The sequence below is a fragment of the Homarus americanus genome, unplaced genomic scaffold (genome assembly GCF_018991925.1).
Source record: "Homarus americanus isolate GMGI-L3 unplaced genomic scaffold, GMGI_Hamer_2.0 scaffold53233, whole genome shotgun sequence".
In the NCBI taxonomy this organism is placed as follows: Eukaryota; Metazoa; Arthropoda; class Malacostraca; order Decapoda; family Nephropidae; genus Homarus; species Homarus americanus.
Genome location: NW_024751660.1, coordinates 2,115,422 through 2,252,922, shown reverse-complemented (window position 1 = coordinate 2,252,922; position 137,501 = coordinate 2,115,422). Strand labels below are relative to the sequence as shown.

Below are 137,501 nucleotides of genomic sequence, written 5' to 3'. Positions count from 1 at the left end.
CCTTCCTCTTTGTCTCCCTCTCTCTCCCTGTCTCCCTTCCTCTTTGTCTCCCTCCCTCTCCCTGTCTCCCTTCCTCTTCCCTCCTCTCTCTCCCTGTCTCCCTTCCTCTTTGTCTCCTCCTCTCTCCCTGTCTCCTTCCCTTTGTCCCCCTCCCTCTCCCTGCCTCCCTTTCTTTGTCCTTCCTCTCCCTGTCTCCGTTCCTTGTCTCTCCTCTCCTCTCCCTCCCTCTTTGTCCCTCCCCCTCCCCTTCCTCTTGTCCCCCCTCCCTCTCCCTTCCTCTTGTCCCCCTCCCTCTCCCTTCCTCTTGTCCCCCTCCCTCTCTCCCTTTCTTCTTCTCCCTCCTGTCTCCCTTCCTCTTTGTCTCCCTCCCTCTCTCCCCTGTCTCCCTTCCCTCTTGTCCCTCCTCTCCCTTCTGTCCCTTTCATGTTTGTCTCCCCTCCCTCTCTCCCTGTCTCCTTCTTCTTTTTCCTCTCTCCTTCCTCCCTGTCCCCTTCCTCTTGTCCCCTCCTCCCTGTCTCCTTCCTCTTTGTCTCCTCCCTTCCCTGTCTCCCTTCTCTTTGTCTCCCTTCCCTCCCCTCCTCGTCCTGTTCCTCTTTGTCCTCTCCCTCTCCCTTCCCCTGTCCCCCTCCCTCTCTCCCTTCCTTCTTGTCCCCCTCCCTGCTGGTGTGGGGAGTGGCTGTTCGTGGCAGTAACACAGGTTAGGAGTCCCTGTTCCCTCCTTACGAAGATGGACGGCCCTCTAGATCGTGGAGGGAGGGAGGGAGGGAGGGACGCATCGACAGGAGGGAGGGACGCATCGAGAGGAGGGACGGACGCATCGAGAGGAGGGAGGGACGATCGACAGGAGGGAGGGCACTGAGAGGGAGGGAGGGACGCATCGAGAGGAGGAGGGACGCACAGGGGGGAGGACGCATCGAAGGAGGGAGGACGCACGACAGGAGGGAGGGACGCATCGAGAGGAGGGAGGGACGCATCGACAGGAGGGAGGGACGCATTGACGGGAGGAGGTGAAGGGGAAAGTGAGAGCCGAGGGAGGGAACAGGAAGAAGAGACAAGTACTGTTAGAAGGAGAGAGAGAGAGAGAGAGAGAGAGAGAGAGAGAGAGAGAGAGAGTACTCACTTTAGCTTGTTATTCCTACACTGAAGAAAGAGGGAGCCTGTTGGTTCTGGGGCCTATCGGGACTGGGGCCCATTAGGACTGACAACCATTAGGAGTGTAAAGGGAAAGAAGATGGATGAACTTGAAAGGGAAGAGGAAAGAAATTAAGAGAAGAAGAAAGAAGGAGGGGGAGAAGGAGGAGATGGAGGAGGAGGAGGAGGAGGAGGAGGAGAAACTTTCAAGTCACACATGATTATAAACTTTTTGGTTTCTTGAACGTTAAGTGAGGAGGAAGCGCTTAAGTGATAATCTTGTTAAGAAATGACCTTGTTAAGTGATGACCTTTAAGTAAGGACCTTGTTAAGTAATTACCTTTTTAAGTAAGGACCTTGTTAAGTAATTACCTTTTTAAGTAATGACCTTTAAGTGGTGACCTTAAATGATGACTAAAAATAAACTGACTCACCAATACACGTCGTCCTGGTGAGCAGAAGTGACAGCTGGTCGTGGCATCTTCTTGAGTGGCACTGTTAATCAGGGCCACTCAAGGGTGCCGCCCGTGACAATACCACCTGACTGCTGGCCACGCCCCACAGACCCCTCCTGGCACTGGTAATGGGCTGGATGGCACTCTGGGGAGGAAAATAACAAGGATTGGCACTCTTGGGGTTGTGAAGGCGAGTATTGACACTGCCTGGGGTAATAGGGATGGGGGTTGGCACTGTCTGGAGGTTGAAGGGGAGGGTTTTAACTGTCTGGGAGGTTGAAGGGGAGGGGTTTAGCACTATCTGGAGGTTGAAGGGGAGGTTGTTTACCTGTCTGGAGAGGTTGAAGGGGAGGTTTATATCTGGGTTGAAGGGGGAGGGTTTAACACTGTCTGGAGGTTGAGAGGGGAGGGTTTAGCACTAATCTGGAGGGTTTGAAGGGGAGGGTTCAACACCTGTCTGGAGGTTGAAGGGGAGGTTGCTTTGTCTGGAGGTTGAAGGGGGGAGGTTTAGCCTGTCTGGAGGTTGAAGGGGGGAGGGTTTAGCCTGTCTGGAGGTTGAGGGAGGGGTTTAACACTGTCTGGAGGGCAGAAGGGGAGGGTTTAGCACCATCTGGAGGTTGAAGGGGGAGGGTTTGCTGTCTGGGTTGGGGGGGAGGGGTTAACTGTCTGGAGGTTGAAGGGAGAGAGTTTAGCACCATCCTGGAGGAGAGATTTGAAGGGGGGAGGGTTTGGCACTGTCTGGAGGTTGAAGGGGAGGTTTTAACACTGTCTCTGGGGTTGAAGGGGAGGGTTTGGCACTATCTCTGGAGGTTGAAGAGGAGTTTGGCACTGTCTGGAGGTTGAAGGGTTTAACTATCTCTGGAGGTTGAAGGGAGGGTTTAGCACTAATCTGGAGGTTGAAGGGGGAGGGTTTAGCTTGCTATCTCTGGAGGGTTTGAAGGGGGAGGATTTAGCTGTGTCTGGAGGTTGAAGGAGGGTTGCTGTCTGGAGGTTGAAGGGGGTTGGCACTGTCTGGAGGTTGAAGGGGAGGGTTAACTTTGTCTGGAAGTTGAGGGGAGGGTTTGGCACTGTCTGGAGGTTGAAGGGGGGGGGTTTGGCACTGTCTGGAGGTTGAAGGGGGGAGGGTTTGGCACTGTCTGGAGGTTGAAGGGGGGAGGGTTGGCATTGTGGAGGTTGTAAAGAACGTGGAATGGCACTGTTTGAAGGATGTTGACAAGGAGTGGCACTGGGTGGTGTATCGTGACAATCTATACTGTCGGGATTCAAAATAGTAGTAGTCCCAACAGTAGTGGTAGTATTAACAGTAGTAGTAGTTGCTGCCATCACCTCCAGGCCCTGACGGCCTGCCGCCTTATTCCTCTGGAAAAGAAACCAGGATGTAGACCTATAGGGGTGGGGGAAGTGCTGAGGTGGATCATCGGAAAGTGCATAATGGAGGTGGTAAAGGATGATGTCAGGGCAGCAGCAGGGAACCTGCAAGTGTGTGCTGGCCACCAGGCTGGTTGGGAGGCCGCCATTCACGCCATGAGATTGATATTTGAGCAGCATGATTGTGAGGCCGTTCTCCTGGTGGATGCTTCAACCGCAAGGCTGCACTGCACAACATCAAGATCAAGTGTCCAAGCTTTGCGATGTATGCTGAAAATTCGTATAGGAATCCTTCAGACCTCTACATAGTAAACAACAAGGCTCTACGAGGTGATACCATCCTACAGTCGACCGAGGGAACAACACAGGGGGACCCCGTTGCAATGGCAATGTACGCAATAGGCCTATCAGTGCTCCAACAAGAAATAAAATTTGAAACAACTGGGGTCAAACAAGTGGCATATGCTGATGACCTTACAGGTGCAGGAAAAGTGGAGTGCATCAAAAAGTGGTGGGACTTGGTAACATCGCGAGGTCCACAAATAGGGTACCACCCAAACGCCAGCAAGTCCTTCCTCTTCGTGAAGCCAGAACATTATGAACGGGCAATGGAGGTGTTTGGCGGAAGTGAGGTCAAAATAACTAAGGACGGCCAAAGACACCTTGGCGCAATAATCGGCACGACGGACTTCAAGACCGAGTACGTGGCAGTAAAGGTGAATGAGTGGGTTAGTGAAATCCAAGCTCTGTCTGAGATTGCTAACACAGAGCCACATGCGGCCTTTGCTGTATTCACCCATGGAGTCAAGCATCGCTGGAACTACCTGATGCGTACCATCCCTGAGATCGGACCCCTCCTCCACCCTCTGGAAGAAGCTATCAGTGTCAAGTTCATTCCCAAACTAGTGAAACACCCTGACTTAACCCCAGCAGAAAGAGCACTTCTTGCACTTCCACCAAGACTGGGAGGGATGGGACTAACTAATCCAGCGGAGATTGCTGCCACTGAACATCAAAATTCACTTAAGCTCACGGCAGCCCTCGCAGACCACATAATAGCCCAGAATGCAACAGGGGAAGTGGATACCAGCGAAGTAAATAAGATTCGTAGGTCCATTACGACAGATCGACAGCACTGCCAAAATGATATGTTGCAGCAACTATTGCTGCAGGTTCCAGAAAATTTGAAAAAAAAAGTAGCTATAGCGCAGGAGGTGGGCGCCTCGAACTGGTTAACTACGTTACCGATAAGGGCAAATGGTTTCAGTCTTAATAAACAAGAATTTACAGATGCCATTGCTCTAAGGTACGGTTGGCCAGTAGAAGGTTTGCCCTCCCAATGCGTGTGTGGCTCTTCCTATGATGGCGATCACGCCATGGTCTGCAAGAAGGGGGGCTTCATATGCATGAGGCATGACGAGGTAAGGGATCTCACAGCAAATATGTTGAAGGAAATCTGCCGGGACGTCATGGTAGAACCGACCCTCCTTCCATTGGATGGCGAGATCTTCCAACACAGGACTTCAAACACATCTAACGAAGCCCGTGTGGACGTCAGTGCTCGAGGATTCTGGACGCGGGGACAGCGAGCTTTCTTCGACATCAGGATTTTTGATCCCATGGCCGCATGTCACCGTAACCTAGCTCTCGATGCTGCACATAGGAGGAACGAGAACGACAAGAGAAGGGCATATGGGGAGAGAATTCAAAACGTTGATCAAGGCAGCTTCACTCCTCTAGTGTTCACAACCTCTGGTGGGATGGGCCCAAGTGCAAGATGTTTCTACGCCAGACTCGCGGAGTTGATCTCCGAACAGAAGCAGCAGCCCAGAAGTTATGTTACAGCCCGGATGAGATGTCGACTGTCTTTCTCTCTCCTTCGGTCGGCTTTCCTTTGCCTCAGGGGAACGAGAGCTTCTGCCCCAACTCCGACAACTGCTGCAGATATTGACTATGAGGCTACAGTCACTGAATGCCGCATAGATCTGCGGCTCAACTAATTTAACACAGATAGAATAGCTACTTATGTATTAGGATATTTAATATTAAGGTAAATAAATGGTGGCGAAAGTGTGGCTATTGGGGGAGGCTGGAGGCCACGTTTCAAAAAAAAAAAAAGTAGTAGTAGTACATAAACAGCAACAGGTGTTGTAGTAACAGGAGCACGTCAAGACAGCCACTGTTTACACCAGACCGCCGGCGTAGTAACGTGAGTGTGTCGGTCTTGTTCCCCCCGTCTGAGATGACTCTGTGTTAATAAGTGCTCACCTGTGTGTAAACAACCTCGATCACCTGATGTGTAGTACCTACCATTATCACTTTGACCTTGAACTACCACTGTGACCCTGACCTACCGCCATGATCCTGATCTTTATAAACTTATAAAGAGAGGGGAACACGCACACACACACACAACACACACACACACACAACACACACACACACACAACACACACACACACAAAGCACTAACAGGTTAATAAATCAAATCCCGCCTCCACAATATAGTTAGACAGAAAGCGTATCTGTGAAACACTGTATGTTAACCACTGACAGTCTGCCTAGAGAGTGTGTTTCTGTGTATCTGTGTTTGTGTACCTAAATGCATGTATACGTAACGTAGGTGGGTTAGGTTAGGTTAGGTTACGTTAGGTTAGGTTAGGTTACGTTAGGTCAGAAGAAATAGCAAATACTCACTAATAAATGTTCCTCTTATAACTCACTCGACGCCAAGCTATCCACTCCTTCCCACCCTTGATACTGCTCATTCCCACCCTTGATACTGCTCATTCCCACCCTTGATACTGCTCATTCCCACCCTTGATACTGCTCATTCCCACCCTTGATACTGCTCATTCCCACCCTTGATACCATAGACACCCGCCTTGATTACTGCTCATTTTACACCCTTGATGCTGCTCATTCCCACCCTTGATGCTGCTCATTCCCACCCTTGATCTGCTCATTCCCACCCTTGATGCTGCTCATTCCACCCTTGATGCTGCTCATTTCCACCCTTGATACTGCTCATTCCCACCCCTTGATACTGCTCATTCCACCCACCGGTACCTTTCATTCCACCATGATACTGCTCATTCCCACCCTTGATGCTACTCATTCCCACCCTTGATACTGCTCATTCCACCCTTGATACTGCTCATTCCCACCCTTGATACTGCTCATTCCCACCCTTGATACTGCTCATTCCCACCCTTGATACTGCTCATTCCCACCCTTGATACTGCTCATTCCCACCCTTGATACTGCTCATTCCCACCCTTGATACTTCTCATTCCCACCCTTGATTCTGTTCATCCCCACCCTTGATACTGTTCATTCCCACCCTTGATACTGCTCATTCCCACCCTTGATACTGCTCATTCCCACCCTTGATATTGTTCATTCCCACCCTTGATGCTACTCATTCCCACCCTTACGATGCTGCTCATTCCCACCCTTGATGCTGCTCATTCCACCCTTGATGCCATTCATTTCCCACCTCCAGTACTTCTCATTCCACCCTAATTCTGTCTCATCCTGGGTCTGGTCGTTCTCACCCTGACTGTAGGGATCTTTGTGCTAAATCTGGCTATGATTAATAGTGTCACCAGGGAGAGAGAGAAATTTAACGTGAGGGGGAGGGGGAGAAATTATGTGAGGAGGGAGAGAAAGGAAGAAGGGGGTTGGGGGAAAGGAAGGAGTGAGGCGGGAGAAAGAGGGCAGGGGAGACAGGGAGGAGAGAGGGTGGGGAGTGGGAGGGGGAGGAGCAAGGAGGAAGACAGATAATGAGGTGGTGGATTGAGGAGTCGTGGGGGATTATGTCCGTCCTGGCTCTCAGTGCTGGTCTCTCTCTCTCTCTCTCCTCTCTCCTCTCTCTCTCTCTCTCTCTCTCTCTCTCTCTCTCTCTCTCTCTCTCCTCTCTCTCTCTCTCTCTCTCTCTCTCTCTCTCTCTCTCTCTCTCTCATCACGAAAACTTGTTGTGATGTGTGCCTAAGAATTATCATGAACCAGCTGTCCCTTGAGTACCACCTATAGTAATGACCCACTAATACCAGCTGTCCCTTGAGCACTACCAACACTAATGACCCCTTTACCAGCTGTCCCTTGAGCACTACGTAGCTAATTAACCTTTGAAACCAGCTGTTACATTCTACCTTCCCTACAGTGGGCACCCCCCTACCCCCCTCCCGCCCGTCCCTCCCTCCCTCCCTCCCTCACCTTCCTTCCCTCCCCTCCAGCCCCTCCCCCCTCCTTCCCCTCTCTTGTCCTCTTCTCTCCCCCTACCCCTTCCCCTCCTCTCCCTTACCCTCGCCTCTTCTCCCCTTCCTACCCTCCCTTCCTCCCCTTTATCTTGCCCTTCCCTCCCTCCCCTTTCTTCCGTCTTTCATCTCCCCTTCCTTATTATTATCTACCCCTCTTCTGTTCTTCCTCCCTCCCTTAGGCAGAGTGCCAAGGGGAGTCTTAGGATGATTGTGGCACTGTCTTGTAGTAGAGGGAAGAGAGGGGGTGTGGCACTCTGGGGAGATACAGAACCTAACCTAACCTACCCTACCCTAACCTAACCTACCCATACCAGGCACTAGCATGTACCCGAAGTAGGATTTGCATGAACTGTTAAAAAAAAATACCAATGGTATTTCGTCCAATAAAAACATCCATGTTATTTTGTCCAATAAAATACGTCTGTAGTATTTTGTCCAATAGAAACACACATTGATTTTTTTACCAATAGAAGCAAATGTCTCTTCTCTGTCACAAGTTATGACGTCATTTATTCACAGTCAAGTCAGACATACACACACTGCACCGCTCGCCTTCCTCCCGCTGGCGTGAGGATGAAGAACGAGAGGTAGGTCTTGACACTCCCTTCAGGCTTGTGTCACTCCCCACCAACACTCCCTTCAGGCTTGTGTCACTCCCCACCAACACTCCCTTCAGGCTTGTGTCACTCCCCACCAACACTCCCTTCAGGCTTGTGTCACTCCCCACCAACACTCCCTTCAGGCTTGTGTCACTCCCCACCAACCTCCCTTCAGGCTTGTCACTCCCCACCAACCTCCTTCAGGCTTGTGTCCTCCCACCAACCTCCCTTCAGGCTTGTGTCCTCCCCACCAACACTCCCTTCAGGCTTGTGTCCTCCCTCCTCTGTCTCACCAACCTCCCTTCAGGCTTGTGTCACCCCTGTACTCCTTCAGGCTTGTGTCACTCCCCACCAACCTCCCTTCAGGCTTGTGTCTCCTGCCTCCCTTCAGGCTTGTGTCACTCCCCCTTGCCTCCCTTCAGGCTTGTGTCCTCCCCTGCCTCCTTCAGGCTTGTGTCCTCCCCCCTGCCTCCTTCAGGCTTGTGTCACTCCCCTAACCTCAGGCTTGTGTCCTCCCCACCTCCTTCAGGCTTGTGTCCTCCTCACTCCCCTTCAGGCTTGTCCTCCCCCTGCACTCCCTTCAGGCTTGTGTCCTCCCCCCAACACTCCCTTCAGGCTTGTGTCACTCCCCACCAACATCCTTCAGGCTTGTGTCACTCCCCTGCTCTCCTTCAGGCTTGTGTCTCCCCATAACCTCCCTTCAGGCTTGTGTCCTCCCCCACCAACACTCCCTTGGCTTGTGTCCTCCCCTCTCTCCCTTCAGGCTTGTGTCCTCCCCACCAACCTCCTTCAGGCTTGTGTCCTCCCCTACACTCCCTTCAGGCTTGTGTCTCCCCACCAACACTCCTTCAGGCTTGTGTCCTCCCACCAACACTCCTTCAGGCTTGTGTCACTCCCCACCAACCTCCCTTCAGGCTTGTGCACTCCCTGCCCTCCCTTCAGGCTTGTGTCACTCCCCTGCTTACTCCTTCAGGCTTGTGTCACTCCCCACCAACCTCCCCTTCAGGCTTGTGTCACTCCCCTCCTACTCCTTCAGGCCTGTCCTCCCCACCAACCTCCCTTCAGGCTTGTGTCCTCCCCTGCTACCTCCCCTTCAGGCTTGTGTCCTCCCCCTGCTTACTCCTTCAGGCTTGTGTCCTCCCCACCTACCTCCCCTTCAGGCTTGTGTCCTCCCCTGCCTCCCCTTCAGGCTTGTGTCACTCCCCTCACTCTTCAGGCTTGTTGTCACTCCCCTGCACTCCCTTCAGGCTTGTGCTCCCCCCCTTCCCCTCCTTCAGGCTTGTGTCCTCCCCTGCCTCCTTCAGGCTTGTGTCCTCCCTGCTTTCCTTCAGGCTTGTCCTCCCCATCCATACTCCCTTCAGGCTTGTCCTCCCCTGCCCCTCCCCTTCAGGCTTGTGTCACTCCCCACCAACCTCCCTTCAGGCTTGTCCTCCCACACTCCCTTCAGGCTTGTCCTCCCTACTTTCCTTTAGGCTTGTGCTCCCCACCAACACTCCTTCCAGGCTTGTGTCCTCCCCACCCACTCCCTTCAGGCTTGTGCTCCCCTGCTTCCCTTCAGGCTTGTCCTCCTCACCTACTCCCCTTCAGGCTTGTGTCCTCCCCACCAACACTCCTTCAGGCTTGTGTCCCCCTGCCTCCCCTTCAGGCTTGTTTCCCCTCCCCCCTTGGCTTGTCACTCCCCTGCCTCCTTCAGGCTTGTCCTCCTGTACTCCTTCAGGCTTGTGTCTCCCCACCAACACTCCTTCAGGCTTGTGTCACTCCCCTGCCTCCCTTCAGGCTTGTGTCCTCCCCATCAACACTCCCTTCAGGCTTGTGTCACTCCCCCTAACCTCCCTTCAGGCTTGTGTCACTCCCCCTGCCTCCTTCAGGCTTGTGTCCTCCCCAACCTCCCCCCTTCAGGCTTGTGTCCTCCCCAGCCTCCTTCAGGCTTGTGTCCTCCCACAACCTCCCTTCAGGCTTGTGCTCTCACCTTTCCCTTCAGGCTGTGTCACTCCCCTGTACTCCCTTGACTGTCCTCCCCCTGAACCTCCCTTCAGGCTTGTGTCACTCCCCTGCATCCCTTCAGGCTTGTCACTCCCCTGCCCTCCCTTCAGGCTTGTGTCCTCCCCTTGCCCTTCAGGCTTGTCCTCCCCCCCCACTCCCTTCAGGCTTGTCCTCCCCACCAACCTCCCTTCAGGCTTGTGTCCTCCCCTCTACTCCCTTCAGGCTGTCACTCCCCTGTACCCTTCAGGCTTGTGTCTCCCCACCAACTCTCCTTCAGGCTTGTCTCCCCTGCCCTGCTGTGTCACTCCCCACCAACACTCCCTTCAGGCTTGTGTCACTCCCTCCTCCACCAACCTCCCTTCAGGCTTGTGTCACTCCCCAGCCTCCTTCAGGCGTGTCCTCCCCTCCTCCTTCAGGGTGTCCTCCCCACACTCCCTTCAGGCTTGTGTCCTCCACCAACACTCCCTTCAGGCTTGTGTCCTCCCCAACACCTCCTTCAGCTTGTGTCCCCGCCCACCAACCTCCCTTCATAAATTCATCATCCACTACGTTATATTATTACAAGTTTCCCAGAGTAGCCCAGGGCAGCTCAGAGTAGCCCAGGCCAGCTCAGAGTAGCCCAGGGCAGCTCAGAGTAGCCCAGGGCAGCCCAGAGTAGCAGGCAGCTCAGAGTAGCCCAGGGCAGCTCAGAGTAGCCCAGGGCAGCCCAGAGTAGCCCAGGGCAGCTCAGAGTAGCCAGGGCAGCCAAGTGGGCAAGGGCAGCTCAGAGTAGCCCAGGGCAGCACAGGACAGCCCAGGACAGCCCAGAGTAACCCAAATAAGACGGACCCGCCCCAGACAGCTCAGGGCAGCCCTATCATTTATCTCGGTTGGTTCCCAGAGCTGCGTGGGTCCCTGACAGCCCTCACTTGTACCCGTGGACGAGCGAGTCTTAGGTAACACCCTGGCTCTGTGCTCCTGCCTCTCCTCTTCTTGTCTGGTGGTGGTGGTTGTTGGGAGGTGATGGTGTGGAGGTGGTGGTGTGGTGTGGTGGTGTGGATGGTGGTGTGGAGGTGTGGTGGTGTGGTAGTGGTGGTGTGTGGTGGTGGTGGTGGTGTTGTTGGGAGGTGGTGGTGTGGTGGTGGTTGGGAGGTGGTGGTGTGTAGTGGTGGTGGTGTGGTGGTGACTGTTGGTTGTTGGGAGGTGGTGGTGGTGTGGTGGTGGTTGTTGTTGGAGTGGTGGTGTGGTAGTGGTGGTGGTGTGGTGGTGGTGGTGGTGTTGGGAGGGTGGTGGTGTGGTGGTGGTTGTTGGGAGGTGGTGGTGTGGTAGTGGTGTGGTGGTGTGGTGGTGGTGGTGGTTGGGAGGTGGTGGTGTGGTGACGGTGGTGGTTGTTGGGGGTGGTGGTGTGTGGTGGTGGTGGTTGTTGGGAGGTGGTGGTGTGGTAGTGGTGGTGGTGTGGTGGTGGTGGTGGTTGTTGGAGGTGGTGGTTGTGGTGGTGGTGGTGGTGTGGTGGTGGTTGTTGGGGTGGTGGTGTGGTGGTGGTGGTTGGTGGGGAGGTGGTGGTGTGATAGTGGTGGCGGTGTGGTAGTGGTGGTGGTTGTTGGGAGGTGGTGGTGTGGTGGTTGTGGTGGTGGTTGTTGGGAGGTGGTGGTGTGGTGGTGGTGGTGGTTGTTGGGAGTGGTGTGTGGTAGTGGTGTGGTGGTGTGTGGGGTGGTGGTGGTTGTTGGGAGGTGGTGGTGTGGTGGTGACGGTGGTGGTTGTTGGGGAGTGGTGGTGTGTGGTGGTGGTGGTTGTTGGGAGGTGGTGGTGTGGTAGTGGTGGTGGTGTGGTGGTGGTGGTGGTTGTTGGGAGGTGGTGGTGTGGTGGTGGTGGTGGTGTGGTGGTGGTTGTTGGGAGGTGGTGGTGTGGTGGTGGTGGTTGTTGGGAGATGGTGGTGTGATAGTGGTGGCGGTGTGGTAGTGGTGGTGGTTGTTGGGAGGTGGTGGTGTGGTGGTTGTGGTGGTGGTTGCTGGGAGGTGGTGGTGTGGGTGGTGTGGTTGTTGGGAGGTGGTGGTGTGGGTGGTGGTGTGGTGGTGGTGGTGGTGTGGTGGTGGTGGTGGTGTGGTGGTGGGTGGTGTGGTGGTGGTGGTGGTGTGGTGGTGGTGGTGGTGTGGTTGTGGTGGTGTGGTAGTGGTGGTGGTGTGGTGGTGGTGGTGGTTGTTGGGAGGTGGTGGTGTGGTGGTGGTGGTGTGGTGGTGGTGGTGGTTGTTGGGAGATGGTGGTGTGGTGGTGGTGGTTGTTGGGAGGTGGTGGTGTGGTGGTGGTGGTTGTTGGGAGGTGCCGGTGTGGTGGTTGTTGGGAGGTGTGGTGTGGTGGTGTTGTTGGGGAGGTGGTGGTGTGGTGGTGTGGAGGTGGTGGTGTGGTGGTGGTGTGTGGTGGTGGTGGTGGTTGTTGGGAGGTGGTGGTGTGGTAGTGGTGATTGGGAGGGGTGGTGGTGTGGTGGTGGTGTGGTAGTGGTGGTGTAGTAGTGGTGATTGGGAGGTGGTGGTGTGGTGGTGGTGTGGTAGTAGTGGTTGTTGGTAGGAGTGGTAGTGGTGTAATGGTCAGCATGCTCGCCTCGCAAGCGAGCGGACCGAGTTCGGTCCCCGGGCAGGGTGAAACTATGGGCAGGTTTCTTTGCCATTTGCTCTGTCTACAGCAGTAATTGGGAACCTGGATGTTAATCGATTTGCGAATCGTGTTCCGGGATAATGGTTAGCCAGTGCAGTTGGCGAGTTGTCCGGTCTTCTCCGGACTATTCCTTGACACTGGGTCTTGCAGCTCGTTAACTCAGGGTGTGGTTGGTTGGGTTGGCGACAGCTTCTACACCTTAAACAAATTCACGCCTAGGTGGCCCTTGGGCCGGCCATCCTCGTTACACGAGGGGTGGTAGTCGTGGTTGTTGGGAGGTGGCGGTAGTTGTGATGGTAGTGGTGGTAGTTGAACACAGCCACATTACCACCACTACCATGTTAACACCACTACTACCTTTAACACCATTACCACCATTGCCATCATTACCATCACTACCATTACTACCCTACCACTACCACCATTACCACCATCACTACCACCACTACCACCATACCATTAACACCACTACCACCACCGTTACCATCACTACTATCACCGTTACCATCTTACCACATCACTACCACCGTACCACCTACCACCACTGTTACCATCACTACCACCACCGTTACCATCACTACCACCGTTACCATCACTACCACCACCGTTACCATCACTACCACCACCGTTACCACCACTACCACCATTACCACCAACAGGTCAACAGTAACTCGATAAAAGGCATCTTGGCCCAGATCTTCCTCAAATAGACCCCGCGCCAACTTCCCCTACCTAACTACCTAGCCCCTGGTTCCCTCCTAACTACCCAGCCCCTGGTTTCCCTCCCTAACTATCCAGCCCCTGGTTCTCTTCCCTAACTACCCAGCCCCTGGTTCCCCACTAACTTACTAGCCTGGTTCCCTCCTAACTACAGCCCCTGGTTCCCTTCCTAACTACCCAGCCCCTGGTTCCCTTCCCTAACTACCCAGCCTCTGGTTCCTTCCTAACTACCCAGCCACCACCAACTTAATTATTGAAGGCATTATTACACCCACGACCAGACAGTGTTGTTCAGTACTAGTGTTATCGTGGTTGTGTTCCATGATCGTGATTTTGAGCCGTCGTTGTCGTGTTTGTTTTTCGCTGTCTTTGTTAACCTCAGAGGTCCTGACATACTGTACACGCGTTTGTAACTACGATCAGCATAGACGTTGTTTCTGTCCTCTGTGTCCGTCATTTAGTAGCGTTGAGAGCCGTAGTTAGCGATAGAATATTTAGTCAGGGAAGAAGGGAAGACGTAGTTGGTCAGTCAAGGTGTAGTTAGTTTGAAAAGACGTAGTTAGTTAGGGAAGACGTAATTAGTAATGGAAAGCGTAGTTAGTCACGGAAGGTGTAGTTAGGGAAGGTGTGCAGTAGTTAGTTAGTCGGAAGACGTAGTTAGTCAGCCAGTTCGTCAGGGAAGGCGTAGTTAGTCATAGAGCTAGATAATTCCTCAGCACTGTGGCCCACCTGTACTGTATAAATTGTCTATATTAAGAGTCATTAATTTCACGTATTAGTGGAGGAAAACAAAGCGGTACAGACCCCCTCCACACCTGTAGGGCAGGTGTGTGGGCTGACAAACTAACCTAATTAAGTATTCACAATCCGTAGGTAACAAAAGACAAGAGATTATTGGGTAGGTTAGGTTAGCTTAAGTTAAGGCTGGATAGGCTAAGTTAGTTTAAGATAGGGTAGGTTAGATTAAGTAGGGTAGGGTTAGGTTAAGGTAGGGTAGGCTAGGTTGGGTTGGTGGAGGTAATGAGTAAGGTTAGATTAAGGTAGGGTAGGTTAGATTAAGGTAGGGTAGGTTGGATTAAGGTGGGGTAGGTTAAGGTAGGCTAGAGTTGGTTTAAGGTAGGGTAGGTTGGGTTAAGGTAGGGTAGGTTAGATTAAGGTAGGGTAGGTTAGGTTAAGGTAGGCTAAGTTAGTTTGAGGTAGGGTAGGTTAGATTAAGGTAGGGTAGGTTAGGTTAAGGAGGGTAGGTTAGATTAAGGTAGGGTAGGTTAGCTTAAGGTAGGGTATGTTAGGTTAGGTTAAGGTAAAGTAGGTTAGATTAAGGTAGGTTAGGCTAGGTTAAGGTATATTAGGTTAGGTTAAGGTAAGGTAGGTTAGATTAAGGTAAGGTAGGTTAGATTAAGGTAGGTTAGGCTAGGTTAAGGTATATTAGGTTAGGTTAAGGTATATTAGGTTAGGTTAAGGTAGGTTAGGTTAGATTAAGGTAGGTTAGGCTAGGTTAGGTATTAGGTTAGGTTAAGGTAAGGTAGGTTAGATTAAGGTAGGTTAGGCTAGGTTAAGGTATATTAGGTTAGGTTAAGGTAAGGTGTTTAGTCATCAGGTAAAATTAACTGAGAGGGGAGGGGAGGTGGGGGACTAATCTTCAGGTGATGCAAAAACAAAAAAATAAATCCCCACCTTAGGGATCGACAGCCCGGAGGTGAGAGGCGAGATCACTGCTATCATAGGTTAGCTTGACGTACATCACCTACTGACGTGTATAGTTAATAAGATAATGAGGGAGTAAGGGCTTTGGTAAACACGAGGGGGAGGGAGGGGAGGTGGTGGTTAGTGGAACATGTAATCACCGATACTAACCACGTCTACTAACCACGGCTAGTAATTAGTGAAAGTGGTGGTGGTGGCTTAGGGTTCTTTCCTTCCTTAACTACGCCAGGGTCTTTGTTAACTATGCCAGGTACTATGAATCTTTGTAAAATCGATGCAACTTCTGTGTAATATTTTTAGCATTTCAGCTTAATTTAAACAATTGAGAAATACATTCTTACGAGTTCAAATAAAAGAAGAATTTAACAAGCATTGTCCTGTATGCCCTTCTTGACCCGATGTGTTGTTTACCTCACAAGTGCTACCATCTAGTGAGGTATTTGAGAACCTGACACTGGTACCCTGATGCTAGTATTTATAGTATATTATATGCGTGGCAACAGGTACCAGTTTAAGTAGATACATATATTTATAACCACTTAAAAGACAAATTGAGGCACAGAATATTCTCTTAACTTTGTGCAATGTTAAGTGAACGTTTGTAGTTAAAGAGGGTGGGGGTTGGGGGTTGATGCTGTTCTTGTAAGTTAAGTTTGTGTTTTGGCTTAAATTAGTGAGTTAGGTGTTTTCTTGTATCATCACCCAGGGTACTTATTTACCGACCCAAACACACGTAGGGTACTTATTCACCGACCCAAACACACGTGAAGTACTAATAGGTATCCCGTGGCTGTACGTGAAGACACTGTCCAATTTATCACCATCACAGAAAACGGGACTTCCATTCATAGCCAGACGGAGGTGGTCGACGCGGGGTTGTTTGTCTGTGTCTAGCTGGGCTCAAGGGGGTCTCAGCCACCATCCCTCATGTTTTTAAGGCATAGATGAAGACCTTATAGTATCTCTCTCTCTCTCTCTCTCTTCACTGCCGCCATCATTGCCCGGAATGTTGAGGTAAAGGCACCCGATGGCTCCACTATGCCAGCGTGGTGAGTGGTCCCGCCTTATATAGGTTGTGGCGTCCCTGTTTTGGATTACGGGTGATTGTGGCGTTATCTCGCGGGTGATGGTGAGCCAAGCGCCTTGTAATGGCCTGTGAGCTGATGACATGGCCGGGTATTGACTCTCCCCTCCCTCCCTCCCTCCCTTCCTTCCTCTTCCTTCCTTCCTCCTCCCTCCCATTCTCCTCTTCCCTCCCTTCCTCCTCCCCCTTCCTTCCTCCTCCTCCCTCTTCTCCTTCCTCCCTCCTTGTCCCCCTCTCCCACTTCGATTTATCATGGCTGTACTTCAGGTTTATATGAAGTGCAACACGATAAGTCCAACTGTGTCATACCGAGGGTTTAATCTTATCGTATTACTGTTAAACAAATGCCGGATCACCTGAAGATTAGACACCCCAGTTTATTTCACCTGTTAATATTGAAACAGTTTATTTAGCCAGAAGAACACAGATACAGAGTCGATAAAAATCATAATATTAACACGATAACCTAACCTAACCACACCACCTTAGCGCCACCTGGGTGATTGGTTAGGCTAGGTTACGTTAAGGTTGAGTTAGGTTAGGTTAAGTAAAGGTAGGGTGGGTTAAGTTAGGGTAGGGTAGATTAAGTTAGGGTAAGGTAGGTTAGGTTAAAATAGGGTAGTTTAGGTTAGGGGAGGCTAGGTTAAGATAAGTTAGGATTGGGTTGAATTATAATAGGTTAGGGAAGGTAAGGGTAGTTTAGGTTAGTTTAGCTTTAAATTAACTTAAGGGAACATTAATTCAGGTTAAGTTAGGTTAGGTGAGCGTTAAGGTAGTTTAGACTGGAGGTGTGGGGGAAGGGATGGGGGGGCAATCTTCAGATGATCCAGAAGTGTTGACGCGTCGCGAAGGTAAACATAAGTCTTGATACCACTGAGATTTACCCTCAAGTGAACGCCCGTGTAAAATATTCAGCGGGACCAGGAACTGTGATGGAGGTGGCGGCCAGTGTATCCGGGGGTAATGACTCGACGCCTCCCACCTCCTGACGGCGGAGACAACGAAAATTGAATCCTTAAAAGCTTCTGGAAACTTAATATAAGACTTGGTTAAAAAGAGGAAACATTGCAATACCTGTAATGAGTGATGGTCGGAGACAACACCGTGTTATGTTGTAAGGTGTTGTGCAGGTGAGGGGAGGTGTTGTGGAGGTGAGGGAAGGTGTTGTGGGGGTGAGGGAAGGTGTTGTGCGGGTGAGGGAGGTGTTGTGGGGGGTGAGGGAAGGTGTTATGGAGATGAGGGGAGGTGTTATGGAGGTGAGGAGGTGTGATGGAGGGAGGGAGGTGTTATGGAGGGAGGGAGGTGTTGTATGGAGATGAGGGGTGTGGAGGTGAGGGAGGTGTTATGGCGGGGAGGGGAGGTGTTATAGGTGAAGGAGGTGAGGGAAGGTGTTATGGAGGTGAGGGGGAGGTGTTATGGAGATGAGGGAGGTGTTATGGAGGTGAGGGAGATGTTGTTGGAGGTGAGGGAGGTGTTATGGAGGTGAGGGGAGGTGTTATGGAGGTGAAGGGAGATGAGGGAGGTGTTGTGAGGTGAGGAAGGTGTAATAGACCTCGTGTTATAGGGCCACAGAAAGGACCCTTACTAATGCCCTAGTTGTAAGTTAGGTCCACAACCAGGCCATCCCTTTCTAACTGATCCCTAATGTTCATGGCCGAATGACGTTGGGACCTTCTAAAATTGGAGTTAGGTTAGGTTAGGTTACGTTTGGTTAGGTTCGGTTTGGTTTGGTTACGTTAAGTTACGTTAGGTTAGGTTACGTTGGGTTACGTTAGGTTACGTTAGGTTAGGTTTGGTTACGTTAAGTTACGTTACGTTAGGTTTGGTTACGTTAGGATACGTTAGGTTAGGTTTGGTTACGTTAGGTTAGGTTAGGTTTCATTTGGTGTGTGTCAAATTTCACACTTCTCAGGGTTACACACACACACACACACACACACACACACACACAGTAAGTGTGTCGTGTGTACATCCTGTCATTATAGTGTTGAAGATGCCTTGAGAGTGACGTCACACGAAGCCTTGAAAATACTCACTTAATCTGAAACGAAAAACAAACAAACAAATATATTTCTTTGTTTTTATTAAAAAACACTACAGGTATGGTGATTAGTTATAGGGAGTCAGTTCATGTTTATAGAGAGTCAGTTCATGTTAATAGAGTCGTTCATGTTTATAGAGAGTCAGTTCATGTTAATAGAGAGTCAGTTCATGTTAATAGAGAGTCAGTTCATGTTGAGTCGGTTCATGTTTATAGAGAGTCAGTTCAGGTTTATAGAGAATCAGTTCAGGTTTATAGAGAGTCAGTTCATGTTTGTAGAGAATCAGTTCATGTTTGTAGAGAATCAGTTCATATTCAGTCAGTTCATGTTTATAGAGAGTCAGTTCATGTTTATAAAGAGTCAGTTCATGTGTATAAAGAGTCAGTTCATGTTTATAGAGAGTCAGTGCATGTTTATAGAGAGTCAGTTCAGTTTTTGGGCGATGAGATCTACTTTACAATGGAATTATATCATGATGGCTAGTCAGATGGGCCCCAGTTTCTTAGACCCTAACCTAACCTAACCTAACCTAACCTAACCTAACCTAAACATTACAATAGGGGCTCAGGCCTAATGAATCGATCCCATTAAGTAGGTTAGGTTAGGTTAGGTGTTAGGTTGGGACAGGTTAGGTTAGGTTGGGATTGGGTTGGGTTGGGTTGGGTGAGTCACAGTGGGAGGCTTGTGGCGTGAGTACTGTGAATTAGTGGCGCACAAGTTAATGGTGTGATGGTTCTCTTTACCAGCACCATTATATGTACGTAAACACACACACACACACACACACACACACACACCCACACACACCCACACACACACACACACACACACACCCAACAGCCGGATATTTCAGAGAGAGGGACGGTGGGAAGAAGGAACGAAGGAATGAAAAAATGAGGAAGGTGAGGTTGAAGGTAGGGGAGGGAGGGAGGGAAGGAGGTAGTGATGGGGGGCAGGAAGGAAGGAAGGAAGGGTGGAAAGAAGGAATGAAGGAAGGAAGGAAGGAAGGGAGAGAGAGGGGAGGGAAGGGTTGCAACACATATGACCCTTGCAATAAGGCGTGAAATATTTACATACCAAGAGTAGTTGATACTGAAGGCCAACTTACTAGTGTGTGTGTGTGTGTGTGTGTGTGTGTGTGTGTGTGTGTGTGTGTGTGTGTGTGTGTGTGTGTGTGTGTGTGTGTGTGTGTGTGTGTGTGTGTGTGTGTGTGTGTGTTGTATTATATAAAGTAGGTATTGTATTTATATGACGTGAATGTAGTTGTATTGTGAAGTCATGAGAGTAAACTACTGTAAACACACACACACACAACAACACACACACACACAACACACACACACACACACTCTCACACACACACACATCTTGAGGAGGATTGTTATTATGGCGTTGGTGTTTCCGTCTCTTAATTTGATGGCGTTGAGAGAGAGAGAGAGAGAGAGAGAGAGAGAGGGTAGAATAAAGGAAGTGGATAAAGAATGTGAGTAATATCTCGTAACATCTCTGAAGGCGGAGAGACAGAGAGAGAATCGCTTTGCTCTTCTCTTTTTTTTTTCTCTCAGCATATTGGAGGCTGTGGCAGAAATATTTGACCATTTGTGGGGGGAGGGAGGGAGGGTCTGACATGTGGTGGTGTGCTGATGCTGTTATTGCTCTGTGTTGGGGGTGCTGTGAGGCTGTGTTAGGGGTGCTGTGTTGGGGTGCTGTGTTGGGGGTGCTGTGTAGGCTGTGTTGGGGCTGTGTTAGGGGTGTTAGGAATGCTGTGTTAGGGATGCTGTGTTAGGGTGCTGTGAGGCTGTGTTAGGGGTGCTGTGTTGGTGGTGTTAGGAATGCTGTGTTAGGGTGCTGTGTTAGGGGTGCTGTGTTGGGATGCTGTGTTAGGGGTGCTGTGTTGGGGATGCTGTGTTAGGGTGCTGTGTTGGGGTGCTGTGAGGCTGTGTTAGGGTACTGTGTTGGGGGTGTTAGGAATGCTGTGTTAAGGATGCTGTGTTAGGGTGCTGTGTTGGGGTGCTGTGAGGCTGTGTTAGAGGTCTGTGTTGGTGGTGTGAGAATGCTGTGTTAGGGGTGCTGTGTTAGGGGTGCTGTGTTGGGGATGCTGTGTTAGGGGTGCTGTGTTGGGGGTGCTGTGAGGCTGTGTTAGGGTCCTGTGTTGGGGTGTTAGGATGCTGTGTTAGGATGCTGTGTTGGGGTGTTGAATGCTGTGTTAGGGATGTCTGTGTTGGGGGTGCTGTGTTAGGGTGCTGTGTTGGGGTGTTAGGAATGCTGTGTTGGGGATGCTGTGTTAGGGGTGCTATGTTAGGGGTGCTGTGAGACTGTGTTAGGGTGCTGTGTTGGGGTGTTAGGAATGCTGTGTTAGGGATGCTGTGTTAGGGTGCTGTGTTGGGGTGTTAGGAATGCTGTGTTGGGATGCTGTGTTAGGGGTGCTGTGTTAGGGTGCTGTGAGACTGTGTTTGGGGTGTTAGGAATGCTGTGTTGAGGGATGCTGTGTTAGGGGTGCTGTGAGACTGTGTTAGGGGTGCTGTGGAGACTGTGTTAGGGTGCTGTGAGACTGTGTTAGGGGTGCTGTGTTGGGGGTGTTAGGAATGCTGTGTTAGGGATGCTGTGTTAGGGGGTGCTGTGTTAGGGATGCTGTGTTAGGGGTGCTGTGTTAGGGTGCTGTGTTGGGGTGTTAGGAATGCTGTGTTAGGGATGCTGTGTTAGGGGTGCTGTGTTAGGGATGCTGTGTTAGGGTGCTGTGTTAGGGGTGCTGTGTTGGGGTGTTAGGAATGCTGTGTTAGGATGCTGTGTTAGGGGTGCTGTGTTAGGGATGCTGTGTTAGGGGTGCTGTGTTAGGGGTGCTGTGTTGGGGTGTGTTAGGAATGCTGTGTTGGGGATGCTGTGTTAGGGGTGCTGTGTTAGGGGTGCTGTGAGACTGTGTTAGGGGTGCTGTGTTGGGGTGTTAGGAATGCTGTGTTAGGGATGCTTTGTTAGGGGTGCTGTGTTGGGGGTGTTAGAATGCTGTGTTGGGGATGCTGTGTTAGGGGTGCTGTGTTAGGGGTGCTGTGAGACTGTGTTTGGGGTGTTGGGAATGCTGTGTTAGGGATGCTGTGTTAGGGTGCTGTGAGACGTGTTAGGGTGCTGTGAGACTGTGTTAGGGGTGCTGTGAGACTGTGTTAGGGGTGCTGTGTTGGGGGGTGTTAGAATGCTGTGTTAGGGATGCTGTGTTAGGGGTGCTGTGTTAGGGATGCTGTGTTAGGGTGCTGTGTTAGGGGTGCTGTGTGTTAGGGGGGTGCTGTGTTAGGGTGCTGTGTTAGGGGTGCGTTAGGGTGCTGTGTTTGGGTGCTGTGTTGTGTTTGGGGTGTTGTTTGGGGTGCTGTGTTGTGATACCGTGTTTTGCGCTGTGGTGCTGTGTTGGGTGCTGTGGTATGGTGCGGTGGCGCTGTGGCGCTGTGGTGTGGTGCTGTTAGTGGTGTTGTGGTGTTGTGATGCTGTATTGAGGGTGATGTGTTGTGGTGCTGCGGTGGTGCTGTGTCGTGGTGCTGTGGTATGGTGCAGTACAGTTGTGGTGGTGGTAGTGATGCTGTATTGAGGGTACGTATGGTTGCTGTGTTTGGGTTTTGTGTGCTTATGGTGTTATATTGCTGTGTTGTGACATTTATGATGCCTGTGGTGCTTTTCAGCAGTAGTAGCAGCAACAGTAGTAGCAGTAGTGAGCAGTAGTAGATTAACAGTAGTAGTGCAGTAGCAGTAGCATAACAGTAGTAGTAGTTGTAGTAGTCCTTATAAATAACTTGTATTTCATTTATGCTATAGTGGCCCATTCCTATAGGCCCCAGTCTCCATTGGTCCCAAGTCCTACAGGCTCCCAATCCTAATAGGCCTCAGTCCAAGTGGGTATTGGTTCGAATAGGCCTTGGTCATTAATTAACATTATTCTTAATGGGTTCAAATCGTAATGGTTAAATTGGGTTAGGTTAGGTTGTTAGGTTAGGTTAGGTTACGATACGACTTGTTAGAAGTGGGACTCATTTGACTTCTAATCTTCCAAATGCATTCTAATACACTTAATGGGGTGAGGGGGGGGGGGTGTAGTGTTAGGTGTTGGCGGTGCTGTGTTAAGGGTTCGGGGTTCTTATCAGGGGTTTATACGTGGCTTCAAACTATAGGATTCAGGTTCGTTTTGGGGGATTTTACTTGTCAATTAGACGTTTATTTCGTATATATGGGTTCAGAAATCATTGTCTTGCTATCTTCGAACCCCTGAAACGAACCCTTTAACTTGGTATTTCTATGTTTAGGTGAAAGGTTCAAAACTCGTCCGTTAGTGAGAGGTTGAGGGAGTGGGAGTGAGGAGGGGGAGTGGGAGGCTGGAAGGAACAGACAGATTGGGTGTGTTAGATACTCCGTTAATCTCCTCTACCAATAAATTCAATCAGGACGGCAGACAGACCCGGGTTCCACAAGACTTCGTTCACCCTAGAGACACACACTCTACTCCTGATCAAGTCTCACCACCTCCTGGCTCCCCCTTACAACTCCACAAATTCACACATAACGGGAAACCCAACTCTCAAATTACTTATAAAATGGGGGATATTTCTTTCGTGTTTGTCTGTTTATCGCTGTGAGTATCCGAGAGAGATATAGGAGAGAACGGAATCTCCTGCATTGAACGAATATCTACGATAGGGTCAGATCTTACGGCCGAAAGATCCGTAAACACATGATTAGGTTTGGGATGGTAACTCACGCTGAGGGGAGGAGTGACGCGGGAAGAGAAGGTCGTTATGAGCCCTGTACACGACCTCGCCAGACCAGCCACTCCCGTCACTAGGGCAAGACGCAGTTAGGATCAGTTCCCCAGCACCAGGAAGACGGGTGGTAAGGGCTGGTGATTGTCTCCCAGTAGTGGTAAGGAGGAGGAAGGCCCATTAGGTTGTTGGGGGACCTGCTGGAGGAGTTACTTCTGCTGCTACTGTAAGATGGTCCTTGGTATTGCTGCTATTTCTTTGGGTGTACTACGTTTTATGTTTTAAATTATAATGCTCTTTTTTTTAATTTTGCGGAAGGTAAATTTTGGCATAATGTTACGTTTTTATTGTATATCATCTGTATTTTGTTTTTTTAACTTTTTGTTTTCTCGGCTTTGATGATGGAAAATGATTTTCCGAAACGTTAGTGATTAAAGAAACCCAACTTAGTCAAGATGTTTGTGTTTTCCCTGGTTCTCCTCTTCATTATGAAACTACGCTTTCCACGTAACAAGTCCATTGCTGAAGTTTTATATATATATATATATATATATATATATATATATATATATATATATATATATATATATATATATTGATAAAATCACACGGGATTTATCTTATCCACGTTTTCATTGTGGATCTACATGAAATATATATATATATATATATATATATATATATATATATATATATATATATATATATATATATATATATATTTTAATCAGTGTGGTTCAGTTTATGTACAACAGAGAGTTTATCTCATAATTTTTAGGCGTTGTTACAATAGTGTATTACTAACCTTGTTACGCGCTTAAAGACTTTCGTTGTTGACGCGCAGTAATAACTTTATAATGATAAAAAAATTTATGTATTTCAGTATTTGTTTCTGTATTAAAAAGTTCAAGTTGTGTTTTTTCATGTATTTATTGTATGTATTAAGTGGTTATTGAAGAATGTAGTGTTAATTGAGGTGTGTCTCCCTCCACCAGGTCCTAAGGGCGAGCCAGGATCCAGAGGACGGCGGGGCAAGAAGGGCAAGGATGGTGAAGCTGGTCCTATGGTAGGTGGTGACCCCAGGGTCCTATCTCAGGGGTACTAGGGCCCCAGGGTCCTCTCTCAGGGGTACTAGGGCTACAGGGTCCTTTCACAGGGTATGAGGGCCCCAGGGTCCTCTCACAGGGGCATCAAGGCCCCAGGGTCCTCTACATCCTACAGGGTGCTAGGGCCTCAGGGTCCAGTACAGCCTGCAGGGTACTATGGCCCCAGGGTCCTCTTAAAGACTGAGGGTTATTAGGGGTCCAAGGTCTTTTCACAGGGACTAGGGACTTTCCGGGGCCTGACAAAGGGACGTGTGTGAGCTGGTATGAACGTGTGTGGGCTGATATGAACGTGTCTGAGCTGGTATGAACGTGTGTGGGCTGATATGAACGTGTGTGGGCTGATATGAACGTGTGTGGGCTGATATGAACGTGTGTGGGCTGATATGAACGTGTGTGGGCTGATATGAACGTGTGGTATGAACGTGTCTGAGCTGGTATGAACGTGTATGGGCTGATATGAACGTGTCTGAGCTGGTATGAACGTGTCTGAGATGATATGAACGTGTCTGAGCTGGTATGAACGTGTGTGGGCTGATATGAACGTGTCTGAGTTGGTATGAGCGTGTATGAGTTGGTATGAACGTGTGTGGGCTGATATGAACGTGTGTGGGCTGATATGAACGTGTGTGGGCTGATATGAACGTGTGTGGGCTGATATGAACGTGTTTGGGCTGATATGAACGTGTGTGGTCTGATATGAACGTGTGTGAGCTGGTATGAACGTGTCTCAACTAGTATGAACGTGTGTAGGCTAATATGAACGTGTGTGGGCTGATATGAACGTGTTTGGGCTGATATGAACGTGTGTGGTTTGATATGAACGTGTGTGAGCTGGTATGAACGTGTCTGAGCTGGTATGAACGTATGTGAGCTGGTATGAACGTATGTGAGTTGGTATGAACATGTGTGAGCTGGTATGAACGTGTGAGAGCTGGTATGAACGTGTGGCGGCTGGTATGAACGTTTGTGAGCTGGTATGAACGTGTGTGTGAGCTGGTATGAACGTGTGAGAGAACGTGTGAGAGCTGGTATGAACGTGTGAGAGCAGGTTTGAACGTGTGGGGGCTGGTATGAACGTATGTGAGATGGTATGGACGTGTTTGAGCTGGTATGAGCATGTCTGAGCTGGTGAAGTGTGTGTGAGCTGGTATGAAAGTATGTGAGCTGGTATGAATGTATGAGCTGGTATGAGCATGTCTGAGCTGGTATGAACGTGTGAGAGCTGGTATGAACGTGTGGGGCTGGTGTGAACATTTGCGGGGAGCTGGTATGAACGTGTGGGGGCTGGTATGGACATTTGCGGAGCTGGTATGAACGTGTGGGGCTGGTATGGACGTGTCTGAGCTGGTATGAACGTGTGGGGCTGGTATGAACGTGTAAGAGCTGGTAGGAGCATGTCTGAGCTGGTTTGAACGTGTGTGAGCTGGTATGAACGTATGTGAGCTGGTATGAGCATGCCTGAGCTGGTATGAACGTGTGAGAGCTGGTATGAACGTGTGGGGGAGCTGGTATGAACGTGTGGGGGCTGGTATGAACATGTGTGGAGTTGATATGAACGTGTGTGGGAGCTGGTATGAACGTATGTGAGCTGGTATGAACTTGTGGGGGCTGGTATGGACATGTGTGGGAGCTGATATGAACGTATGTGGGAGCTGGTATGAACGTGTGGGGGCTGGTATGAACGTGTGTGAGCTGGTATGAACGTGTAAGAGCTAATATGAGCATATCTGAGCTGGTATGAACGTGTGAGAGCTGGTATGAACGTGTGGTAGGCTGATATGAACGTGTATGGGCTGGTATGAATGTGGAACTCGTCATTCACAAATCAGGTTGGTACTTTACAATGATAGCATCTGGTGCCGTGTCCTCATTGGCTGCCCTCCATGACGTAGATCTGAGGTCATAATGAGAATGTAAACAAACTATGACGTCATTCTTAAAACTTGTTATTTATGAATGTGTTGTGTTCTAGTGTGTGTGTGTGTGTGTGTGTGTGTGTGTGTGTGTGTGTGTGTGTGTGTCCCAATTAAGTGGAGAACCCATAGTGTACCAGTTAACCGGATCACCCATAATGTCCCAAATTAACCAGACAATCCCAACAGTGTCCCAATTAACCAGACGATCTCAACAGTGTCCGTCCCAAATTAACCAGACGATCCCAACAGTGTCCCAATTAACCAGACGATCTCAACAGTGTCCCAAATTAACCAGACGATCTCAACAGTGTCCCAATTAACCAGACAATCCCAACAGTGTCCCAATTTACCAGACGTTCCCAACAGTGTCCCAAATTAACCAGTACGATCTCAACAGTGTCCCAATTAACCAGACGATCCCAACAGTGTCCCAAATTAACCAGACGATCCCAACAGTGTCCCAATTAACCGAGTGGTCTCTATATTTCAGGGTCCAAGTGGTCCACCAGGCAAAAACGGCTTCCCGGTACTAATCCTCTGTTGTTTCTCTGTTGTTGAACCTTCTGTTGTGTACTGTTGATATGTCGTTTGTATCCTCCTGTTGATATGCCGTTGTAGTGAGTTGCCTGACCCCCCCCACCCCCCCTTTGCCTGTTGAATGATATATGTTTTAGATATACTGGAAAGATTTGTCCATTCCTAAGGCTTATTCACAAGAAACTATATATTTTTTTGGTAGTTATACTTAATTGTTGAATGAGGTAGTGAATGATTATTATTATTATTATCATTGTTATTATTTTTATCATTGATATTATTATTATTATTATTATTATTATTATTATTATTATTATTATTATTATTATTATTATTATTATCATTGTTGTTTTGTTGTTGCCATTGTTATTATTATTATTAATTTTTTTATTATTATTATTACTATTATTATTATTATTATTATTATTATTATTATTATTATTATTATTATTATTATTATTATTATTATTATTATTATTATTATTTTGATTATTGTTGCCATTATTACTATTACTATTATTATTACTGCCCCTGCATTAAGTAGACACGTGTACTGCTTGTTGTCTTGCATCACAGTCGCCACCAGACCCCCAGGGCAGCACCGTGAGTTACCAGCACTGCATGAAGGAACTGCCTCTTGTCTCCCAAACCCTGAGTACGCTGTGTGGAATCCCGATTATCCGGAAATATACCTAGTCCAAATCTCTCTTATCCAGAAGTGTGCACAGTCCAAATCCCCCTTATCCGGAAATGCGCACAGTCCAAATCCCCTTATCCGAAAATATGCACAGTCAAGTCCCTCTTATCCGGAAATGTGCATAGTCCAAACCCCCTTATCCGGAAATGTGTGGTCCAAATCCCCTTTATCCGGAACTTCTGATTATCCTGCATTCCGGATTGTACTTCGATTATCCGGAATTTTGAATACAGTAATAATGACTGGCTATTTGGAGTCTGGATTATCCGGGACATTGGGATTGGGTCTTAGTTGACCAATCACGTGTCCAGAAATCGATTTGGTGGCCCCTTGGGTGAGGTTGTTTACTCTCTCGTGTCTTGTACCTTTCTTCCCCTTTTCTTTCTCACTTTCTTTCTCTCCCTTTTCCCTTCCTTCTTTGTTGTATTTAGTCCTCCTCCTCCTCTATCTTCCTCCCTTTTTACTCCCTTTGCCTCCCCCTCCTCCCTCACTTCCTTCCCACTTCCTCCCCTTCCTTCTCCTTCCTCCCTCCTCCTCCCCTCTTCCTCTTGAACCTCTTGAAGTAAACTCCTGTCTCTAGTGATATTCGTTAGCAAGAGACGACCTCCTCACCTCCCTCACCTCCCTCACCCCACCTCACCTCTACATTCACCTTCCTGCCTCACCTCTCTCTTTGGCTCCTCTCCCTCACCCTCTTTCCTCACCCCCTCCCTACCCTTCCCCCATCCTCACCCCCTCCCTCACCTGACCAGCCCCCCTCTCAGTTGGAGTAGGGAGGAAGGGGGAGCAGAAAGGTGTATGGAGAAAGAAGAGGAGGAATAGGGTGCATAAGGAGGAGGAGGAGGAGAAGTAGGAGGATTAGAAGGAGGTTAAGAAGACAGCAGGATAAAGATGCAGAAAGAAGACGAAATAAAGAAGAGTAAATAGAATAACAGTCAATAATTAAGGAAGACTATTAAACGAATAAAAAGAGGAAGAAGGAATGATAAAGATGTAGATAGGAAGAAGAAAAACAACAATTAAGACAGGATAATAAGGTGTCACTTGGAGTTAACTAGGAGAGGGTGAAGGAGACAGGGCAAGACAGAGGATAATGGACAAGATATGAGTCCTGTCTGACACACGAGCAGGGAGGGGAGGGGAGGGAGGGAGGGGAGAGAAGTGGGAGGAGGGAGGGAGGGAGGGAGGGGAGAGAAGTGGGAGGGAGGGAGGGAGAGAGGGAGAGGCGGAGGGAGAGGGAAGTGGAGGGAGGAGGAGGGAGAGGGAGGGAAGTGGAGGGAGAGGAAGTGTGGGAGGGGAGGGAGGGAGGGAGAGAAGTGGAAGTGAGGGGAGGGGAGGGAGGAGGAGAGAAGTGGAGGGAGGGGAGGAGAGAGAAGTGGAGGAGGGAGGGGAGAAAATGGGGAGGGGAGGAGGGAAGGGGAGGGAGGGAGAAGTGGAGGAGGGAGGAAGAGAGAGAGAGAAGTAGCAGAAGGGGAGGGAGAGAGAGAAGTGGAGGGAGCGAGGGAGAGAGAAGTGGAGGGAGGGAGAGAAGACGAGTGGATTGATGAATCTTATTCTTCTTCCTCTTCTTCTCCTTACATCCCTACCTTCTCTTCCTCCTCCGCCTCACACACCCCTTCCCTCCTCTTCTCAGAACACTCCTCCTCCTCCTCTCGCCTCCTCACACCCCTTCCCTCCTCTTCTCAGAACACTCCTCCTCCTCTCCTTCTCTCCTCCTCCTCCTCCCCTCCTCCTCCGCCTCCCACCCCTTCCTCCTCTTTCAGAACACTCTCTCCTCCTCTTCCTCCTCTCCCTCTTCCTCCTCCTCCTCCTCCTCCTCTCCCTCCTCCTCCTCCTGAACCGTGTTAAGTTGTAAACAGACCGAACCTTAGTGGTGGTACCCAGTTATGAGTCGCTTAGCTTTTTGCCTGCTACCTGGAGACTGGGAGGGGGGAGAAGAGGGAAGATGAGACGTAGAAGAGAAGAGGGGGAATTGAGGGGCTGGAAGAGAATAATTGGAGGGGAGTGAAAAGAAAGAGTGGCATGAAAGATGAGAAGAGGGGAAGGAGAGGAGGAAAGAGGTCAATAGAAGGGACAGGAAGAGAGGACGGAAGGAGAGTAGATGATAAAAGAGGGGATAAAAATAAGACCTGAGGAGAGAGAGAGAGAGAGAGAGAGAGAGAGAGAGAGAGAGAGAGAGAGAGAGCTGTAAAAGAATAAGAGATAAGGAAAGCAATAAGGAAGGAAGGAATTTGTTTACATAAGAGTCAACAAACTCCGCTGTATAGAGTGTAAACAAAGTGTGTCAGTGTTAGAGTGCGTTGTGTGTGTGTGTCGTGTCTGTGTGTATTTGTCAACACACTCGTACAATTTATTCAGAGGATTTATGTCTTAATTTGTATGTGTTGTCTCAGTGTTTGTAATTTAACATTCTCCATAAAATGTTAACTTTGTGGTGATGGTAACTTCCTGATAATATTAACTTCGTGTTAATGTTCATGGTTGTTTTTACTTTTGGTAATGTTAACTTCGTGGTTAAGGTAACTTCGTGATAAAATTAGCTTCATGGTAATGTTAACATCGTAGTTATGTTAAGTTCATAGTAAAGATAACTTCTAATATTAACATCGTGGTAAATTTAACTTCATGGTTTATTTAATTTCATGATAATGTTAACTTCATAATGTTAGGTTCATGATTATGTTAACTTTAAGATAAAATTAACTTCATGATTAGGTTAACTTCATTGTAAAGTTAACTTGACGGTCTCATAATCAACACATGTAACAGACATTATAATACGTAGCTAAACTAATGCCATAAACCAACATTGTATTAACCTTATAAAAGTGTATGTAGTATTACGGTGGCGCCTGAACCTTGGACCTGTGGCAACATTGTCTTATTTAAAACAATAATCTCGGCTTTAAAACGCTTTCTGGCCAAATAAATGTTGTTATTAACGCCTACTATGACTTAATGAAGATCTTAGGTTAATGTTTTGTTGTTGTAGGTTTAATGGTTTGTAGTTTTATGATGGTTAATGCTGATATAAAAGCCGCGTTCTTCTGACTCGCTCTACCTCACAGAAACAGTAGTAGAAAGTTGATATTTTTTCATAATTTTTAGTCTTATTTACAGTATATTATTATTTTGTGTATTTGTAAGTTTGATTGTTTAAGGGATATTGTTTTATAAGTATTTTACGTTAATGTTGATTTTAAATGTTGAATAATTAGGTTGAATTTGGAAGAAAAAAAAAGCTCTGAGGTTTTTGGAGGTTGTTGGTCAGAGGGGCGCGGCGTTGCTAGCACTAATGGCAGGCGGTGCGGGTATCTATCTAGCTGCCACCACGCCGATGGCAGCATTAACCGCGGTTTCTTTATTTCAGGGCCTTAAGGGACACCGCGGCTACCCTGGTTTCCCGGTCGGTGGGAGTTTTGTCATGGGCTTAACCGTTTTAACACAATCCTAACGCGCATCTCTTCCCCAAATTCTCGAAAGATTCCATCATTATTTTTTCCCGCAATTACCGAGGACGAACACCATAGAAGTACATTACAGTCTTCAGAGCTATTTTGGATACCACTTCAGCCTATCTTATCGTTATCATTCATATTAACCAATTAAATATGTCTTTACACCCTCAGTAAAGGGAAAATTTAACTTGGGAATTATTGAGAATTTGGTTGACGGTTTCTCTCCTCGGCATCAGAAGCGGCCCTATTTATGTTAGGTTAATTATATATTCTTCATTATTAAAGTTATAATTAGACCATTCAAATGGGCATTTATTTTATCGAAATTTAGTAAAGTTGAATAATTTCTTCACTAAGGAATTTATTTTTATTTTTAAGATTTGCTTAAAGGGCAACTAGAGGAATATTTAACGCTTCACCTGTTGACTTATTTTTTCCCCTTTTCTAATTATTTTCCTGAATATCTTATTATTTTCATTATTTTTATTATTTCCTCGTTGCCTTATTATATTCCTCATTATATTATTAATTTACCTCATTATCTCATTATTTTACCTCATTTTCATATTATTTTTCATAATTTTCCTGTTTTTCCTCATTACTTTATTATTTTTCTTATTATATTCTTGTTTTCCTCATCATATTAGTTTCATTATTTTATTATTTTTTCTTCAACTTCAAAATGTCAATATGAAGACAAATTTGACCCAGATTTGTGTTTGTTATGATTTTGTTGTAGTAAAGTTTTGGAACGGAAATACTGAGTTACTGACTAGAGTCCTTCCTTCCCTCTCCTCCCTTCCCTCTCCTCCCTTCTCTTTGGTTATCTCTTCTCCCTTTTTTGTAGCTCCCATTTGCATTCCATTTTTCCTACTACTCCTCCCTTTCCTCTATGATTTCTTCTTCCTCCTCCTGCTCCAGGTCAGTATACCCACCTCACCCTCACCCCCTTACTACTTCTGCCAATAGGGTCCGTGATGATGCTCGGAGCACTCGTCCAATTTATCGCTAATAATGACTAACAGCCAACTCATGTTCCTGTCGCTCGCTGCCTCATTCTGCCTCCGCCGCTGCTGCCTTCCGCCACTAGTTCCTTCCTGCCATCGTGACCACACCTCCTCCCTCAGCCCCACCCTCCTACCACCTACCTACCTACCTACCTACCTACCTACCTACCTACTCTACCTACCTTCCTCCCGTTGTTGTAATAGCTAATGGTATATTTGTCGAAATGCATCAGCTATTAAGAAGGATTTGGAACACGGACTGGCTGTTTCTGACTAATATGGGGTTAACTGCTGATCAACAATGCTTTGCTGACCTGAAAGGTGTGTGTGTGTGTGTGTGTGTGTGTGTGTGTGTGTGTGTGTGTGTGTGTGTGTGTGTGTGTGTGTGTGTGTGTGTGTGTGTGTGTGTGTGTGTGTGTGTGTGTGTGTGTGTGTGTGTGTGTGTGTGTGTGTGTGGGTTATATTCCCGTGTCGTGGGTCTCTTATCTAATACTTGGTTTAATTGGTATATTCTTGTCTGGTATATGGGAAACTAAGCTCTGTGACCCTGTAGTCTTGGTGGTGGTGGTGGTGGTGGTAGTAGGTGGTGGTGGTGGTGGTGGTGGTGGTGGTGGTGGTGGTGGTAGTGGTGGTGGTGGTCATGATAGTGATGGTGGTAGCTTGAGTTCAGATAGATTGGTACTGCTGATGGTGATATTACGGTGGTGGTGATGGTGATGATAGAAATAGTGGTGATAGTGATTGTGATATGAACTAAAATTCACAATAAAAAAATCTTACGACTAAATATTCTCCGTAAGAAATAACTGATTGACTTTGAACTAAAACAAACAACATACGTCTTAAAAATGGCGCCAGAATCCTGTTGAGACTCCTGGTAATAAATAAACGTTTCTCATTATGGTAGAGTCTTAGTGTAATGTTGGAGCCATCTTGTGTGTCATACATAAGGATTCAACTGGTTAACCTCACACGTCTCCTTAACTCTCACACCTCTCCTTAACTCTCACACCTCTCTTAACTCTCACACCTCTGCCTTAACTCTCAACTGCCTCCCTTAACTCTCTCACACCTCTCCTTAACTCTCTCACACTCTCCTCAATCCTCACACCTCCCTTAACCTCACACCCTCCCTTAACTCTCACACCTCTCCCTTAACTCTCACCTCCCTAACTCCTCACACCTCTCCCTTAACTCTCACACCTCTCAATCCTCTCACACCTCTCTCTAACTCTCACACCTCTCCTTAACTCTCACACCTCTCCTTAACTCTCACACCTCTCCCTTAACTCTCACACCTCCCTTAACTCTCTACACCTCTCCCTTAACTCTCTCACACCTCCCTTAACTCTCACACCTCTCTCTTAACTCCTCACACCTCTCAATCCTCACACCTCTCCCTTAACTCTCACACCTCTCCTTAACCGACACCTCTCCTTAACCTGACACCTCTCCTTAACTCTGACACCTCTCCCTAACTCACACCTCCTTAATCCTCATCTCCTAACTCTCTACACCTCTCCCTTAACTCTCTCACACCTCTCCTTAACTCTCACACCTCTCCTTAACTCTACACCTCCCTTAACTCTCACACCTCTCCCTTAACTCTCTACACCTCCCTTCACTTCACACCTCTCCCTAACTCTCACACCTCTCCTTAGCTTCACACCTCTCCCTTAGCTTCACACTTCCTTAACTTCACCTCTCCCTTAACTCTTCACACCTCTCCTTAACTTTACACCTCTCCCTTAACTCTCACACCTCTCCTTACTCTCACACCTCTCCCTTAACTTCACACCCTCGCTGGTTACGGTAAAGTCTCAGCGTAGTTTTGAGTCCATTAGGGACCTGTGTCGTGGCTGGTGTGAGGTAGAGGGGTTCTTATATCACCAGTTAAGGGAGGCGTTAACCTACCAATTTTTGAGAAAGTTACAGGACATTTGGATCACAGATTAACCTATTAGGATTAGGGTCAAAATGTAGTGTGACTTAGTATATTTTCGTTCACTACAGGTGAATTCAGGTGCTTGATAATTCTCTCAAGGAACAACTAACTCAAATGTTGTCCAGCTATCGTTTGTTTCTCAAGTCATCTCAAGCCCGTGAAGGTGTCTTGGGAAATGGTTGAAATCTGCCTGATAATTTAGTTTTTCTTTGCCTGTGTAGAATCTTCCATGTGTGTTAAGGAAGAGTAGGGTGTGGCGCCCTGAACCACCATTAGGGATTGTCTTGTGTTCTAGCTCACGATCACCTCACTCCTATGTTAGCTGGCCAGTGTTAGAAAAATACCGCGGATATGGCTGCTAAACTTTCTTTTTAAAGCAGATGATTTTTTTTTTCATAAATCATATAATTTAAAATTATTTTTAATATATAATAACTATCTAGACATAAATTTCATTAATTTAGGTTTGGTTGGCTCGTATGTCCTACAAAAAAAAATAAGGTTCTTTCCGTTGTACTTTTGTAACATTGACCATTTTGTGCACCGTTGTTTTGTTTAGCACTTTGGGAATGTTGGCAGCATGTTGGGAGCATGTTGGGAGCATGTTGGGAGCACGGTCACTTGCCCGCTACTCCTGTTACTTGCATGTCGCCCAGCTGTGTGGTGCATGATAAACTAGTTGAGATAAATCATAATTCTTTATATTTATCAAAGTTTGAACTGAATATTCTTAATAAAATAAAATAGATTAACTTCTACAGTGCCAAACAATACTAAAGCTTTGAGCATGGATTTACATTAGCTTTATCAAGATAACAAGGCCAGCTAAAATTTAAATCATGCAAAATAAACAGACACAGAACATATGTATTTGACTGGACGCCCGCCGTTCATAATTAAGCCCTTGTAGGTGTGTGTTTATAAATATTATCTTCTTTCAGGGACCCATCGGCTTGGACGGTCCTAAGGGTGAGCCGGTAAGTTGCCACATGACCTATTTTGCTTATTATCTCTCAAAGTTGTTGGTCCTATAATCATATTTTATAATTACCTTACCTTCATTTTCATCACAGAAACTGAAAAAGTAAATAATTACATTCATAACATCGATAGTCTTAAATCTTTATGGCATCATGATAACAGTACTGATTCCTGGCAACTCAACTCAGCCATTGTATGTTAAATACGGGTGACTGTGACCGTAGACTTCAGTGTTGTGAGTGAAGGCGTTGAGGAAGGTTGTAGGAAAATCTAGTTATATTTTCCCCCCTAATGATCCACTTGTAATTATATATCAGTACATTTTATAATTATTTTATTACCCTTATTATCGTTCACTGAGTCCTATTAACAAAACACAATATAAAAAACTATAATTTATTACTATAAATTATTTTTGCAGGAAATAATTTTGACTTTAGATATTGAGATGATATATATTTTATTTACTGTTTTTATAAGTTGTTTTTTCTTGCAGTGAATTGATATTAATTTTGGTTCTCTTGGCAGGGTGAGCAGGGTCCACTTGGGTCCCTGGGAGAGAGGGTCCCAAGGGTGAACCAGGGAGCGGCTACGATATTCTCCAAGGCGAAGGTACTGTACACAGGCCCTCAGCGCTGAATGGCAATTTATGTATTAGTCTTAAGTAGCGAATTATTATCACACGGGATTAATTAATTGTAAGAGTAATTTATTATACGGGATTAATTAATTGTAAGAGTAAATTATTATACGATTAATTCATTGTAAGAGCGATTTATTACCATACGGGATTAATTAATTGTAAGAGTAATTTATTACCATACGGGATTAATTAATTGTAAGAGTAATTTATTATACGGGATTAATTAATTGTAAGAGCGATTTATTATACGGGATTAATTAATTGTAAGAGCGATTTATTACCATACGGGATTAATTCATTGTAAGAGCGATTTATTATCATACTTGATGGATTTATTGACTAGGTAGCGATTTCTTGTCATATTTAAAGGATTATTTGACTTAACTAGCGATTTATAATACTACTTTGGGGATTTATTATCATACGGGATTCATAACTAGCGATCTTATTGCCTTAAGGAATTTGTTGAATGTAAGCTTAATTTACGTTAATTTTCTTTAGATGATTGTGATTAGTTTCGTTGGTTTTCGTTAGCTTATGATTGCTAATTTCGTTAATTTTCATTTATTCGTTATGGTTGTTGTTTCGTTAATTATTGTTATGCTTCGTAAAATTGTATTGTTATTCCCGTTGAGTTTTGTTATATGATGATTTTTATATTCGTTTTCGTTCAGCTTCGTTATATTTTTTAGGTTTTATTCTCGGTGATTATTATTGTTCTTTCTTTCGTTATTTATCATTATTTTCCTTATCTTTTCGTGTCTTTGTTACTCTGACGTCATTTTCGGTTTTTGTTTCGTTATTTCGTGATTGATATTTAAATTGATCTTCATTACTTCTTTTATTTTAGAACTCGGTTTTAGTTTTTACTTGTGTGTTCCTAATTCTCAAATCCATTAATTTTAACTTTTTCCACTAGAGGCCCTGAGATCGATTACTGAAGGTGTAATCCGTTTAAGCCAATTGCCTTCGTCTGTCTCTTGTATTAAGGAACATTAAGAACATATTGCTCTTTTATCCATATTTTTAATCAGGAAACGGAGAGATTAATTACCTGTGCGTGTGTGTGTTCATCGTCCGTTTCATCTATAAATCTATCGGTATTTGTGCAACTTTATATTTATTTGATTAATTACTACAAAAATAAGACACATAACAAATCCTTACACAAAATAAAAAAGAAAATTATATATGAAAAATTAAAATATATTAAAAACAAAGCAAAAACGATATCTTGCTTTACCTGGACGTTAATACTGTCACCTGAGATGCCTGGTGACTACACTCTACCATGCAGTCAACACGGGCGGCTGGATTATGTTTTTCGCCTCAGTTAACAGACTTAATTACCTTCTTTGAGTCGAGTGATCAATGTTTACTGAACCGTGGCAACATTAACCAGACCCAGGTGAGGGAGTGACTGTTAAAGTATAATGATATTTGTACTCAGACGGGGGGGGAGGGGGGGTAGGTTAAGGTTAGGTTAAGTTAAGGTAGGTTAGGTTAAGGTAGGTTATGCTAAGAGTAGGTTAAGGTAGGTTAAGTAAAGTTAGGTTATGCTAGAGTAGGTTAAGGTAGGTTAGGTTAAGGTAGGTTACGCTAAGAGTAGGTTAAGGTTAGGTTAAGTTAAGGTAGGTTAGGTTAAGGTAGGTTATGCTAAGAGTAGGTTAAGGTAGGTTAAGTAAAGTTAGGTTAAGGTTGGTTATGTTAAGACTAGGTTAATACAAGTTGGGGTTGGGTTAAGTTAGGTTTAATCAGGTTGAGGAGGTCGATTTAGACTAGTGCTAAGTTAGGTTAGATTGGGTTAAGTTAGAATAGGCTTATATTACCCTAAGTTAGTCAAGTTAGGCTAGGTTAGCTTGGTCACATTAGTGTAAGGTTAGGTTAGGTTAGGTTAGGTTTGGTTAGGTTCGGTTTGGTTAGGTTCGGTTTGGTTAGGTTTGGTTAGGTTCGGTTCGGTTCGTTTAAGTCAGGTTACGTTAGGATTGGATAGGTTTAGATTAGATTGGGTTGTCTGGTAAGCTTAGTTCTGGATTGGGTTAAATCACGTCAGATTAGTGATTAGACATTCTTGTAATCGATACAATCCGATTAGGCTCTTAATATATTAAGTTTATTCCTGAATGTACAGTTGTGTGTGTATACCTTGATGTCATATGCACAGAGAAGAGGTGTAATTTCTCCCACACCGCCGCCATGTTTGTTTTTAATAGCAGTCGACGTTGTGGTATCATTTGACGTCGGGAATTACTTATGGAGTTGCCGACATTAATACTAAGACAAGCCCTACACCGTACCGGCCTTGTTGTAAAGATGCCGGCCAATGTTGGGAAAGTACCAGGAACCGGTTTTTAATGTTGGGAAAGCACCAGGAACCGGCTGCCAGTGTTAGAAAAGCAACACGAACCAGATCTATAGGCCGTTCATTATTCAGACGAAAATAGTCAAATTTTATCTTATGTCGTATTTTTTGCTTAAGAATATACAAGGTGGGTGAGTGGGCCTCTATTTTTTGTACGTCTTTATCTGTTTAATGAATGTTTGTTTTGAGGTTACCATGTTTATTTTCAAGTTTCAGTGTCAATATAATGTACAGTCGTGTCTAGCAGTGTAAGCGACCGCCATTGTATGTAGATGATGCTCACTTGTTTCACAGATCTACAGCGGAAGTTGCCCTCTTAATCATTAATACTACAGTTGTAAATACTCAATAACTAATAATGGTCGTAGTGGGTGATAAGAGTTAGGTATTAATACTGTCCATTACTTAAGCGAGTGTTGTAGTGAAGTCAGAGGTGTGGAGGTTTTCTGGTGAATATATTTTGTACATTATTGCTCTGGTGACGCACTAGATATGGCCCAGTCTTAATGGGTTCACCCTAACTTCACCATTAGGATTTGGGTTTAATACTAATGGGACCCAATTCTAAGGGGCCCCAGTCATAATGATTGAAAGTGGGTCCTCTAGGCATGGTTGTCTGTCTGTTAGGGCCCGTGTCGATACAGTACATCTGATCACCATACTCAAGGAGGCAGCATGGCCGGGACTGCACTCCACCACAGTCACTTTCCCAAATTGTAAACGTAGGTACCCATTTACAGCTGGGTGAACTGGGAGTGCCTGTACCGCCGCACTCCATTGTTAATGATTAGGGTAGCCTTATTTGGCGGCCGAGTGGATGCAGTGATCGTCTCGGGTCCTAAGTGTCACTAGTTCGATCCCAGGACACCCCAGTTCTTTCAGCTGTTAATGCTGTATCTAAACTATCACGCCTTTGGGACCTACTGTCACTTTTTGAACTAAACCATTTGGACAGAGGCCCATTAGAACTGGGCCCCGTTAGGGTAGGGGCCGTCAATGCTTCACCTGAGGAGGGCCAGCTTGGGTACTAATTCAACAGGTAGTTCCTATTTTCCCTCTTAAGTGTTCTTTTTCAGACCTTCAAAGACATACCAGCTTCAGCGGGTAAATATTTGACCCTTGCAGCTTCAGTGTGGTCAGGCTTAACGAACACCACTCACATTTTATTTCAGGGCATTAAAAGATCTATAACAAGCTTGGAGGGTGGCACTTTAGGCTATGCAGAAATCATCGCTATTAAGGTGAGACACTACTCCGGTAACACGACCCTTGGGAGCGACTTTTCTTCTGGTGTTGGTAACCCTGTAGTGGCGCGTGGCTTTTGTGACGTCATCGATGTTGCTTTGCTCTCAGACTTCAGTGTTTTTTTAAATGCGATGTTCCTGTAGTGTCTCGTGTAATATACAGTATATACCTGCTTCCCTTCCCTCATAGCTATCGTGTTTATTTGTGACGTCTTGGCGTAGTTGACATTATTCTGTGTTTTCTCTCAGTGTGGTGTGATGAGTGTTGCCATCAGATGCTCCTCGCTGGCGGCAAACTCACACTAACACCCCGAGGCTTGTGTTTACCTCTCACCTAGCTGTTTGTTGTTTGTGTACTAACCTTGTACATATATGCTTCGCTGTGTACGGGCTTATTACAGTGATAGGATTGTTTATGGTATTATTGACACTGTATATAATGTAGTTTTGTGCTAATGTCTTCCATGCTGATGTTCTTTAGTTTTGTAGTTCACTAACACTCTATGTATATATTTAAAGTACGTATAACTCACTGTACAGAATATATGATTTAGTTGTACGTAGATGTTTTTCTTCATTTGAGAGATCTTTAAATAACTTGTTTTATTATTTCCAGACATTTTAGTTTGTTTTGTCTTACTAATCCCAGCACTTGTACAGTACTGTCCCATCCGTGTGTTCCGAACAAAACCTGCTGTGTTGGAAAAATACCACTAACCCATCTATATTTTAAAACAAACAATACAACCTATCACAGCAATCCTTGGTTTAATTTGGTTTCTAAATAACATTTACTTAAAAAATGGTTTACTCCGACTCTGAATGTAATATTTTTCCCAACATAGTAGGCCTCAGAGTTTTTGCTCGCTCGTGTCCTCCATGTTGTCCCGCCCTCATATATATCATTCAAGGCGTCATAAAAAAACTCCCTCGCACAACACCTCCAGAATGAGTCTTCACAGTAACTCACAGTTCACCTTTTTTATCAACTAACTTTTTTTTTTTTTGCTCGTTCCTTTCACGCGATTTTCTGTGTCAACTTGTCGTTATTTGAATGTTCTAAATCCACTAACTAAATTGTTCAAGTTTGTTTAAATGTTTTTATATAGTTGCATTTATTTTTCTTGTTACTCCTGTTTAATATAATATGTTACAAACATGGCCTATTATATTATCATGTTACTAATATTTAATTTTTTGTTTCATATGTTAATATTTCCGAACATATATTTTGTTTTTTTTTGTTGTTTTTGTGATTAACGTAGTTAAACAAATTTTGACTCTAAAAGGAGGCTTAATAAAGGAGTTCCTTAATGAATGATATTAAGAAAGAGTCCACTTATACATGTCTGCTATAGTTGCCCCCTTCCATGTTCTCTCCTCTGGTCAACGTTTTCTTTGGTCCCGTCTTGACTGTGTGTGTCTTACGCCCTTGTTGCAGGGAACTCCAGGAGGTGGCTGGGATTACATAGACTCTGATAGAATAGTAACTATTAAAGTAAGTCATTCCTTGTTACTCTGTTGTTGACTCTGGATAGATTATTGACTATTAAAGTAAGTCAGGCTTTGTTACTCTTTTGTTTACTCTTATAGAATTGTAACTATTAAAGTAAGTCACTGCTTGTTACTATCTTGTTGACTGATAGAATAGTAAATATTAAATCTAGTTACTCCCCATTACTCTGTTTATTGAAGCAAATTTACAGAGTTCTTAAGTGCATGACTGTTGGCCCTTGTCATAGATTAGTTAATTCTGACCGCTTATTTTCTTCTGACTTCTTTGGACTGTTTCATTGAATAAAATAAATCATTTCAAATTTCATATATAAATATTCATGCATGCCATTAAGTATATTATATTGTAAAGGATAAAAATATCGTTGATAACTTGATATAGGATTATTTTAACTGCTAGAATAAACAAGTAATTCACTATTGGCAAAATAATCTGCCAAAATGTATCTTCATTTTAATTCATCTTATATTACAGTAACTCAAATTTTCTTATGTGTTTAGACATTATTTTTATATTAGGTTTATCAAATACATGTGTCTAAAATTTTAATGTCCAGGAACACTGATAGACGGTGAATGTTAGAAAACTATCACGAACAAAATCAAAGTTTTTTTTTTTAATTTAACAATGACACAAACCTACTCTACCCTAACCCAAACTTATGATCCTATTATGGATTTAGCTAGAGTAGTTTATTTTAAGTTTGCTTGGCTGGTGCCGTTGAGTCGAGAAATAAGTTATTTAGCGGTTCTATTCATGGTACTCTGCTAACTTTAACCATATTTCATTGTTATTGTCAGGATTACTTTTGGCCGAGTATGAATTTTGTATTATAGTTCTCATGTTAACATTTGTTTGTGATATTACTGCCATAAGTTTTATTACGAAAAGGATGATGTATGAGAACACCACTGCCACCAGGAAAAATTTACGGATTTTTTTTCCACTTCATAAAATACTGTACTGTAATAAGTCCAGAAAAATGCTTCAAATTTCACCATATCATAGTAAGTTCTTTCTGTTTATTATACCGGGGAAGTTAGGTAAGGTTAGGTAGGTTTGTTTGGTTTGGTTGGTGAGGTCTGTTCTTAATACCCACATATATTAAGTAGCGTTTATTTTAAAAATATAATTTTTTTTTAACATATTTCCACAAACTACAACAATGTCCACTATAATATAACAATGAAAATCCGGCGTTTTTATAATTGTTTTCAATCAATTTTGCTGGCGGGTTAGTCCTATATAATTGCCCTAACTTTACCAAATTTCCTACCCGTGGGCTCTGCCCCCCCCCCCACCCCCGACACCCTGCCATATTGGTAATACTGTACTGTAGTTTACAGCAACCACAGAATTCTGGAAATTCAATATGCCCAATCGATAGAACTATTTTTTCTATGATAATTTTCTTATGTTACACTTCCATCGCAAATTGATTATAAGGAAGTTATTGAATTTTAAAAAGAATAATATCAGAGCATCTGTTGCCCCTACGCTGTTGCTCAAATTGTGTGCGTTCATACGTTAGCTTACCTCCCGCGCATGTGCCGGGGGGTGGCCGCAGCCAATCAAATCTTGGGTAGGGGTGGCAGCCAATCAAATCTTGGGTAGGGGTGGCAGCCAATCAAATCTTGGGTAGGGGTGGCAGCCAATCAAATCTTGGGTAGGGGTGGCAGCCAATCAAATCTTGGGTAGGGGTGGCAGCCAATCAAATCCCTCAAAAAATCTCAACTTTTGATTCAACCAATTAGCGTTCAATATTCGTCTTGGGTGGTAGGATGCGGGACATTTTTAATCAGTTGCAACATGGAGCCATTATGTGCTGGGTGTGATTTCGATTATTAGAAGTTTATTGTATTATTTCATTCTAAAACGAAGGAAACTTTAGAGAACAGAGGACCCCACGATGTAGTCTGACCCTGACTTGTAGTAGGGTAACAAATACAGTACTCTAACGGCTATTTATATTCTTGTGGAGGCTGACCATGCAACTCGAGGTTTATTTTAGGAGGTTATTCAGAACATACAATTGATAGAACTATTATGGGGGGAGGGGGGGGGGGGGCTAAATTCAAAACAAGTGATTTCTGATAAAAACGAATTTCAGATTTGAACCAATCGCATCAAAACCATCAGAAAAACACATATTTTTTATCAGATTCTTTGGTTGCTGTAATCTGCAGTTTTACCGCCATATTAAACAGAAACTATTTATTTTGATATCTGGTACCAAATGAAAGCAACTTAGTTGAAGTGTAATGGTGTCATTTTACGTTTTTTGTGGACATCAGAGTACTGTACTCTCGGACTGAGCGGGTGGGTGAGAAACAAACAACAAGCAGACAATGGCAGATTTTTTAGAGGAATATTTATGGTCAATAATTAATTTCTTAATGTTGAAAGCAGATAGAAAATATCATTTCAGTGTCATATGATCAGTTTTCACCTTGTTTTACCCTGCAATGTCCTTCATACCCTGCCCACTACAGGTCATTTATGATTATAGTTAGAGAAAAACTAAAAAAATAAATACTTACTTACTTACTATCATCCAAAGAACATCTGTGGAAAAAATTAACGAAATCTAACAACTCTTGGTGGTAACGGTTTCCTCATAATTAACCATGAACAGTCAGATTAGTGCAGTTTAGCCTCAAAGTAAACATATACACTAGGTGTTGACATACTGAATGGCTTCACTCATTCCAATAGTTTTACAAATTATAGAATCAGATTATACTCCCTTAGTTCATTAAATATTTTATATAAGGTGCACGGTATAGCCGAGAAAACATATCGGGTGTAATGTAAACAAATAAATAATATTAATACATTCAGCAGCAGCAGCCATGACCGCTATACTAACATGTGTTCTCTCAGGGTGACCCAGGTAGTCCGGGTCCCCCAGGGGCTCCAGGACCCGGGGGTAAGGATGGTCTGCCGGGCATGGATGGTCGTGATGGCTACCCAGGAGAACCGGGGCCCCCTGGTGAGACGGGGGGTCCAGGTGTGGGTGGACCGCCCGGGCCACAAGGTCCACCCGGCCCACTTGGACCACAAGGCGAGCGAGTGAGTACTGAACCAACACCTCCTAACCTAGCTTGATGGTCTGAATGTATTCCAGTAAATATTCCCCTTAGCATAATGCCATCATTTACCTCTCAGTATAGAGGCTTTGTTTTAAGTTTATTTCACATAAAAGTTTCAGTATTCAATTTATTTCAGTTTTATTTTTTGTGTTAGATTTTCATTATTTTATTACCCCTCCCCTATGCACTATGATTGTGTATTATTAGTCTGGCTTGTGTTATTGTTGGTGTCACCTTCTCAACACTGGGGTAAGTCCACGTACGGCACATATTGCCTCGAGAGGAGAGATTGGCCTCACAAATTCATCAAACAAATGTTAAATTATCAAGAATTCAAGAAACAACTTCCTCTAAAAGCAAATTTGTATATCATGAACTCAAGTACAATATTTACGTAGCTGCTTAGAGTTTGTGAGCGTGTGTGAGGTACAACTTCAACACAAGGCCCCACAAGCCCTCTCTACCTCACCTGGATCTACCCCAGCTTAGTATGCTTAGTAATCTCACTATTAATGCTTTGTTATTTACCTTTATCAAACTTCATCTTCTCTTTACTGTCTTTAACTTCACAATATTTTTTTTTCCATGTCTGATATATTAAGGCTCTGTTCTCTTAACAAACCATCTTGACAGACACCCCAACTCTCACTTTGTTGTGAACTAAGGCGGTGGGAGGTGGTGGTGTTCATAGCTGATGTACTGACTGACTGAGAATTGTTGTTGTTTGTCCTCATACAGTTAATATATTTACGGTTTATCATGTGAGTGTTGTTATTTATGACCCCCAGTGGAATAATTAACTGGTATGATTTGAGTAATATGTATGACCAAGTAAATATAGTGATAATAATAATAATAATAAAATATTTCTAAGTACAGTTCAAATGAGGACTTAAGTTCGGTTATGTACACTAACTACTCAAGTATGTTACCAAGTCACATCATCAACTGTGTGAACACCATCCCCTTCACCACTTATTTATCCTTATTTTGTCCTATATCTCTCTCTCTCTCCCTCCCTCCTTCCCTCCTTCTTCCTGATAATGATGTGTCTGTGACCCCATGTCCGTGGTCCCCATGTCTGTGGCCTGGACCAGGGTTTTCGGGGCATAATGGGGATCCCAGGTATGGACGGCCTCCCTGGACCCATAGGACCGAGCGGTTTACCTGTGAGCAATTTTGGTCTTGTTGAGCACACCTGAGGGAGGGATGTGACTGCGGCAGCCTGCACTTACACTCACTGTGATGATAATGATAAAATTGTTAATGATTTGGGGAATAACAGGTGGAAATAGTATACTGTAGATAAAGAATATTATGAACTTTGGTGATTTGATGATAATAATACAAATAATAGACATTCATTTTAATTATTGGATACATATACAGTACCACTAGACCTTAAAATACAATGTATAACACAACTTTAAGGTGGTTGACAATGTAAACTTCACAATACAGTAATCACAGAAGTTCAGAACGAGCTGTAGTGAAGACGATACAAAAATACAATAATAAGCAGGTAAATATATCACTTGGTCTCTGTAATCCTTGGTACTTGTGCATATTTAAGGTGATTCATCATTTGGTCTATGTCAGTCATAATTAATACCTGGCTACGGCATCATGTAGTGGACTGCGGTGTAGTGAGTGATGCAGCTACTAAACAGGTCTACTTGTTTGATACACCCAGCAGATGACACTCTTAACTGATGCATTTACAAGTTGATTATAGAATTGAACAGTGTATAAATGTAATGAACTACAGTGACCCCTCCATTAACGAACTCAATCCGTTCCAGAAGGTCGTTCGTTAACCGAAAAGTTCGTTAACCGAAAAGTTCGTTAACCGAAACCATTGTTTCAATGGGTTTTTGGGTAATTGGTTCCAGCTCACCGAAAATTTCCTAAATTCAACAAAAATGGTAGAAAAGTTCACTTACTTTGAGGTGTGTATGTAGAAGGCTCCTGGATGATGATGATGATGATGGGATTTAGAATGGGGGTGGAGGAGAAGGAAGAAGAGAAGGCATTGGGGTGGAAGAGAAGTCACCCCATGGCGCCTATTTCACCCATAAAATTTTAGCTCTCTGGTGTAATTCAAGATTATTTTTTAAATCAACACTGCACTGCATTATATATTGTCAATATGTAAAATATATTTCAAAATGACCAATAATTTGCTTGGAAACACAGAAAAAAAGCGTTTAGTTGAAGAGAGTCTCAAGCAAGATGTTACCTCCAGTGAAAACAGAGAGAGACTGACGCCTGTTTGCTGTGTTAAGAGGCTGGATGCCGCGCATTAAACTAGTTACTTTACCTTCAATTATGTTCAATAATTGTTAAAATGACTAAAAAATTAAATATTAAACTTTTAAAATTATTGAATAGTATATACTTCTTGATATTTACTAAAATATTAAGGAATTTAAGCCCTAGAACCGATTAATGTATTGGCGGACTGATACTAAAGCTGGTTGCCCGGTCAGTGCAAGCGAAAACATGTTGAGGTCGGTTCGTAAGAACTTCGTTAACCGAATTTTTTTTCGTTAACTGAATTGAAGATCCTTATGGAAGGCAGTTCGTTAATCGAAATTACGTTAACCGAGGGGTCACTGTACTTACAAAATAGGAATAACATGATGATGAGACTTAACACGTTATCTGTTCCTTAAACGAAATGGTCTTTTGTTTTCTTGTTGCTTGAGTCTGCTTATACAGTTCATAAATATCATGAATTGTTTAAATAATGGGAATAATGCACTTGATGAGACTTTTAACATGCAATCTGTACCTTAAACATGATATTCTCTTGTTTTCTTATTAACATGAGTGCATCTTAAGGTTACACGTGCTTATACATTCTATAAATGTCATGAATTGTTTACCAAATGGGAATAATAAGACTTTTGATATACTATCTGCACCTTAAATGTGTTAGTCTCTTGTATCTTTGTTGACGTGAGTGCATCTTCAGGTTATACGTGCTTATACCCCTTCCTATACTGCCCATAGTTATGACATGATAAGTTTGTTCATTTCTGTTGTGTGTGAATATTATTTGATTTGGAGTCGTCTCTTAAAAAAATTGTACTTCATCTTGATACTCAGTGATATGATAAAGTGGTTAAGATCTGTGTGTGGTGCGGGTGTTAACATTGCCCTGCCTTGCCTAGGGTCTGGAAGGCAGGAATGGGAGTAGCGGCCCCCCCGGACTGCCAGTAAGTTGAGCCCCCTACTGTAACCTAACACTAATCTTGTACAGCGTATTGGTACACTTGTCACTGTACACTACTAGACACTTTGGATCTTACGATTTAGTTATTTAAGATGTACAGTGGACGTGTACACTTGTCACCTTGTACATTGTGCTCTGTATAGTACACTACTAGTTACTCTTCTTCTAACAACTTATGTAAGATGCACAGTAATCTACTAACTTGTACCGTGTAATGGTACACTTTTGTCATTAATTTCACTATTAGCTAATATGGCCACTGTGGACCTAACCATTATGGTGTTGGAGGGCCATAGTGGACTTAACCAATATGGTCTTGGTTGGCCAATATAGATCAAACATGAAGTGGCCACTGTGGACCAAACACGAGGTGGCCACTGTGGACCAAACTACATAGTTAATCTCATTTATACTGTACAACAATTAACACCCTATTTAAAAGCCATTATTAGAAGGACCAATATAACTCACTGATAATTCACAGTACGTATCCAGTAACATAAATAGATACAGTAGTACTAGGTAAATATATGTAACACAGATGTGACAAAGATACCAGGTATTTGCTAAGATAGATATGTTACATAGATACATACAGTGCATAGAAACCAGGCAAATACTGAATAGAACTAAGACACAGACATAGAAATCTGAAGAAATAATAATAAAAGAACATTTCTCACTCACCTTTGTTTGCGAAGTTCAGTTTGATGGAGTTAGATAATGCTAAATGTTGTTGTAATTAAAAAAAATGATTTACAATACTAAAAACATATAAATAAATACAAATTAAAATACAGATGTTTATGTTGGTAGAAATGTCTCAAACGTTAATCCCATGAGTAAGAATTCATGTTGCTTTTAATTGAAATGTAGTTAAGATATACCTGTGAAGTGTGCCATAGTGTATGTTAGTGACCAAGTTCTTTATTGCACTGGTAGGTTGATCTATAGCGTAGTAGGCACAGACTGTAGATGTTTACATGACTGTGCCACGCTCGGCTGCAGATCATTAAGTCTGCCCACCAGGATCCGTCTCTTAACATATTGTTGCCGGAGAAGATGTTGACGTACACAAAATATCATTGACGATGGTCGATAACGAACCTGACACCTGACTCTGCCGTACCTGGTGATCTTGAGTTAAGGCACGTAACTGACAGATTGACACACTGTGGCTGTGTGTGCTTGCTTACTGGAACTAAATCAGTCTCGTATGTCTGCGTGAACCGTGCAGGCCATTACAGTAGTGTTTTGGCTCCTGGCCTAGGCTGCTGCACTATACTCGGCTCTCTGGCAAACAGTAATGTAGAACTGGACCTGGCAACTACAGGTACTTCCTAAACCGAGCATAGATTGAGGTGGTACAGTACATTGTAATTGTTAAGTAATAAAGTGTTGATGTGATCACTAAGCTGCAGACTGTGGTAGTGGTGAGGTGTATCAGTACTAAGCCATAGCTCACAGTGATGTTTCTCTCTACTAAACAACACGCATTAGTTAGCTATAGATGGAAAGTTCAAGTATATATGTTAACCGTATACTGTAATGTTGTCAGTGTGTGTGTACTAACCCATAGTGTGTAGCTGTAGGGCATGTCTGTACTCTAGTGTAGATTTAATAATGGATAAAACTACATACTGTATAGTCTATGTAAGTGACTTAACTTCACCATCTACAGTATGTTGTAATACATTAACACCTTTAGTATATGGTATCTTTTTAACAATGATGTTCAGCCATAGTAAATATTGTAAAGAAATATTATATACTGTAATAGACCTTGTAGTTGTGATCGAACAGTGTAAATAACCTAGAAAGTAGAAGCACCTTATCCCATTAATAAATTATCTCCATTAAGGAGTATTGTATTCTGGCTAATGCCAAGAAACTTTATTTAGCTGAGACAAACCCCTACCACTCTATGGGTGAAGGCAACACAATGACAATAACAGGTCATCCCGTGCCTGCTGGCATCACTCCCTGGTGGATGACTGAAGATTAACCCCAGCTTATTCACCTAAGACGATGCACCCTAATGCTCGCCTTCCCTAATCCATCATAACTTAACCAAACCTATTCTAATCAGTAATAGTAAAGAACTGGGGCCCAGGTTAACTAGCTACCTAATGAAAAATATCGTATTTTACCTAAGATAAATTATAATTTAGTGTAATAATACTCACCGGAATGTTCGTGTTTATAGAAACACCGACAACGTTGCGAGGAAGTGATCGCGTGTATCGCCAGACTTATATTATTACAAAAAATTTAAATCATATTTGTCCTCTTTTGAGATATTCTTCTTAATGTAAGATAGAATAATTTCTCATTATTGTCTACACACAAAAGTGTTGTTAAGTTGCGACTGTTGTTTCTTATTTATAAAATGGAATAATGTTAATGTCTTTGGAAGTTCCTCCTCCTCACGTAAACAGCTGAAGAGCAAAACAAATCCTATAAAAAGTGTTATTCCTCAACCTAAGTTGTTTTATTCTTGAGGTAAAAATAATTTTTCTTTAAAGAGATTTTTTGTTAGGTAGCTGATTAATCCGGGCCCTTGTCCTTTACTATAACGATCTAACCTAACCTAACCCCCAGGTAGTGGCAGGGTGTTTCATCATCAGGTGAGATAGACTGGGGCAAATCTTCACGTGATCCAATACTAGTGAATAAGTTTAGACTATTGTGTACTCAGATAAACTTAACATTGAATTTAAACAGATAAGAAGGTGATGAAAATAAGCAGAGAAGTGAGATAGGGAGAAATTATTGACAAGAAATGAAGTACTGTATATCAAGTGTCTGGGAAGGAGATATTGAGAACTAAAGAGAGAGAGAAATGTGTCAGCGAGAACGGAGTTAGAGAATTATAGAAGAATAATTGAGCTGATATTATTATATGTGTGTGTAAACCATGGTCACTAGATGAAAGAAGAGGAAGAGTCAGTGAAAATGGTGAATAGAAGAAGAAGAGAGGTAAAATAGGAAGAAATGTAAAAAAGTGAAAGCAATGCCATGAGTTGTTTTGTGGATTGGTGTGCTGTGTGGAGGATGGGTGCGATGTGGTGTGGGTGCGATGTGTGGTGTGGGTGCGATGTGTGGTGTGGGTGCGATGTGTGGCAGATGGATGCTCTGTGTGGTGGTTGAATGCGCTGTGTGGAGGATAGGTGTACTGTATTGAGGATGGGTGTGCTGTTTGGTGTGGGTGTGATGTGTGATGAATGGGTGTGCTGTGTGGATGATGGGTGTGCTGTGTGGATGATGGGTGTGCTGTGTGGAGGATGGGTGTGCTGTGTTGACAGGTGCACCATAGTCAAAAAGTGATGTTGTGAGAGTGTCTGTGTCACTGTACAGCATGTGAGGAAAAGCTTAATAGAAAAATAAACCATAAGAATATGCAGTATGTATTTATATTCGTTTTCTTATGTGGTACAAACAGATGCTCCTTCCCGGTACAGTAATGATGTATTCTGACCTGTTTTAGTTTGCAGAAGACAGGGTTATTGGTTACTGTTGCGGGACATTGGGTTTTATCCAAGGAAAGAAAAGAAACGGCCGTATACATGAGTGAGTTTCCCCTGATGCCCGTTTTTTTGTTTAGTCTCGAGTACCACCATACATGGGCAGGATTTTAGTCCATCACTGCTCTTGAGACAAACTTCCTGACTGTGCTGTACACTTAGGGCCCCCACAGCACACCTTACCGTTACAACAAGACTAATCAGTAATAAAATACAAATTACTCTCAAGGACTAGTATAGCCATTGTACATATAGGATTGGGGTATTGAATCCACTGACAAAGATCATAGGAATATTATATCTGAATCCAATCATTTTAAACTTTTAAGATTGAAACTCCAAGCAGATGAAAAGTTGGAGGCATCAATGGGGTATTAACTACAAGAATGTACACAGAACGGCACAGAAAATCACACTTTACCACCACACAAAGATTCTCACACTGTGTCTCATAAAGGGTTTGATTCTTTAGCCTTCGACACTGGTGATTGGTCAGATGGTACCCAGTCCTAATAGACCCCAGCCCAACATTAAGATAGGGGCCCAGTCCTGATAGACCCCAGCCTAACATTAAGATAGGGGCCCAGTCCTGATAGACCCCATCCTAACATTAAGATAGGGGTCCAGTCCTGATAGACCCCAGCCTAACATTAAGATAGGGGCCCAGTCCTGTTAAACCCCAGCCTAACATTAAGATTGGGGCCCAGTCCTGATAGACCCCAGCACAATATTAAGATAGGGGCCCAGTCCTGATAGACCCCAGCACAATATTAAGATAGGGGCCCAGTCCTGATAGACCCCAGCCCAACATTAAGATAGGGCCTAGTCTGATAGACCCCAGCCCAACATTAAGATAGGGGCCCGGAACTGATAGACCCCAGCCAACATTAAGATAGGGGCCCAGTTCTGATAGCCCCAGCCTATTAAGGGGGGGCCTAGGTCTGATAGACCCCAGCCCAACATTAAGATAGGGGCCTGCCCCAGCCCAACTGATGGGCCCCTGAGCCCAGCCCAACATAAAACAGGGGACTTGATGAGGGCCTAGTCCTGATAGACCCCAAGCCCAACATTAAGATGGGGGCCTAGTCCTGATAGACCCCAGCCCAACATTAAGATAGGGCCTAGTCCTGATAGCCCCAGCCCAACATTAAGATGGGGGCTCTGGTCTGAGTAGACCCCAGCCCAACATTAAGATAGGGGTCGGTCTGATAGACCCCAGCCAATATTAAGATAGGGTCCAGTCCTGATAGACCCCACACAATATTAAGATAGGACCTGTCCTGATGGAGCCCCAGCACAATATTAAGATAGGGGCCCAGTCTGATAGACCCCAGCAAGTATTAAGATAGGGGTCCAGTCATGATAGACCCAGCACAATGTTAAGATAGGGGTCCAGCACTGATAGGGCCCAGTCCTGATGAAGCACAATATTAAGATAGGGGTCCAGTCACAGAGACCCCAGCAATATTAAGATAGGCCGGTCCTGATAGACCCAGCAGCACAGATAGGGGTCAGTCTGATAGGGTAGGGGCCCAGTCCTGATAGACCCCAGCACACCCAGTCCTGATAGACCCCAGCCACAATATTAAGATAGGGGCCCAGTCCTGATAGACCCCAGCACAATATTAAGATAGGGGCCCAGTCCTGATAGACCCCAGCACAATATTAAGATAGGGGTCCAGTCCTGATAGACCCCAGCACAATATTAAGATAGGGGTCCAGTCCTGATAGACCCCAGCACAATATTAAGATAAGGGCCCAGTCCTGATAGTTTGAGTGTTAGTTAAGTGACATGAATGAAATTCCCACTGTAGTAATATTTGTTATAGTACAACATTTTATCTCCCTGATCTTCAAAGTGAGGAATATATTTATGCTATTGTTTGTCTGTGGCTTTGTCATCTGCTGGAGGGGAGGGGAGGGGGTGTGGTCATTCCAGAAGATATCATGAGTGTTTTTTGGTCTTTGTTTTGAATTTCAGTTCAGGATAAAATTATTGAGTTCAGTTATGGGAATATTGTTGTTCTCTTTGTTTACACTGGATACGACACTAAGCATCAATGAAACACTCGTCTCTTGTTAAATTTTGAGGATTTTATAAGAATATTACACAAGTACAGTTAATCTCTTCAACACACTGCCATAAATCTTGAGTATAAATAAGATAATATAATTTCCCCTGTAACAGTAGTGGACCGCAGTGTTGAATGTCAAGTCAAGCTGCTCTTTATTTACACACGTAATAATGTGTATACCAGCGCCAGTGTACCCAGGGTAACATACTGTTCATAGCTTCACTTAATGTTGTGTCGGGGTAAATTTAATATGGCTGAGCAGCGGCTTGAAGGCGGTGAAGACTAATAATGGAATTTCCGAAAGAAACTGTGGAATAAGGAACCGGGGAATCTAGCCTGAAGCTTCGTATGTACTCAAGTGTACTCTCACGCCATGATGTGTACTCAAAGTGTAACCCCCCTGCTATGGTGTATATTTTAAATGTAGACAAAGATTATCCCTCCACCATGGTGTGGACTCAGTGTGTATCCCCTGCCATGGTATCTATGGTACTCTGTGTACTCAAAGTGTACCCTGCCATGATGTGTATTCAGTATGTACTTAAAGTGGACTCCCCCTGCCATGGTGTGTACTCAAAGTGTATTCCCTCCATGGTATATTATTATGTGTACTCGGGCGGTGTACTACTGTATGTACTCAGACTGTAAAGTACTGTACAGTACTCCCACTCAGACGCTGCTGCTTTGTGCCTCAACTAGTACACTAATTCTCCTCATTGTACTGCTGTGTACTCACCAGGTTTGTGACAGCTTATCTTCCCCCTCATGTCATGCAGTTCTCCACCTCACCCCTCATGTCATGCAGTTCTCCACCTCACCCCCTCATGTCATGCAGTTCTCCACCTCACCCCCTCATAGTTCTCCACCTCACCCCCTCATGTTCATGTAGTTCTTCTCCACCTCACCCCCTCATGTCATGTAGTTAGCCTCACCTCACCCCCCTCATGTCTCCACCCTCACCCCTCATGTCATGTAGTTCTCCACCTCACCCCTCATGTCATGTAGTTTTCCACCTCACCCCTCATGTCATGTAGTTCCTCCAGCCCACCCCTGTCATGCTCCCACCCCTCACCCCTCATGTCATGTAGCTCTCCACCTCACCCCCTCCAGCCTCTCCCTCACCCCCCTCATGTCATGTAGTCATCACCCCTCTGTCATGTGTTCTCCCTCACCCCTCATGTCATGTAGTTCTCCACCTCACCCCTCATGTCATGCAGTTCTCCACCTCCCCCCAGTTCCCCACCTCACCCTCATGTCATGCAGTTCTCCACCTCATCCCCCTCATGTCATGTGCAGTGTCTCCACCTTCATGTCATGCAGTTCTCCACCACCCCCCTCATGTCCCCACCCCTCATGTCATGCAGTTCTCCACCTCACCCTCCGCAAACATGTATTCACCCCCCTCTTCACCCCACCCCCTCATGTCATGCAGTTCTCCACCCCCTCTCACCCTCAGGTCATGCAGTTCTCCACCTCAATTCATGTCAGTTCTCCACCCCCTCATGTCATGCAGTCTCCACCTCACCCCTCATGTCATGCAGTTCTCCACCACCCCTCATGTCACCCCCTGGGTCATGCAGTCTGCACCTCACCCCCTCATGTCATGTAGTTCTGCACCTCACCCCCAGTCATGTCATGTGCTCCTCCACCTCACCCCTCATGTCATGTCAAGTGTTCTCCACCTCAGTTCTCCACTCCCTCACCCCTCATGTCATGCAGTTCTCCACCCACCCCCTCATATCATGCTTCTCCACCTCACCCCCTCATCCCCCATGTCATGCAGTTCTCCACCTCACCCCCTCATGTCATGCAGCCCTCCACCTCACCCCCTCATGCAGTTCTCCACTCCACCACCCCCTCATGTCATGCAGTTCTCCACCTCACCCCCTCATGTCATGTCATGCAGTTCTCACCCTCACCCTCATGTCATGCACCCCACCTCCCCCTCATGTCATGTAGTTCTCCACCTCACCCCCTCATGTCATGCAGTTCTCCACCTCACCCCTCATGTCATGTAGTTCCACCTCCCCCTCATGTCATGCAGTTCACCCCTCCACCTCACCCCCCATGTCTCATGCAAAGTCATGTTCTCCACCTCACCCCTCATATCATGCAGTCTCTCACCACCCTCATGTCATGTAGTTCTCCACCCCACCCCTCATGTCATGTAGTTCTCCACCTCACCCCCTCATGTCATGTAGTTCTCCATCTCACCCCTCATGTCATGCAGTTCTCCACCTCAATCATCCTCTCACCTCACCCCCATATCATGCAAGTTCTCCACCTCACCCCTCATATCATGTAGTTCTCCACCTCACCCTCATATCATGCAGTTCTCCACCTCACCCCCTCATATCATCCACCCCCAGCATCATGCAGTTCTCCACCTCAGTTCTCCCCCTCCATCATGCAGTTCTCCACCCTCACCCCCTCATATCATGCAGTTCTCCACCCTCACCCCCTCACCCCCTCATGTCATGGTTCTCCACCTCACCCCCCTCATGTCATGCAGTTCCTCCACCTCACCCCCTCGCGTCATGCAGTTCTCCACTTTCACCCCCCTCATGTCAAGTGCAGTTCTCCACCTCACCCCCCTCATGTCATGCAGTTCTCCACCTCACCCCCTCATGTCAGTGTTGCTCTCCACCTCACCCCCCTCATGTAGTTCATCCAGTTCTCCACCTCAGTCTCCCCTCATGTCATGTAGTTCTCCATCTCACCCCTCATGTCATGCAGTTCTCCATCTCACCCCCTCATGTCATGCAGTTCTCGCCTCCACCCTCATATCATGCAGTTCTCCACTCGCCCCGTCATGTCATGTAGTTCTCCGCCTCACCCCCTCATATCATGCAGTTCTCCACCACAACCCCTCATGTCATGTAGTTCTCCACCTCAACCCCTCATGTCATGTAGTTCTCCACCTCACCCCTCATGTCATGCAGTTCTCCACCCCCCTCCCCCCCATCCACCACATTATGCAGTCCCCCACCCCCCTTTTAGCTTTTTTACTAATTATCTCACCTTTACTCTTCTTATTTTATCTGTCTTCTTTTCTTCTTATTATCATTATTTCTTTTATGATTTGTTTTGCTATTAATTTACATATTTATTATTTAAGTTGTGGAAATCTAATTGTTTTTGCTTTGGTTCAATTTTTTTTACTAACTTTTTTGTTTTTAACCCCATTTTGCATATTTTATCTGTTCCTGTGTTTATCAATATTATTTCTCTTGTTCTTATTTATTTATTTTTTTCTGCTAGTTTCTTCTGACTCTTATTATTATTGTAGCTTCTGGAGGTTTCTGTCTTTATCCTTCCTTCCTTTTTGCCTTCTGTTCCTTCTTCTTCCCCTCCCTCCCTTCATTCCCCTTCCTCCTTATCCCTCCTATCCCTTTCCCTTCTCCTTTCCTTTTTCCTCCCTCCCTCCCTCCCACCTCAGCTTTCCCTGTCTTTTCTTCTGTGTTTGCCTCCTTCCTCTCCCTCTCTTCCTTCAATCTCACCTTATTCATTCTCTCACTTCCATCCTTCCTCTCTTTTCTCCACATATCCCAAGTTATCAAATTATGACTATTCTCTGGTTTTTCATTTTGGTTTCCATGGTCGTTTTTTCTTATCTTTTTTATTTTCCCACCACTGTTTTTATCTGTTTTGTCCTATTTTCTACATTCCAAACACACACACACACACACACACACACACATCTCCAAGACTTATACTAACCTCACCTCCCCCACTCACCCCTGACTTGCACCCCCTGCCCTACTGCTCCATCCTTGACGCCCCCATCCATTCTTAATAATACCACCCCTTTCAGCTCTACTAGGACACCCTCACCCTGCATTACCACCACCACCCTCTCACCTCTACCACCAATTCCATTTTACCTTTAACTCCCCTTCACCTGTGCCATTCTCACTCCCTCACCTGCACCACTACTCCCCCACCTTGCACCACTACCCTCACCTGCACCACCACCCCTCACCTGCACCACTACCCTCACCTGCACCACCTCTATACCGACCCACCTGCTTCCTTCCTCCCTAACTCCTGCACCACTCTGACCCTCCCATATCCAAACCTGAACTATCACTCTTCCTCCACCTTCCCTGACTCCTGGCCTGACCTGTACCTCTGACCCCTCTGGACCTGCATTCCCCTGACTCTCCCTGAACCTGCACTACCCCTTGACCCCACATCCTACTGAACCACCGTGGTTTTATCTCCCCGACCTGCACCCCCTCCCCACCTCCCCACGTCCTACTGACCCAGCGTGACTCCTCTCCAGGGTGACAAAGGGCAGAAGGGTGACCGAGGCATCACTACAGTCAACGGCAAGGATATACCGGCGGGTATTCTCGAGGGACCCCCGGGCCAACCTGGTGAGTTCTTTTGTTTTAGTTCATCTTTTTTTTTTTCTTTCTTTTTTTTATGGTCACCTGAAAATTGGATACCTTAGCTTATTTCACCTGATAGGTACTGTAAATACCCTAAAAATACCTAGTGGCAGAGGTTAAGTTAGGTTAGACTATGTTTGGTAAATTAGGTTAGGGTATGTTAGATTCAAATAGGTTTAGTTAAGTTAGGTTGGATTAGCTTCGATTATGGTAAATTCATTTAGGCTCGATTACATTACATTGCATAGATTAGGTTAAGTTAAGTTAGATTACTTTAGGTTACGTTCAGTTACGTGCTTACGTTACATAAGTTAAATTACTGTAGTTAAGGTTAGGTTAGGTAAGTTTAGCTTTGCTTAGCTTTTGTTCAGGTTAACCCTTTGTGTTGAAGGGGTTTCAATCACCTGAATAAAATCATCTGGTATAGCCAGAATTAATACCTAAGTGCAATGCGGCCCTCTAAAGGGTTAAGTTAGGTTAGGTTAGCTTACCGTTAGTTTATGTAAGCGTTAAGGTGATTAAAATGAAGGTAAATTAGTGGGGGTGGTTAATTTTCAGGTAATATTTTTATTATTTCAAAGTCAGTCAATTACCTGTACTTATATAAAGTAAATTTATTATTTCTCGTTTAGGGTAAATTATATCGCATAGTACAGGTGTAGGATGACTTACTGTTGAGGTGTAAGTTATGACAGGTGTAGGATATGACAGGTGTAGGATAGGACAGGTGTAGGTTATGACAGATATAGGATAGGACAGGTGTAGGTTACGACAGGTATAGGATAGGACAGGTGTAGGATATGACAGGTGTAGAATATGACAGGTGTAGGATAGGACAGGTGTAGTTATGACAGATATTGACAGGTGTAGGGACATAGGACAGGTGTAGTTATGACAGATATTGGATAGGGCAGGTGTAGGATATGACAGGTTTAGGTTATGACAGGTGTAGGATAGGACAGGTGTAGGTTATGACAGGTATAGGATAGGACAGGTGTAGGTTATGACAGGTATAGGATATGACAGGTGTAGGTTATGACAGGTGTAGGATAGGACAGGTGTAGGTTATGACAGGTATAGGACAGGTGTAGGATAGGACAGGTGTAGGATAGGACAGGTGTAGGATAGGACAGGTGTAGGATAGGACAGGTGTAGGTTATGATAGGTGTAGGATATGACAGGTGTAGCTTATGACAGGTGTAGGATAGGACAGGTGTAGGTTATGACAGGTATAGGAGAGGACAGGTGTAGGATAGGACAGGTGTAGGATAGGACAGGTGTAGGTTATGACAGGTGTAGGATAGGACAGGTGTAGGTTATGATAGGTGTAGGATATGACAGGTGTAGCTTATGACAGGTGTAGGCTATGACAGGTATAGTATAGGACAGGTGAAGGTTATGACAGGTGTAGGATATGACGGGTGTAGGATATGACGGGTGTAGGATAGGACAGGTGTCCAGTGCACCATAGTAAGGGTTAGGTTGAGGTAGTTAGGGAAAGTGTCTATTTACCATTCAGCTCCAAGTGTAGGAAGTAGCAATTTATGATGGAGGAAGTGATTGATAGACAGATACAGTATTGATAGATAGACAGAGCAACTTATAAAGAAATTGAAAGATAGACAGAGAAATACATATTGTGTTTCTAAAGCTTAGTGTTTATCCATTGTCTGTAGAGTAGAAGCTACATAATATATTGAGGGTATTATACTTGACTCTACAGAAAGGCTAGACTATGTATTAAATTTATTTGACAGCTTGGCTAAAAACACAGCCACCACTCAATAAATAGCTTTTACGTACACTCATTTAGCTTGAACACATCATAGTCAGCCTTCCACTCAGTAAAGAGCTTTTTTAGCTTTCACATACACCCGTTTAGCTTGAATACATAGTAGTACTGTATGATTATGTGTGTTATTATGTTTTATTAATTTTTACAAGTGGTTTACTGTACCAGCCTAAGTGGGTGAGTTCATGTAGTGACTCTTCCTCGGCCTCTAACAGGTCCTCCAGGGCCACCAGGAGCCCAAGGGGAACAAGGAATAGATGGTCCAATGGGTCCCCCTGGGTTAGACGGGGAGGAAGGGGCACGTGGACCTCGGGGCAGGAGGGGGAAACGGGGCAAGAGGGTATGTACTGTGCAATCCTGCCTTAATACCCCCTGTGGTGCTGGGTATGTCGGGGTGCTCCTCTCTCTTCACACTACCATACATCTGCCACGTTACACCTCTAGTACCTGGCTGGGGAAAAACACGACCTTGTGGAAATTACTTGAATTTTGTTACCATTTTTACATCACTCGGTACCTTTCCAGTTTCATTGCTGGTACTGTATGTCGGCCAGTGGCATGTGTGTGGTGGGTGTTATCTCAGCATCTCATCATTGTTCTTGATGGTCACTGTGTACATCATGGCCCCATGTACACCGTGGCCCCGTGTACACCGTTGCCCCGTGTACACCGTTGCCCCGTGTACACCATGACCCTGTCTACTTCATGGTCTCGTGAACACCGTGGCCCTGTCGTGTACACTATGGCCCCATGTACACCATGGTCCCAGGTACACTGTGACCCTGTGTACACTGTGCTTCTGTGTACACTCTGACCCTATGTACACCATGACCCTGTGTACACCGTGACCCTGGAACATACATGAGGTGCCCAGAGTATGGCACTGGGCATACTTGGCTACCCACACTGGGGGCTGTTGGTGAAGTGCGGCTGAGCAAACGACCAACTAAGCTTTTATAAATTTCTAATTTGAACACTAAGTTAAATTTGGTGTTAAATCCTATAATAATACTTTAAAAACACCTATAATAATTTTAAATATACTGATAATAATATAGATGATAATAAGGCATCTGTTTGTAACTTTATAAATACTGTAATATGTTTCTGACTCAGCTACAGTTCCTGTTAATGCTTGAATAAAAGGGCGAAATATGAGTAAGAATAATCACTAATATCACACCGTGCTTCCTGTGCATCAGTAGTTGTACTCAAATTAGTTAACATTAACAGTAATTAGATGGTCATAGTGCCATAACATTATTATTTTATCTTAGTTACTTACATATCTTCAAGAAGCTTCAAATAACACCTATGTACTGTCATAACAGCCATTGTGGAGGAGTATCATGAGCAGGTGCCACTAATCCATTTATTTATTTATATTTCAAAGCAGGTGACACAAACTTAACCAAACCTAACAATCTTAGGTAGTTTTGGTTAGGTTAATTTAAGTTTGGTTGGTTCATGTCGCCCGAAATAATAATTGGCTCTGTGGTCCTGCTCGTGGTAGTCTTTTCACATTAGTCAGTTTACCTGTCGTAAATCACCGTCTAATAACTCGCTGGATCTGTGCAGTTTCAGCGTCTGTGACAAATAACGACACTTGCGTATATTCATCTTTGTATCAAGAGCTCCTACAGTGAATGGTGTAGTTATACGTCAGTCATCAGTATGCACAAGTGTTTTAGATGTAAATGTGTGTGAACTGTGTATGTATATCACTGTGTGTGTGTGTGTGTGAGGGACATGAAGTTTTGTCTACACTTGTGTGCGTGAAAATATTCATGTTCCAGTATTTTCCTCTCCCAGATCCTCTTCACACTTTCCAGTCTTTCAGTAACTTGTGTTAATATGTTCTGTTATTAGTAAGTGCTGCATACATCCTTCTGTTTTGCATGTTTATGTTGCTTCATTTCCTGCATCAGTGCATGACCCGTGTAGCCAAATGCCTCACCTATTCATTTTAAACAATTAGTTACTTTCAGGTTCATCAGTTTGCTGTGTTGTTGGTTGTGTTGTTGTTGACATGCCAGGGTTATGTTTATCTTTTTTTTTTTTTGCTTCTTTGTTGGTTGTGGTCCTTTATAAGCTGGTTTATTTAGTTGTTCTTGGTGGTGGCTGCTACTAACAGAAATGTGGGTTCCTTACTTTTCCTTGTTAAGCTGATCTGTGATTGGTCAGCTGTGGTGTTGGTGTTTGTCCTGTCTCCACCTCCTCCAGTCGATTGACCAATAATAGGTCTCGGCACTGTGACGTCATTAACCCCTTCACCCAATCCTGTGTTCGTCCTGTGTAAGTATACCTGTGTATTTGTGTAGTCCTAGTAAATGTTATGTGTAAATTAAACTGTAGCTACTAACAGTATTTAAACAGTAAACATATTAATACACTAACATTGTACAGTAATGTGTGTAGTATGGAGCCAGTACTTGAAGTGTTGCAATCACTCTTCAGATTTGTTATATACTGTACTGTAGTTATCAAACCATAAACTGCATTTAATAAACTTTATCCTTAGTTGTTATGTTTCTTTTTAAAGGAAAATACTGTATTATTTGTTTGAGCTGGATTTTAGTTAAACTTTAGATACATATAAAGACAATTAGTAAGTTTTAAGAATTTCTTTTTAGAAAATTACATCATTATTTTGTAACTTTGTGAACAAACATTCATTACTTCTTAAGTCAGTCTTAAGTTGTATCAAAGAAAAGGGTTATGCTTAGGGGTAGACTTTGTTATTGTTGATGTGAGTGTCTGGTGACAGGGTCGACGTGGTGAGTCTGGCAGAGCAGCAGCCCAGGGACTACCGGGAAGGGCGGGGCCCAAAGGTGAATCAGGCACCGTTGGCCCATCTGGAGAAAAAGGTCAGTAATGATTAGTTCTTGGTAAATGGTTCATGGAGAGATCAGAGAAATGTACTGTACCGGTCGTGTCTTTTCACCGAGGCTCTACAGAGTGGATGCTAATATAGGTGTCTGTCTGTGTAGAAGCAACATATGTTTTTCTCAAATTTAGTGGACTCTAGTAGGATAATGCTCCTAAAATTTAATTTTTCCCCAATAACTAAAATTATTGGACAAAAAGGTACCTCAGATTTAGACAATAATACATAGAAAATGGGCTGTGGCAGCTAAGTGGATGCAACACTTGCCTCCTGTCCTAAGTGGTACTTGTTTAATCCTAGGACGCTTCCAATTCCCCAGCTGTGTATAGGTACCTAACTTAATAGTCAGGGAAATGAAGGGAGTTAAGTGGAGCACTGGTCACTGCCTGTTGATGCAGTGCGACGGGTGCCACACCTACCACATGCGTTTCTAAAGGCATGGTGAGAGAGAGAAATACTGTAAATGGTAAACCCACAGATAACAAGGGTTTATTTTACTGCAGATTGCTGACATATATTGTATAAGATTAGTTTTGTATAGTCTGTAATAATTACACTTTATTGTTGAAAGTTGACTATGCTCATTGTCATATTGATATGATATGAAGGCCTCATATATTAGGAAGTATCTGTACAGTTCTTTATGAGAATTTTGTGTCAGAAACTTTATTTTCTTACTCATATTACCCGGTATTGTATTTTTATTGTACTGTATTTAATTTTAAAGGTGCTGTATAGTTTGGATGCATATCTCATAAGTAATAATTCCTAAAGTTCACATGTTTACCAGATGCTTTTCAACCCATAATATCATATGAGAGGAACAGCTTTCATTCATTCTTATAATTATATTTGGTGTAACTGACAACAATTTACCTCTTATAAAATTTTTTTCAGCATTTTAATAATTAATTTCTGTGTTAAAGGAGAGAAAGGATCAACGGGTATCCAGGGCCCCAAGGGTGACATTGGGCCTAGGGGTCCTGGAGGTGTGGATGGTATTCACGGTGAGTCTGGGCCTCAGGGACCACCAGGACTGCCGGGAGCACTTGGCCCTAAGGGTGAAAAGGGTGAATATGGTGACATTGGACCTCCAGGTTTGATGGGCCCGCCAGGCTTACCAGGACCTCCGGTGAGTCTCGTCAAATACCACCAGAATAGTTCCATGTTATATCATTTAAATTTTATTTTTATTTTTTTGTAATACTACTATTAGTTTTATATTCTCTACCATTATATCTGTCTTCATTTCCATCAGAGGCAGCAGTAGTAGGGAGATTGGGGGAAGGGGGCAGTCATTCACCCATTGTTTACTTTCAAGTTTTTGCCAAATGCTGTGTGCATGCCAAAGTCAATGTCCCTTGTAACCCCACGTCAGGTTCCCATCCCTATGCCCCAGAGTCATCTTGTCCCCTTTTATTTCCAACACATTTTAGTTCCATTTATATAAAAAGTATGAATTATTAACATTATCGAAGACAATTTAGTCCAAACATTAAACATGAGAGAACTTAAAAAGTATGTTGTACTAGATTATTATTCATAATACTGTACAGTATAGTACAGTATTCATTCTTCACACACACACACACATGGTTGAGTTGTGGTTCTCCACTCTTACTTCAACTCACATGCTGTCATCCCTCAGTGACATCTATTATCACCCCAGACAACACCTCTCTCACAGATCTACTCCATCTCAGATTTTTCTACTCCTCTGCTAAAACTGCCTCATCATTTTATCATCCATAATATGTTCTTTACAACAATACAATCTTAGTGGTTTTACCCTTACAGTACAGTAGACCTTAAGATATTTCCTCCTTCATCAACCTTGTAAAATGTATCTCTTCTTGTTGTTTTACAGTACTACAGTACAATGTTTTGTAATTTATGAATTTATATGTTATACCTACATGTCTGTACAGTCACAGCCAAAGGACAGGACCCATTATATGTCTAATTAAAGCTGTACTGAGCCTTAAGCACCTACTGCACCTCAGAGCGGCCAGGCACCAGCTGGTGTGAGTGTTGTTCCAGCTGCTGAGACTCTCAGTCATGTTACAGGACTTTATGCATAATTGTACAGTACATACACAGAGTGTCTTAGAAAAATGTATACACACTGCCTTAGAAATATTTGTGGGGATTGTATGAATGCTTGAGGACAATGTTGCTGTTGTAATATACAAGCATTCACATAATGTCCACAAAAATCTCTAAGGAAGTGTGTACTGGTATACATTTTTAGGAGACACCCTGTATCAATTACCATACACTGTATAATAACATCTAAAATTTCACTTTATCCAGGGTTTGCCAGGACTCAAAGGAGACAAAGGTGATAAGGGAGACTCGGTAAGTTCATTTAAAATATACCAAGTTCCTGTTCTTTAAATATTAAGTAATAATATTATTAAATTATGAAGTAATGCCTGATGATTTATTTAATTATCGAGATGGAAGCATTTAACAGGCTTGATATAGGAATGTACAGGCAGTCCCCGACTTACGACGGGGTTAGTGACCCAAATCCAGGTCATAAGTCGAAATGAAATACAGTACAGTAAAAGTAATCAATAATGAAGAATGAATACAGTGTTACTGTGCACTTACCTTTAATGTAGTCAGCTGAATGCACACGGGGCCCCAATAATTTTTTAATTAAACATGGAGACTACATTAATTGGATGAAGCAGAGGAGGAGATAGGACTGGGTGGGTCATCAATGTTGCTTTCTTCAGACAGGCTAACATACTTGCTTGTTGAAGGTATTGGATCATCTTTAGTCAGTGAAGAGGCAGCAGTGGAGGACTTCTTAAAATATATGTCCAATTTAGACTGCACAGTTTGCCTTTTCTTTTCATTGTAAATCTCCCTGTAGCAAGCAAGTGCATCTTGGATCATTCTGTCAACTTTTGCGAAACACTCAACATTTTGATCCATTTCGTCAATCATTTGCATCCCCTTATTAATAGTAGCAAATGCCTCTGCCATTTGTTTCTTCTGAGCACCACCAGAACTTTCACTTTTACGCTTGCCAGTCATTTTAAAGGGAATTAGAACCGAAAATATTGTCAGTACACAGCGCGATCACTACTGACAATAACGACGGCCAAACACCAACTGAGCGCGCTATGGCGTGGACGCTGTACACCACGAGGCGGCTCAGCCCACGCCACTCTCTTGTATGGGACGAAACGTTTCGGTACTAGAAAATACGTATGTAATTTGAAAAAATTTTGGTACGACTGAGGCGGTCGTATGTCCAGGTGGTCGTATGTTGAGTAGGTCGTAAGTCGAGGAGTACCTGTACAGTATAATAAGTGATATTTTGTTTCCTTCCTTTTGCTTATTTGTCTCATGTGGTTATCATTTATGGCTGGTAAGAGATGTCTGATGTGATCCTTGAGACTGTATTGACTCCAGTAGATGACAACCAACTACCTACTGGTGATGGTTGAACAAACTGTAGTTAGAAGGATCTAGATATGAGAGGCAGCACACTAATGGCCAGACCTTCTGACAAGCAAATTTGATTTGTCATGCCACCTCTTGTTTACAACAATCTCACTCATAGTTCATGTGTCAAAACTAAGCTGTCCACACCCATATTTTCTTCATTCATCTATTGAGAGACCGACTCTCTTGTCAACATTTGTTCATCACTTTTGTTTATTCTCAGTGGTTATGAAGCAAAACATAAATTCACACAATACTTGTAACTTTTCACTTATTGTATTTATATCCCCTGTTGCCTTCCATAACTTTTCTTTCAGGATTTATCTTTAACTTGGAGGCAAACATTACTGCCGTTTTCACAACAGTAACTTGAAGCCATATTCCTGTGTCACACCAGTGTGATGGCTGTACACTCACTATTTATTACACTGAAGTACTGTACAGTCTTACGGATCAGGTGTTCATGTAATCTACAGCCATAACTTGACACTTCACAAACTCAGTCTGTTCTTTGCTTTACAGTCATAAATATTCTGATTTAGTCAATTTAATGCCATAGTTTTATGCTCATCTAAATGGTTTCTCAATTAGAACTTTTTTATATGGTGCAGATTTTTTAAAAATACAATTTACATTTCTATATATTATGAAAATTCTTGATACTCATTCCCCACATGAAAGCTAAAAGTGCTTATTTTGAGCTTTTGACCTTTACTGAGGCATTTGTTGATGTTTTATTTATACAGTACTCTTAGCATTTATTGATCACCTGTGTACAGCACAGTATATGCAGTTTTTGGCTCTTACGTGTGACAAAAAATATTGACTCTTGTATAGATAACTTTGTACTTTCAAACCTGATTACATTTGGCAAACATTCACTCAGTCAGCAAATTTATAGTTACTGTAGTAGATAATATTAAAAGAAATACTTTATATGTGATGGATTAGTGCTCCATAATTGATAGTTTTTCTGTCAGCCTCCTCAGAGTACAGTACAGTAATGTGAATTATAAGCCAGAAATAATAAACATTTAAGTTTCAGTTAATAAATTGCTGCCAAACAAATGTGTCAGTTCATTCAGATGAGGCTATTAAGATAATCAGATTCCAGCAAGCAGTGTTTTGTTAGTTTATCTCTGTGAGTCTGGTGTCATCCTGCTGACACTTTCTTGGCATCAACTCCAGAACTCTCTTGAATTAATGTGCAGTACTTGTACCTCAGTAAAATAGGTACAGTACAATAATTATTTTCTCGTAAGACATTGTGAAAATCAAAACTGCCTCTGTACAACACTACCAGGTTTTTCATCTACATTAGGTTTATTAATATCAAGAAATCTATTTCCATTAATTGTCAGTAAACACATCAAAAGTCACATTAAATATTTTATAGCATGTGAAGAAAGACTGATTATATATTGATAGTTTTTTGATGCAATACAATTATTTTGAGTCTGTGCCCAAGATGTACATAAAACACTCATTAAGTATATTTGTGTCTAAAAATTTTCTTCTTTTAAGTCATGTTGTTTTATAGTATATATACTAAAGATGACAATACTTATGAGTTTATGGGTGTTGTCTTGCTATTGGTACTGCAGAAGGGGTCCCAGTTGCTCCCAGCTGCTGACCGGCCACCTCGGGGACGACCTGTAAGTTAGTGCACTCCGATGATGTGCTGCCTTATACAGTTTGGTTATCTGGTTTGGGATTTTTATAATACAGTACATGTACATCGGTAGTACAAGTAAAGTTTTAATTTGTAAAGGTTGTAGACTGTGATGAAATGTTTTACTTAACATTTAACTAAAACTGAATAAGACAGCAGCATTGAGGATGTGCGCATTAGAAGGGTCTGCTTTATCCCTCGCTCCTCACTACCCATAATAATTTACCAGCTGATATCCCTTGACCAGTTCACCGTGCTGGCATTAGAGCTTCATTTATCATTTACACATTTCCATATTTTGTTTATGCTTTAGGTACTTATTTTAGCAGCACATTTTTGGTGTGTGTGACTTTAGTTGTTTCACCAGTGGGTTTAACGAGAAGGTTTTTACCAGTGTGTTAATAGTTGTTATTGATGTTAGATCTAAATTATTGTAATTTTAAGATACAAAATAAAGTTCACACACACTCAGAAATATTTTTATTTTTTTGTTTAGTTCTGCATATGCCTTTTATAACTTAGAGCTTTTGTTGACCAGGAATTTAATGAGTGTTCTTTTCTTTTTTCCTGTGATGCTTCCCAGAAACTGAAAAAGCTCAGAAGAAGACAGGTAACTTGATACACTGTTTGTTCCCATTATTATTTTTTCCCACATGATAACAATCTTTCATTATTATAGACATATCAGGTTTAGTGTCTCATATTAACTACTGTATACTTGAAAAGGTGTTGTTTTACATCTACAAGTCATTCCTTAAGTCACCATCCTCTGTTGATCTCTTTAGCATGGATTCTTCCTTCTCTGTTGACTTGCTTACTCGAATATTTATTCTTTTTATTGAAGTGGGTGTTTACACATTATACTATACATAGCGCTCATACATATTCATACACTGTATATGCTAATCTGAAAAGCTAAATGAGTACAGGTATCCCTCAATATAGGAATGGGTTAGGTTCCCCAAAATTGGTAAGCAAATTTTTGTATCATATTACAAAACAAATGGGAAAAATAGGGTTTGGTTCTCCAATGACTAAAATACAGTACCCCAATTTCATACCCCAAAACACGAAATTGGTTCACTTACCTAACATATTAAAAACATGAATAAAATGCTATCTAGATGAAATTATGAGCTTAAATCATTAAGCAAATGCTAAATCAATGTTTAACACAGCTGCCATTTGTATAGACACTGGCTTTGTCACACACACACACACACACACACATACACACACACACATACACACACACACACACACACACACACTCACACACTCTCAAGCACTCACTCACTCAGGCTCCTTGTCCTTGTGGAACTCTCTCTCTCTCTCCATTTTTCCTTCTCCTATAATCTTCATCTTTTCCAGTGAATGGGACACAGAGTCAATTCTGTGTAACATCAGCAAATATACCTTCTTTTCAACTATGAGGTGCAAGATAAGTGTTACTTGAGTGTAGAAGACAGTATTGGCAGCATCAGTAAGTTAGCCATTGTTCTGAACACCTCCCCTTGTGATCATTAAAGTGAAAAAGTTAGAAATAAAGTGATAGACTATATTGTATTCCAGTGTAGTGAAAATGTAAGTTCAGTACAGTGCAGCCCAGTATATAATGTCTATAATTATTGATGTTTTGATTTTCCCACAATGAAAGATTTATCATTCATATTAATTATGCTAATTAGGAAACTTAACCTCCATCATTCCCCTCCACAACCCTTAAAAGTTTTATTAATGTGTGTTTTTCTTAAGTCCCTCACCTAACTTAGGCTTATGGTTGTTTTAGTATCCCTCCTTATTATAGATGCTGTATGAAATATTGGAAAATCATTGAATTCTCATACAGTATATGTATATATATGTATACTTTACATACAATGCTGTATAAGGCACAGTACTTACCACACTAGTTACCATAGTCTTATTGCTACTTAAACAAAACATGTTAAACAAAGGATTTCATATTTAATTAAATGTTGCTCTAGATATGAAATGCAGTATAAAGAAATTGGCAATTGTAATTTCATTTTATAGAAATTATGATGAGCATTTGAAGTAAATATTTTATTAAATTATTGAATTTACCTGTATATATTGTTGGTGGTACAGTAGTGTCATTTTCCTATAAAATATTTAGTGTTAATCTACTTAAATATTCTTGTTTTTACCAGGGTGACTCAAGCAGGATATGGAAGGAAGTGCCCGGAGAAGTGGTGAGTCAACACAGCAGAGAGTTTTGTCCAATTATTTTGTACAAATCAGCATTTTATTATACTGTACTGTAGTTAGGTTGTGGTAATGCTCTACCAAGTTGAGCTACTATATGTAAGGTGTTTACCAAGTCATTCTTTGATATTAGTACAATACAGTATTATAGTTCTTTGGTCACTGTGATGTCTTTGTAGTATCTCTGTCTGTTTGTCTCCAGTGTTTTATCCATCTGTCTGTTTCTTGATTATTTGGTTCACTTGACTTCTCCCAATTGAAGGTGAATCATCTTGTGAAACCTCATGATATATGTGTCCCAATGTTCCAAATACTGTACCTGTACTGTAATTCACAAACATCTGTGAAAAACTCATCAATATTATGCACTATTTAGTCTCACAGTGATGCATAGAAGTTTGTCAAACTTTGATGCTCATTTTCTTTTTTTCTTTTCATTTTTTGCCAGGTTATTGGGCCTTGAATCACTGTTGCTCTGTCAATTCTTGTTTGATTTTTATGATTTTTGTTTTGTTTTACTCCTCATACATTTTTGCACAATCTGTGAAGCTCATTACCTCCTAAGTTGATTATTGTTCATGATCAGGCAAGACTTTATAAATATTTATTTACTAAAACAAAGCTATGACACCTGAAGAAACAACAGACACATAGTTTAACAACCACAACTTGTATATATTACTGTATAGTGTACAAAAAATCTCAAGACACAGATCCTAATGCAATAGTTACTTACTAGGTAGATGTTAAAAAGTAGTCAATTTAATACATATTTTTATTGGCTTTATAATTTATTATTTATTTTTCATGTTTTGTTATAATACATTAGTCTCCATGGTTGACCTGTAGACATGTACAGTATATTTAAAAAAAAAAAAAATTTCTTCAGTGACAGGTTTGGATCACTATTTATTGTTCATTTAATTCCTCACAAACAGAGAGAGATAATTGTAGGATAATAGTACTGTACTTCTCTAAATCCTGCTGTAACTCGGTTTGACTTTTAAAGAATGAAACTAATGTGTGGTTTCCCCAATTTGCATAATTTGCAATTTCTGCAAATTATGTTACACAGTATCATGGAAATAATACCATAAGAGGATCGAAATGGTAATTATTTCCCCATTGACAGATCATGGGCCCACCAGGACCTCCCGGACCAACAGGATCACCAGGGCTACAAGGGCCACCTGGCATCAAGGGAGCCATGGGTCTGGATGGTATGAAGGGAGATGCGGTCAGTATACACCACTAACAGATGGATCAATGTCTAGTTCTTGTTCTTGTTTTGTGAAGGAAAGTTATAACACAAGTAGGTCAACTGAATTCACAGACTTAGTTCATCATCTAGTAAATTTAACTCACTAAAGTAGTTTTTATCAGATTTGTTTTTATAATGTATCCAACCGAGTCAAACAAGATTTTCTTTTTTTTATTCTGTAATGACTATAGACTTTAGTTATCACACCAAATTCTGCTTTGGGAAGAATACATGATGATGATAACTGCTTCATGTATCTGGTAGCCTAAATTGCATGTAGAATCAGTCATTAAATACTTCAAGTGTTACTTTTTAGTTGAGTGTTGTGTAAGAATGGACTTACTGTTGATGCTAGGTTGGGTGAAGCAGCTGGGACAAACTGTATGGATAACTTTGATCTGTGTCAACCTTTAAACTGCAACTACAGGAAAACCTGGCTAATGATGTGTTTGTAAAAAAACACGAGGAAGGTTCATTATATTACATTAAATTATATTATACTCCAATAATATTATACTGTAGGTATTCAACAGAAGTATAGTATTAATCTGTGTAGAATAAAAGAGTCAAGAATGAATAAATAACAGTAATTGTCTACTATATTAGGAAATATGTCTTATTTTATGGTTGGAGGCAACATATATGATACAGTTGGATGTTTACCAGTAGTTGTGTATTTGATATCTGCCTATGTACTAATTATTTGACAATTGTGAGTATTATACTGTAGTGTATATTAAACATATACGTTGAGGTTTTTAGGGCAACAAGTTGAAAAATGCTTTGTCTTTTTTTTTTTTGCATATCAGATAGTATAAAAATTTAGTTTGTTATTTTGTTATGAAGATATAGTGATGCTTCTTCGTTATTTAAGTCTAAATTTTATTCCTTTAGGGTGTGAAGGGCGACAAAGGTGACCCTGGACCCATGGGTCTGCCAGGTCCAATGGGACTCAGAGGAGAATTAGGCCGAGCTGGAGAGAGTGGCAAACCTGGTCCAGCGGTAAGGTTGCTCTGAGTGGTCGTGGTTGAGATGAAGGGTTATCGTACTTATTTATTCATAATTTATTATTAGATGAAGGTGTTGGTGATGTCATCTTTGTTTCTACTGTCATTTATAACTATCAAACTGGTAACTTACACTTTACTTAATGGGAGTATTTAAGACTGAGCCAGGTGATGTGTGTCATACAAATGGTTGACACTAAATCTTGTTTCTCATTTTATGAGAATATTAACAAATGTTTTAGGCTCATTTGTAGCAGTAATGTGTCATTTGTTCACAATTGAATAAGATTAAATAAAATAAACTGGAAGAAATTATCAAATAAGCTGTATTGAAATACACATGATTGATAATAATAATTGTTCCTCACTCAGTGTGGTGTGAGTGAGAATGAGTGAGGGCCTTAGGAGTATGGGGAGTGTGGGTGTGGGAGTGAGGCTGTGGGTTGACTGCTGCTGTGCTCTGCCTGCTGGCCCTCAAGGCAACCACAGAAAGTAAGGGAGAGATGAAGATAGGGTGTCCCTTTACAGTGAGTGTGTGTGACCACAAGGAGTGGGAGAAACACAGGACAGAGAAGGAGAATGGAAAAATATGGGGTGTGGGAGAAGTGGAGGATGGAAGGGGATTAGGGAACAATCACATCAGACACGTTATTGTCAATATAGATTAAGAGACATGGAGTGAATCTCATCTGCTCCACCACCAGACACAGAATTGAAACAAAGTCATCACAGATTGACAAAATATGTTCAGTTCTCAGATAGTCAGAGTAAGTTTCTAAGTCGTCTGTTTTGGGATCCTTTTTCTTTCCATAGTGTTGGTATAGTTAGATACAAGGAATATAGTTAAACCACTTTTAGAGGTCTTTACAAACTATTATTGAACGAGTGAACAAATGTCAGTCACACATCTCAAATTAACCACCAACTTGCCAGATATGATTGTGATATACAGTAGTACTGTACCACAGTGCCAAGAGAAGGGGAGTACCTGGCTGGCCCAAAATCTGTAAGATCTCTTCTGCCTAAGATCTCCAGAAGTTCTCAAGAATCCCAAATTTGTCTCTCCCTTCATGAACTTCAGTTATTAAAGAGCTTAATCTTGGTTGCACATCCTAAGTGACTGACTCCACCCATAGTTTGTTCTAAACACCTTTGCCAGTGACTTGTGTTGGTTTTATGACATCATTCTTATTCCTTTACTAATTGGTTGTTTTTAAACCACTCTGAAATATATGGAGAGCCCTTGTATTAAAAAATTCCTATGCGAGAACTCAAGACATCTGTTTATCATCGTGATAAGTGTAGGTGCAATGTGGCACTGTTGGGGTTTGTTTGAATAGATGGTTCTGACCACACATCCTGTGTTTGACAAATCCCAAATAAACAGTAGTCCTGTGACACTGAGACATAATATTCATGGTACAATTTTACTCTGGTCGGGATTTATTACTTTTGGGGTGGTAGGAGGCTGAAATATAATGTTTACGCGATCATAGGATATCTGTCTGCTCTCTTAACCATGGTAATTATAAAATAGCAGCCAACCACAGCACACCTTACTGAGTTCATAAGAGCCAATCAGTGTGCATCTTACAGACCATGTTAGTTTTTGAGTAGGCAGAGTGTGTTTACTTGCCTCTGTTCTTTTTGCACTCTACTTATCACTCTCGATATTTAATACATCTTTAAGCGGAAATACTGTAGTGCTTATTCCTGTGAAACTATGATTCCAAAATTTCCACCATGCATTGGTAATGAAAATGAAAAATGCATTACTGTAAAAGTGAAAGTTAAATAGAATGGAGTGAGGTATTGGTGGTATGGCAGTTGAGCACAAGTTTGACCTCTCTGAATATTCATTGAGAACAATTATGAAAAATAAAGACAAAATACAGCTGTCTTGGCCATATTTTGTCTTTATGTTTTGTCTTTATATGTACTGTACTATTAAAATTATACAAGTGTACTGTATATTACAGGTACTGTATGTATTATTTAAGGGGTATTATAGGTGTGGGTAGTCTTGGGATAATTCTAGGAAAGTAATACAAATTTTCACTTAGCACAAGTGGTGTTCCTCTGTACTGACTATTCCTTAAAGCCATAGAAGAGATAAATCATTTACTATACAGTACTTTTGTGGCATAGTAGGAGTTAAAGGCCTGACCTAGACTCAGACCACCTCCGCATAAACTGTTATGACTCACCAAGGAACAGTCTGAACACTGGGTCTCTACAACTGTTGGATTGGTTCAGATGTACAGTTGACCACAGGTAGTATAGTGTTCCACCCCTCGGCAGAAAGGCCATTGAAGGGTGGAACACTATACCTGTGGGCAACCGTACACAAAGTATAAATAATTATGTGCAACTTAAAGGTTTTTAGAATTTTAAACTTCTGACTCTTAAGTAGATATAAGTTTCCAACACACATCCTGTCAGTTTTAAAACTTTTTTTTTTGTCTGTGTTGGAAGGTTAATCTTAGAACAGCACCACTGGCAGTAACCTAGGGATTGTTTAACTTAGTTCTCTTGGTAGAAACTGTATTCACCCTCTCAACAAGTCATTTTTTACTCCTACCAAACTATAAAAAGATTTCACAGACATAGATTTTTTATTTTAAAAATTTTGTTATATTTAAAGCTTTTGGTGGTGGTTTTTATATTCCTGTATATTTGTTGTGACTTTTTTTTTAGATTCATACACACTGTTCATGATTGTTGTGCCTGTGGAGATGTGTACCATACAGTAATGGCCTGAATTTCTGTTGATAATAATGGTTAACCTCATCTTTGATGTCAGAAGGGTTGATTATGCTCTTATGGGAATACAGTAGTTAGGAAGGGTTTTTTTCAAGGTATGTAATTTTGTCAACTAATATATGGAATTATTCTGTAAACATTATAAGCTATCTTTTTAATCTTTGGCAAAATTTTTGAAGAAGATTTCTTTTTATTCTGCCATTGTATGAGTAGAAGGCAATACTGTGGTGATGTATGTAGACACAGGAAATAATCTCATTATTTTAATTCAATATCTACAGTAATGGCTCATTAAGACAGCCAATTAATTGTTGACATTTTGTTGTTTAAAAAAAGTCAATCTCTCTCCCATTTCTTTTGTATGCAAATGTATAGTTTAACAGTGCTGTACAGTAAATGGTGTTTTAGTCATAATCAGTAAAATATTCTATATTGTTAAATGCTGTTTTTATCTTATGTCTGCATTATTTTATTTAAACTATTTTAAGAATTAATGCTTTGTTCTCATTAGACAGCATAAAAAACTGTGGTCTACAGTTGTACTTTAGAGAGCAGCTTAGTAGCAGATGTAGTTTAGTTTATAATTTCCAATCTTGCTGTTGATTTTCCCCTTAAAGTAAGAGCTGCTTTACCCCTCAGTCTTGATAGCTCAGGTTTGTTTCATCTTGTGTTCACTGATATAGATTGCCTTATTCATAACCATATGTTTTTTTAGTTGTCATCGTTTATTTATGTAATGACTGGTGGCTGAGTTGTTGATTGTTGTGCACTGCATGAAGCTGATGAATGTTATGTTTAAAGTCAGTTTTATCACAATCACTTGGATGTTGTATATAAAGCTTGTTGTTGAAGCATTTCATTTTGTCTGTTATATCACTTCGTTGTCTTATGTTGTGGGATGTCCTGGGTTCCATATGATGCTCGTGTATGTTTTAATTTTGAGCATGGCGTCCTGGTGTTCAGTCCACTCCTAACACACTGTCTCTCCCTCACTCTTGTAAATACAGATGCACTTGAAATAGATTACTTTAATATTAATATGTACTCCTTGAAAAGTTTTCTATATTCATTTGGGTAAAGATAGCTTGGTAACCCTCCCTCTCCCATATGAAATATCCTGGCTCTGCCTCTGATGCTTCCCACATTCTTACTTGTGACTTTGTCTTTGATATTGAAGCAACCAAGGCTGTTGTTGTCTAATTCACATTATTCACAGTTGCCATAATTGAAGAGAATAAACCTGCTAATTCATTTAAACTTAACTCCCATTTGCTGTACTCCCAAGATGTCACCACATATGGGGTACTGTATCTTTGAAAGCAGTGTTTAAGTCACTTTCTTTTTATAATTCACAAATTTTCTTTGAAATAAGTAGCAAATAATTTAATTTACTTTGTGCATTTTAAAATCAGGAGCTAAACATCTGCACAGTACAGTACACGAACACTTTTTTCTCTCCCTTTTTACACTTGTCTTTTGCTGGTCTTCTTCTCTCTCGTTTCCTCCTTTGTTTTGAGATTTTTATCCTACTTAATCCATCCATACAACAGTTGAAGAAGAGTAAGAACTAATGGTGTAAATAGACAAATACTGTAGAAGAATTATCCTCATTGTCTTATTTATTGAATAAGTTTCAATGAAGAGTAGAGTATTCCTGTATCCTTTAAAGAAGTCTTAATTTTTCTAGTCTACTACATTAACTGGTTTTAGTGTGAAATTTGGAGTACATTTCCTTGTAGTGAAAATTAAGTTTGCCATTAATTTCACATGTGGTAGTGTTTGGGTATCGTGTCATCTCTTGTAAGTCATTGTTTGCATCTCCTGTAAGTACGGGTCTTAAGTGTATGAGATATTTGCATGAATGTTTTAAAAGCGCAAGACCTACTGTGCCGCATGTGTTATTATCTGGAACTGTTAAGCACGCCTCTTATGAAGTATGTACTATAAGGTAAACACTTTTATCTCTCTCTCTCACAGTTTTCTACTTCCTCTTCCTCTAAATATTTATCTTGGAGTTCTAAAATTTTTTAACTTTTCTCAGGCTATGAATTAATGCACACCAAAAATTAAATAGCTTCAGCGTGTATACATTTTGATAAGCCATAAAACTCGATACAGTACCGTAATTTTGTTTTGGGGTTTTTTTGCAATAAAATTTTAATACTGGAACATAAATTGTATATTGAAGCTATACAACAGTACAGTACATGTACAGTTTATCTCTCAGACCTTGAACCTCTTAGTACAATGCTAATCCCCTCAATACAGTACAATACAGTACCTTATAGTGAATTTGTTCATTGACTAAGTTATTTTAACCCCATGAGTTTTAAGATGACACTTTCATTAAAATGACAATCCCTTGAATGTGATGTCTTAACCCTTTGAATAAAACGGCCCATTGCTCGAGTGTAATGACACTGTACTTCAGTTTAATAAACTCCTAATTGCATTGTGCAATTGTAAGTCATCATTTGAGGCACCTATGTGATGGATGAGTAATGGGAATATGAACAGAATTATGTTAACATCATCACAAGGGTTAGATGAAGGCTCTCAAGGTGGTGATGGTTAAATGAGCCTCTGTCATAAGGGCTCCCACTTTTAATGATTACCGGTAGAGTAGGTTGGGCCCAGTAGGTCTTGGGTCTATTAAGATTGAAACAAATTTCATCTACAATCTTAAGGTTCCATTATATATTGTTGGTTTATTTGTCCTGATGGAGACTATGAGCAAATTCAGATTGTTCTTTGGGAAACTAAAATTATTTAGTTTTGAACACATTAATGATAAACTTATGTTTTTCTTTCAGAAGATAACTGGCTTATCCTTGCAATGTTCCTGAATTTTTAATTCTTGGGTTACAAAGTTAAAGGTTTCAAAGAAGAGTTGTACTGTAAACATCTCCTAAGTCTCACGTAGTGGGTCTTGATTTTCTAGAGTAGTGAATTGCTAACATGAGCACAGTATCCTTCTATTTTTCCAGATGGTATTATTCATCTCTCATTACTAAAGTATATAGAAGGTAAAATATAGTCATCAAAATCTAATCAAATAAGAGCAGATATATAGGTGAATGCCAATAGCATGGCCTGGTGCAGTTATTGCCCTTGGGTTTAACACAGGAGACATAGTCAATAAAATATGAGTGGTTTTCTAACCTTGATAAACTAAATATCGTTCTCTCACCGTTTACTTCACAGGGAGCACCGGGTCTTGATGGCATGAAGGTAAGGATCTATGTTGTGTTGTTTGTAAATTACTGTATTAGATACAAGTTGTAAGTATGTAATAACCTTAGTTTACAATATAATGAACACTTAGGTACTAAATGACAAAGATATGCAGTTGTATTAACATTGCAACAAAATATTTTTAATATAGTGCAGGTATTTCTTACATGTAGTATTGCATGGCAGCATTGGAGAAATTTATGATGGGGAGAATCATTGTTACTTTTACTCCAGCCACCCAGCAACAAGTGGTAAAGGGCTTTAAAGTGCAATCAAATTATTTTAGTGGGAATAATTAAAAGAAGGTCAGATCTGGAATCCAAATGAAAGTACAGAGACTTGAGTTTAAGGGAAAAGAAATACAAATGAGTATGGGTGAAGACTGCATATGGTCTTAATGCCCTGTGCTGAGATATGAGATGTAAACAGATACAGTACTAGTGCTTGTACTTCCCAACACTTATAAGTTAAATTGTCTTCTTCATTGGAAATTGAAGCCACTTAACTAGGTGATTCAAGTTAAAACACAGTGTCCAAAATGACTTCAAGATCACAGAGACTACCATAACTAGAGTCATTCACTTAGCACCAGTAAGAGACAATTTACAGAGAATTTTTGTGCATACAGACTCATAAAGGAATTGGAAAGAGAGGATGATGCATCTTGTATGTAAGTGATGTATTTGATTTTTGGATGACTTTAGGTAAAAATATTATAACCTTAATCTCTAACTTTAAGAAAATGTAAATGGCTTTTATTTTCCAGGGTGCTCGAGGTGAAATTGGCAGAAAGGGTGAGCGCGGGGACCCAGGCTTACCTGTAAGTTGTCATTTGTTCAGTAACTGTTATGTTGGTAACTTGATGTGGGTCCACTCCTCCCTCTGTCTTATGTATTGTGTTCGTGTCTTTGGCTGAAGCATAACTCCCTTAGCTCTGATATTTTGAAATTTAAAGTTTTGAAATTTTCACTTTTACTGATTAATATTTGTTCACATTTATCAGTCTGTAAATACAGTGTCCTGTATTCATAGTAGGTTGACTCATGAATAAATTTATTGGCTGTTGACCATCTTCACATCTCTAGTGTAAGAGAACCAACAGTCATCTTGATACAGTACTTACTCTAACACATTTATTTAATATTTCTAAAGGTGACCTTGGTTGTTCTGTTGTAAGTAGAATAACTATGAACTGCTTCCACTAACTTAAAAGACAGTTCCTGCAAAATGGGAAGACTGTTTCATTATTACTATACACACATGAGAAAATAGAATACAGTATAGTCTGCATTTACGCGGTCAATTGAACCCGTGGAGGACCGCATAAAACGAGAAACGCATAAATGAAATAACAGAACATATGGGATTAATTGAAATAGAGACTGGGCCGACCCCCAAACTGCACTTTTTCCGACAATACGTACGTTGTAGTAAAAATAGTATCTTAATTTTATGATGGTATGCATGTCGCCCCCCCTTCTCTTAAGCTCCTCTACGTGTGTGTTGGTGTTGGTGTGGGGATTAGTGGATGACATCATTATGACCTGACCATGTTTAATAAGGTCACCCTGTATATTTAAGCCTCTCTCTGTCCATGTAATCCGGTTGCCTCTGAAGATGTCTTGAATATAGACGAAAGCTAAGGTGCTCCGTTGTTTCCCTTTTCCCGTGTGATTTTATCAAGATAATATAGAAGAGAAATATCAATAAGAGAATAATATACTGTACCAGGTAAAAGAAAATCAAGGTTTAACACTTACATTAGTAGAAGAGATGGGTCGGCATACGAGGATGGGGGCTGGTTCCGAGGCAGAGGGCAGATTAGTGGCCCTCAGGTGAATCACCATCACTCTCCACCATAGTTGTCAGGGCCTCCCTGACAAACCACTCAAAGTCACCATCACTATCACTGGCTTGGGCTGGCTGTGGTGGGTTACGGGCGAAGAAGTCAGTGATGCTACGCTGACGGCTAGTGTTGATGTGGTCGTGGTACATCTGTATGTACTGCTCCATACTTTGGTCTAGAAGATTATTATTGAAGACTTCATACCGGTGATTGACATGGTTTTTTGAAAGGGTGACCTTTAGTTTCTCGGCAAACTCGATGGCATCCTTTACATCACCATGAGTTAACTTCTGTTCTCTTGCTGCGGCACCACCTGCCTCCTCACTGACGTCATCGTCTTCCAACATGTCGTTGGCAGTCACCTCAGGATCCCTGATTACCTCCATGATGTCGTCGTTGGTGGTCTCGGAGAAGCCTGCAGCTGTAACACTCTGTGCAGCTTCTCTTGCAAGGTCCACTGCCACTGCAACAGACTGAACCTCACCAGCCACAGGTTGCCTCTGCCTCCCATCTGGGATACCTTGCAACACATGCCGCCACGCGTGACGAATCGTTGCCACAGACAGCTGCCCCCATGCCCCCACCAAGAAATCATCAGCTTTCTTTACGTTAAACATTTTCCAAAACTGTTTAACTCCCACTTCATGCTCCAACAACTCTTGTTCTGCATCCTCGTTGTCATCGCTCTCACTATCTGTGCCACTCAGATGGTTACGCAACTCATCCTTGGTGTTGGTGTCGTCGTTCAGGAGCTTAAACTTCTTTGCAGAGAATGCAGCCTTAACGTTGCATATCAACTCCTGGTCCATGGGCTGGATTAACGACGTAATGTTGGGAGGAAGAAAGACCACTTTTACACTGGGGTGACGATCCAACAGTAGGGGCGAGTGTCCTGGTGCGTTGTCAAGCAGCAACAAAATGTTGAATGTCACATTATTTTGCGCGCAGAATTTCTTGACGTCAGGAACGAAACAGTCGTCAAACCAGGAGAGGGACAGACCAGTGAACATCCACGCCTTACGTAAGGTTAGCCAGTGGACATTTAGCTTGGTCATCTCCATGTTCTTGTAGGCGTGCGGCTTGCGGGCTGTGTGGATCACCAACAACTTGAGCTTACAGGTGGTAAACAGGATGGTGATGCGCTCCTTCTGCAATTTCCGGCCACGACACGTGCTGGCAGACTTGACAACGAAGGTCTTGGAAGGTAATTTTTTCCAAAACAGACCGGATTCATCCATGTTGAACACCTGGTCGTCGGTGTACTGTCCTTCCTCCATAACTTCTCGTAAGAATGGAGGAAAATCCATGGCAACAGCACGGTCAGCACTGGCTCCTTGACCAACAATGTTAATGTTGGTAATCTTGTTCCTTTTCTTAAACCCTTGCAGCCACACAGAGGAAGCAGTGAAGGGTTTGGGCTCTGCAATTCCCATCTTGCGCGCCACTGATGAGTACAGTTCACGAGCTTAGTCCTGCACAGCCCGCGTGTCGACCGCCATGTTCCGTCTTGCCTGACGAATTAAGTAGCTCACCAGTAAGTTCTCAGTCTTGAGAAGCACCTTATTCTGACAATACTTCACCATTGAAGCACCTGCAGACTTTGTGATGCTCATGTGTTCTTTAATCTTGGCGGCATCCTTCTTGATCGTCCGGATCGTAGATTCGTTCACGCCATGTTGGCGCACCAAATCAACTTGTCTCGTTCCTTTCTCTAAATCTTGCACGATCTTGTACTTAAATTCGTAACTTAGAGCACGTCATATCTTCTTGGGCTGGCTTGGTCCAGGTAAATCAAGGTTTTTTTTCGGGTGGTGGGGGTTTATCGGATGCCATTGTTGAACAGATTAGCGGGCACAAGAGAGAACAGTATACGCGGTGACTGAAAACAATGAGACTGACACAGCTAGGTCAGTAGCTTCCCTCCCGTGCCAGGCAACGTCATATAACATTAGACCAATCACAGCTAGCGGTGGAGGGAGGTAAGGATGCGTGGCCCAATCACAGTCCGATACGTCATATGACTTCAGCGATAACGCAACAGCGACATACTGTGCATCCATATCCGCACCGCTTCCCGCGTATGGTCGAGAATGGACCGCGTGAATAAAAAAATGGCGCGGTGCGTCTGGACCTCCAGCCACTTTCCGCTTAATTAAAGCATTTTTATTCTGGCAAAGCACCACGTAAATGACCAAACGTGTAAACAAAAACCGCGTAAATCAAGACTATACTGTATGTATGATACTAAATAAAGAAACACAAAATAGCATGCAGTATTGAAAGCATTAATACTGAACACTTAGTTTCAGGAATTAAGTACAGTATTATTATTATTGTTATTATTATTATTATTAATATTATTAATATTATTATTATTATTATTATTATTATTATTATTATTATTATTTTATTATTATTATTATTATTATTATTATTATTATTATTATTATTATTATTTATATTATTATTATTATTTACTCTTATTATTATTAGTAGTAGTACCTGTATTATTATCATCATCCCATTACTACTCGTATATAATTAATGGTAAAGCATTTAGATATTGTTCACAGACATGCATGAAGTACAGTAGAATCTCGGTTATCAGAGTCCGAACAACTGGCAGATTCAACCAACCAGCACCGAAATGAAATAATAATAATAATAATACCCGGTAATAATAATACACCTGTCATAATAATAAGAATAAGAAGTCCTCCAAAATCAGCGAGAATTATAAGTTTGAATAATGTGAGCAATGGGGATGAGCTTTATACTGTATAAACGATGTGAGCAAAAGATTAGCCTAATTTAAACAAATTTCAAGATGTATATGCATGTCAAAAATTAAAAAAAATCGCTATGATAAACAAAATTGATACAGAGCATATCGTAAAATACAAGAGCACATATTTTATTTACAAAATATAGCTCCTTCCACACTCAAACCATCCTCTGGGTGATGCAACCCATTTCAGCCAAGCAGTCGGCCATCTGACTCACAAATATATGGCTGCTGCCCCGTTGCGCTGTGTGTAAGCCATGACGGCACATCGGGGAGGGAACACAGTTACAGCCCACCACCTCCATACACATTCACTTTCCACACAGATACATACATTTCTTGATTTATCTTTTTTTTTTTATAGTTTTACTGTATATTATATTTTCTTTATTTCCAAGCCACATTAGAGTACAGTATTGTAATCATTATTACACGACTTTTAAAGTTTCATTACATGTAACAATAAATTAGGCGGCTGGGCTGGCAAGTCAGTTACAGCCCACTGCCTCCACACATACACACCCGTGCTCCTCATTTTTCTTATTTTATAGCTTTATATCATATTTTCTTAATTGCTAAGTCATATTGTTTTTATAGATTGGAATAAATGTTAAAAAAAACATTTTACCACAAATCTCTGCACTTTTGCAAGTGTTTAAATTTCAAAACAATTATAATTTTTCTCAAACAAGCACAGACAAGCTAAATACACAGCAATTGGGAAGGCTCAGGAAAATGCACAAATATGCAAAAAATGGACTTCTTAGGCATGAATTTGCAAGGTCAGCCTGTAGCACTGCATTGTAGGATTTATTGGGGATCCTAAGAGTGCGGTTCAACTCACTGTAAGATCTCTTTATCCGGCACCTCTAAATCCCCATAGGTGTCGGATAACCAGGATTCTACTGTGTATGGAATGATTTCACTCTTAACTGTCACTTACATATAAACAATATTTACAGACATACTAAAAGATTGGTATAAATTCAGTAATAAAAGCTTGCAAATTTAATATATGCAACCATACTAAAGTGGCAATAAATCTCATTATGACAAAAATTATACGATGATAACTACTGGTGATTGAAACAACTACAGTACGTATTATAATAATAAAAGAAATCTATTTAACTTTATTGTTTAAAAGCTGTACAGTACATTAGAACATCAACAAAACATCGAGTAAGGGCAGTTTTGGTCCCTTAGGGAGCGCAGCCAGTCTCTAGCTATGCGTGTACACAGCCCTGTGATGGAAGATGGCACTGTTACTTTAACCCATTTTATAAAGTACTGTACTGTACAGTAAAACCCCATAATTCGTACCCCTCAAATTCAAAATCACTCATAATTCGTAATGTTTCGATGTTATGAAATAAATATTACAAATTCTGTAATGTTTGGTAAAATTTCAAAATTTGAGACATTTTGAAATATTACGATGAATTTATATTACATTTTTTTTAATACAGTCGGCCCTTAAGATACGCAGGGGTTAGGTAACAGAGATACCCGTGAATGTTAAGAATCCGCTTATTTTTGCTGCTCCCCCCTAAAAACACCCCCTGGCCCTCCATGTCCTTATTTACCGTATATACCTGTGTGTAGTTCGAGTTTTTAAGACCAAATTTTTTGGCAAAAAATTGGGGGTCGACCTCAAAATGGGTAATAGTTTCGTTAGGTTGAAAAATATTTACCAGTAACTACCAGTAAACAATGGAAACGACGCACCACCAGCTGTGAGTGTCGGTACAGTTGCCAGGGCAGATCTCTTGCGTCATCATAGCAAGTCCAAAGTAGCCAAATGCATGGTATGGTAGCACAGGACGATGTAAAACATAAAGTATTCATTTTTTAAAGTTTATTTATAGATACATAAATTTTTGTTCATTACATTTGAAACATCAATCTTTATTAATTAACTTTGAAACAAAAGAAAACTATGATACCGTATTTCTAAATACCGGGTATTTTCATTAAAATATTACATCACAAGTATATGTTACCTTAACTGTGACTGAATGAATATATTCTCAGAAATAAATATGGAAATGTAATATTTTTGCTGAAATGACGTACGTATTACAGTGGAAAGTGGGATAAAAATCATGACGAAAACAATGACTTTCGCTTTCTTTCGCTGTTCAAAAGATTTTACCATAATTGCTTTTCGAATGGTTTTCAGTTAAAAAACTGTTGTATTACAATAATATTCTATCCTAATTCACTTGAATAAATACTACGATACCATATTTCTGAATATTTTCATTAAAATCCATCAAAATCATTTTCCTTGTCAATGTCTTCAGCACCAAACAGGTCTTCCCAGTCTTCTCCTCGAACAGGGCTAGAGGGTACGTGTTTTTCGAATCGTTTTCAGTTAAAAAACTGTTACATCACATGTATATTTTACCTAAACTGCGCCTGAATGAATATATTCTCAGAAATAAATAGTAGTTTTGCTGAAACGTGATGTATTTCAATGTAAGATAGGATAAATTACATTACGAAAACAAAAGACTTTACCTAACCTTCCGATGTTCAAGAGATGTTACTCGTTGTTTTAATAGTTTTCGGTTAAAATACTGTTATATTACAATGATATTCTATTCATACTGTGCTTGATATAATACATTCACGGAAATGTAATATTTTTGCTGAAATGACGTACGTATTACAGGGGAAAGTGGGATAAAATCGTGACGAAAGCAATGACTTTCGCTTTCTTTCGTTCAAAAGATGTTACCGTAATTGTTTTTCGATTGGTTTTCAGTTAAAAAACTGTTGCATCACAAGTGAATTAGGATAGAATATTCTTGTAATACAACAGTTTTTTAACTGAAAACCATTCGAAAAACAATTACGGTAACATCTTTTGAACGAAAGAAGGCGAAAGTCATTGCTTTCGTCACTTTCCACTGTAATACGTACGTCATTTCAGCAAAAATATTACATTTCCATATTCTCATAACCTTCCGATGTTCAAGATATGTTACTCGTTTTTTTTATTAGTTTTCGGTTAAAATACTGTTATATTAGTGATACTCTATTCATACTGTGCTTGATATAATACATTCACGGAAATGTAATATTTTTGCAACTACAATGCTGATGTCAACACAAGCGTGGTGACAGCAAGACTGACTGACTGAGGGAGCGCAGGAACTCGGGGTGGCACGGGCGATGTGTGTGTGTGTGTGTGTGTGGTGTCGCGCGCGATTTGAATAATGTATATTCCTTTCAATGAATATTCCTCCAGCGGCAATCCGCGTATTTGCAAATCCATGTAAGTTAAACCCGTGTATGTTAAGGGCCGACTGTATTTGGTAAAATTTCGGATTATGAGAGACATTTAAGAATATATATATGACGCACATGTCGCCATGCGGCCATGGATGTGACCACCCACCTCAGCGTAAACAAGTACTGTACTCATCGTGTGTCAGTCACGGTCAGTTCACATTGGTCAGTCGTGGAGTGTACATCTACGGTCTACTGCCCAAGAATTTTCCACTTGTTTCCTATCATTGCCTATTGTTTGAGGCATTGTGTCTGATAACCATAAATCTGGTACTTTACTTTGAAACATTCACAGTTTTGGTTGGGGCAGATAACGGAAAAGTACCATTATTCTGTTCTGTTTTTTTTTTTTTTTTTTTTTCCCTTTGGAAGAAGATGTCCCTCATATTTCATAAGGGCTAGAGCCCCTATTATTTCAAATTATGGGGGGTTTTACCGTCGGATTTTTGTTGAAACTTTTCAATATTACTTCCAACGTTACATTAAGTGAGTCAAATGTGTTGGTAATTGCATGTATAATTTCACCTCAAGTAGTTTAGAAATATTTAAAGCTTATTTTGACAAAATGGATAACTAAAAAGTACTTAATATATGTAGTCCTATTTTTACACCTGTAGTACAGGAGTCCGTTCAGGGGGCTAACTGATTCCAGGACTTGAACCCAGAATCTAACCTAACCTGACCTAATTTATCCCTAACTTAATACAGGTTGTACCTCTCTAGTCCAGCAACCTCGGGACCTGACCGGTGCCGGACCATGGAAATTCACCCTTTTCCTGGATAGATAGTGACTTGTGTTTATGCTTGGAAGCACTAGCACCACTTTCTCTGCATCATGGTCTCTTTGAAGACATATTGAAGGGTTAAATGTCGTATAGTAGCTTCTCAAATTTCGCGAGTTTTTAATTCTTAACGTATTTTATTGGAACACACAAAAAATAAATAAAAAACAATTTTGACGGCGGAAACTTGAATTTCGATGAGTTTGAACGGCCCGCCAACGTGCAGACGACGTGCATAATCGTGTAAACAACGTCATTTCTCTTATGTACAAAAGATTCATTATTGTTTATTACTGAATGTCTTTTTTATTGAATTAATGTTTATGTGTGCAAAATGAGCAATACAATTCATTAATAATACGTAGAATATTAAAACACACGAGGAAATGACACAGCATTGTTTTCGTTGATTACAAAGCCAGTGACTGACTGGTTCTACATATAAAACTGAAGAAAATAAGACCTTGGTTGTAGCTGTAGTAAAATTAATATGGTTGTTTTAAGTAATGTTATTTAATGTTAATAAATGGAACAATAGAAGTAGCTAACGATAATGGTAAAGAAAAAAGAGAGATCGCGTATGTAAGTGCGCACACGTGAAAACATATCGTCATTACTCTACATAAGAATATGAAAGCAACACTTATTTACTGTTCATATATATTTTAATTAATGTTTCTGAATTTGTTTTTATTGAATTAATGTCTGTGTGTGTAAAATTAACAATACAATTTATTAATAATACGTGGAATATTAGAGGAGACGAGACGGCTGCCGGCATTGTTTATGCTAAAGCTTACGAAACCAGTGACGATTGGTTCTACATATAAAACTGAAGAAAATAAGACCCTGATTTTAGCTGTAGTAAAATTAATGTAAAAAAAATTAATATGGTTGTTTGAAGTACCTGTAATGTTATTTAATGTTAATAAATGGAACAATATAAGTAGCTGACCATTAATGGTAAAAAAAAAGTGAGACTGCGCGTATGTAAGTGCGCACATGTGAAAACATATCGTCATTACTCTACATAAGAATATGAAAGCAACACTTATTTACTGCTCATATATATTGAAGGGTTAAATGTTGTACTCTGTATAGACAAGCAGAGAGAGAGAGAGAGCAGCCGAACTGCCGGATGTAAACAAACCTTAATTTCCAGCGGCTTTGCTTTTTTCTTTTTTTAAGGGGATTAGCCCACCCGGGCATAGCTCACTGACCCACATTGGGGCCTGAGGGGCAAAAATTTAATACTCCTGTAATACTAATTCAGATAAAAAAAAAAAAAAAGCTGCCTATCTACCTATTGGACAAACTAAAATCGTTCCGGACCACGGGAGTTTCCGGACCACAGAATGCCGGACTAGAGAGGTACAACCTGTATAACTTTACTTAATCAAATTTTTTTTTTTATATGAAACTTTGGGTTAGGTTCTGAGTCTTGGTTCAGGCATCAGTTTTGCCCTCAATATAAGTGGCGAAGTACAACACAAGTTTCAACATTGGGCTGGTGTTTGATGCTTAACATATTATGTAATTTTACCAGTTCTGGCCTCTAAGGTAGAACATCTACTGTATGTAACCAGTTGAGATTTTGGTGTTCAAGATTGAAAAGTTTTACCTATTAATATACTGTGTTGTTTTTTGGGTCATAATTACCATTTTGTCAAAAAAAAAATACTATATGCAATGTTGTATTCCCATATAATTTTTTTCTTTGATAGTTTAACCCCTTCCTTACTGCATGCCCTCAGAACTCCACTTACTGTGTATTATTACCATCATGTGAGCATACTGTATGTCAGCTTGGCCATGCAGTAAGGAAGTAGTTAAAGCAGCATTTCTGATCCAATTTTCCTGATTTTTCACATGCTTGTTTGGCTCTTCATGTAACTACTGTATATAGGAATTTAACCTTTTTTTATATTACAGTGGGGTATGCTATAACGAATCTAATGGTTCTAGAACCTCGTTCGTTATAGCATTCGTTCGTTATAGGATTAATCCGTTCCAGGCCCCCAAATACAACCACTTAACACTGAAAAATATAATATAAAATTGTAAAATTTGTAAAAAAGTGCATAAATATGCATTTAAACTCCTGAAATAAAGAATATCATTAATACTTGTAATAAAAAATAATAAATTAGTAAATAAAAAAATAAAAAAATACTGTTCATTGTAGGAGTTTCGTTCGTTATAGCATTCTCAATTTTATAGGTAAAACCGTTCATTATAGGAATATTCGTAGTAGAATCCGTTCGTTATAGCATACCCCACTGTATAAGGGTTTTCTTAGAATCCAGCTTCTCATAAAACTTTACCATTAGACTGCCATGTGCATGCTTGCTAATTATTCTTTATAAAAAAAAATTATGGGCCAGTGATCATTGACAAGTGACTGGTACGGTGTTCCCATCAAAACACCCTGACAGAGTCTGCCTTGTCCAGTTGGCTTGATATGTTCCAGCACCATATCTCCTGTTGGATCAGTACAAATTGCTGTAAAGTAGCTATTTCAATCTCAAATTGGTGGTTGCTTTAAAATTTAAGATATGACACAATTCAGGGCTAAGCAAAGGTGATATAACAAAGGTACTCAAACTATCCAACCAAGAGTGTACTCGTAACAATGGTTTTAAATTAGACACATTTAGATTTAGGCGCCACATAGGTAAATATTGGTTTGGAAATAGAGTAGTGGATGAGTGGAACAAGTTACCAAACATCATCATTAACTCGAATACTCTGGATAGCTTCAAACATAGGTTGGATGGATATATGAGCAATAGGGGTTGGGCGTAAATGGGACTGTCCAGTATGGGCCAATAGGCCCATTGCATTCTTACCCGGTTTGTTCTTATGTTAAGTCACAGGGCTCGAACCTACGATCTGTTCACTCACACTCACATCTCAGTTCAGTGGTCCCTCGGTTAACGAGCGCCTCGGTTAACGAGGTTTCGGTTAACGAGTTACCTTCCATAGGATTCTTAACTTCGGTTAACGAGCAATCCCTCGATTAACGAGTTTCTTACGAGCCGACCTCAACATGTTTTCGCTTGCATTTGGCGGTCCACCAGCTGTAGTATTGGTCCACCAATACAGTAATCGGTTCTAGGCTTATATTCCTTAACATTTTAGTAAATATCAAGAAGTTTATACTATTCAATAAATTTAAAAGTTTAATATTTAATTTTTTAATCATTTTAACAATTATTGAACATAATTAAAGGTAAGGAAACTAGTTTTATGCGCGCCATCCAGCCTGTCAACACACCAAACAGGCGCCAGTCTCTCTGTCTTTTCAGTGGAGGTAACATCTTGCTTGAGACTCTCTTCAACTAAATACTTTTTTCTGTGTTTGCAAGCAAATTATTGGTCATTTTGAAATATATTTTACATATTGGCAATATATAATGCAGTGCAGTGTTGATTTAAAGAAATTAATCTTGAATTACACCAAGTGAACTAAAATTTTATGGGTGAAATGGTGGCACGGGGTGACTTCTCTTCCACCCCAATGCCTTCTCTTCTCTCTTCTCCTCCACCCTCATTCTAATTCCCATCATCATCATCCAGGAGCCTTCTACATACACACCTTGAAGTAAGTGTACTTTTCTACCTTTCTTTTTGAAGTTAGGCAATTTTCGGTGAGCTGGAACCAATTAACCAAAAACCCATTGAAACAATGGTTTCGGTTAACAAGTTTTTCGGTTAACGAGCAACGTTCTGGAACGGATTGTGCTCGTTAACCGAGGGACCACTGTACTTAAGTCAACCATGAAATGGGACTTGAAGTTTCAGGCCATCATTTCTTCTCTGCCACTAACATATTATAAACACCTCTTACCTATGGTGCTGTGCTCCTTGTGGCTCTTATTTTCTAAGAATAAAGGTTTACCACATAGCAATTACACAGTGACTCTCTAACAATGGAAATTCTTATTTTGACAATCTGAATCATTTCAAGCTGATAGATTGCACCATAATTTTGATCACACTCAAGTATTCAGTGGCTCACTTTGTATGTTTGTGACCCATGTCAGCCACATGGGGGGAGGGGACTTTACAGCACTTCTCCCAAATCATCAGGACATGTTAAGATAAAACACATTTGTGTGACCATTATTTGTTTACATTTTAAGACAAAAATTAGTTGTCATCTTACATGTAGTATGACAGTCTCTCTGTCCTGAATCATAAATTTGTTGCTTTGGCAAGCTCATTAATTTTTATTTTCCTGTATATTACTCTATATACTGGCTTGAAACCAATAAAAAATGCTGTTTCATATGAACTAATCTTCGTCATAAATACTCAACAAACAAACCTCGAGATGACTGGACAAGAACAAGACAGAGTAAGCTGTGTACAATACAGCCTTGAATATCTACATAGCACCTCTAGGATGACCAATTCTTATCCATCAAGTAGATAAAGGTCTGCTTAATTTAATCACAGTACATACAGCACTTCTTAACAAAGTTATCACCACATCACCCACTTGAAGACACAAAAGTTAATTCTACAGCAGCCACAGGGACTACTTGTACCACACAACCAGTTGACCTCAGATATACCAGAAACACGCTATAATACATTGACTGTCATCAGTATCATGAACATGTGTCATCCCTATGTCACGCTCCTTATAACATGTCAGCCCTGCAATACAGAAAGTTAGTTCTATCTTCCAACTTCCTGAAATGCTTCTAAATCATTTCACTTCCAACCCACAATGGAGACAAGGACAGAACTTACCAACATTCTTCTCCATCCAACCTATACAGCTTCATATTTATGGATAACAGCTTCATTACCATCCTTTTCTATCTATTTTGGAGTCTCGCAGGTCTCTTGTCAAATGAACTGCAAAGAATTGCAAAGATTCAAAGCTTGGAGTCCCATATTATGGCTGATGGGAGAGGTTGAGATCCGAATAAATCAGCTTTAGGTTTTCAGACTTGCTGATTTGCTAGTTTTCAAAACTATCAACAGGTTAGGAGGTTGAAATTCTACTTAGTTAAGCACAGCACACTGGTTGAGTAAATACTTGACAACAATTTCTTTTGCCTAGACAGTGCAGTGCAGCTGCTGCTAGACCAGGGCATGCTCCCTGATCAAGGCAGACTACCAGGGAGTGATCTAGTAGGAACATCTCACAGGTCACTTGTCACTTCCACTTGGTAGTAAAATGGGATTTCATATTGTAATTTTTGTGCTGAAAAAAAAGGTAATATAGTAATAGCAAATGCCAGGTAGACTTTTATGTTTGTTTTATTATTGTTTGTGCCATCTCTGTACAGTTCCTTGCAGTTTGGTTCACTTTATGTCCATGTCATCTACAAGTAATGTTTTATTTATGGTTCACAAAAAAAAAAAATTCTTTCCTTCACTAGTCATTTGTTTATAACGTAATAAATCAAGTACTTTGATGATCCATCTGTATGGACATAAGGTGACCCAGCTCCATTATGCCCACATCTTGTCACTAATAATATCTTATCATTTTTTTGCTTCTAGGGGACGGACGGGATACCAGGGGTTGAGGTACTAATGTTGAATAGTATTTTACTCCTTTGCATGTGTCTTGGCAAGAATATAAAGATATGGTCATCTCAGTAATGCAACAGAATGAGTTATATGCAATTCAGTATTCTCATCAGGTATAATATTAATAAACAATTTGTCGACCAAAAAAGTTGACACTAAATAACATGTCATGATTGAAAAACATTCATATTGAAAAGTTACAAAACATGGATTACAAACATTAACATGATGACTATGAATATGGCATACAAGAATCAATAGACAGTTTCATTTGAGGTCTTTTGTATGTTATATAAGTTAGCATCAGCCATTCTTCATCACAGATGTGGCAGGTTTTGGAAACGTACCTAAAAAAGTCTCCAAAGTATTAGTCCTCAGTAAGAACTGAAAGTATTGTTAACACAGTAAATAATGAAGGTCATGACCAGTTTCATACAACATAATGTCTTGTAGCACAAGTTAGGAAACATTTTAAAAGTGAGGAAAAACAAGACATGAAAAAATCTGGAAACAGAGACCATGCAACAAAGGCTTGTGCTTGGTGTGCGTACGTACTATGGTGCATTGAAATAGCTATTCATCCACATAATCATATACTGTACTGTTCATATATTGTCTTTCTTTAAAATAACTTTTGGAAGGATCAGACTCTTGTCATCTGATAACAAGCATGAGTCACACATTGTCATGGCATGTGTATGATTTGCATTTGCAGGTGAAACTATCTAGTGGGGAAGGTGCTCTTTCTTCCACCAATGGCTTTCATCTAAGGACATATTTACTGTGATTTCTTTCCCCACTTTTGAAACCCCCTTGCTGACTACAGTGCAGTTTGGGCATAATCAAGGATATCACAGGCTCTTCCTCATTCAGTGTCAGTCTCTAAATCTGTCTCACTAGATATGTTCTCTTTTGTTGTCTCCCTCACATAAGCTCCTCAAGATGCTGCTCTGGTTTACCTCCATTGCTTCAAGTATCACTCCACTTTCACAGTTTTATATTTCACTGTATGAGACATTTGATCAAATCCTTCAGACTTTGTAGTTTTCTGTACCGTATCTCTGTCTTAAATTATTTCCTTGACATGTTACTTTTCTGTTTTCCCTCTGTTTATCCTAACTCATTATTTGTTCAAATTTTTTTCAATAACTTCTGTACCCTTTTTTTTATTTTTCCCAAAACTTTTGTCACATTCTTATCTTTTCTTTCTATTCATTTCTCCAATTTTCTTTTCTTTTTTGACTTTTACTATTTTTTTTATATAAATTCACTAGAGCAGCTTTCAGTCTTTTAATTGTCTTTTAGCTTTTTAATGTGTATCCAGCTCGGTTTTTCATCTATACCTCTTAACCACATATAACACGTGTTCAGACAACACTCCACCTAAACCTCACACTAATCTTACACAACCTACTGATCATACTTTCCTCTTTAAGACTCCATCTCTTGTACTTCTCCCCATACACTCGACATACCAAGTTAACAGTACAGTATCAGTATGTGTATGCCACATTGTGTCTACAGCTGTAATAACCTCAAAATAGTCTTGCATCCGACTGCATGACCACACTGCAGTCATTAACCAGTACTGCAGTTACTGTACTGAAGTAGTACAGTAATTAATATGATACGTGCCCGTAGCACTCTCTATGTGTTTTTCATGCTGTAATAAGTTTAACAACTTTTAAAATTCAGCAACAGTTACAGTGCTGAAATACCATTTCATATGACACACTGTTTACGTCCTGCAGTTATCCTCATTGTAGAAACATGAAGTTGTATACAGTAATGTATTGTTTTTAATTTTGTCCTAATTATTGTTTGTCATCTCTTCACTCTTAGGGCCCTAAAGGAGAGAAAGGAATGAAAGGGGAAAGGGTGAGTTCTCTCTAATTTTTTTATTTTTAAATTGTTTTATGAAATTATTGAAGATTTTAAGTTATTCCTTCTTGTGTAAAGAGAAATATCAAAATAAATACCTTTTACTCTGCAGCATGTTAATGTTCTAAGTTATTTACAATTTGATGAAAGAAAATCACCCAGCAGACAGTCACATCTTAGTGAGTTGATGCATTTATAGCTGGCATGGGATTTCAGATATGACCTGTGAGAGAACTCATCTGTGTCTGTGTAACTAATGTCTGACACAGGAACGATGACAAGCAGTGGCAGATCCAGGATTTTCAGAAGGGAGGACCCAAATATAGAAGAGGGGGTGCAAACAATGTGTGCATGTGTATTAGGTAGAAATAATGATGTCACAGTGAAGTTCACGTATACAGTACTAGAAATATAAATTATATCCAAGGACAAAATACATTTGCGTGGATTTACTACAGAGTTGCCAGAGCCATGAGGTGAATTAATTATGGGGAGTCAAGGTCAACTACCGCATAGTTCATGTGTAACGGTCTCCTTGTATTCTGGGAGCCAGTAGGTTTGGTCTTGGGTATATATTTATCAATCAAATAGTTCACTTTATTGATTATGATGTGTGGGTAGTATCTGCATTCTTGTTTACCAGCAAGCCAGGCCAGTGAATTCATTTCCTCCGTCATCCTGTTGTAATTGCCACTATAATATTTGAAACTTGGCCGGTTGGTATCATTAACAAAATAACACTTAAATCTCAAGGACAATGTCACATGATGTCTTTGCCAACGGGAACTAGATGTTCCAGCTTGGCCAGCATACACTCCTCATTAGTTATGATGAGTTCCAGCAGCTGGGTGTTTGTTCCTCTCTATAGTGAGTTGGATGTTTAATAAGTTAGAATAGAAATTTGTCTCAGAGTTTCTCCAAAAAAGAATAGCAGGATTATTAAGATCATTTCATTCCTTCAGTCATTGTCACTGTACAGTAGTTGAAGTTTCCCATGACAAGGAGGTAGCTAAAGTTGAGTGCCATTACAGTGTCAATTAAGGCTCTTAAGTTTCCTTGGTCTAATAAACTGAAATTTTGGAATATATAAATACATCCAAGAATAATAAAGTCTCTCCCCTTCAGTTTAATTTTACAACACTTTGATTATTCAAAAGCATCCTCCCCCCTGCACTCACACCTGGCTGGCTCATAAGTGAAAATCTCCATAATAAGTTTGGGGAACTCTGTCTTTACTCAAGAATTCTTCCTTGGCTGGATGATGATATGTTCGGGATTTAAGCAAGGAAGATATATAAAAGAGTTAACTGCTCCACACTTTTTGCTTCCTTTCAGTGATAGCAAACATATATATATATATATATACACAGTATATTTCATGTAGATCCACAATGAAAACGTGGATGAGATAAATCTTGATAAAATCACATGGGAAAAGCTAAGGTGCCCGCTGTTTCCCGTGTGATTTTATCAAGATATATATATATATATATATATATATATATATATATATATATATATATATATATATATATATATATATATATATATATATATATATATATATATATATATATATATATATATATATATATATATATATATATATATATATATATATATATATATATATATATATATATATATATATATATATATATATATATATATATATATATATATATATATAATTGAAATAGAGACTGGGCCGACCCCCAAACTCCACCTTTTCCCGACACAATACGTACGTTGTAGTAAAAATAACATCTTAACTTTATGATGGTATGCACACACACATAATATAGAAGAGAAATATCAATAAGAGAATAATATACTGTACCAGGTAAAAGAAAAATCAAGGTTGAACACTTACGTCAAGTTAGGTTAGGTTAGAAAAAAATCAAGGTTTAACACTTACGTAAGGTTAGGTTATGTTTTAAAAAATCAAGGTTTAACACTTAAGTAAGGTTAGGTTATGTTAGGAAAAATCAAGGTTAGGTTTAACACTTACGTTAGTAGAAGAGATGGGTCGGCGTACGGGAATGGCGGCTGGTTCCGAGGCAGAGGACAGACTATTGGCCCTCAGGTGAGTCACCATCACTGTCCTCCACATTTGTCTGGGCCTCCCTGACAAATCCCTCAAAGTCACCATCACTGGCTTGGGCTGGCTGTGGTGGGTTGCGGGCGAAGAAGTCGGTAATGCTTTGTTGACGGCTAGTGTTGATATTGTCGTGATGCACCTTGATGTACGGCGCCATAGTCTGCAACAGCTGGGTAGTGAAGACTTCTTACCGGTTATCGTTAGGGTCTTCGGAAAGGAGGAGCTTCAGTTTCTCTGCACACTTGATGGCACCCCTAACATTATCATGCGTTAACTTGTGTTCTTCTCTGGATGACGCACCACCTGCCTCTTCACTGACGTGATTGTCTTCTAACATCTCGTCGGCAGTCACCTCAGGATCCCTGGTCACCTCCAGGATGTCTTCGTTGGTGGTCTCGGAGAAGCCTGCAGCTGTAACACTCTGCGCAGCTTCTCTGGCAAGGTCCACTGCTACTGCAACAGACTGAACCTCACCAGTCACAGGTTGACTCTGCCTCCCACCTGGGATACCTTGCAACATGTGTCTCCATGCGTGACGAACCGTTGCTACAGACAGCTGATCCCATGCCTCCACCAAGAAGTCCACAGCTTTCTTGACGTTAAATTTCCTCCAAAAGTGTTTGACGAGAACTTCTTGCTCTGCCAACTGTTGTTCCTCGTCCTCGTCGCTCTTGCTATCGGTGTCACTCAGGTTACGCAACTCATCCTTGGTGTTGGTACAGTCGTTCAGGAGCTTAAACTTCTTTGCAGAGTATGCAGCTTTCACATTGCAGATTAATTCTTGGTCCATGGGCTGGATTAATGACGTAGTGTTGGGAGGAAGGAAGACCACTTTTACGTTGGGGTGACGATCCAACAGTAGGGGTGAGTGTCCTGGTGCGTTGTCAAGGAGCAACAAAATCTTGAATGGAACATTCTGTTGCTCACTGAATTTCTTCACGTCGGGAACGAAACAGTCATCAAACCAGGAGAGGGACAGAGCAGAGAACATCCACGCCTTACGTGCGGTCAGCCAGTGGACATTTAGCTTGCTCATGTCCATGTTCTTGTAGGCGTGTGGCTTGCGAGCTGTGTGGATCACCGATAACTTGAGTTTACAGGAACCGGAGGCATTGGTGGTAAAGAGGACGGTGATGCGCTCCTTCTGCAACTTCCGGCCCCGACACTTGCTGGTAGACTGGACAACGAAGGTCTTGGAAGGTAGCTTTTTCCAAAACAGACCGGATTCGTCCATGTTGAACACCTGGTCGTCGGTGTACTGTCCTTCCTCCATAATCTCACGTAAGAACGGAGGAAAATCCCGAGCCGCAACACGGTCAGCACTCGCTTCTTCACCACCAATGTTAATGTTGGTGATCTTGTTCCTCTTCTTAAACCCTTGCAGCCACCCAGAGGACGCATTGAAGGGTTTAGGCTCTGCAATTCCCATCTTATGTGACACTGCTGCGTACAGTTCACGTGCGTACTCCTGAACTGACCGGTTGTCGACCACCATGTTCCGTCTTGCCTGACGAATCAAGTAACACACAAGTAAATTTTCTGTTTTGAGAAGCACCTTGTTCTGGCAATACTTGATCATTGAAGCACCTGCAGACTTTGTGATGTTCATGTGTTCTCTTATCTTGGCTGCATCCTTCTTGATTGTCCGGATCGTAGATTCGTTAACACCGTGCTGGCGCACGAGATCAACCTGTCCTGTTCCTTTTTCTAACTGTACTTCACCTAGTAACTTAGGGCACGTCGTATCTTCTTTGGCTTAGGGCGGCTGGGTCCAGGTAATGCCAGGTTTTTCTGTGGTGGTGGTGGTCCGGCAGCAGCCATTGTTATGGAACAATAGATACCTGTATACACGGTGTGGCCGGGAGGGATGTAAGTGACGCGGCTAGGTCAAGCGCCTTCTACCCGCCAGCGGGAAGGCACGTCATATTACATTAAACCAATCACAGCTAGCGGCGGAGGGAGCTAAGGATGCGTGGCTCAATCACAGTCCGATACGTCATATGACGTCAGCGATAACGCAACAAAGACATTCACTGCGCAACCTACGCGCGCCGCTTGCCCAAGCATGGCGGGAGGTTTGAATCCTAAAATGGCGGCGCTGCAGGACCGCCGGCCGCTCTCCGCATATATGAGTAGATGCACCGCGTAAAGTGGGAATTCCGGTTCTGGCGGGGTACCGCGTAAATGTGGAAACGCGTAAACGGGAACCGCGTAAATCAGGGTATTACTGTGTGTGTGTGTGTGTGTGTGTGTGTGTGTGTGTGTATATATATATATATATATATATATATATATATATATATATATATATATATATATATATATATATATATATATATATATATATATATATATATATATATATATATATATATATATATATTGGAAGCACAAAGTTGTGTGTCAGATAGTGTTCTGAAAGTTTTCACTAGGAGATGTGGCAACACCGCAGTGTAGAAGGTGGGAATGCGATGCTCCTCCCTTCACCACACTCAGGCACTCCACCCTGTCTGTATTTGTGGCCTCCACACACTCATCTATTTATAGCTACAAGTTACCAACTCATATAGAATGAGCTACACTGCAGATCTGGACCTATAGGAGCCCTTAGCAAAGCCTACGGATACCTAGCTTACCGTGACCTAAACTTCGTCAGTGACCAATTATCGCATGACAAGGGGTGACGTAATTTATGGCAGGGACCATTAAGTGGTTAATAGGTCATATCCTCAACTGTCTCCAGCCATAGAATGGAATCTATGAGTTCTGTCCATTCTATTATCAAGCATAAATACTGTAATGAACTTTTAAGATTTAAATGATTTGGGCTTGAATATTTTTCTGTTGTTGAAAGAATAAATCTATATACAGAGTAATATGTACTGGAATTTTATAGATAAAAATTCCGATCTGAAAAAATAAAGGTAATCATTTTTTGGATTAATTTCATTACATTATACATTATTATTGTCATATATTTCTCCTGGGAACATGTGCATAGATTTTTCTGCATTTATCATGAACCATTAACTTGAGGATTGACTATTACCAATAAAAACAGGGTCGACGTGGACGACGTGGCAAGAATGGGCCCAAAGGTGAGATGGGTGTGCCAGGGCTGGATGCCCCCTGCCCCACTGGACCTGATGGATTGCCTTTGCCAGGTTGTGGATGGCGACCCGGACAGGTAAAGAAATAGTCTTTATGATTAAGGTGCTGGTATTTTAATTGCTTAATTCAAATACAAGATAAATTATTTGATAACTTGTAGTATGTGTATGCTCTGACCAGTTGAATATTGAGGGCACAATATTAAAGGGATTTTCAAATACTTCAATTCATTACTTTCTGGGTGCTTGTGGTGCAGTATTTTAATGGTTTTTATAACAGGTGTGATTGGTGCTATGGTTAACCACTATAATTCTTTTGCATGGTTTTAAAATTTAACAGTGTTTCAGAATCTGTGTTATATCATCTATTTTTATTTATGCTGTAAAGTACTGTATATACAGAAATGGAAATTTTTTTATTAATTACAGTGAATAATATGAAAGGCATAGCCTCTTCCTACCCCCACGTAATCAGTGCTTGAGTTGAGGCAGAATGAATGGGAATGCTGTTCCGGTTGTTAACTTTTTTATCGAATCGTTTCTACTCCAACTTTCAAATCTTAATAAACTAAGGGAGTGATAAAACTAGTGTGTAAATCTACAGGTACTTAAATAGTCTGTATTGCACTGGCTATCCAGATGCGTGGGGGGGGGGGGAAATGTAAGAGAGCCCTAGTAGTAGCAAAGAAATCAGTAATATCCCCATTAGCCAGAACAACTGGTGCAGAGTGTCTCTGGGTATGAGAAATTTCTGGGTAATGAGACGAATTCTCTGATCCCCGGAAAAAATTGCACATCTACATTATTTTTTAGGGCATTGGTTAATGTTTCCTCATCTAAACTCTGCATCTGGCATGGAGCACCGTTGCTACGGAGGCCAAACTGCAGTCAAACAGACACAGCAGTATTTATTTATGCAAACACTACAGTACTGTACACATGCAGTATATTGTAAATACAAACAAAATATACTACTGTATACACTATATTGTACTCACCAAAAGATGCTGTCATCTTAAGCTTGTGATACAGGCAGGCCAAATGGTGATATGATGATACAGAATGGCCTACCTTTTTCCTGTACCATATATTGTAGCAGCTGTTGCTGAGTGTCACTCTCCTCTTCCTCCATGAAGGAAGGATCTACATGCATGGTATACTGCACAGTTTTTTAGTTTATCAAATTTATTGACAAAGCTTAGAGTACAGTTTGCCTATTCTGAGTAATTCAGTCAGGTCTTGACACTGAGGGTGGTATCACTTCTCATTGCCATGCAGGACAGAGGTTCATACACAAAGGAATAGATCTTATTCATTAACAGTATATATAGGTCAGATTCATGTGGGTGATGTCACTGTTCACTGCCATGCTGGACAGAGGTTCATATAATTGGACGTCATATTCTAATTGAAGACTAATCAGTGTGGGCTAGCAAATTTGGGATAAACAGCAAGAATGTCCTCAAGCACCCCCGATTCAATGTAGTATAATTACAAAGTTTATGATACAATAAACCAGGTGGCCTGAAGTCTTTGACAGTGTCACATTCAATAATATAGTGTTCAGGTGTATGCTTTAAAGGTTTATCACAAAGTTTACATGCTGAGTGTTCCAGTTCTGTCTGGTTCTGTCCTTATGCTGGCCATACCAGTACCTCTTGTCACAAAATTTGTCATACAGTATTTGCTAATTCTACAACTGTCAGGTCTCTCTGCATTTCTCAGTTCTTCTAGATCAGAGTTCATTATTCTGACTTGAATGTTTTTAAGTACAGCATTGGACAGGCCAAGGTCACGGTCAACATTTTCTTTCTTACATGCCTCATTGGCCAGTCTATCTGTACAATCATGATATCTAATTCCAACATGGGACGGAATCCACACAAATTCCATACGAGAGTTGTTCTCATTGGCAGTTATAACGTTTCTTTTAATATCACATACAACTTTAGACATAGAACCTGACGGGCTGTTCATTGATTTCAAAGCACTTTGAGAGTCACAGAATATCACCCCACCTTTGCTGTTTGACACTATCATCTCTTTTTCTTTATATATTACAATTGCACAGCCTGTTCTACCTGTGTTTGTCTGCACAGAACCATCAGTAAAAGCATAACATTCACTTGATTTCATACTCTCTGTGTTTCTGTTAATAGTTTCTAGTGTGACACATCTCATCACATTGGTGTTTAAAATTTGCTTACTACCAACAGATATATATATAGACTGTACATACATCCTCTACAGTCTACACATTAGCCTACAATAGGCATGCACTGTCCTCTCTGCTATGTACAGTACTGTATGTATGGTACAGTACTTTCACTCTAACTGAATGTGCAATATATGTAACTGTTATGGCTTCTTGCTTCTTAACACTGCTTTAACGGTATTCATGGCTGATTGTATCATGGTACAGTAATGTACAGTACTGCACAACACAACACAGGTCTTAAGGAAAACAGCAGTGAGCGAGCAAACATGCTTGTACAATGGCAGCAGACAATGAACTAAGAGTGTCAATGCTAGTGTTTCAGGAGATAGACTGGGAGATACATCAGCCAATCAAATGTATCCCACACACTCAGCACGAGTCGGCGCATGATGTAATTGCTCATAAATTCATTCAGGTGCTTGAATGGAGAGATTTTTCTCTGAATGCTAAAATTTTATTTTCCGGGTAATGGAAAGTTCTGGGATCAAAGATTCCAGCTAATGGGGATATTACTCTACAATTAGAAATATTGTACCTTTTAGTGAATTAAAAATACGTTAATAAGCCTGAAGTTCACAGTAGGGGACGACCACTGATGTCATAAAGAACACACACCACCACCAAACTAAAAAAAAAAATTGTAGGAGTAAACAGCACTTCCCACATTCTTACCCATATTTTTTGTGCAGTATAGGACTGCTGTTAACAAATTGGATATCAAACCTGAACATTCCACTTGTTAACTTTTTACAACTCGATTATTGCATGCGATGGTAACTCATTTAACACGTACAATTGTTGTCATGCATAAATTTGCCAGCCCAGCCTTACAGTAAGAAAAGGATAAAGTGCTTCAGGATACATTAATTATGGTCTGACTATAGTCTATTGAACATACATAAGGAAAGCTGATTGTCTTGTTACAGTAATGGGCAAAGAGGTATTTAAACGCTGTAATAAGAACCATTTTTTCAATGTTAAAAATATTTGGTGTACTATAGTATGTGTTGTACCAGAAGTATACATACAGTATTATACTAACATTTTGCCAGGTGAGTGGCACAGGCTCATGAAGCCTCTGACTGAGAATAGAGGGAAGTCTTAGAACTGGAAGAAGAGGAAACAGACAGAAGACCTACAGAAATTGTTAGCTAAACCATGAATACTGTACAGTGGTCCCTCGGTTAACAAACAGTTCGATTAATGAAATTTCGGTTAACGAAATAGCTCCCATAAAGATCTTCAATTCGGTTAACAAAGAAAAATTTGATTAACGAAATCCTTACAAACATCACGTTTTGTTGTGAGCATCAGCTGATCAGCTGATGGGCTAGTCTGCCAATTCAGTAATCTGTTCTACAGTATGTTTACAGCTGTCCCTCGGTTAACGAACACAATTCGTTCCAGAAGGTCGTTCGTTAATCGAAACCATTGTTTTAATGGGATTTTGGGTATTGGTTCCAGCTCACCGAAAATTACATACAAACTAAAAATAAATGCAGTAAAGTACACTTACTTTGAGGTGTGCATGTAGAAGGCTCCTGGTTGATGATGATGATGATGGGAATTAGAAGTAGAGGTGGAAGAGAAGGGAGAAGAGAAGGCAGTGGGGGTGGAAGAGAAGTCACCCCATGCTTCATGCTGCCATTTCACCCATAAAATTTTAAGTTCACTTGGTGTTATTCAAGATTATTTTCTTTAAATCAACACTGCACTGCACTATATATTGTCAATATGTAAAATAAATTTCAGAATGACCAATAATTGTACTGTAAAAACGTAAAAATAGCTTATGTTCAAGAGAGTCTCAAGCAAGATGCTACCTCCACTGAGGAGAGACACAAACTGACGCCATTCTGGGTGAGTCAAGTGGCTGTTGGCACGCTAAAAACTAGTTCCCTGTACTTCAATTATGTTAAATAATTGTTAAAATGACAAAATATTTTAATATAAGACTTGGAAAATTATTGAATAGTACAACCGATATTTACTCAAATGGTAACGAATTTAATCCCTAAAACCGATTACTGTATTGGCAGACTAATACTCCAGCTGGTGAGCAGGCGAAAACATGTTGACACGATTTCGTAAAGATTTCGTTAACCGAATTTTTGTTAGTTAATCGAGTTGAAGATTCTTATGGAAGGTAATTCGTTAACCAAAATTTTGTTAACCGAGGCGTTCGTTAACCGAGGGATCACTGTACATTCATTTCCAGTGGAATAAATATCAAGAAAGTTGTGCTCTTTAATATTTTTGCATTTTTTATATTAAAATTATTAGTCATTTTAACATTTATTTAACATATTGATAATATATGCAGTACAGGGAATTAGTTTTTTGTACGTCCATCAGACGCTTGACTCAGCCACCAGGCGTCAGTTGGGCTTTGTTGACAGTGGAGTGAGCATATATTTTGTTGGTGTCTTGAATATTTTTGCATTTTTCATTGAAATTATTGGTCATTCTGAAATTTAGTTAACATATTGATATTATATAGTGCAGTGCAGTGTTGATTTAAATAAAATAATCTTGAATTACACCTAGTGTACTTAAAATTTTAATGGAGAAATGACGGCATCATGCATGGGTCCCCTGAAAGGGGATTTCTCCTCCATCCCCACTTCCTTTTCTTCTCCCTTCTCCTCCACCTCCACTTCTAATTCCCATCATCATCATCAACTAGGAACCTTCTACATACACACCTCAAAGTAAGTGTACTTTACTTCATTTTTTTTTTACGTTGTATTTACTTTTCGGTGAGCTGGAACCAATTACCCAATATCCCATTGAAACAATGGATTCGGTTAACAAAATTTTTGGTTAACAAACGACCCTCTGAAACGAATTGTGTTCATTAACCGAGGGACCACTGTACATAAACAGTAGGTGGAGAAAATTATATGAAAAATGATGTGTCTGTTTTCCCAGCAGATGTGACCAACTTTTATTGATATTGCTGTACATTTATGTCAGTTTCTTTATTAAAATACTTCAAGATAAAACTTTATAAGGACTAATGCTTAATTAATGGTTGTAAGAAATAATTATCATTCTGAGATAGTTCATATTTTATCTGTGCTGGTTCTTACTTGGGTATCAGCTTTTAAGATTGGCTTCTTAATTTCATTAACCACTGATGGATTACAAGATACTAATTCAATGGAAAAGGCCCCTTGTTGGTTACATAGTAGCCTGTTAGTTTGGTCGGTGTACTGTAAGGTCATGTGGGTCAAAAGTATTTACCCCAATCATCTAATCAGAACGGGCCACAGGATCAAACATGAGCCAAGAGAATGGCATACTGTCATGCTAACCCATCAGCTTCTGAGGTGATACTGTACTAGAATAGGGCAATGAATTATTCTTTAGATACTGTAGCTCAATTTAAATACAATAATATAATGTAGTAGTGGCATGGTTTTATGTTGAATACATTATCTAAAAATTAGTTATTTCTTTGTGTACTGTACAGGTATAAGGATTGGTCTTAACATTTCATCTTTATGTACAGTTCCAGTCCAAGATTAATCAATGTGAAGTAAGCGTACAACAAGTTCACCCAGCTGTAAATGGGTACTGTACCTAACTTTATAGTTGGGAAAGTGAAGATGAGAATGTGTAGTACAGTAATATCTCTGTTACCCGGAACTCTCCGATAGTCGGAATTGAAATTTTCTCTGAAAATCGTTTCCAAGGCCGGAATTTTCCGGAAAATTACAGCCTTGGGAATGATTTCCCAAGGGGGACATTTCCTGGAAAATTCTGAGAAAATTTTCCCAATACCCGGAAAATTCCAGGGATGGGGGTATTTTTTCCCGGTTTGAGAGATAAAAATCAAGCTCATTTTCTGTAAATTCCAAGAAAAAATTTCTGTTACTCGGAAAATTCCGGGGATGAGGGAGAGATGATGTAATGGGCAATTTCTGGAACTTCCGAGAACATTTTTCCGTTACCCGGAAAATTCCGGGAATGAGTGATTTTTATCCGGCTTTGAAAGAGTCGTCTCGTTACCCGGAAATATCTCATTCCCGGAGTGCTCTGCACCAACTGTTCCGGCTAACAGGTATATCACTTATCATCCAAAGTGCCTCACTGTGTGCCTTATAAAGGCATATATTTAAGTGTGGTGTATCTGAACTGCCTATAAGGGCCATCAGACCTGCTGGACCCATCTTTCCTCTCACCCTCCATTGTAATGATATTAAAAGGAGGTGCAAGTTGTTTAGTGCAAGTATTTGGATGGAATGATTATGGCGATGAAAGAAGAGGAGATAGTGATGGAGGACCTATTTAATGTTCAGGAAGGATATGTAGAACCAGTGTAATTATGTTTGAAATTAAATTTGAAATTACTGTACTGTAATACTTCTTAGGTTTGAAAGAAGACCAATTATGTTTAAGTTATTGTAAACCAGATGAAACAGCTGAAGAGAGGCTTTTGAACAAGAATGGCTGAAACATGTAACTCAGATAAGTAGACTAATTGTTGTAAGATGATATGAACATAAGGTTGGATAATACTGAGGGCAGGAGTGTGGACTGTTGGTGTATTGTTGTAAGAAATTATAATTTTGAGGGTCTGCTTGACTTGTGATTGAATTATTTATTTCAGCAATGATTTTTCTTGATGAGTAAATTAATTCACACAGGCACACAGCTTAATAAAGATGGGCAAGAGAGGTCTACTGGATTATGTAGACATGAAAAGGAGGATTAATACAGTAATGGGTTATACACTAGAGTAGAACACCTAGCGATGCAATGTAGGTTCCTGAAGAGTGTTGGTGCTGTGGTAGAGGAACAAGTAGAAAGAGAAAATAAAAAAGGCTGAGAAGAGGTTGACCTACAAAATGGTATGAATGATATGTCCTGATGCTGTGAATGTAATATTGAATAAATGCTTATGGAAAGTGTATATGAGAAATTAAGACAATGACACAATGGATTGAAAACATGAATGGGGGCAAGAATGGCGAGTAATTAAGCATTTACAAGTGAAGTATCAGTGATTAACTTAGTCATTAATATATTGCCATATTGTTGTCATCACATTTTTGTGGTAACAGAAAACTGTACTTACATAAACATGGACAGTGTGTGTATTACTAACCACCTATTACATGTACAGCTTTGCTTTCTCTCCTTTGGAATGAATCATCAACATTATGAATCTTTAACATTTATATATCACACAATTGACAGCTAGTTACACAGTATTTAAGACTTTACCAAATACTCACTGCACAACAGGGTAAGAATATTATCCGACCCATGGGTGTGGGGATTGGCATTGGAGGGACTCCCATTGATGTGTTCTCCCTGGAGCCACCTGTCACACCCTCCACCACTCCACCCTATGATGACTATGAGGAGGACTATGAGGAGGATGAGACGGAGGACTCTGTGAAATGAGATCCTGCACTAACTTACTAACACTCCATCTGTCCTCCCTTGTGAGTGGTCATGTGAGTTACACAGCCTTAGCTACTTCACTCCTGTATGCCTAGATTGTATGATGAATCAGACTCAGTTTGGCAATGAGCACTGCAAAAATGGAGACCCCATGCATAACTAGTATGGACTCATGGGTTTTGCCCTGCCAGCACATCAGAAAAACAAAGCTTGTTGTCATAGATGTCTTGCAATATAGTACACACCTCTCTGATTCAGTAGTAGTTTGCATCTTAGTTATATGTGTCATTGGATACAGAGTTTGTGTAGCTATGTGGATGTAATAATGCTATTGTTTATAAAGTACAGTAGCATGATATGGTAGTCACAAGGGGAGTAAAGAGTTGATGATGTACTGTTAGAGGATTTCAACAAGGAAAATTATTTCACTAGTTTTGGCTTTTGTAATTTTTTTTTTATCCTCTTCTTAGTTATGTTTCATTTTTTAAAATTTTAAAGTAATTTTTATAACTGATATACTGTACAGCACTGTATAGCAAGACACAAAACTAAACACAAGATATTTCAGAAGATAAATATTTTACCTACTGTATTTTAAAAGAATTTTGAACAATGGGAAATATTTATCATTGTTAAATAAAATGTACTATTATCTGTATATAGTGTGTATGCTTGCATGTTAGATACGGTATAAAGAAAATGACTCAAGTACTGTACTAAGTTTATATATATATATATATATATATATATATATATATATATATATATATATATATATATATATATATATATATATATATATATATATATATATATATATATATATATATATATATGCATGATTAAGAATGAAATTCATAAACATTTGTTAAATGTAGTAAGTTGTTTGGCTGTTATATAAATAGTGTCAGGTTTCTCTAGTTGACATATTGTCTTTTATTAGTCAACATTTGTAAGACAAATGTACTGAATTTCCATTTTTATTCTTATGGGTTATTTAAGAATTTTTTTTTTTTTTTTATATACTCATATCAATGATTTCAGCATTTCTTACACTACATAGGGACCCAAAAGTTGTGCACTGTGACAAATTACAAATTGTTATTTTCTCTTCAAGTATATTATGGCAGCAAAATTAACAAAAGAATAATAGGATGGGGTTGGGTGTTTATCTTTTACTCGGTATTAGCTGCTCAACTTCAACTCAGTCAAGTCATCACACAAGTTTACTTTTATTCAGCATGTGTATAGACAATGCAGGTATAGTGCATGATATACATTATACAGTGCAGGTATACAAACATTGTACTGTATCTAGATAGTGCAGTTATACAATGGTAAATAGTAAGGCAACTCGGCCAAGGGTAGCCAACAAAGACATCATATGCATATATCCAGTAGGGTCCTTGAAGCACCAGGCCCTCCACATATTAAAAGTGACTTCCACCTTCAGTTTTTTGTTAATTCTGCAGCCATCATGTGGCTGAAGAATAAAGTCAAAAGAGGGTTAGTAATTTGCCTTAAAGGCTGTGTCTCAATGGCTGCCTTCTCTGTATTGATATATACTGATTAGATAATAATTTGTGTGTCTTTCAATTAATTGTAAATTTTCTTAATATTGTTTCAGAGTTATGATGAGCTGTTAAAGCGTCACTAGCCTGGGGTTGAATGGTATGGTGCAACAGCGGCAGTGTTCACTGTAGCAGATCCAGGGGCACTCTCTTTTCCCCCTTATCCTCACAGAAAACATAGTGGATAGGGTTAACTGTTGAACAATTGGAAAAAAGAGACTTGTAAATGTGGTGAGAAAAATCTTCCAGAATTTTTAGGACAGCCAATTATAATGCTGCCATATCTTCCATGCTTCTCTTGTGTTGCCATCATACCAGAATCCTGGATCAACCTTTAGTTCAAGTGACCGTGTGAAAATATGGGATAAGTGTTGGCCACAAGCTTAGATTTTCCCTTTGTATATAGTGTACAGAAGTTTCTACTGTCCTTGGTCCACAGTGACTGTGTATAGTGAGTTCCTTTTTTTTTGTTATTTTCTTTTTCCTCAGTGCTTACCTTGAAACTGCAACATAAGGACACCTCCAGTGAACATTGTATAAACTATAGAACAAAGGTTATCATGGTATCTGTTAAGCAAAAATTTTAATATTTAGGATATGAGATAAAGAATCTTGTTTTATGGTGGAATTAAACACTGTGAAATATTTATTTCATAACTAGATATCATAGGGAATTTCTGATTAGCCAGATCTCAGATAAGTGAAATATTGATGATGAGAACAGTACAGATGATGTTTGTCCTACTCTGGGCTAGCAAGCATGTTACTGCATAACTGCCATAGTTAAGTAATTGTTATACAATATGTTCTCCTTTTATGTTAAAAGGTATGCACTTATTTTAATACACTTCTTCATATTTTTCAACTTTAGACCACAGTTTTCAATAACTATGAATATTATTAGGGAACTGACAAAGAAATCGTAGAAATACCAGAACCCCTACAGAGAAATTGTGTAAAGAAATTAATAGGCACAAAAATGTTTAGTTGGTGGAATTGTGGACATATATCAGACATCTGCTGTTTTAATTATTTTATAAAATTTTGGAAATTACATTGTAGCAGTCCATTTTTATGATCATGAAAAAATAAGAGACGTATTAATGAGTTAATGTATGCAGAATGTGGAAGTTTATAGGATTGCACATTTGTCAAAGAAAGGAATACTTATCGGTACAGCTATAGCCGTCAAGGGACTTTTTGTAATCAAAAATCTATACAAGTAGTAGTGGCTATTTCTATATCTCATAATGAATGTTCCTTTCTCTGAGTCTAGTAGTGCATGAAGCAGAGTATCCTCTTTTAGAAAGAGATACCTGTATCAGATGGTAATAATTAGTGTTGTAACCTATACAGTGCAGTAAAGAGCATCAGATCTTGCAGATGGATAGTTAATGTGTGCGACTACAACAACATAGACTTATAGACTACTACACACTGGTAATTATACTTCATCAAACATATCTGAAAATCTTTGATGGTCAATCTTCCAGTGATTCTTTTGTGTAGAAGAAAGTTACACAATATAATCTCAGTTATCTTAAGAAGTGTCTATGAATTACTGGAAGATATTGAAGTTCTGAATAAAGTGAAATTTGTTCTTTTAAGAATTGAAAAATTCATATATGAAAGATAACAGAGAAGATAATTTTACTGGTATGAGTGGACAAAAATTTAAAAGTTATAATTGGTTTTACTGACAAAGTTCCTATTTTGGCCAAATAAAGAACTGCCACTATACTCAGATTAACAATGCAGTGTTAAGAATATTTCAAGATGAGCCTCCATTTGGCAGGAATATATTAAAATTTCTCATTTAAACATACAGAATTTGATATGTTTTAAAGTTACAGTATTTACAGGTAAAAGGTGCAGTATGGTGTATGTAATTGGTTTAGAGTGGACAAAGAACCTTCACTCAACAACACTTTACAGCAGTGGTAGATATTCACCAGATGAAGAAGAAAGTCTTGGGAAGATAGTCTGTAGCATATCCCAAAAGGTGAAGTGGAGTGATTAGAGCAGAGTTCAGGCTGTTTAACCCTGATGAGAAGTCTAAATTTTCTTTAAAACTGCTTTAATTTATAACTCAGGATGCAAGCTTCCAGTACGGTAGTTAATGTCAATAAGGATCGTATATTAAGAACACTTTTGAATACCTTTTGTAAACACCTTATAAAATGATTCCAGTTTTTCCTAACATTTCTTTCTGCTTAAAATTGTATTAAGTGATTCTTTCAGTAAGTTCTAAATTGGTAATAGAACTGAAATATAAATCTGTGAAACATTTCATTGTAGTTAGTACTGATGAAAGTGTTAAAAAAAATCAAAGTTCACCTTCTCTCATTGTTCCCTCATCTTCAACTCTCAATCTCTATTAGTTCTTGTGTGTTTGGTAACGTTAGAAGTTAGATGAGACGTACATTACCTCAAAATATTGCTGCAGTAGAAATGCTCAGTTCCTCATGCTAATGTCTGTGTGCAAAGTGATTTTGGTAGTCTGAGTGCCATCCTATTGTGTGTGTTTGTATACATGAAATAAAAACCTTCTCACTTGTTTAGGGGAAACTAAAGAATTTTTGGATGTATATAATGATGCCCTCCAGAAAAGTTTTGCATGTTTCTGTAGTTAATTAGATAAGGACAAGAAGAAAAATGCATTTGTTTATTTTTATTAGAAGTAGAAACTCAAATTAATCTATGAAATTGTATGTCATTGTAGTTACTATATGTATTCCTAAGAACTCTTCTAGTCAGAATGCGTGTACATCAGTAACTTGATTATTCAGGTTTTACTTCGCTAGGATCACGTACCTTGGCATCATGTTTTAATGCTCATTTTAGGGAGTTTTTCTATTCACAAAGAGGGAAAGGAGTGTACTGTACTGAGCCAGTGGTCTGTATCACTTAGTGTTCATAGACAAAGAAAGATCCTGGTTATAATCTTGATATTGTTGTAGATTTGTATTTTTAATATTCTCATTTAGGATTAATTTTTGTACTGCAATAGCTTCACAATTCAGTTATGATAAAAATTATACTGTAGTTAATGCTGTGCAACATAGGCTTTTGGGTTTACATGATACGTATAGTTTGGATAACAGTATTTTCTGGAGGAAGTGGATTATAACTGCTGTTTGCTCACGTGTTTGAGCAGACACAGAAAATAAATACTCTTACTTGTATTTCGTGTGCATACCTGTACATTAGTTAACCGTGTGAACTTACGCAAAAAAAGGAATTCATATAGTAACTATACTATGACTTGTATCATAAAATGTAAGATCATGATTTTGATACAAGGGGTCATAAGTGCAAAGTTAATACTAAGGTCATTTTTTTCTTTTGATTGAGGCATTGAGTGGTTAGGTTATTATTGTACAAAAACATGATCTTCATCAACCTTCTCCTTTAAGATAAGCGTAGTAATGCCTTGGCCACACAAAAAAGTAAGAACTTTTATTTATAGTTTTATTAAAGATGTTATCAAATTAAAGGTGTTTTAAGGATTTGTGTAATTATGTTGTATTGAAGTGAAGCAGAAAAGAGCCATTAACACAAGGTGTGGTTATTCACACATGTTTGTACTGTATACAAGTCTGTACATGAATATTCAATCACATGTTCAGATGTATGCACACACGCACACATTATATATATATATATATATATATATATATATATATATATATATATATATATATATATATATATATATATATATATATATATATATATATATATATATATATATATATATATATATATATATATATATATATATATATATATATATATATATATATATATATATATATATATATATATATATATATATATATATATATATATATATATATATATATATATATATATATATATATATATATATATATATATATATATATATATATATATATATATATATATATATATATATATATATATATATATATATATATATATATATATATATATATATATATATATATACTGTGCCTGTGTGCATTATGGACTGCCCATGTGATAAGTCGTGTATGATTATATGTGTCTACATGTACAGTATATGTAGGCATTCATAAATTTATACTGATATTCATATACATAAAAGTCCACCCAAGTTATAATGATGCATCGTCTTGTAATCTGAAAGGGAACAGTCATGAAATCTGAACAGTATATAAAAGATTTATGTTGAGCTACATATGTAGTAAACAAACCTCATACATATTACAAAGATGGTGAGAGGTACAGCATCACCTACTCTTAGACTCACTACATCTTCAGTTTTTATAACTCTCAAGCCTTGTAGTGTTTCAGGATGAGGTTTGAGTAATGTAAAGCTTGTAAGTTATAAAATAAATCTGTGTATGATTGTGTTAATTTTTTTTTTTTTTTAACCACTTTGTCTGCCTATCAGTTTCCTTCCAACTCTCCCACTTGTGTTTGGAGCAGGTCAAGGTAAACAAGAGTTGAGACACTGAGATGGTAAGGAGAGTACTGCAAGTGGTGCATGACAAGTGAAGAAAATAAGAAGAGAGAGACCAACAGTAGTACAGGTATTACCCATACATAAAGTGAATCTTCATCCTCCATATCCTCCATTGTGCATACTACTGTAGTCAAGTGTTGATCACATTTAGCTGTCATCAGGCCCATCCCTTAGGGGGGGGAACAGTGGCGACCGCCCGGGGCCCAGCACTAGACCCAGTGACCTCGGACACATTACCTGTTGACTGGTTAATCTGACCTTACGGCTTACGCCACCATCGCAACCGTGACCTTACCATCCATAGCGACAGTCCCATGGGGGTGGGTTCCTCTGACCGCATAATCTGACACTAGTGTGGGGCCCCGCAGTGGCTGAGTTGCCCCGGGCCCCGCACCCTCCAGGGACGGCCCTGGCTGTCATATTTTATCAGTAAATCCAGAGATCATGTTTCTGCTGTAGGCCTCTAGAGTACATGTGTTTATTTAAATTTACAGATAATATGTTGTGTATAGAATGACCATCCAGCCCAGTCCTATACAAATGTAAAGATGACCCAGTGATCAACGAAAAGTAAGAGTAAGTGAACTGTGGTATAATTGGTAAGTTCACCACTCCACAAGTACAGGCAAGAAATTTCCGTTCGACTCACAGAATTGATGCTCACCCTCACAGTCTCACGAATAAATGCACTAAACTCAGTAAGTCTTATTACTGCGACACAGGTCAGACAAACTATTTTTAGTTTATTTTTCTTGCTCGTGGCTTTGGTATATTTTTTCGTGACTTATTTCCTCAGTACAGGAGACCTCTACAGTGCTAACTGACAACTTCTAATCATGTCAGTGCTTGTAGGCAATGTTTATAGGTTAATAAAGTGAAGATGTGGAGTTGACATCTTAGTTTTTCATGAGTGTAAGGTAAAGGGTGCTTGCCTCTACTGTAATTTACACTTGCACAGGTGTATGAAATGTCACAGAATACTGATTATTTCACTCAAGAATGCAGGAAATGGCCTTTTAGGTGGGATATGTTTGCACTTAACAAAAACCATGCACATATTTTAAAAATCATGGATTTTCTTAGTCAAAAGTTAGCTTCTCTGCAACGGTGTGAGGTTGGCGTTGAGTCCCAAGCAATTTATAATCTTTCATTTCTCATTACAAGTAGCTGCTGCCAAACTTGACTTTGCTTAATTGGAAATTCAAATAAAACAGACCTTATCTAGGCCATCCATGATTTTGGGAGGAAAAATGGAAGTTTTTCAAAGTTTGATATTTTTATATGATTACAGTCAGTTCATGTCAGTGCCACATAGTATATCCAGATCTATCAAACAGGGAGGTACTGCTGCCTAGGAAGATATTGGAAGCATAATGTGTTGTCTAATGGTAGACCCTGCTGCCACATGGCATCACGAAAATTGTGACCAAGTCCCAGGTTGCTCATCTGACTTTCTGCCTCATTTACACACAATTGCAAGGTCTCAATTGTTTCTTTTACTATTGACAACACAACATACATATATTGTTTCTCAATTTTGATCTTTTTTATTTTTGTATTTCTTTGTTGTTCTTTATTATTATTATTATTATTATTATTATTATTATTATTATTATTATTATTATTATTACATTTTTGCCCCCCAGGCACTGATGTGGGTCAGTGACCTGTGAACGGGTGGGCTAATCCCTGTAAAAAAAAAAAAGTATTTTAACCACTTATGGAATTAAACCAAAATTTCTGGAGATGCTATTTGCTTGATACTGAACATGAAAATGGAAAATGTAATGCACATACCCTAACAGAATGTGACCTAACCCCCCAAAAACCTACCTAACATTACCTAACTTTGCAGCTGGAGGACTGCATATTAAGCAAAAAGAACTTCGTGTACTTTGATATCTGTTACCAATGGAAGCAACTACAATATTTTGAAGTGGCATGGTATAATTTTTCTATTTTTGTGGACGTGAGAGTACGCTTGGAAACAAAGAGCAGATGACAACACGTGCTGACACAGCAGATTTTTCAACGGAATATTTATGGTAAATAATTCATTTCTTCACATACAAAGCATGTAGAGACATCATTTTAGTGTCATAGGAACAGTTTTTGCCTTGTTTTACCCTGCAATTTCTCTCATCCTTCATGCCCTGCCCACTACAGGTTATTTACAATCATAGTTAAAGAAAAAGGAAAAAATAAAAAATACTTTTAATTAAAATAAAAATTTGTTGTATATCGATTCTGTTAGTTAATGTCATCCAAAGAACAACTGTGTGAAATATAAAATTTTTTTTAAATTGTTTGGGTGCTATCTGTCTGCTCCACCTTTACCGGCCTTGAGAAATAAATTTCTGCTCCAACGTGTGAAAGATCCAAGTCACTATAGAAGGGAACAAACACCCAAACCACTGAACCTCCTCATAACTAACGAAGAGGGTATGGACCGTAAGGTGGCCATATTGGAACATCTAGATGCATTTGGCAGCTATTGGAAGCATGTATTGTCTAATGGTAGATTGGTAGACTCTGCTGCCAAATGGCATCAAAAATTGTGACCAAGGTCAAAGTCCCAGGTAGCTGATCTGACTTTCTGCCTCATTTACACACAATTACCGGTCTCAATTGTTTCTCTTACTTTGATAACTTAACAAATATATTGATCGGTATTTTTTTTCCATTTCCGTTTATATTTATGGTGCAATTTACATTTTTTCCCCACTCCCCCAAGGCTCCGGTGTGGGTCGGTGACCTGTGCCACTGTCTGAGTGGGCTAATCCCCATAAAAATTAAATTTACTTGTTTTTTTTTTGTTTACAAAAAAGCAGTCCAAGGTAAAAATATTAACTTTTTTCTTATAGATAAACGTAATAGTACGTATTTTGTTCCCTGTATCTATAATGCTTTAAGAAATGCAAAAATCGTAAACTATATTTCATGTACAGTATGGACTTTGAAGATGTTACAGTGTTAACGTTATGATGTCTCGCACTCAGGATGGGTTGGAGAAAGGAAACTCTTAATGGTGGTTTTCTTATATAAATATATTATATACAAAACAGTCTGGTGCTGGAGAGGTCTGCGTGGTAGAGGAGATGCTGTGCCGGAGCTTCTTTAGAGGAGGTGTCGCCAGGCTGGGAGCTTATATACACGACCACCGTAAGTAAGCGTCCCCCCCCCTTGCCAGTCTAGATGGCTAGGCTTGTCAGAGATACTTGACGCGAGTCTAGACAGCTAGGCTTGTCAGAGAAACTTGAAACGAGTCTAGACGGCTAGGCTTGTCAGAGAAACTTGAAGCGAGTCTAGACGGCTAGGCTTGTCAGAGAAACTTCGTCGCGGGATCGGCTGATCAGCGAGTAACAGCAGTGGCAGTTGTAGGGGAGAGTATCCACTACAATGTTAGAACTACTGTTTGTTTGGTTGTGGATCAATTTAGTGTTGTAACAGCGGGGTCGTTGACGGAGCCTCGAATCTCACGATTAAATTTTGTTATCAATTTTAATTTAGCTAATGACAGCTAGACGTAATTTGAGTAAATGAATAAGACTAAAGATAGCGGCCAATTGTGTATGATGCTCTTTCTGGCATACAGTTGGTAGATAGATACATAAGTGATTTTAATGTGAATCAGTAAAGCGAGCCAATGAATTAAGGAATCGAAGCACCTCAAGGGTTCAGCACTCGCCCTCATACTTCTCAACCGTAGACCGCCTGAGAGTTACCAATTTAGCGCTTTTTGCGCAATTAGATCTAGAGGTATTCTTGTCTAGTTAGCGCAAAATTTTATTGAATTACACCATACCGTAAATCTAGAGAATGGTCATAGATAAAGAAAACATTAACTACCATATTTTATTATACTACGATGATGAGTTTATTAATATAATATTTAGATGATAAAGAAAACGTCATAGGAGTGTGGAGGGTAGTTAGCCTACACGGTGTGGAGTAAAGGATTTTATTGAGAGTTAAGTGAAGAAAAACCCTGTAACAATGTTCACAGAGTTTATGTGAAAAAATATTGTGGAAGTGGACCTCGGATGCCCATGGCGGAGGCGTGCCTGCATTAGGATCATGTTCACGAGGCGTGGATATGCGGTAACTTTGATATAGAAGCCTGGGATTGCATTTAATTTGTAGTAATTGAGGTAAGTGAAGCCTACTGTTTGGTAAAGAAAATTATATAACCATATATGTGTTGTACTAAACATTTTAGCTAATTATCAAAATTACATATTTTGAGAAAATGTAGCATACTTATATCTACCGGTAGCCCATTTATAGCCCTATTCTGAAATTAGGTTTTGGGCAACTTTTGGCAACCCTTGACTTCTTGAGTCGCCAGTAAAGGTGGCAGCAACATGTGTGTAAGTGTGGTGTTACAGTATATTTTGATGGTTATTTCCGGTATAGCGGACCATAAGTAGCCGAAACGATAACTGCGCATGCGCTGTTGATGACGTCACATTCACAAACCGTGACGTGACCCAGCCGCACTCTGCGTCCGTCCCGGAGACTCTCCGACCAGAAGTGGCCAGTTGTGCTGTGGCAATAGATAGTGGATATGGCGACTCTGGCTGGGCAGGAAAGACAGAGTGAGAAATTTTAAAAGTTTTCTGAGTATATGGAGTATGTTAAGCATTACCTAAAAAATAACAACTATCGGCCAGGCAGTGACTATTGTGTATGTAACCGCCAGTAAGGCTGTTAAAGGATTTCATGAAACTTGTGACGTTGGACTTGAACATTATAATTCGGTCAAACCAGTTGGATGGAATTCCTTTTAGTATTTCACATAAATCATACATAGGCAATCACATAAATGTCTAATCCAATATATATTTACATAACAATCATCGCTATGTAATCAGTCTAATCTTAACACTTACAATGAGTACTTAATTTTCCATATTTTTATGTCGTCACAATGATAAAAGATGCAATGGACACAGTCTACCTGTGTACACAATAAGTACCAGTTAAACTTACGTGTTGAAAGTCTCAAGAGAAACCAGGTTAGGTGTTGCCTCTGTGGTCTGAATAGCTACAGTGCCGATATACCCTGCCGCCTCCCCAACCCTCTCTCGATGGGTCAGGGAGGCTGAGTCAGGTGATTATACACAAATAAGCTCCCTTACTACCACCCAACACCTCACCTCCTCTAGGTCTCTCATCTTCAACACTACATACTGCATACGGGCAGGCACACCCAATAAACATGACATGATTTACAGCCTAACATAATGTTTGTTTATGTATCATCCTACTCATTACTGCTTGCGGTAACAGTGTAAATAAGGCAGTGTTAAAGGCTACGAGCAGTAATTGGTGTAGAAGTGATGGTTAGTACATTTCTTAGCAAATTTAAGTTTTGTGTATTCCTGGTCCACTACATTGGATCATCAACTCTGCTCACTATTGACCAACTTGGCGCCTAATGAAAAAGTCCAACTAGGCTCATTCAGACCACCATTTTTTCTTTTTCTTTCAGAAATAGGAACTATTTTACCTAACACCAAATTCAGGATTATGGCAGAGAATTATTACTTCAGAAGAAGAAAAGGAGAGTATTCTTTTGAACTGCCATGCTGCACCACTGCTGGGCACAGTGGTATCAATGCAACAACTGAAAAAATACGCAGTGGTATTACTGGAAGGGTGCAAAAGAAGAAGTAAAAAATTATGTAAGCCCTATTATCTTATTTTAATACATTTTTACACTGAAATATATTTTCTTATTAAACTTCAAATATAAAATTATAAAAGGTAAAAAAAATAAAGATGAATTGCAGCACTTCTTCAGAACACTGTACAGTGAGTTCAGCTATAACGCGTGTTTTGACAACGCGAATTGGCTCTAACGCAATTTATGAATAGAGGAACGATATTTGTATAACGCGAACGCTTGTTTGCTGTAACGCGATTTTTGCTTACTATTTCTCCAATTTTGTGGTATTAACTGTGAATATGGTAAAGAAGAATATCTCCAAGAAGCGTTCTGTTGATCGCATTCCCGGTGATGATGGTAAAAGAAAGGCTATAACACTTGAAGAGAAGCGTGATGTTATCAACCTCAAAATCACCCTTCTCCCCGATCAAGTTATATTCATATTTCTTCACGGTAAAGTGTTACATTTACTGTATGATTTCATTATTAGATATGAATGTAACATTTATTTAGACTGTGCTAACCTTTGTGTTTGGCTAACTACTAAAATTTTTTCAATTTCGAGTAGTAATCTGCACCTAACCCTATTTTCGACATAAGCCCTGTTATTTCTATTACGCGAATTTCTATAACACGATGTTTTACAAGAACACAACTATCGCGTTATAGCAGAACTGACTGTGGATAGTCTACCCTACAACTGCCGAGTAATCACCCACCGTTCGCTTACCAGCCAATCAGCTTACAGCCAGCTACGTCGACAGACTAACTCTCAGGTGCGGACGAAGGAGTAGTTATCGCCGAGTGAGTCTCGAGCTTCAACATCTCAGCCAGGATCAGCGCTCCTGTCACCTCTAGCGTACTGCACGGTGATTGTCCCCGCACATTTCACACCTGGTGTCTCTGATCCTGAGCAGCCGTATAAATACGCGTAGGCCGTAGACGAACCCTCTCTCACCATGAACGGTTACGAGTTTGATAACGAGGCGCAGATTCGTCCGGATACGCCGACCTGCCCCAAGAAATTAAACCTCCTAGTTTTCAAGAAGTTCTTTGAAACTAATGAGATCATAGGGGTCACCGAGGTGGAACTGTGGGGTACGGGTTGTTTGGTTCACACTCAGGATGGGATGGAGGAAGGAAACTCACAATGTGCTCTCTGTATACATGTTGTATTGGATGTACAATGCAGCTTGGTGCTGGGAAGGCAGCATGGTTACAAGCATGATGTAGAGAGAGCTGGTTGGTGAGGATGCTCAGAGGAGGAGAGCTTGTGGGTCGCCATGCTCGCCGGCGGGAGCGAGGGCCGCCAGGCAGCGGCGGAGGAGGTGGTGTAGCTTGCTGCGGATGTAGCTAGAAGAAGAGAGAGGTCACCACGAGGTCAGGTCTTAAATAGCGGGGGTAGACGTGGCTTAGTAGTTGACCTCCGTGATGTATGGCGGCGCTGGTTGACCCAGACCACGAGGCATACACTGGGGAATTCGCGGGGTCGGCTGCTCAGCGACAAACAGCGTTTGTAGGGGAGAAATCCACTACAATACTCCCTCCTTCCCTCCAGGCGGTGTAGGAGACTTGTTGTCTGCAGGGTTGCATGGCACATGTGAGGCAGAACGGGCAGTGCATGCCACATGTGAGCCATAACGGCGATGGCGTGGATGAGCCGGCCGCTAGAGGAGACAACTGTCTAGATACACAATATCTGTTGGAGTAGAGAGGGAGAAAAAGGGTGTGTGGAGGCGATGAATGTTGTGCTTCCCTGACGGCAGGCACAGAGTCGTCAGATGCGCCTGCTGGGGTGTGTGGGCCTGGGTCAGGAGCAGGGGCTGCGTCAGCAGAAGCGGATGAGGGCTCGTGACAGCAGCTGGGTCCACGACAGCAGCAGGGTGCAGGACAGTAGCAGGGAGTACCTGAGGGAGAAAAGAGGGGCGTGTTGGTCCGCACGCAGGCGCATGGACCGCGTCGGGAGCAGGGGCTGCATCATGAGCGGCAGGGGGTACTGCTGGGCCGGGGGCGGCGTCTGAGGCAGGACGGGTGTGCTGGGGTCGGTAGGACGAGGTGCTTGGGGCAGGAAGAGGAGCTGGTGTCTGCTTAGAGAAGCAGTGCTGCTCTAGGGTGTCTAACCTGCGGTTTAGAGACAGTAGCTGTAGAGCCGATGAGAGCTGCTTCTCGGTGGATAAGCCAGTCTACCATGTTGCTTGAAGAATGGGAGCGTGATCTGTTTCTCCTCCATCCTGTGTGAGTGCGAATCTCCGGCGGTCACCATTTGTGGGATATGGGATGTTTGGTTCACACTCAGGATGGGATGGAGAAAGGAAACTCATAATGTGCTCTCTGTATACATGTTGTATTGGATGTACAATGCAGCTTGGTGCTGGGAAGTGGCAGCGTGGCTACAAGCGTGATGTAGAGAGAGTTGGTTGGTGAGGATGCTCAGAGGAGGACAGCTTGTGGGTCGCCATGCTCGCCGGCGGGAGCGAGGGCTGCCAGGCAGCGGCAGAGGAGGTGGTGTTGCTTGCTGGTTGTAGCTAGAAGAAGAGAGAGATCACCACGAGGTCAGGTCTTTTATAGCGGGGGTAGGCGTGGCTTAGTAGTTGACCTCCGTGATGTATGGCGGAGCTGGTTGACCCAGACCACGAGGCATACACTGGGGAATTCGCGGGGTCGGCTACTCAGCGACAAACAGCGTTTGTAGGGGAGAAATCCACTACATAACGACTGAAGCTCCATGGATATCAATTCACTAGAGTCGGTGCAGCGAAGAATGACGAAAATGATTGCAGCAAAGAATGACGAAAATGATTCCGGGACTTAGAAACCTTCCATATCAGGATAGGTTAAAGAAACTAAACTTGCATTCCCTAGAAAGACGAAGAGTGCGGGGAGATATGATAGAAGTATTCAAGTGGGTGAAAGGAATCAATAAAGGTGATGTAGATAAAGTTCTTATTATATCCTAGCAGGATAGGACTCGGAACAACGGATTCAAGTTGGATAAGTTTAGGTTTAGGAGGAAGATAGGAAGGAACTGGTTTACAAATAGGGTGGTGGACGAGTGCAACAAGCTTAGCAACTTTGTAGTAAGTGCTGGAACGCTGGAATGTTTTAAAGGGAGGCTGGATAGATTCATGGATGATAGAGAGTGGTAGTAACTCTCGACAGGAGCTGCCATGCACAGACCAACCGGCCTATTGCAGACTCCTTATTTTCTTATGTTCTTATGTGACATCAAGATCACCTTTGCCAAGAAGGGTATGCCCGTACAGCTCGCGGAGATCCCAGACATCAACGGCATTCCATTTAAAATGATTGCCTACAAGTGGGACAACCTGAAGCTGGGAATAATCTCCCACACCGAAATTGCCCACGTGGACCAAGCAGAGCTGCGTGAGCTCCTCAAGGGGCAACTCCAAGTTGTGAAGAAGCTGTCCGACACCACTGCCTTCATCCGACACCATACATAAGAACATAAGAATGGAGGAAACTGCAGCTGGCCTATTGGCCCATACTGGGCAGTCCCGTTTACACCCAACCCCTATTGCTCATATAAGCATCCAACCTATGTTTGAAGCTATTCAGCATATTCGAGCTAATGATGATATTTGGTAACTTGTTCCATTCATCCACTACTCTGTTTCCAAACCAGTGTTTACCTATTTCACGCCTAAATCTAAATTTGTCTAATTTAAAACCATTGTTACGAGTTCGCTCCTGGTTGGATAGTTTGAGTACCTTTGTAATGTCCCCTTTGCTTAGCCCTGCTTCTCCACTTATACACCTCTATGAGGTCGCCCCTCGCTCTACGTCTCTCGAGGGAGTGCAAATTAAGATGCTTTAACCTGTCTCTATACTCAAGGTTCCTAATGCCCGGGATTAGTCTTGTCATTCTCCTCTGAATTCTTTCCAAGGATTCTATATCCATTCTGTAATACGGTCACCAGAAATGAACTGCGTAATCCAGGTGTGGTCTCACAAGAGCAAGATACAGTTTTAGGATGACCTTGCTAGTCTTGTAACTAACACTCCTTTGTATGAACCCAAGTACTTTATTAGCCTTGTTACGAGCAAAAACACATTGTTTACTTGGCTTAAGGTTCCTACTTATCATTACTCCTAAATCTCTCTCGCAGTCGGATTTCTCTATGGCATCGTTGTTCATCTGGTATCTGGTTTCCCTGTTTACATCTCCTATACTGAGTACTTTACATTTGTCCACGTTGAATTTCATCTGCCATTTTTCAGACCATTCGAAAAATTTGTTTAGATCTTCCTGTAGTTTTGTGGAGTCCTCGTCAGATTTAATAACACGTCCTATTTTAGTGTCATCAGCAAATTTGCTTATGTTGCTGTCTATGCCGATATCTATGTCGTTTATGTATATAATAAATAATAATGGTCCAAGTACTGAGCCTTGGGGAACTCCACTTGTGACGTTGCTCCAATGGGACTTAGTGCCATTAATGCTCACTCGCTGTTTCCTGTCCTGTAACCACGCCCTAATCCATTTAAGGATATTACCTTTGATGCCATGTGCTTCTACCTTTCTAATTAGTCTTTCGTGGGGGACTCTGTCGAAGGCTTTGCTAAAGTCGAGATATACCACATCATAATTGTGCCCCTCGTCCACCGATTCGAAAACTGATGAAAAGAATGTTAATAGATTAGTTAGACATGAACGTCCGCTTGTGAAGCCATGCTGGGAATCATTGATCAATCGGTGCTTCTCCAGGTGATTTCGAATAGAGTTTGAAATGATTGCTTCCAGTAATTTGCCTACTATTGATGTTAGACTGATTGGGCAGTAGTTAGAGGATAGTGATCTATCCCCCTTCTTGAAAATCGGTATTACATTCGCTATCCTCCAGGATTCTGGTACTACACCTGTTTTTAAGGACATGTTAAATAACTTTGCTAAGGGCATACTAAGCTCTTCCTTACATACCTTTAATACTCTGGCAAATATCTCATCGGGACCAGGTGACTTATTAGGCTTTAGTTTGTCTATTTGCTTACTAACATCATTACTAGTCACTACTATCTCGCTTAATTTGTTTTCTTCACTATCTCTGAATAGAGTCGGTGCCCCGGGTATCATGTTTAAAATTTTCGGTGGTGAAAACTGTTGAAAAATATTTATTCAAATTATTGCTCATTTCTCTGTCGTTATCAGTGAGCTCGCCGGTGTCTGACCGTATTGGTCCAATCTTTTCTCGTGTTTTAGTTTGATACATTTGGTAGAATCCTTTGGGGTTTGTCTTCGCCTCCCTTGCTATCCTTACCTCATTATTCCTCTTGGCTTTCCTTATCTCGGTTTTAACCCTACTCGCCAATACCCTATAATAATCCCGGAGGTGAATTTCGCCACGATTTATCCTTCTACCTATAGCCTTCCTTTGGCCAATGATGTTCTTTAAATAATTATTTATCCATTTAGGGTCATTGTTGTCTGATCTGAGTGTTTTGTATGGTATGTTCTGCCTCTGTGCATTAAGTAACTCATTATTTAAATTGTCGTGGAACTCGGCAGTCTCAGATGTCGTTATCAGGTCGGAGTCATCTGTCAGGTTCACGGCCAAGCGCGACACCCCCTCTCTCAGCTGCCTCTTTAAACTGTCAAAGTTTGCCCTTTTGAAATCTGGTACTTTAGTGGAATTTTCCTTACGTCTGCCCTGAAAATCTAACTGGAATCGAATTTCTTTGTGATCGCTGTTTGCAAGTTCGTTCCCTACCTCGACATTGCTAATGAGGTTTTCTCTGTTCGACAGAACTAAATCGAGTATATTATTACCCCGTGTGGATTCGGTTATATGTTGACTTAGGAAACAGTCCTGGGTCGTCTCGAGAAAATCCTCTGATTCTGAGTTACCCGTAAGGTCAGTCCAATCTATTTGGCCAAGGTTAAAGTCGCCTACTATACAGACTTTGTTGTGTATGGAAGCCCTGCGCATTTCATCCCAGATAAGTCGCTCATTGACTCTATCAAGATTGGGGGGTCTATATATTACTCCTGTGATTAATTTTTCCCTTCCCTCACTTAATTCTATCCAAATTGTTTCTGTATTCCGCTCAGTTTTTATTTCCTTATTTATTTCACACTTCAGATTATCCCTAACATAGATTGCTACTCCACCTCCTTTCCTGGTTTGCCTATCGGTATGGAACAATTTGTAACCCGCAATTTGGTATTCGACCGGCAACTCACGTGAGTCTAGGTTGACCCATGTTTCAGTGAATGCTATTATATCGATTTTTTCGGTACATACCAAGGCCCTAATATCATCCATTTTGTTTCTCATACTTCTGCTGTTCGCGTAGTAGACATTTAAGTTAGTCGTGTTCTGAGTCCTCCCCTTACCGCGTTTAGTTTTAAACTCCCTGTCTAATTTAGTTTTGTCATCATTCCTAACACTATTTCCCTGTAATCTTTTACTTCGTTTACCCGCTCCCACTGCAGTCTCCTCCACCCCCGTGCCCAAATGTTCCCCTAGCAGTTTAAAGACTTCGATATCCTTTGAACTGCCCCCTCTAGAGACCCAGCCAGGGTTGCCACCCCATCCCGAGACAGGTGCACCCCATCCCTAGCATAAAGGTCCCTTCTGCCGTAGAAGTTGTCCCAGTTGTCAATGAATGGGACAGATATTGACTTGCAATATCTGTCAAGACGGTCGTTGACACCAACCGCCCTTGACAACCATTCACTGCCAACTCTCCTTCTAGGCAGGACACCGCATATGATAGGGATCCCTCCCTTAGACCTAATACGATCTATAGCTGCCTTGAACTTATCAAGAAGCTCCTCGCTCCTACACCGGCCAATATCATTGCCTCCTGCACTGAGGCAGATAATGGGTTTGTTCCCATTACCAGACAAGATATTGTCCATCCTGTCAATTATATCCCCCACCCCAGCTCCTGGCAAACACACCCTCATCCTATTTTTGTTTTTACCACAAAAGGCCCTGTCCATGTACCTTACCTGTGAGTCACCAACAATTAAAGTTTTTATACCTTCCTTGTCATCCCTGTCCCTGACTGTACTAACGCCCAATTCGTCTATCAAGGGACTGAACGGGTTGGTACACTTAGCTGTTGTTGTCGTTGTTGTCGCATCCTTGGTGTACTTCTTCACCACCAGCTTCGTCTTCCCACGACTGACAACCTTCCACTCGCTTGAGTTTTCGTCAGACACTGGCTTTCCCTGTCCAGCCTCCCATTTTAACCTCGCCAGCTCTTCCTTTAATTTCAGGTTCTCCAACGTGGCCCTCTGAATTTCTTCTTTGGCCCTCGCCAATTCTTCCATGGACCACTCCAGTTTGGTCAACAAACTCACATACCCAAGACCGCACATAGCACTGGCCATATCTGATAATTATCCCTCGGGAGCTAACCCTGCCGTGACCTTTCCCTTAGTGAGGTCAGAACACAACTGAATGGACACTTCAAGAGAGCAAGAAGAGGAGGAGCGTCAGAAGAAAATCAGCTTCAAGCTAAGAAGAATACCAAGACAGAAGACCAAGACATTTCCTCCAAACAAGAAAACAACACACACAATCAAGCCGACCAAGCACTGAGAAACCATGGCCCAACCCAACACGCACCTGACGCTTGACCTGACGCTAACCTGACTCTGTCCTGCCGCCTCCTCACCGCGTCCAGGCGAGTTGCTGCTGCCTCCAACTTAAACTCCCTCACGCAAGCGGTGTTTAGCCACTGCACCTATTCTCTCCTCCTAAAATTCACTTCAATCCTCCCTTTATCCTTCCCCTGAACCTCCTTCCCCCCTGTCACTAGCATTTTATGTATGTATATGACGAAAATTAGCTGAAACACAAACATGAGAAAACAGAAGCACTTGGGTTGAGCTCCAAGACCTAGCATTCTACTACTATTTTCCAATTTCCTCGCTTTTCTTCTTGCTATCCACCAACCCCAAGTCCCTCCAAATTCCACCATTATTCTTCAAGTCCAGTTCCCACACCAGCATCAAGATCTCTTCATACTTTACCTCACCCATCGATCGATCGATCGATGGAGCTCATTCTGCTCTGCTCTTCTGGACCAGCAAGACCTTTTAACAGCGCCTCACCAACCAGCTCCCTTAGAAAGCTCCTCACCCAACAGGACCTCTGAGCAAGCTTCTCACCACACAGCAACTTCTTAGCACTGCACTGTACATACAATATATATATATATATATATATATATATATATATATATATATATATATATATATATAAAACACATCGTGAGTTTCTATTCTACCTCCATCCTGAGTGTGAGATATCCTACATGTACGTACGTATGTGAGCCCATACAAAGAGATAATAGACAAGCAAAGAGAATTTGACAACTGGCCACATACAGTACCCTACAACACCTCCAAATGGCAAGCGCTATTGCCATGCTACATGTACGTACCTCAAGCTTTTGCAAGTATTAGTGTATTTTCACAATGATAAACAAAATATGCAAAGTTAAAAAATTATTTGATGATGTACATGTGAAGCATTAAATTAGAAATTGCAAAATTGGCTGAGTCGGTATATATACTGTACATATTCCCAACTTCAACACGATTTCTGGCAACTACGATTTAGACCCCATATTAAAGACATTCTGGTCAAAACTTGAACATAAGAATGGGGGAAACCGCAGCGGGCCTATTGGCCCATCCAGGGCAGTCCCATTTACACCCAACCCTCATTACTTATGTTTGAATCTATCCAGCGTGCGAAACCGCGTTCATGATGAGTTTGAAGCTATCCGGCTGCTGTCATGCACCCTGCTGCTATCGCAGACTCTCCTCCGCTCCCGCTGATGCAGCCCCTGCTCCTGACCCAGGCCCACGCACCCCAGCAGGTGCATCTGACGACTCTGTACCTGCCGTGAGGGAAGCACAACATTCATCGCCTCCACACACCCTTTTTCTCCCTCTCTACTCCCACAGATATTGTGTATCTAGACAGTTGTCTCCTCTAGCGGCCGGCTCATCCACGCCCTCGCCGTTATGGCTCACAAGTGGCATGCACCGCCCGTTCTGCCTCATGTGCCATGCAACCCTGCAGACAACAGGTCTCCTACACCGCCTGGAGAGAAGGGGGAGTTTTGTAGTGGATACCTTCCCTACAAACGCTGTTTGTCGCCGAGTAGCCGAACCCGCGAATTCCCCAGTGTATGCCTCGTGGTCTAGGTCAACCAGCGCCGCCTTACATGACGGAGGTCAACTATTAAGCCACGCCTACCTCCGCTATATAAGACCTGACCTCGTGGTGACCTACCCCTCTTTCTACCTACACCAACCAGCAAGCAACACCACCTCCTCCTCCTCCTGCCTGACGGCCCTCGCTCCCGCCAGCGAGCATGGCGATCCACAAGCTGGTCCTCCTCTGAGCATCCTCACCAACAAGCTCTTTCTACATCACGTTTGTATCCACGCTGCCACTTCCCAGCACCAAGCTGCACTGTACATCCAATACAATATGTATACAGAGAGCACATTGTGAGTTTCCTTTCTCCATCCCATCCTGAGTGCACACATCCAGTGTGACCCAAATAACCCGTACCCCCACACTGCCACTGCCGTTTATCACTGACCAGCCGATCCCTTTTCGAGTTTCCCAGCCAAAGCCTCGCGGTCTGACAGAGCGGGGTCGGCTATCAGCGACGTTTACTTCTGGCAGACCTATATTAGGCTCCCAGCCTCGCTGTGAAAGTCTTTCTACCTATAACCCCGCGACATACAACACCTTGTGGGGTTCAAGATGTTTGGTTCACACTCGGGATGGGATGGAGAAAGGAAACTCACAATGTGCTCTCTATATACATGTTGTATTGGATGTACAATGTAGCTTGGTGCTGGGAAGGCAGCATGGTTACAAGCGTGATGTAGAGAGAGCTGGTTGGTGAGGACGCTCAGAGAAGGACAGCTTGTGGGTCGCCATGCTGAGGAAGGCAGGCGGAGGTGTTGCTGGCTGGTTGGTGTAGGTAGAAAGAGAGACAGATCACCACGAGGTCAGGTCTTAAATAGCGGGGGTAGGCGTGGCTTAGCAGTTGACCCCCGCTCCGTGGTGTAAGGCGGCGCTGGTTGACCTAGACCACGAGGCATACACTGGGGAATTGGTGGGGTCGGCTAGGCAGCGACAAACAGCGTTTGTAGGGGAGAATTCCACTACAGTGTGAAATGCTCTGATCCTGAACTGGAGGTTGATGGTCGAGACTAGGTCGGCGATCGTACCCCTACGTCCTCTGCATAGACCTAGTCTCTCGGCGTAGCTGGCTGTACGCTGATTGGCTGGTCGGAGTGCGGCCGGAGCTCAGTTGGAAGTTGTAGGGGAGAGTAGCCACTACAACACCTTACGCTGGAGCCGCTGTGATTGGTCACCTCGCTACGCGCACCCCAGATCCTGATCCTGGTAAATTGTATAAATACGGCCACGCCTGCCCAGGGAGGACATCCTACACTCAGCTACTGGACCAGCAACATCTCTCTCAGCTCCTCACCTAGTCACTCCTAAGCACTGCGCTGTACAACAATATATATACAGGAAGCGCATCGTGAGTTTCTATCCAACCTCATTCCTGAGTGAAGGTATCTACATGTACGTACGTATGTGAGCCCATACAAAGAGATAATAGACAACTAAAGAGAATTGACAACTGGCCACATACAGTACACTACAACCTCCTCTAAAAGAGCTCCTCTACCACGCAGCAACTTCCCAGCACCAAACTGCACTGTACATACAATATATTTATATAAGAAAACCGCCATAAAGAGTTTCCTTTCTCCAACCCATCCTCAGTGCGAGACATAACGATAACACAACTTGAATTTTTGGTTTTGTGTTTCTTTATTTCAGTAAAGATAAGCAAAAAGAATGTCTTTTAATAGTCAAGAACTCTATTGAAAACAAGGTCATTTAACCCCAAAATTTATGTAACATCATGACAGGTGATTCATCACTTGCAGTAATTGTATGATAATTGTGCAAGATAAAAAATGTTCTTTTAATTTCTGAACTCATCTAAGATTTTGAGGCAATGGAGTCAGTGAAAATTAAACAGAAGGATTTTCATTCTCTCTTTATATGTATACATACATGCAGACATAAATGAAGATTGATAGCCTAAAAATAAAAGGAAAACCTAAAAATATCACCCATGACGTCACATCAACATCTATGACGTCACGAAAAGCTTTTGAACGCAGCCAATAGATAGAGCTATTATTGAGGTACCTGGCAACTATTCGTACGCACATTTCATATATCTCAGCGGCAGTTTCCTCTCTTGAGTAGAGTGTCTTTGAGTTACCGAGGGGCGGCTGTGACGTCATCAAGTGCGCATGCGCAGTAATCGTTTCGGCTACTTCGGGGCAACTTCTGAACTGGTCCGCTACACTGGGTGTCTGTGGCTCCGTAAGGGCTTCCAGGACTCTACATTGTGATTATTAGCAGTTGAGTGCAGGTATGTTGATAAAAGTGTTGTGTTGTACTGTAGGGTCCAGGAAGGGGGGAAACGGTAGCTTGTGCTATCCTCCGTGTGTCCAGGAATTGTGAATGTCATAGTTCGGACAGATAATACTGCTATTAAGATAGTTATTAACCAAAATTTGGATGTGGATATATAAATAAAATCCTAGAATTAGTTACGGATCATTGTTATCACACGGCTTCTCCCCTTCGCTCGTTAGCCACTTGGGTGGTCGGTGTTTTGCCACTGGATCGTAGAACCTTGATAAGATATCCCAGCTCTTGGTTGTGCTTATATGAGTTGTTTCGTCTCTAATAATGTAATGGAAATCTTATGTTGATGTAACTAATCATTAAGGCCATATTTCCTGTAATTCCCTATGTACTCTTATTATTTGTTATACCTTTTGTATTTTTAAGAGTGGACCTTTTTAGAATATGCAAATCGGTAAAAATACATTTGCCTAACTGTACAAGAGGGTCAGCTGTATTAAATTTTAATTGTCATGTTTTGTAAAAAAAAATCGGCTAGTTGTATCTCGGCCCTCGCTGGCTACCTTGAGCTGTGCTGGGGCCAGGACTTCTTGTCATCACCTGTGAGCTGTGCAGTCTTGATGTTTTGTGTCACTTGATGCAGTAAACACAGACTTGCAGAGAGAGCACCTGGTCTTTTTGGGGTCGTCACCCACTCTTGACAGCCAGTTCAGGTACGAAACGCCTATTACAATATGGGGTTATACTCGAATTTAATAATAATAATGGCATGTATTGAAGTTCATCATGGCTATATTTAGACAATTATTTGGTTCTTTACCTGACAAAAAGTGAACTGCGAGTGGTACAAGAGTTTACAAACTACGTCACTAGAGTTGTATAACGCCGTTGTGGAGGTAACTTGAAAGCTCCACCTTTCGTACTATACTTACTGTATATTGATATGTAAAACATTATCACTGTATGATTTCATATTTGCTTTATTACTGACTTCAGTAATGATACACAACTTTCTAGACAATGTCGATGCCATTGGTAAAACAAAATCCATACGGAATGTTGTTTTTCTCTGCATTGCTGCTGCTGAGTGCGGTCTGCTTTTCGGAATATTAAAGTTCCCGTTCAATTTTACTCCACATAGAAGACGGCAGGTGTATGACACGGCAACACTTGCGTTTTCTAACTTAGTTATAATGTTAAGAATTACTTTTAGAATTTATGGATCCCTCATCTGAACATCGAAAACAACATTATCACCTGCTGAATACCGAAAACACGAATAAGGTAAACTTTTTTGTATAGCTTACGGATTTTTAAAGATTAAGAAGCGTTAGGTCAGGTTTTCGGAAGTTTGTTTAGTGTTTTTGTTTTCCACATTTTCCCTCTACTTCAAAGCCCTGCCCACTTTAAACAAGTAATATTGTTGGTAATTTTATCGATTAAAATACACTAGAGAAAAAAAGTGTCTTAGAATTGGTTAAATTACTGATTCCAAAATTTTTAATTCTAAAATTCGTTGTGTCCCCCTCCCTAGTCCTAGTCCTTTGGGTCCCCCTCCTTAGTCCTAGTCATTTGTGTTCCCCCCACCCCCTAGTCCTTTGTGTCCCCGTTCGTAGTCCCTCCTTAGTCCTTTGTGTCCCCCTCCTTAGTCCTTTGTGTCCGCCTCCTTAGTCCTTTGTGCCCTCCCCAAATCACTCTGTGTCCCCTCCTAGTCCTTGTGTCCTCCCTCCTGTCCTTGTCCTCCTCCTAGTCCTTTGTCCCCTAGTCCTTTGGTAGCCTCCCCTAGTCCTCCCCGGTAGGGTCCCCTCCCAGTCCCAGTGTCCCCCTCCCCAGTCCTGTGTCCCCATCCCACCCTTGTCCCCCTCCCCAGTTCATGTCCTCCATAGTCTCAGTGTCCCCCTCCTAGTGTCCCTCCTAGTCTTTGTGTCTCCCTCCCTAGTCCTGTGTCCCCCTCCTAGTGTCCCCCTGAATCCCACGTCCTCCTCCTGGGGTCCTTTGTGTCCCCCTCCCCTAGTCCTTTGTGCCTCCCCTAGTCCTTGTGTCCCCCTCCTCAGTCCCTCCCCCAGTCCCACGTCCTCCTCCTAGTCCCTGTGTCCCCCTCCTTAGTCCTTTGTGTCCCCCTCCTTAGTCCCTCCCCTTAGTCCTTAATGTCCTCCTCCTTAGTCCTTTGTGTCCCCCTCCCTAGTCCTTTGTGTCCCCCTCCTTAGTCCTTTGTGTTCCCCTCCTTAGTGTAATGAGACAAAATCTCACATGAAGAGGTAAGTTAGGAGTTTAAAGTAGTAGAGTATTATAGCGAGAGGAAATGGTAGCGTGTCTCAAGGGTGTGATGTCAACACTGTATATTAACACAGGCACAGTACAAGTGTAGTATATAAAACACCAATGCGTGTTACAGCTTTATTTTACTAGTTCAATCGGGGGGATTAATGGGGGGGTTCGTACACAATTTATGATAGACTGGTATTCTCGTATAACCTAACCTCACAATTAGAATGGGCACTTCACTAAGTCGATCGTTGGGGAGGTTCGGGATCACTGCACTTCTACAGTCTACACAGCCAGCACTTACTGTTACACGTGGAGTTGACAGCACTCTGTCGATGGACCCGGCTGAGACTTCGTTACACTTAGTGGCGGGCTTCTCTTGAGCGGGACTGGGGACGTGGTAGCTGGCCCTTCCTGGTCACAAGACAACTCTCTGAGGGAGGGCTCGGACGTCCTATACATTGGAAGACCAGCCGTCAGGTTGAGCTGAACAGGGGGGGGGGGAAGGGTCCCCTTACCTTTGCCCTCGCTAATGTAGGGTCAGGTCTGGACTTTTTCAGAGACTAAGTTGTATCTTCTGGAAAAGTCATCAGGTGGGGCCGTGTGACATGAGAGGCCCTGGTTGATTTGTGGCCTCTTAACTTGAGCTCGAGGGTTACATTTGACCTGGCTAATGTGAGGTCAGGTCTGGACTCTCTCTGCAATGTAGGTTATTGTATATTGGGAGAGAGTCGGCTGGTGCCTTCTTACATGTTTGTTGTGGTGCCATGTCACATGGGAGGGGAGCCTGGCTGATTTATAACCCTTGGTCAACCGTGAGAGTTACCCTACACTTGACCCCCCCTAATGTCGGGTCAAGTCTGGCCTTCCTCTGCGGTGTAGGATATTGTGTATATTGGGAGAGAGTCGGCTGGTGCCTTCTTACATGTTTGTTGGCCGTGTGACATGGGAAGGGGAGCTAGTTGATTTGTAACACCCTTGAGCACCCGCGGGGGATACCCTTACACTTGACCCCCCTCATGTCGGGTCAAGTCTGGCTTTCCTTGCGATGTAAGCTGTGGTCTGACAACCCATCACTACATTAGTCCTTTGTGTCCCCCTCCTTAGTCCTGTGTGTCCCGTCCTTAGTCCTGTGGTCCCCCTCCTTGGTCCTGTGTCCCCTCCTTAGTCCTGTGTGTCCCCGTCCTTAGTCCTGTGTGTCCCCGTCCTTGGTCCTTTGTGTCCCCCTCCCTAGTCCTTTGTGTCCCCCTCTTCTTAGTCCTTTGTGTCCCTCCTTGGTCCTTTTGTCCTGTGTGTCCCCTCCTTAGTCCTGTGTGTCCCCCTCCTTAGTCCTTTGTGTCCCCCCTTAGTCCTGTGTCCCCTCCTGGTCCTTTGTCCCCTCCTTGTCCTTTGTGTGTCCCCTCCTTAGTCCCTTGTGTCCCCTCCTTGTGTCCTTTGTGTCCCCTCCTTGGTCCTTTGTGTCCCCTCCTTAGTCCTTTGTGTCCCTCCTTAGTCCCTTGCTTCCCCCCTCCTTGTCCTTTGTGTCCCCTCCTGAGTCCTTTGTGTCCCCCTCCTGAGTCCTTTGTGTCCCCTCCTTGGTCCTTGTGTCCCTCCTTAGTGTCCCCCTCCTGAGTCCTTTGTGTCCCCCCCTCCTGGTCCTGTGTCCCCCCCTCTGGGTCCTTTGTGTCCCCCTCCTTGGTCTGTGTCCCCTCCTTAGTCCTTTGTGTCCCCTCCTTAGTCCTTCGTGTCCCCTCCCTGAGTCTTGTGTCCCCTCCTGAGTCCTTTGTGTCCCCCTCCTTAGTCTTTGTGTCCCCCTCCTTAGTCCTTTGTGTCCCCCTCCTTGGTCCTTTGTGTCCCCCTCTGAGTCTTTGTGTCCCCCTCCTGAGTCCTGTGTCCCCCCTCCTTGGTCCTTTGTGTGCCCCTCCTTGGTCCTTTGTGTCCCCTCCTTGTCCTTTGTGTCCCCCCTCCTGAGTCCTTTGTGTCCCCTCCTTAGGTCCTTTGTGTCCCCCTCCTGGTCCTCTGTGTCCCCCTCCTGAGTCCTTTGTGTCCCTCCTTAGTCCTTTGTGTCCCTCCTTGGTCCTTTGTGTCCCCTCCTTGGTCCTTTGTCCGTCCCTCCTTGGTCCTTTGTGTCCCCTCCTTGGTCCTTTGTGTCCCCCTCTGGTTGTAGTGTCCCCTGAGTCCTTTGTGTCCCCCCTCCTGAGTCCTTTGTCCCCCTCTCTGGGTCCTTTGTGTCCCCTCCTGGTCCTTTGTGTCCCCTCCTGAGTCCTTTGTGTCCCCCTCCTGAGTCCTTTGTGTCCCCCTCCTGAGTCCTTTGTGTCCCCTCTGGGTCTTTGTGTCCCTCCTGTGGTCTTTTGTGTCCCCTCCTTGGTCCTTTGTGTCCCCTCCTTGGTCCTTTTGTCCCCTCCTTGGTCCCTTTTGTCCCCTCCTGAGTCCTTTTGTCCCCTCCTGAGTCCTTTGTGTCCCCTCCTGGGTCCTTTGTGCCCCTCCTCAGTGCTTTGTGTCCCCTCCTTGGTCCTTTGTGTCCCTCCGGTCCTTTGTGTCCCCTCCTGGTCCTTTGTGTCCCCTCCTGAGTCCTTGTGTCCCCCCTCCTGAGTCCTTTGTGTCCCCCTCCTGAGTCCTTTGTGTCCCCCTCCTGAGTCTTTGTGTCCCCCTCCTTGGTCCTTTGTCCCCTCCTTAGTCCTTTGTGTCCCCTCCTTGGCCTTTGGCCCTCCCTCCTTGGTCCTTCGTGTCCCTCTGGGTCTTCGTGTCCCCTCCTGGCCTTCCCCCTCCTGGAGTCCTTCGTGTCCCCCTCTGGTCCTTCGTGTCCCTCCTTAGTCCTGTTGTCCCCTCCTTGGTCTTGTGTCCCCTCCTTGGTCCTTAGTGTGCCCTCCTGGTCCTTTGTGTCCTCTGGTCCTTTGTGTCCCCTCCTTCATTTGTGTCCCTCCTTGGTCCTTGTGTCCCTTCTTAGTCCTTTGTGTCCCCCTGAGTCTGGCCCCTCTTAGTCCTTGTGTCCCCCTCCTTGGTCCTTTGTGTCCCCTCCCTTGGTCCTTTGTGTCCCTCCTTAGTCTCCCCTTCTGGTCCTTAGTGTACCCTTCTTGGTCCTTTGTGTCCCTCCTTAGTCCTTTGTGTCCCCTCCTTAGTCCTTTGTGTCCCCTCTGAGTCCTTTGTCCCCTCCTGAGTCCTTTGTGTCCCCTCCGGTCCTTGTGTCCTCCCTCAGTCCTTTGTGTCCCTCCTTGGTGCTCCAGTGTGCCCCTTCTTGGTCTTTGTGTCCCCTCCTGAGTCCTTTGTGTCCCTCTGAGTCCTTTGTGTCCCCTCCTGAGTCCTTTGTGTCCCTCCTTTGTCCTTTGTGTCCCCTCCTTAGTCCTTTGTGTCCCCCTCCTGAGTTTTGTGTCCCCTCCTTGGTCCTTTGTGTCCCCCTCCTTAGTCCTTTGTGTCCCCTCCTTAGTCCTTTGTGTCCCTCCCTTAGTCCTTGTGTCCCTCCTTAGTCCTTAGTGTCCCTTCTTGGTCTTTGTGTCCTCCTGAGTCCTGTCCCCTCCTGGGTCCTTTGTGTCCCCTCCCTTAGTCCTTTGTGTCCCCCTCCTTAGTCCTTTGTGTCCCCTCCTTGGTCCTTTGTGTCCCCTCCTTGGTCCTTAGTGTGCCCTTCTTGGTCCTTTGTGTCCTCCTGGTCCTTTGTGTCCCCCTCTGAGTCCTTTGTGTCCCTCCTGAGTCCTTTGTGTCCCTCTCCTTAGTCCTTTGTGTCCTCTGAGTCCTTAGTGTCCCTTCTTGGTCCTTTGTGTCCCCTCCTGAGTCCTTAGTGTGCCCCTTCTTAGTCCTTTGTGTACCCCTTCTTGGTCCTTTGTGTCCCCTCCTGAGTCCTTAGTGTGCCCCTTCTTAGTCCTTTGTGTCCCCTCCTGAGTCCTTAGTGTGCCCTTCTTAGTCCTTTGTCCCCCTCCTTGGTCCTTTGTGTCCCCTCCTTAGTCCTTTGTGTCCCCTCCTTAGTCCTTTGTGTCCCCTCCTGGTCCTTTGTGTCCCCCTCCTGAGTCCTTTGTGTCCCTCCTGGAGTCCTTTGTGTCCCCCTCCTTGGTCCTTTGTGTCCCCTCCTGGTCCTTTGTGTCCCCCTCCTTGGTCCTTTGTGTCCTCCTTAGTCCTTAGTGTGCCCTTCTTAGTCCTTGTCCCCCTCCTGAGTCCTTTGTGTCCCCCTCCTTAGTCCTTGTGTCCCCTCCTTGGTCTTGGTGTCCCTTCTTAGTCCTTTGTGTCCCCTCCTGGGTCCTGTGTCACCCTCCTGGGTCCTTTGTGTCCCCTCCTTGGTCCTTAGTGTCCCCTTCTTGGTCCTTTGTCCCCTCCTGGTCCTTTGTGTCCCCCTCCTGGGTCCTTTGTGTCCCCTCCTGAGTCCTTTGTGTCCCCTCCTGGGTCCTTTGTGTCCCCCTCCTGAGTCCTTTGTGTCCCCTCTGAGTCCTTTGTGTCCCTCCTTGGTCCTTAGTGTCCCCTTCTTAGTCCTTTGTGTCCCCCTCCTGAGTCCTTTATGTCCCCCTCCAGTCCTGTATCCCCCTCCTGAGTCCTTTGTGTCCCCCTTCTTGGTCCTTTGTCCCCTCCTGAGTCCTTTGTGTCCCCTCCTGAGTCCTTAGTGTCCCCTCCTTGGTCCTAGTGTCCCTCCTTAGTCCTTTGTGTCCCCTCCTTGGTCCTTCGTGTCCCCCTCCTGAGTCCTTTGTGTCCCCCCTCCGGTCCTTTGCCCCTCCGTTGTGTCCCTCCTGGTCTTTGTGTCCCCCTCCTTGGTCCTTTGTGTCCCCTCCTTAGTCCTTGGTGTCCCTCCTGAGTCCTTGTGTCCCCTCCTGAGTCCTCGTGTCCCCTCCTGAGTCCTTTGTGTCCCCCTCCTTAGTCCTTTGTGTCCCTCCTTAGTCCTTAGTGTCCCCTTCTTAGTCCTTTGTGTCCCTCCTGGTCCTTTGTGTCCCCTCCTTGGTCTTTGTGTCCCCTCCTTGGTCCTTTGTCCCCCTCCTTGGTCCTTTTGTCCCTCCTTGGTCTACCCTTCCTAGTCCTTAGTGTACCCCTTCTTAGTCTGTGTCCCCCTCCTTAGTCTTTGTGTCCCCTCCTTAGTCCTTTGTGTCCCCTCCTGGAGTCCTTTGTGTTCCTCCTGAGTCCTTTGTGTCCCCCTCCTTGAGTCCTTTGGCCCTCCTTGGTCCTAGTGTCCCCTTCTTAGTCCTTTGTGTCCCCTCTGAGTCCTTTGTGTCCCCTCCTTGAGTCCTTTGTGTCCCTCCTGAGTCCTTTGTGTCCCCTCTGGTCCTTTGTGTCCCTCCCTTAGTCCTTTGTGTCCCCTCCTTGGTCCTTTGTGTCCCCCTCCTGAGTCCTTTGTGTCCCCTCCTTAGTCTCCCTTTGTCCCCCCTCCTTGAGTCCTTTGTGTCCCCCTCCTTAGTCCTTTGTGTCCCCTCCTTAGTCCTTGTGTGTCCCTCCCCCTTGGTCCTTAGTGTCCCCTCCTTAGTCCTTTGTGTCCCCTCCTGAGTCCTTTGTGTCCCTCCTTGGGTCCTTGTGTTCTTGGTCCTTGTCCCCCCTCCTGAGTCCTTGTCCCCCTCCTTGGGTCTGTCCCCTCCTTGGTCCTTTTGTCCTCCTGAGTCTGTGCTTTGTGTTTGTCCCTCTGGGTCCTTTGTGTCCCCTTCTTGGTCCTTTGTGTCCCTTCTTGGTCTTGTGTCCCTCCTGGGTCCTGTTGTGCCTTCTTGGTCCTTTGTGTCCCTCTCCTGGGTCCTTGGTGTGCCTTCTTGGTCCTTGTCCCCTCCTGGTCCTTATTCCTCCTCCCCAGTCCTTTGTCCCCTCCTGGGTCCCTTGTGTCCCCTCCTGAGTCTTTGTCCCCCTCCTTGGTCCTTTGTGTCCCCTCTGGTCATTGTGTCCCCTCCTTGGTCCTTTGTTCCCCTCTTAGTCCTTGGTGCCTTCTTAGTCCTTTGTGTCCCCTCTGGTATTTGTTCCTCCTTGGTCCTTCCTCTGTCCTTGGCCTTCCTGCAGTCCTTTGTCCCCTCCTGGTGCTCCCCCCTGAGTCCTTTGCCTCCTTGGTCCTTCTTCTGTAGTCCTTTGTCCCCTCCTGGGTCCTTTGTGTCCCTCTGGTCCTGTGTCCCCCTCTTGAGTCCTTTGTGCTGTCCTCCTGGGTCCTTTGTGTCCCCTCCTGGGTCCTTTGTGTCCTCCTGGTCCTGTCCCCTCCTTGGTCCTTGTGTCCCCTCCTTAGTCCTTTGTTCCTCCTGTCCTGCCCTCCAGTCCTTGCCTTCTTGGTCCTTTTGCCCCCCTCTGAGTCCTTGTCCCCCTGGGTCCTTTCCCTCTGAGTCCTTGTCCCCTCTGGTCCTTTGTGTCCCCTCCTGAGTCCTTTGTGTGTCCCCTCCAGTCCTTG

At 42.0% G+C, this 137,501-nt stretch overlaps 2 protein-coding genes across 2 annotated transcripts in view; one reads left to right on the top strand and one right to left on the bottom strand.

Moving 5' to 3' along the window:
* Positions 1 to 16,736: 16,736 nt before the first annotated feature.
* LOC121854725 (collagen alpha chain CG42342-like) lies at positions 16,737 to 108,517 on the top strand. Its single transcript, XM_042349460.1, has 28 exons — positions 16,737 to 16,785; positions 18,114 to 18,356; positions 21,788 to 21,852; positions 23,668 to 23,775; positions 26,222 to 26,257; positions 34,317 to 34,352; positions 34,885 to 34,968; positions 38,534 to 38,602; positions 40,047 to 40,103; positions 43,005 to 43,193; positions 44,311 to 44,382; positions 46,390 to 46,434; positions 56,336 to 56,429; positions 58,452 to 58,576; positions 61,004 to 61,103; positions 62,050 to 62,255; positions 63,437 to 63,481; positions 66,841 to 66,867; positions 68,432 to 68,473; positions 69,619 to 69,723; positions 70,642 to 70,749; positions 76,722 to 76,748; positions 77,518 to 77,571; positions 90,985 to 91,011; positions 92,857 to 92,892; positions 98,058 to 98,183; positions 105,578 to 105,780; positions 107,367 to 108,517. The coding sequence occupies exons 1-27, from the start codon at positions 16,737 to 16,739 to the stop codon at positions 105,737 to 105,739; spliced, it is 2,337 nt and encodes a 778-aa protein (XP_042205394.1). The 3' UTR covers positions 105,740 to 105,780; positions 107,367 to 108,517.
* A 24,008-nt stretch (positions 108,518 to 132,525) lies between these two features.
* LOC121854724 (uncharacterized protein DDB_G0290685-like) overlaps positions 132,526 to 137,501 on the bottom strand; it is a 15,320-nt gene continuing 10,344 nt past the window's right edge. Inside the window, exons 2-3 of the mRNA XM_042349459.1 lie at positions 137,053 to 137,497; positions 132,526 to 133,947 (exon numbers count right to left, since the gene is read on the bottom strand). Of these exons, the coding sequence (XP_042205393.1) occupies positions 132,526 to 133,947; positions 137,053 to 137,497 (1,867 nt within the window). The remainder of the gene's footprint in view (positions 133,948 to 137,052; positions 137,498 to 137,501) is intronic.

Bases quoted from the DNA above. Each gene is read 5' to 3' on its own strand.
- LOC121854725 (XM_042349460.1), top strand. From the start codon at position 16,737: ATGGGGGGGCAATCTTCAGATGATCCAGAAGTGTTGACGCGTCGCGAA. The intron at 62,256-63,436 runs GTGAGTCTCGTC...CACTTTATCCAG, and splicing joins CAGGCTTACCAGGACCTCCG to GGTTTGCCAGGACTCAAAGG. The intron at 76,749-77,517 runs GTAAGGATCTAT...TTTATTTTCCAG, and splicing joins CGGGTCTTGATGGCATGAAG to GGTGCTCGAGGTGAAATTGG.